The 144,179-nt window shown below is 40.5% G+C and overlaps 1 long non-coding RNA gene across 1 annotated transcript; it reads left to right on the top strand.

The window, feature by feature from the left end:
* Window positions 1-42,334: 42,334 nt before the first annotated feature.
* Window positions 42,335-131,365, top strand: LOC102453339 (uncharacterized). Its single transcript, XR_003089874.2, has 3 exons — window positions 42,335-42,390; window positions 53,149-53,252; window positions 131,198-131,365. It is a non-coding gene; the product is annotated as an uncharacterized LOC102453339 (long non-coding RNA).
* The last annotated feature ends 12,814 nt before the right edge of the window (window positions 131,366-144,179 follow it).

Genomic DNA, 144,179 nt, shown 5'->3' with positions numbered 1-144,179 from the left:
AACTAGAATGTAATTCAGATCAGAGGGCAGTTCTAACTGGCAATTCATTTTCTATCCGAGTATTCTTGCCATATTCTAGGACTTCTGGCAAGAAGTTCTATATCTTTCAAGAAGGGGTGAGAGAAAGAGAGGGAGAGAGGGGGGGGGGGCATTCTGCTGTTTCCACAGTCTCCAAGTAGTGTTTCCCAATAAATATTTATTGTCTTTATGTTTTGGAAGGAAATGCCATGCTACAGTTCCAAGACTGTCAAATTTGATAATTTCTAACATTTATTTTAGTTGATGATTTATGTAGCTCACCATAAGCCACCTCTCTCCCAAAAGGCTTAAGCTTAGGAAAAGAGCATGTCTAGAATGTGTATTGGGATCCATGCCCGTAAATGATGGTGGAGGGCGGGGGGGGGGGGGGGGAGGGGAAGCTGAGAAGAATGAAGCAGTTGCCCCAGGATCTGGTAATTCAAAATAGACTGCATGATTTTCCGCAAATGCTTTTAACAGAAAAGTTTTTCCATTAAAAGCATTTGCAGAAAAGAGCACCTAGATTGGCATGGATGCTTTTCCACAAAAACACTTTTTGCGGAAAAGCGTCCATGCCAATCTAGATGTGGTTTTGTGCAAGAAATCCCTGATCACCATTTTCGCCATTGGGCCTTTTTTGCACAAAACAATACCGCATTGTCTACACTGGCCCTTTTGCGCAAAAGCATTTGCTCAAGAGGGCCTTTGCCCGAACGGGAGCAGCATAGTATTTCCGCAAGAACACTGACAATCTTACATGAGATCATCAGTGTTCTTGTGGAAATTCAAGCGGCCAGTGTAGACAGCTGGCAAGTTTTCCGCAAAAGCAGCTGCTTTTGTGGAAAAACTTGCCAGTCTAGATGCAGCCTAGGGCTTCTGGCTGCTGCAATTATCAGTGGCTCTAGCCCTTGAAATCACTGCCAGTGTGCCATGCGGCACTCTCTGAGTGGCTATGAGGGCAGCCGGGGTGGGAGAAGAGGGGGTGGAGCATGGCAAGCTGAGGGCTGGCTGTCTCAGCCCTGCCACTTCTGAAAGTGTGCAGCCAGCACCCTCCCCACCTTGCCCATGGGCCCAGCAAGTCTATAGGTGTCACCGTCTAGCGGTTTGCACTCCAGAAGGCTCACCATAACTCTCTGAAAACTGGAAATACCTTAGGGATATGGCTGATGTCATTATAGGTTGAACCTCTCTACTGGTGCCCTTGGGACCTCACCAGTGCTGAACTAGATAATATGCTGAGCCGTAGGAGCTCAATATTGTCTAGCATCATTACCAACATTTCCAGTGTATTCTGGGCTCTTAGAAGACATTTAGGGATAAATTAGAACAAAATTACAGCACAGAACACTGAGAGTCAGGACTGGTGGCTGTAAAGAAATGTGATGGAACTGTGGGAAACTTGGTCACGCCCTTCATAAGTGGACAGCCAGCAAACGAAAATCATGCTGGACCATTGGTGTTGCTGGACCAGAGATTACTGAACTAGAGAGGTTCAACCTGTATATCAAACCTCTTCCAATATGCAGTCTTGTGACAATTTACTGGTTACTTCTACCAGCCCCTCTCTAGTAATGCAACTTGCCTGTAGTTCAATGTAATGCTTTATTGAATTCCAAGACAAGGCCGTGGGATTCAAATTTGGGAAGATGCAGCAAGACAATTATTGTGCATATAATTAGCAGATATATTGAAACTTCTGTCTCCTGTTGGATGAACAATGTTTTTTTTTCTAAATGAGCCTTTGAAGATACTGTTTTTGTTATTACTGTGGAAGGGAGAAAGGGCACGAGTTCTGACTCATTCCATCGGATATTGGAATCTAGGATGGAATCTGCAGAAACTTTGGAGATTACCTGTGGAAAGAAATATTGAAGTTTTCAAAATTTAGACTGCGTGTAAACTTACTCCACTAATCTACTATGCTAGGATATTTTGGGGTTTTTTTTTTCTTTTCTTGAAACAAGTGACTTACCACCATTAGCCTCTACAGGCAGTTCCCGAGTTATGCGGATCCGACTTATGTCGGATCCGCAGCTACAAACGGGGCCGTCTCCCTGGTCTCCAGCAGACCAGGGAGAGGAAGCAAAGCGGCGGAGCCCGCGGGCAACGGACAGCCCAGGACGCCTGGGGCAGAGCAGCTGCCCGCATGTTCCGCTGCTTTGCTCCCCGTCCCCCTGGGCTGCAGACCAGGGAGATGGGGAGCAAAGCAGAGCAAATCCACGGAGCCCGAGGGCAGCAGGACAGCCATGGCGCATCTGGGCTGTCCTGCTGCCCCCTTCCCCTGCGGCTTTGCTCCAGACGCCTGTGGTACAGCAGCTGGGACGCTGCCGGTTGGCGCTACTGGACCAACCCGGCAGCACCCCAACTGCTCTGCCCCAGGCGTCCTGATTCAGCCACTGCTGGTCAGTTTCAGCAGCGGCTGAATCAGGACGCCTGGGGCAGAGCAGCTTGGGTGCTGCTGGGTTGGTCCAGTAGCGCCGAGGAGCGGCGACGCTACTGGACCAACCCAGCAGCGCCCCAGCTGCTCTGCCCCAGGCGTCCCCAAGTCAGCCGCTGCTGAAACTGACCAGCGGCTGACTACAGGAAGCTCCTGCCCCGGGCTTCCTGGAATCAGCCGCTGATCAGTTTCAGCAGCAGCTGACTTGGGGATGCCTGGGGTTCTTAAGTTGAATCTGTATGTAAGTCAGAACTGGCGTCCAGATTCAGCTGCTGTTGAAACTGATCAGTTTCAGCACCGGCTGAATCTGGACGCCAGTTCCGACTTACATACAGATTCAACTTAAGAACAAACCTACAGTCCCTATCTTGTACGTAACCCGGGGACTGCCTGTATTACTCTATAACCTTTTGGAAGTTAAGTGAATCAATCTTTTATAATAAGTGAGAGAGGAATGAGCTGAGGAAGAAGCTCTTGATATTATGAAAGTTAATAGATTTCTTCCCCCTTAATCTTGCGATTGCAGATGGGGAAAGTCTGATGCAAAAATGAGGACAAACACTCTTACTTACATGTGAGTACCTAACATTAGGTACTTTTAAGGGACTCTTTTTTTGGACATGCTAAGAAACCAAACTTCAACTGAAGTCTAGTGTTCAACACCACTAAAAATCACATGGTAAAACTGTTAGGTTTTCAAAATATGTACAATGGGAGCTATGGGTGTTCAGTGCTGGTAAATATTAAGCTACTTATTGAAGTAAATATGTTTTTTTTGGCATCTACAACTGGACATGCAACTTAAGTTCACACACATTCTATAGTAGAACCAGGACCTGAACCTAGATATAGTGAGGCCCTCTCCTGAGTTATAGCCATAAATCATCCTATACTGTACGTTGTGGATTGCACAGCCCAAGTGATTGGTACTTAAAGTAGTACAAAGTCTTTGCCTGTTAGGCCATCTTGTTAATTTGCTCTTGTTTCTTCTGTCATTGGGAGGAACTTCTTCTGTTTCTATTTGTACAACTATCTAACATACTAAATGTATAATATTGGATTGTTGTTGTTGTTTCCTAAAATAAATAACTTTTGTGGTCTCCTTTTGATATTCAAAGTAAAAGCAGGTTGTAGTGGGGTGGAGACCTCCCCCACTACTGGAAGGGAGAAAATACCCCTCCGGAAGCCATCTTTGGTGCAGTATAGCTCCACCCAGTCAACTGACCAGAAGGCAAGGGGCAGGGCGAGGACTATAAAAAGCCTGGCTGATAGCTCAGTCAGGGCCCAGCCTCTGAGGGAGACAGAGGTCTGTCCTGAGCTCCCTGACCTGGAGGCTGAGGCCTGGCTGGGGCCGCCCACAGCTGCCTTCCACACGGCCAGGGAAGACAGTCCTGCCAGTGCTGCTGAGGCCTGGCCAGGCCAGCCAGCAGAGCTACCCTCTGACCCAGAGGGACCCGGGGCTCTGCTGGTGCCTGGTGAACTTGAGGACCTGCCTGAGATGGAGGTCCTGCTTAAGCCCTGAGGCCTATGGACACCCGGAGACCTTAAGGTCCTGCCCAAGCTAGAGGACCGACAGACTGACGGGGATCCTGAGGGCTTGCTAGAGCCGGTGGACCGGCTCGAACACCGATGCCTGCAGGGACCCTGGGTCCTTGCGAACCTGCTGGACATTGCAGGGTTCCAACCCACTGAAGCCTGGATCGGGCCGCCCGGACCCTGCTGGGATGACACTGACTTTGGCTCCCTAGCCTGCTGAAGAAACAGGTACCTGCGAAAGGGGAGACGAGGAGTGGCCCAGGGGGTAGCATGGGCTGAGAGCAGCCCTAGGCCAGCAAGTTGCAGGCTGGAACCCCTGCTGAGCCAGTAGCAGCTGCACTGCTGCATTCAGGGCCCCTGGGCTGGGGTGCAGTGGAGTGGGTGGGCCTGCGCCCCCCTGCCACCCACTAACCGGGTGGCAGTCTCCCCCTCGCCACAGCTGCAGGTGCGCTATCTGCCCAGCTCCTGCACTAGGAGCTTCTACAAACCTGTGTGTTTGTTTGCAGCCATGCCTTGCATCAGGGCCTGGCCGCCATTTATTGCCCGCCCTGAGCTAGGGCCGGGCCGGCAGCTTGTGTCTGCTTGCAGCCACGCCTTGCACTAGGGCCTGGCCGCCATTTCGCTGTCCCGCCCTGAGCTAGGGCCGGCAATTTGTTTGCGGCCACACCTTGCACTAGGGCCTGGCCACCATTTTTGATTAGTTGTCCCGCCCTGTACTCAGGGCCTGGGCTCAGCTTATTGTGCTTTGCCGCCCCGCCCTGCTCGAGGACCCGGGCTTCCGTACGGCGTTTTGGTACCCAGCTGGGATCTGGACTGGACCTTTTAAAGGGGCCAGGACTAGAACTGTTGCCCTGCCCATAACTGTGAGTTAAGAGACTTGAGGATACGGAGAACTTCTTCCCCAGTGGCCCGAACCTGAAGCAAGGCCGGGCCCTGAACTATTGCCTCTCACCCCGACCTGAACAGACTCGGACTATTTTAAGGCACGGTAGGGCCGTAGGGCGGACTAGCCGCCCACTGTACCAGGGGCGGAAGAACCGCCTCCCGAAGGCCTACTGACCTACAACCAACCAGCCCCCGGAAGGGGGGAAGCATAGAGGCTGTTGTGGGCACTGCCGGAGGGTAGTGTCCTGAAAAGGATCCCACCACCCGCCAGCCAAGCTAATTTCCAGAACCGACGGCAGGTGGCGCTGTGGCAGGAAGTGTACCCCACTACACAGGTACAGTGCAAAACTGGATAAATGGCTTGAATTTCTATTGTCTAAAAGAGTCTGCCAGGCAGTCAGAGTTTGTGTGAGGGAAAACCTGAATGAAAAGTTTGCCCTTTCAACCTTGCACTGCTGTCCAGACATCAAGCCTGTAGTGGGGTTTTTTTAACCTCATTCTGATACCAATCTTTTTTTGTCTAGGGAATTTATGGGGGGAAACTGAGAGGAACAAAGAGGTTGGCATTTCTGTTTGTTTAATTTGACACACTTTTCACTCACTCCACTTGTATTTCACTGTCTAGAATTATTTCTGTTCTTCTACTGATCTAAGGCCATAGTTTAATTGAATGCCTGATTTTTTTTAAAATTAATAAACTGCTAGTCTCAGAGAGAATCCAGGAGAACGGAGAACTAAAATATGTCACTTATCAAAGTTAGTTAGTTAAACAGAGAAAGGTTCTTAAATATTATCCTGAGTGCTCCCTTCTAAAATCAGGTAGTGACTTTACCCCCAAGCTCAGAATTGATATAACACTCTCTGTTGGCAGTTCATCAGCAGTGGGGATCACACTTGGGACCTCTGGATCATAGATTTAAAAACCAGAAGGGACCTCACATCACCCGCATAACACAGAATTTCCCAAAGAATTCCTAGAATATATTTTTTAGAAAACTATCCAATTTTTGATGTAAAAATGGTGAATTTTCCATCACGGACAATGCTCCTTGGTAACTTGCTCTAATGGTTAATCACTGTTTCTTTAATGCCTTATTTACAATCTGATTTAGTTTAACTTCAGCTTCCAGCTGCTGGATTGTGTAACACTTTTCACTGCTAGACTGAAGAGTCTATTATTAAATATTTGTTTCTCATGTAAAAACTTAGCTTGATAAAGAGACGGTCAAGGACTGCTGGATTACAGTCTATCACAATTAGGCATGTTTTCTAATCCTTTATTCATTTAATGGTCATTCTCCAATTTATCATCTATCTAGAATTGTGAACGCTAGAATTTAACACACTATCCACCAGTGGTTGCACCAGTGCCAAATACAAAAAACCTTCTCTACTTCTATTCTAAGGAGAGCACTAGCCTTTTGGGCCACAGTATGGCTATGGGAACTCACATTGAGCTGATTAGCCACTCCTGTCCCTAAATCACTACTTCCTAGAATGGAGTCCCAAATCATGTAAGTATGTTGTGCATTCTTTGTTCCAAGATGTGTAGATTTAGCTGTGTTAAAACACACATATTGTTGGCTTGCTCCAGCTTCTCAAACAATCCATATTATGCTACCAATGATCTCTCCTCTTCTTTTTTTAACCGCACACTTAATTTTGTGGTCATCTGCAAAATTTGTTTCCTTAAGAAGATAAGAACAGAAGAATGGCCATACTGGGTCAGACCTAAGGTCCATCCAGCCCAGTAGCCTGTCTGCTGACAGTGGCTAGTCCCAGGTGCCCCACAGGGAGTGGACTGAAGACAACGATTAAGCGATTTGTCTCGTGCCATCCATCTCCAGCCTCTGACAAACAGAGGCCAGGGACATCATTTCTATCCCCTGGCTAATAGCCTTTTATGGACCTAACTTCCATGAAATTATCTAGCTTCTCTTTAAAGATCTCTTTAATGACTCTTCCAGGTCATTGACTAAAAAAATTACATAATTTAGAGTCAAGATGGATTCCTGGGACCCCAACTTTATGATGCTGATTATTCATTCCCTGCTCATTTTAAGACCAATTAGCCACGATTTAATGTCTTCCAGTTTACTTTTTTCTATTTTTTTTAACAAAATGTTGGTCAATACCAAGTATTATGCCTTATCTAGGACTAACACTATTGCCTTAGCAACCAAACTTGTAATCATTCATTTACAATCCTTTTGATGAGAGTTTCTTCAGCTGGAGCTAAAAGACCTAGCTCCCTTAGCCAATGATGGAGCAGGTTCATCAATCTCTTGTTGGCCTATTTGCCACTGGAGGGAAACATAGCACCAAATAGGCATAGCTTACATTGAAGGTTTTTTTTTTTTACCTAGGATCTAGGTAATACCAAATTAGCAATGAGGATGCTCAAGTCATTATTATAATGAAATGTTTCCTAGCTTCTCAATTATTCACTCAAAAATTAATATTTCCAAAAATCAATCTTCTTGTTTTGACATCTATATATTTTTAAATGTTTTAATGTTCTAACAACAATCTGTACCCTATTACAAACAAATAAATAAGGAAAGAGAAACATCTGCTATACAAAAAAGCAGAACATTGATTTGTCAAGCTTGTTTGTGCTGGCTCAGAGGACAAGTGTACAGGGATTAGGGGGTAAAATATGTTACACAACTCATCATTTTTAATTATAGACTTCAGTTATGTGAAAAATAGTGATTTGCCCTGCATCCTTCAGTAACTGCAAGATGAACAAGAACAACAATTAAGGAAATTAATAATAGTGACCATGAAGCAGGCAAGTTCAAACACTGCCTACTTGATTACAAAACAAAGTGTGAACCAGTGGAATTATATACTGGACTAAATGTACTATGTTACTAATCTACATGGATGACTCTGGTGAGAGGTAACAGCATATTAAATTTTTCACTTCCAAGTTCACGAATTCAAAATGCAACCCAAATCAACGGAGTGCATTACTGCTAGCTGATTTTTTTTCTTATGGTTTTGGCGGGCTGCTCTTTAAAATGTAATGACTCAAGCTTTTGTCAATTTAGAAAATTGGATCTGTTTCTAAGCTTTGCTAAACTAGGGAAAATGGAGTCCTTATGCACATAAATTGCTCTAAGACTGGAATAGGAGTGTCCATGCAATGCAGCTCCAGCAATTTAACTAAATTAGTTTGTATACCAATTGATTTAATCAGTAACCACGTTCTCATATAGACAAGGCCTCTGATGGACAGATTTTGATATCACAAAGTAAACATCAGGCTTAGCACTAATTGGCATTGCTATATGGCTATCCCACCTCTCACACACTCCTGCAACAGGCTTTAGCATTACAGATACACCTATCTATGTTTTCCTCCTTCATAATCTCCAGTAACTTCACACACAATTTAATTTCTCAACAGTACCCTTCCTTGGGACAGGTTATTATCAAAACATAGTATACATCTGCCACTAAGAACAACAATTAGACTCTGTATTGCCCCGTGTAGATATAGTCATCTCATGACATGGTGTCCTACAGACCACACACAAGTATCTTCTGCCACACCAAGGATCGTAATCATTCTTTTCTGTCCCTCTCCTAGAGGAATCAGTCAGCCTGAACATAACCTTGATCTTTGCAATGGGACCTCCACAGAGATGCTCTGAAGGCAGGTGTTTCTCACCTGGAGGAATACCTTTCTTTCCCTGCTCTCTCCTCTCTTGGATCCAGCACACTAACATAGACATGACAAATGAAAATCCCTTCTGTTGCTCTTGGGCCTTCAGTCTTCACCATCCTTCTGGCTGTGGCTTTCTGGCTTGAGAGAAAGGATACATCTACACTACAGGACAAGGTTGATTTTAAGATCTGCAACTTCAGTTACCAGGGCTGGCCTTACCATGAGGCAAACTGAGGCAGCCGCCTCAGGTGCCAGACTGTGTGGGGGGCACCACTAGGACAAAGAGAATTGAGACCTTTCAAAGTTTTGGCCCAAGCAAGGGGGCATGTGGGCATCAGTTGAGCTCCCCGCCTCAGGTGCCGAAATGTTGTGGGCCGGCCTTGTCTGTTATGCATGTCTAAAGTCGAAGTATCTTAACTTGGTTTTTGGCACTGTCCACACTGTAGGAAGTTGAAGTGAAAATACTCTCCCATTAACTTCCCTTACTCCTTGTGGAAGCAGGATGACTGGCATCGGCTGGACTGCTCCTCTCAGTTTGAATTAGCTGTCTAAACTAGACCTACTAATTTGAACCCTGGAAGATCAACAGTAGCAGCTTGATTGTTCTCTGTAGTGTAGTCGTACCCAGAGAACTGCCAACCTCTCTTCCTCACTTCAGACATCCCCCAGGACACACTCATAGTTTCCTAGATCCATAAGCTCTCATCTGACCCTTTTTTTGCTCCGATTCATGATCTCTCTCTCTCTCTCTCTCTCTCTCTCTCCAGGTGCTCTGATCATTTATAGCCCTAGGCACTGCCCTAGCCTCTTAATAGGCCAACTGTATGTGCACTGTGCAAGAACAGGGGCTCCCATCACTTTTATAGTAGCCATCTAATTTATTGAAAAGCTGAGCAGAGATGCCCAGTTAGAGACAGAGAAACAGAACTCTACTCTGGTGCTCCTCACACCTATTGCCTATGTTGTGCCTGATAGAAAAGTAACATGAAGATTTAATGTTTTGTGTGATCAAGCAAGTATCTTTCAAAGGCTTTATGTTCAATTTACCTCTAATAATCTGAACACACATCCCTAAATACATGTTCTCTTCTATACAAAAAACTGTGGAAATGTAGTTAAGGTTGCTGAAGTCCTTTCCTAAATAATATAACTCCCTCCCCCTCAACATATCGTAACAATGCAAAAGAATCTTCTACTTTAAAGTCAACACACTAATGTAAAATGGAACTCCAGATTAGAGGCAACATTACGTGCTCCTGTTTGTTACAGTATCTGAATTCAGTGGGAATATGAGCCTTCTGCCTGAAGGAGGGAGATTGCAAAGCTAATCTGTCCTCCACCTCCAACTATCTCACCCTGGGCAGATCACACAGTGGCTTGCCTCCCATGTTTGTCTTGGCAATAAAGTGTTGCTTAGTTAAGTGTAGGTGCCAATGCTTTGTGGTTATATGTCCGGGAAGGTGCAAGGGAATATGGCACTTGGCCAGGTGTGTATGAAGAGTAAAAAAGGGAGGTGAGGCATGGAGATGGCCACCTCTAGTCCTGCTTTGACAGGTTACCCTGGGCCCTTTAAATCCCAGCAGCTGCCTTGTTTGAATTCATTGTGTGTCAGCTTTTCTGTGGTAAAATTATTTCTCTGTCTCTAAGGAGGTGCACTCTCCATGCAGAAGGGGTAGTTTGACTGACTCTGGAGTATGTTTCTTGTCAGCCTGTGAGCAGCAGAAAGCTCATTCAAGAGAATCTGTGTCTAGGGAATACCTATACAGGAAAGGGCAAAGAATGGTGAAGAAAGAACATACCCCGCAGAAGGACTGTATTGGAAATGTCCCACAATTAAGAAAGCCTTCTTTGTATCTTTCAGCACAGTGAACTGCATCTTTAAGGAGATACAACAGAGGGCCTTCACAATGTATGGGACATGAGCAGGTGAAGGGATGGGTGTGGCACAGAACAGTATGAGCTAGTGATGTGGTATATGGCTGTTTGTGTAGTGCTAGGGCCCTGTCAATTTCTCAGCTGAGACCTTTAAATAAGCTCTCCCTCCATAAAATCTGGTCTTCCCCTTTTAACTGGGAGCACACCAGTCAGGGGGCTCTTAGTTGCAAATCTTGAATGGCTGAGGATGGAGGGGACTTGCCCTTTCCCTGAATGGCCACTTTCATTCTCAGGGGGAGATCATACTCTCCTTGGAGATCAAACCCTTCCCACAACCCCTCACTACAGGAAGCTCCAGACCTGGAGTTCCTGCAGCTACAGGAGACTTGTGGAGGTGGATTGTATTTTCTCTGGGAGTGCTCCAGCCATGGAGCTCTTAGCTGTGAGTCCCAGCTGGGCTGGGGAGGGACAGGACTTCTCCCTCCTCTCTAGAGCTGCTGTGCAAGTGAAGGAGGAGATCAGGCCTATGTCCAGATCCCTTTTGGATTGGGGGACACAGTTACAATACCATGCAATTTCAGATGTAAATAGCTGAAAATGTGAAATTGGCTAATGTTAAGACCCTCTGGCCATGAAATTGATCAAAATGGTCTCTGAATTTGGTAGGGATCTATGTATTGCTTATTATCACCAAGCACTCTTCCTTTTTTTTTTCTTTTGTAATCTAAACTCTGTAGGCTTTTTATTATAAGTTTTTGTGTTTTAAAAAAAAAAGCTGGAGCAAACTGTGCAGGGGAAATGTTTGGAGATTTTCTTCCACAAGAGCCCTAACCAAAAATTTTCTATGGGGTGAGGGCAGTTTCTTCTCTGGAAATTGGGTAAAATTTTCCCCCAAACAAGTGATTTAACAATTGTTGACTTCTCTGGATCTCTGCTTTCACCTGAATCCCCAAATTGCAGTTTGCCTGGGTGAGGTTCATACTTACATAAATAAGTAGGTGGTAGAAAGAGTTCCTTGACCTTATAGGTAATGGTGACAAATCTCACTCCTCCAGCATTTTAGAATGAGCATAAATAAGCCCCCAGCTTGAACTGACAGACTAGACTTGGCAGAGTTTGTGCTAGGACCCTGAAAATAGCTTCATATGAACCATGGAGCCTATGTAAGTAAGCCAGCTGTCTCTAACCTTGACGAGGCCATCATTTAAACAGGACATTCCTACTATAAATGCCTGCATCTCTTTCCTTCACAAAACTTCCTGTGGCTTATTGTTTGAGTTCCTCATGGTTACACACCCCCAATCCCTATCTGGCTGCTTTGTTCTGCTCCAGGAAATGTTTCCACCAGAGAAGTTGGAGTAGCTAGCTTCTCTTGATGTCAGCCAGTCCACTATCCCAAGGTGCTGCCATCTGCCTAGGGAACTAATACGATTTGGTGACTATCTTCCCTGGTCCGGTAGGGCTGTGATAGTCTCTGTCAACAAATGGTGGATGTCACAGTTTAATAGCTTTCATAACATCAATGTAAATTTGTAAATTGTACATTTTCCCCAAATCATCACACACATCAAATGAACAAGATATGTGCAGATGGCTTGCAAGCCCTGACCTAATTCAATTTATTTTTACAGAGTGTCTTTCCCACAAAGTAGCTCAGTGCTGTAAAGTGAGAGAAAATAAAGAGAAATGTGCTGCTTAATGAAAGTATTCATTGAAATTAAAACCACAATGCTTTCAGTGCACTACATTTCATTACTTTAAATTGTGGCCTATTAGGTACAGACATGAGCAAAAATGCATACTACTTTGCATAAAAGAGAATGCAGAGATATGCCCTCCACACACACATTTATTTTGAAAATATACCTATATAGCTTCTAAAAAGTGTTCTTTATTTATTAAAAATGAAAGGTAATGGTGGGGAATATGAAAATACTGGAATTTGGAGTACCTGTCATTGTTTACTGTATATCCTATGACATGACAACAAATGCATGACAGATTTTCAATGAACAAAACAGAAGCTTAATCACTTTGATTACTATGGCCAGTAGCAGATACCTTAAATGGGGGAAGTGGAGGATTGGCCAGCAGTCATTAAGCAAACTCAGGGTCTATCTTCTCCTTTGTCCCCCACCCCCACCTCCCGCCGCCCAGATTAAACCATAACACTCGCAAGCTCTAGCATCTAAGTAAAATGAAAGGGTATGTCTAGACTACATGGCTCCATCAACGGAGATGTCAATTAGTTTATTCGGCATAGTCAAAGAAGCAGGGATTTAAATAATCCCCACTTCATTAAAATAAACATGGCTGCTGCGCTGTGCCAACGATCAGCTGATCCAACACAGTGCGGCAGTCTAGACGCAGATCTGTTGGCTGGGGAAGCCTTTGCCGACTGATCCCTTATGCCTCGTGAAACGAGGTTTACATCCTCTGTCGATGGAGCCATGTAGTCTAGACACACCCAAACAGGCAAGGATTCATAAGAGACCAACTACTGATTTGTATTTGTGAATGTACTATACACAGGTAACTGTGAAATAAAGATTTTAATGGTGTTCAGATTCTAATAACATCCTGCTACCACAGGAACAAAGCTGAAATGGTTTGTGATGCCATCAGGTAATCCAAATCGATGGCTTACAATATTGGTTTCCTATGTGTTGGTGGTATATTCAACACAAAGGTAAAATTATCTATGCTTTTTTATTGTATAATTTAATGAATGATCATCCCCTACAGTCATGAGCCTCCTGTGGCTTACCCCCAAGGTAGGCTCAGCCATGCTCTGAGGGTATGTCTACACTACCCTCCTAGTTCGAACTAGGAGGGTAATGTAGGCATACCGCACTTGCAAATGAAGCCCGGGATTTGAATTTCCTGGGCTTCATTTGCATAAGCGGGGAGCTGCCATTTTTAAAACCCCGCTGGTTCGAACCCCGTGCAACGCGGCTACATGGGGCTCGAACTTGGTAGTTCGGACTAGGCTTCCTAGTCCGAACTACCGGTACACCTCGTACTGGAACGACGTGTACCGGTAGTTCGGACTAGGAAGCCTAGTCCGAACTACCTAGTTCGAGCCCCGTGTAGCCACGCTGCACGGGGTTTGAACCAGCGGGGTTTTAAAAATGGTGGCTCCCCGCTTATGCAAATGAAGCCCGGGAAATTCAAATCCCGGGCTTCATTTGCAAGTGCGGTATGCCTACATTACCCCGCTAGTTCGAACTAGCGGAGTAGTGTAGACATACCCTGAGTGACTTAACACATCATTTGGGCATTCTTGCATCCTCACCTTCCTGGGTGGCTCTAATCAGTTCTGGTTGTTTTCTCAAAGGTGGTGAGCAAGGGTGCAGGTGCTTTCCATAACTGCATCCCTTGACTGCCTCGACACTTTTGATATTGACAGGAACCTGCAGACACTTGCACAAATGTACTTGAATTCAGGCTAGGTCAAACCTAGAAACTGCAGTGGAAAAATATCTGAATTTAGCACTTGTTTGCTAGTCTCTTTTTTTGCTATCTGTGCTTCTGCTCTGGTGCCTATGGATTACTCTTCTGATGAGAGGCACTTGATGATGATATCACCTCAGGGAGAATGTCTACTGTCATGTGATATAAAAGTTACATTTGGGGTATGCAGAATCTTTAAATATATCTCCTGACCATTTCTGAGGTAGCATCAATGGATGGAAAATCTGTGCATCATGAATCTGGGTGTCTGTCAACTCTCAGAATGGCCAAAACTTGGGGTGACTCTAAATGCATACCAGCATCCTTTGATTAAAATAAAATGACACTCAGGCTGTTCTTTTGCTATTTTGCACTTTCAATCTGATTTGAATTAGTACAGGGTTCCTGTGACCCACTGACTAGTTGTCTGTGCATTTAAATGTACTTGAATTTTTGCTTAAGAGTGAGTTGGTACATAACTGTTGCCAAATCTGGCTTAGTTATCTTAGTCATGCCAGTTCCAGCAAAAAGTGGTTTAAAAAGAAAGATATTCTTCCCTTTTAAAGATCTTGGGACACAATCTTTTTAGTCTTAGCCAAAGAGAACAGCAGAAGTCAGATTTTGACCCCCACTTCAGCTTTGCACCAATGGCTTATTTTGTTCTCTTATCTCTCCGTATCTAGTATTTATAATAGTAGTTAAGGAGGGAAGTAGTCTAATTTGACTACCTTTGAAGCATAGAACTATAAGGCTGTGGAGAGATCAGGGGAAAACTTTTAGCTCTGGGAACTATATACAGATAAAATGGGGTGCAGGGTTGGTGGAAGCAGAAATCATTAAATTGTCTCCATAACAGTCTAACACAAATTCCTTTGAGTTACCCAACTTGGGGTTCTTTGGGAGTTGGCTGTGATATGTAGGGTATGTTAAATACAAATTCTGAATAAAATAAGACTATTGCATGCGACCTGTATACATTGTGAAACAAGCAGAACTGAAATGATTTCAGAATCTACAACTTAAATCTCTCAAAAATCAAACAGGTAATATGAGCTAATCCGCTCTTCATGAGTTTCCAGATGATAAAAATAATTATGTACACTATTTGAGTGCCTTGACAGCCATGAGTTCAGGTTATTATCATATTTGCTTTCATATGACACCGTTCGTCAGTGCCTATCATGTATATCAACCGTAGACTGACTGCATATTGATAGTTAGATGAATTGCTGCTATTTATGATACATATTGCACCATAGGTGGATATTTTACTTTCTCTGATGTGTGTAAAATAAGTTCCCAGAAACATGGAGCTTGCAATATATATTTTGTTTACTTAAGGAAAATTGAACAGCCATTGTAGATGGGAGAGAAAAGAAAATGAGGTGAAACAGAAAATTATGCTTGGGACTGATTTTATTACTGCATATGGTTTCATGCGTTGATAACTAGGAGAGGTGTTCTAAATTTGTTTGTGTATATGAAAAAAAAGTGCATGAGAAAGTCCAGAAAATAGTAAAAATACAGACTTTCAGCTACTGCTGAATTCAGAAGCACAATTGCCCTTGAACTTGCGGAAGCATCTACACCAATATATTCTGGCAGTGTAACATAGACTATCAACATGGCAGGAGGATGTGCTTATTTTCTGTGAATGCACAGGCTTTACAGATTCACTAGTCGTGATGAACTCCATTCAGCAAGCAGCTGAACCTTCATAGGCTTTTTTAATTGGCAGCTCAAGCATAACAAATGAAACAGAAGTTATATTTAGATCTATGAATAATTCTGGAGTATGAAAGAACATGCCCTACAAGATACACATAAAATGCAATAAGTGTTTGCAAAGCTTCTCTAGACCTAAGTATTGTTTCCCTTGTGAAACAGGACTGTTGTTCATTTATGTTGATGTGTAGCAGTCGAAAAAATTGTTTTATTATTAAGAAACAATGAACAGAGTGATAAATATTTCAGCTACCTAGGGCATAGCTCTTAGGTATTCCCTTTTTTCCTTTAATTTTTTTCCTCATTCATTCTTGGGAGGGCAGGGACAGATGAATCATTGTGGTAGGAAAAAATAGCATTAGTCAAGACACAAGTTTGGGTGAGTTTGCCAAAAAGGTTTTGTTTCTCCACTTTACAGGAAGGAAACAAAAAAGGGGTGTTTTTATATTACATGACACATCATTTAGAATTAGTGTCAGTATCTCTCTAAATGAGCTAATTGAAATGATTAGGTTCCATCCTGACTGATTTTTATTCATTCTTTTTTCCCTTAGACCCTTCATTATGGGCTAAAATCAACAGACCTTACTCAGGCAAATGTTTCATTGAATGCAGTGGACTAAATTATGACTCCAAAAAAATCACAATTTTACCTGAGTAAGGTCTTCAAGATTTGGTACAATTGGGTAATTCACTAACAGCTCCACCTAATGGCATACAAGCCCTCTTCAGCCTAAAAATGCATTTGGCAAAGACAAAGGGTCTACGTATATGGTCACTCACTCTGGTGTAAATCATGAGTCAAGAGTTAGAATTGAGTAGGAGTGATCGTGTGAGAGAATCTGGCCCAATATATCCAAACTGATGTTTTTTGTTTTATATATAGTTTGTGGTTAAAACTTTGAAACCAAAAACTCAGCATGGTGATAACTTTTATTTTTCGTTTCTGGGATACTTTATCTTTGTATGTTGTAGTTCACGTATGTCTTTTAAGGGTAAATAAAGGATTATTTCTGTTATCTAAGTTCAGGACTATTCATAATTTGCTTTTTGTATCACAAGAAACTAATTTATCAATCAGATTTTTAAAATGATAGGAATGCAGGCATTTACATACCAGGTCAAGCTCCTAGTCTGATTTCCTGATACCACTTGATGTGGCAGTTTCACTTGATGCTTCAGGAAACAGCAAGTGGTAAATATGTCCCCACCTCCCATATAGACATACATGATGAAACCAGCCACTTATGAAATATTATAGATGGGGTGCAGGTCTTTCCTGACCCTTGTGGGGATGCTTTAAATCCTGAAGAATGAAATTTTATTTCTGTGCTATAAAGACAATTTCTATAAAGATTCTGCTCCTTGCTATTGATATTCCAGTGCCAACACACTTCTAAATAAGGGTTGCTTAAGGTCTCCTTGATGCCAACTGGCAGAGAGGTCACTGTTCAGTAAGTGCCACACCTATCACTCATGGCAACCTTGCTACCATTGACACGTTGCTGCCATAGTATTTAAAAAGAATATTGTGTGAGATCTTAGATGACAGCCCTCGGGGGTTAGGAAGAGTGTGACACCCAGCCTTGCTATGCCTCTGGTCTCAGCTCCACAGTCAGCCCAAACTCCTTTACTGCGGAAGACTTGGCTGTGCTGTTAACTGGGGAGCGGTGGCATGGGCAGGTAAGGGGGGGCATGACAGGAAAAATGTGGTCATCACTGTTTTAGAGCTAGAATTCCAAGGGACCCATAAGGGGAGAAAACAGTAAGTTTATGGAAATAGAAGAAGCAAAAAGACACTTATTATCCTTTCCTGGGACCACACAAGGACTTTGCTTTCTGAATTCTTGAAAGGTGGATCCTGGCTATTTGTGCTAGTGATTCTAAGAGGCTGTTTTAAGTGACAAATTGCTTTAAACAAAGATTTTAGTTGAAGAGTTAAGTTCAGACTGAAGAAGCCTGATCTACCATTATGTCTGACATGTAACCTGTTCTTGTTATCTTTACCTGCTAACTCTTAATCTTTATAAATGCATTTATATTTGTTTTCATTATAAGTAGATTCCTGTGCTGTGTTATAAGGAGTCTGGTACTGAGTTGTACCAGTCAAGCTTTGTGGGTCTCTTTTGGGACAGCTTACACATTGTTCTACTTAGTAATGCTCTGAGTACACTATAGAGTCCCAGTAAGAAATAAGATGAAGAAATAAGAAAACACAGCCAAGAAAACACAGCTGAACCTCAGCAACCATTTTGTTTTGGATGTCAAGCATTCTTTCTCTGCAGCGGCTGCCCAAAATTCTACATCGACTCTGCATGGCTTGGCCGTCCCTTGGAACCCTACCGAATCTTCATGTATTTTTTTGGGGAAGAAAGGGAAAAGGAGTTTTCAGTTAGGCCAGAGGAAGGGAGCCCCATTATCAGTGGTACAGCAGAGAAAATGCCACTCTCTTCTGTTTTAGAGGTGGGGAAGCTTTTGTCTTCATCCACATGGGCACTTCTGCTTTTCACGTTGCCCTTATTTTTCTGGCTGAACAGTAGTAGGCTGTGCCTTTGTCTCCCAATGTGCATCCAGGGCTTCCTTCCAGTCATGCTTGCGTCTGGCCTTCCTAACATTTAAAGAAAAGTTGGGGTGGGGATAGGAGTGATTGAATAGAAAGACCCTCTCCATCTCTTTATTGGCTAAGTCCTACAGAAATACTCCTCTCTTCTGTGAGGTCATAAAGCTTCTCAGAGGACTTAAGCCCTTGAGTCCCTAAGTTTATAGCTATTTACAAGATTTTATATAGCTTATTGAATTAGGAGAAGAGGTATAAAAATGTGTATCTCCAAATTCTAGCTCTTTTGCAAGTATCCACTGCATTGTGTAGCATGTTTAAAGTAAATTAGAGCCTGCTCTTGCTCTAGTCCTTACTGAATACTTATTTTATCACACTTTTTCTCATTATTTTTAATTTGCTGCAGAACAATTATGGAGCACTGTGCAACATACAGTAATTTAAGTACACTATGTGTACACAATAAGCCTCATTCCCTCTAAAATATGAAATGGAAGGCACATTTTCATCTCTAAAGCTGGTATTAGCTTACATAAATTACTTTCAGCTGAAGTCTGATAAAGAGTAAAAAGCAACATGTGTCTGAAGTGTCAGAATGGAAGACAGAGTTGTGCCAGTATCCTCATTAATGGTAAACTGGATTGCCTGCCTTTGACTAGAATGGAAATGGTTTGTAGTTTCATCCTTATTACCATTTGCTCTAGTTTTTGTTCTTGTTAGAAACTTTTGCCACGAGCATAGATTAATGTTGTGCTGTTTCTCCTCCAATCTTTGTTATGCTAATAAGCATAGAATAAGAACAAAACTATAATCATTAAAACTGAAACTTCATCTTCATCTTCAACAGAAGTTTTAATGATGAGAAAATGATACATAATTATACCAGTTCTGTATATTTAATAAGAGCATTAACATTAAGTTTGAACTACCTGCCTGTAAACTAATTCAGCAGCATGAACAGGATATCTGAGACAAAGGCAGAATGTGATCCAGAAATCCACTTTGTAATTGTCCCCACAGATGCGGTTGGTCACTAGACAGTTTTGTACTGTACCTCTTCAGTGACTTAGTATGCACTAGATATAATGTAGAATCATTCTACAGAATAGTAGAAGTGTAGGATTGGAAGTGACCTCAATAGATCACTTAATCCAGTTCCCGGAACTTTGGCAGAACTAAGTAATAATTAGACCAAACCTAACAGGTTTTTTCCCTAAGTTCTTAACCCTCCCCCTTTCCCTGCCTGCCCCCCCTCCAAAAAAAAAAAAAACCAATGTAGGCAATTTATTCCTGTGCTAAATTACCCTGACAGGAATAATTTCCTATTATCCAACCTAAAATTCCCTTGCTGCAAGTTAAGTCCACTGTTTCTTGTCCTATACTCAGAGGTTAATGAGACTAATTTTTCACCCTCCTCCTTAGTACATTTTGTGTACTTGACAATCGTCATGTCCTCTCCAGTCTTCTCCATGCTAAACAAAGCCATTTTTAAATCTTTCCTCACAGGGCATGTTTTCTAGACTTTTAATACATTTTGTAGCTCTCGTGTAATATTTCCAATTAGTCCACACCTCTCCTGAAATGTGGTGCCCAGAACTTGACACAGTGCTCCAATTGAAACCATTTCAGCATGGAGTGGAGTGGAAAAATTCTCGTCTGTCTTATCATGCTCCCTCTCTCACATGCACATTCACAACAGCCTTTTGGGATACAACTGTATTGCACTGTCCACTCCCAGCTTATCCAAAGAAGTGAGTTTTGCCCCTGAAAGCTCCTGATACTCTATATATATATATATATATATATATATATATATATATATATATAGTTATAATTATAGTTATAATTATAGTTATTCTCTAAGGTGCCACAGGACTACTCATAGTTCATATTTAGTTTGTGATCCACTGTAACTCCTAAGCACTCAAAACCAATGTATGATCCCAAACCAATATATTATGGTTATTAACATCTTGAGTTTGGGGTTGATTTTTATTCATTTGTCTTTTGAACATTTAAATTTCACATTTTTAAACATTTTGTCACAAGAATAAGATAAGAAACTCCCTTGGAGAAATGAAAGCTGAGATTCTCACGGTCCTCTCAGGAAGCTGGGACTTCATGAAGAACAGCAAATATTATGAGGCTTGAAATAAAAGTGGCAAGAATTGGCTATTTTTCAATAAGCACCATAATGCACAGTCCATAAAAAAAGATTATTTATGAGGACTGACAGAAATGAAAGACTGAAAATATACCAGGTATAATGGTTTAATTACAATGAAAATTAACATTAACATTTCAGGCCAAGATTTTCAGACTTTAAGTGATTTTTTTTTAAGGGAAGTCATCAGTGTTGGATATTGCAGCTTGAGAGATCTTAAAAGGACTGACTGTTAAATACTGATCCCCTGAAAAAAAATCAATCCCTACTGTGCTTTTAAGTCACCATTCTCACTGAGAGAGCTCATTTGTTCATAGGACAACTCCATTCCCCCACCCCACTAATTTTTTAAAAAATCGGAAAAATCACACTGACCCATTCCTAAGCCAACTTTGTATTGGCAAAAGCTTCAGGGGGTAGCCAAGTTAGTTGGTACAGGATAAACTTTTTATAAACCAACAAATAGTCTGGTAGCACTTTAAAGACTAACAAAACATGTAGATGGTATCATGAGCTTTCGCGGGCACAGCCCACTTCTTCAAATGACGAGAGTGTTGGATCATAGAACCACCATCTCCTTAGGTAACCCATTCCAGTACTTCACCACCCTCCAAGTGAAATAGTTTTTCCTAATATCCAACCTAGACCTTCTGTAACATGAGATCATTGCTCCTTGTTCTGCCATCAGTCACTATTGTGAACAGCCTCTCTACAGCCTCTTTGCAACCTCCCTTCAGGAAGTTGAAGGATGCTATCAAATCCCTCCTCACTCTTCTCTTCTGTAGACTAAACAAACTAAAATCCCTCAGTCTCTCCTCATAGGTCATGTGCTCCAGCCCCCTAATCATTTTGGTTGCCCTCCACTGGACCCTCTCCAATGCATCCACATCCTTTCTATAGTGGGGGGCCTAGAACTGGACACAATACTCCAGATGTGCCCAGAGCTGTGTACATACAGACCCTGTAGTATTCGGCAGTCACTGAAATTGAATTAGGACCAGACTACAGAATCTATAGTTGTCCAAAGAATCTACAAAAGAAGGATGAAAATAACCCGTATTGTCTCTGGTAGTATAAGTGGCTCTAAGGTACCCTTGCTCCTCCCTCTATATGGAATCAGTAGTGAACTCAATTTCTCCTTTCTGCATAGCAGTTGAAACTGCTTCATGAAAGATTCACTAAAGATGGAGCCTCAGTCCCTCCTCTCTCTGGAGAGAGCAGTGGTGGTCTTAGGAAACGGAAGGCCTAAAGATGTCTCCCAACCAATGCTTTGTTGCCCCAGGATCTGCAGATTGAAGTTGAAGTTACCAGCTGGCTGCAAAGATGGGCATAGAGGTTCTGCGGTGATCTGCAGGACACTACATGAACCTTTGATGTTGAGGGGCATATCTATAGATTACCCTCCCCCGTTCTTTTATAGCCGATGTGGACAGATCCAGCTAATTTAAGCAACTGTAGTTGCTAAGCAACCCAATTACACTCTGCACCAAACAGAACTATCTAACCTTGAGACAGATGTTGAAATGTGTCCTGGTATGCCGTATCAGCAAATCAAGGAAATCTTTTTCCCACTCAGAATGTTTCCACATGTAATAAAAATCATGTACTAAAAATTAAATGGGACTTGGTGTTTCAGTGGATTAATTGAGCAGTGGAGGCTCTTCACTGTAAGTGCAGCAGGAATATCTGCTCTATTGAATTAAACAGTGTCTCCCCTAGAGTGATAACACAGCAGCAGGTAATGTCATAATCCCACAGTCTCTGAACCTAGGTCAACAGGTTTCCCAGTTGACATCTTTTTGCTCCCACTCAGCAGCTCCCTACCCAAGGGACACCCACAGAGACCATGAAATCTGAAACTACATCAAGCAAGTCCTACCTTAATCCCTTGATGATGGAACACTGAGACCTCTGGGTAGTCACAGCTTTTTATTTAAACCCAAGGGCTACGTCTAGACTGGCATGATTTTCCACAAATGCTTTTAACGGAAAAGTTTTTCCGTTAAAAGCATTTGTGGAAAAGAGCGTCTAGATTGGCATGGACGCTTTTGCGCAAAAGCACTTTTTGCAGAAAAGCGTCCATGCCAATCTAGACACGGTTTTGTGCAAGAAAGCCCTGATCGCCATTTTCGCCATTGGGGCTTTTTTGCGCAAAACCGTGTCTACACTGGCCCTCTTGCGCAAAAGCATTTGAGCAAGAGGGCTTTTTCCTGAACAGGAGAGTCGTTGTATTTGCAGAAGAACACTGACAATCTTACATTAGATCATCAGTGTTCTTGTGCATATTCAAAGCGGCCAGTGTAAACAGCTGGCAAGTTTTTCCGCAAATGCAGCCGCTTTTGCGGAAAAACTTGCCAGTCTAGACACAGCCAAGGAGTATGAGAACTGTCTGCACAATGGGGCTCCATCTCTCTGTTGCTTGGCCCCTTTGCCTGTTGCTACAAACTCTGGCTTGCTTGATTCCAGGTATCTTGACCTTGGGTGACTCAATCCAGATTTGTTCTTCTGGCTTCGGCCTGGGTATTTAAGCCATGCTGCTAACTACTAGAATAGGTGCCCATGTCCTGCCCATGACAAGGAACACTTTGACAGATCTCTTTAGTGCACACACTTTCTTTTATGCTTCCACTGGTTTGGGTTCAATTGTATCCTTGTTAATAAAGTCTTGTATATACATGCAGTCATCTCTACCATGTCAAAATCCACTGATAGCCGCTGTAAGGCAGAAATGCTGAATAGAGGAAGAACTGAGTAAATTTTAAGGCCTACCACCTGTAATAGATATAAGAGATGTAATATAGCACTATGTACTCTTGTCAATGCTGTGAAGAATTGTAAATTGTAAGAAAATGTTTGTAAGACCATTAATAATGGAAAAGCTGTTTAAAATGTAGTTTTCCAAAATGGAGTCCAAAACTCCATTTTGTACCTAGAACTTTGCAGATTTGTCTTTTACAGTTGAGTATGGCATAGAATGTGCAGGTAGAATATTTGAGTTCAAAACCTAAGCTACCTGTCAGTTAAATTTGCATAAGTATGAATATGCATGAGCATTTCTATCAGCCAACCAATTCACACCATGCTGGAAAAGCATCCTTGCCATATCCAATCAATTTAAAACATCTAGGTAATGAATATGTATGAGACCACCCTATATAAGTTTGGACCGAATGTCAGTTCGTGCTGGTTCCCGGACATAGCTGGGGCCTGCAGCGTCGTGGGTTTCGTCGGGTTAGTAGAGCATCCTAGCCAGGGCTCTTTTCCAGAAAGAATACCTTAATGGTATTTGTCATATACAGGATCTGTTAGTATCTTAATGGTACTAGGTACCCTTATGGTACCGGACATCTTTATGGTGTTCTAGTTCTCTTTATTGGGTTGTATGACGGAAGGTCATTTTCCCACTTTAGTTAGTGTAGTTTAGTTCTTAGAATAGGATAGATCTCCCATGTGTCATCGACAGGTGCGTCGGTCAACGTAAGGTCGGCCGTCATCGTGTTTGTTCGACGGGTGCATCGGAGAGCGTAGGGTTTTATTTTAGGATTAGGATAGGTTAAGTATAGGGTCTACCATCGCCGGTTCAAGATGCTACCGAAGAGCGTGAAAAGGGCTGACGAGAGAACGATACGTGGAAGACGAATCGCCAGTCGTCGTTCCCAATTCCTGCCTTCGTGGGACTATCCTGTCTCGAATCGCCCGACGAGGGATCGCCTGGTTGTTCCTCGCCCGAGGCTCTAAAACGGCCAAAGGCTTGAGGTCACCAGCTTCTGCGGCTCCACCATCGTCGAAGACTCTGGTAATATTCAAGGATTTGAGGGGACTTCCCCTTCCTATCCTTTAGGTTATTGTATAACGGGGACTGCCCCCGGGTTATTGTTAAACCGAGATATTGTGTGTGTTAAATTTTTTACCTTGTTAAACAATATAGTCCTGTTATAAAATTTATACCTGGACTTATGTTTTCATTCATTGCGGTTTTGCACTTTAAATGGTGAATAGATATGGATAGAGGTCCAACCTGTTTTACCATCCCTAGAGGATTGGGAAGAGCCGAGCACTTCTTTGAGGATTGCCCTCTTACACCTTTGGCATCCTTGATCTGTTGGTACTTATTAAAAGTATTCACATAACACCACCCCCCATATTCTTAAATTCCCCTGACTTATATTTGCTTCAGTGACTGGGCAAAAAGACGAGCACTGCACTATAAGAATAAATTATCTGTTTTCTGAATAGAAAAGGATAAATGGTGGTATCCCTCAGGGAGCTGTATTGTTCAAATATTCATCAATCATTTAGACAAAGGGGTAAAGGGTAGGGTGGCAAAATGTGTATGATACAAAATCACTCAAGATACTGTGAATCACTAAAGAACACTGAAGAATTACAAAGGGATTTTACTGGGCATCAAAATGGCAAAAATCAGTGATAAGTAATATACATGGGAAAACATCATTCCAATTATACATGCAAAATGCTGGGGTCAAAATTAGATGTTACCACTCAAGAAATCTCAGAGTTTTGGACAGTTTTCTGAAAACATCTATTCAATGTCCAGTTGCAGTTACAAAAGCGAACAGTGTTAAAAACCATTAGGAAAAAGGATAGATAAGACAGCACATATCATGCCACCATATAAATGCACGATACTCCTACAACTGGACTACTGCATGCATTCTGGTCGCCCCATCTCAAACAACATCTATGAAAATTTGATAAGGTTCAAAAAAGGCAACAACAATTTCTGGAGATGGGATAGTTTCCATATGAGGTGAAATTAAAAAAACAAAACAAAACAAAAACCCATGGGCCTGTTCAGCTTGGAAAAGAGATGACGAAGGAGGGATATAATAGAAGTCTATAAAATCATGACTGGTGTGGGGAAGGTGAATAAGGAAGTGTCATTTACTCCTTCACAGAACATATGAACCAGAGATCACCCAATGAAATTAACAGTCAACGGGTTTAAAACGAAGAAAATAACATGCTCCTTCACACAAAGCACAGTTAAACTTGTGGAACTTATTGTCAGGGGAAGTTGTGAAGACCAAAACTATAACTGGATTCAAACCAGAGTGAGAGAAGTTCGTGGAGAATACTAGTTTGGCTGTTAGCCAAGATGATCACGGAGGTAAGTCCATGCCCTTCATGTCCTAAGTCTATAACTGGTGGAAACTGGGATTAGACAATAGTGGATGGACCACTTGATTAAATTCCCTGTTCTGTTTGCTGTCTCTAAAGCATATGGTGCTGGCCACTGTTGGAAGGGAGACTAGATGGACCATTGGTCTGCTCTAGTATGGATGGATCATTGGATGGACCATTGGTCTGCTCTAGTATGGTGGCTGTTTGTTGGTTTACTCTTCCCTTAGTTGTCTCTTGTATGATGCTGTGCTGCTCCTTTACTTTTGTGATATGCATCCACCTCACCTCTTCTGTGGACTGATAAATATCACGTTTTAGGTGTGCTAACCAGTGAGGCCTGAACCGCAAGGCATGCTCTGAGGATGCCTATAGGATTGAACCCTGATGGCAAGAGAGACTGGGAACAGGGAATGACTAGTTTGAGATTCCTGGTTTGGAACAGTGAGGCTGCAGCTTGTGCTATAGTTCCAAGCAGCTGATGAGCTCTGGGGCATCGTTAGATCTTAGGTGCCTTTGCAATGTTGGACCCACAGGGAATTAGTACATCTGAGCATATCAGTAGTGCCTAGATGATGGATTTAGGACTAATGATGATGGATCAGGAAGGCAGTTAGGGGAAGATAATTATTCTGATCATCTTGGAAGGTTATTCCACAATTACATTATTGGGAACTTTGCCCTGAAATCTGGATTAAATTTTCTTACTTTCTTCCTGTTTCTGCTCTTTGATATGTATCAGCTCACAGTCAAATTTTGTTTGCATTTGGCTCATAATAAAGCTTGACAGTTGAAAGAATTGGTAATCTCATGTTATATAAACAGTGTAAAGCTATGAATTGTACAAGGAAGCACCTAATATTTAGAACACACAACACAGGCCTAACTTTTTAGTTCATTTTGGCTGAAATTCTCTAACCCAAGTTTGGATTTCAGAAAGCCCTGCACACTCAAAAAAGCATGAGGTTTCACACCACAGAAAGGATGCGGGGGAAGAGGGAAAGTGTGCACACAGGATCTGCTTGTTCTATATGCTGCTGAGCACAGTTTTAGTGGCTTCCTGTCCCCCGCCAGGAGTGGGGGTAGGCCACAGGAAAGATGAGTGAATTTATAACTATGCAATCTACCAGTCATTTCCACCTATCTCAAGCGAAGGGTACATCAAATAAGGGCTGTTGCAGTGCTGAGGTCACGTACAGGTTGAATCTCCCTAGGTCGGCACATTTTGAGACCTGGCCAGTTCCAGACCAGAAAATTTGCCACCAGAGGTCAGTATTGTCTAGCAGCATTACCAACACTTCCACTGCTTCTATCTATCTATCTATCTATCTATCTATCTATCTATCTATCTATCTATCTATCTATCTATCTATCTATCTATCTATCTATCTATCTATCTATCTATCTATCTATCTATCTATCTATCTATCTATCTATCTGTCCTTTGGGCTCCTAATGGAGCAAAGAGCCTCCACAGTCATTCTCCATCTCTTGTGATCCTTAGCAATAGTCTTGATTGATCCCACATTAAGCCAGCTGCTTTTACTTCGTCCAGGAAGCTTCGTCACCATGTTTGTTTGGAACGTCCCCTTTTTCTCTTCCCCTTTGGATTCCATTCTAATGCTTGTCTCGTGGTACATTCCTCACAGTCCTTACTCAGGATGTTGGCTGCCCATCGCCATTTTCTCTTTTTAATCTGGACCTCCATTGGTTTCTGATTTGTTTTGGTCCACAAGGTTTTGTTTAGCATTCTATGGTATCACTTTATCTGGAGAATGTGTTTAAGGCATTCATTGACAAACGTCTGAATTCTTAGTGTTATTCCACTTCCACTGCTCATTAGCACTTCCACTGCTTACTGGGCTTTTACAAGATATTTTGGGGTAAATTAGAGCTAAATAACAGCTCAGAACACAGAGAGTCAGGATTGGTGGCTATAAACAAAGTATATGGGACCATGGGAAACTTGCCACACCCATGATAAGTGGGCATCTTGCTAACTACAATTATGCCAGACCACAGATAGTGCTGGACTACAGAGGTTCAACCTGTGATAACTGCAAAGCAGTTTTTGGTGCTACTCTTTGGCCTGAGAGAGAAAATACTTCTTCTCAAGTTTATTTATATATGGTACCTCTAGACGGCAGCGCTATTTCGGGATACATCCAGTATCCCAAAATATCATTTTCCACATCTTAACAGCACACCCAATATTTCAAAATTCAATCAAAATAACAGGCTTGCTATTCCGAAGTCCAAGTAAACCTTGTTCCAAGAGGATTAAAGGAACTTGTCTGACTAGCACTCTATTTTGAAATTTGTCAGTGTGTAAACAGCACCAAATTTCAGAATAGACTGACTCGAAATAAGCTATGCAATTTGCATAGCTCAAATTGCTTAACTTATTTGGAGCTAGCATCGCTGTGTAGATGCACCCACAGTGTGCAGCAGGAATCAATTTTTTCTTCAATTTTAACTTACTCCAATTTGAATTTGACACATGAAACTGAAGCTTATTAATAAGCATTGTAGATTTGGGAAATGGAAATGAAATGTGGAGCTTTAAATCTTTAATCCTTTTCTAATTTTTGTATGCAACTTGGAAAATAAAATATTCAATTAATAAAAAAATACATGGCAAACACAATATTTTTTCTGTTTGTATTTTTAAAATGGAAAACTAATTAAAATCACCTGGACTATTTTGAATATTTGCTGGAATATCAGCTACTAATTGAAAATAAAATGACCAATTTGTTATAAAACAGAAAATGTTTTATTTAAGCTTCAGAAGTCCCTTCACACAGATTCATTAACTGCAGAAAATCTTTTAGAGAAGTTGAAGTATCTTTGGCTCTGATCCTCCAGATATTCAAAGGGCCTTTAATCATTACACAATGTTTTCCCACTTGACACAGGATATTGCCTTGGTCGCATTGAATTAATCCATCAGCAAATGCAGTCCGTGCAATTTAATTTGAAGAAAATGGGGGACTGAAGGAGGAGGGAGAAGAATGCTGATGTTAAACAGCTTAACTTTGGGACAGTGCAATTTTATTTTAGAAAATATTTTTGGGAATCTGAATTGGCAGGGTCTTAGTTGATAGATTCAAAAAGCCAAGACTTAATGGAAAGCCAAGACTTCATAAACTTCTATGGTGAGCATCTGAGGATATTTACTGTAAATCAATCTGTTAAACTGACCCAATAAGTTAGAACTATTAACAAGCAGAACTATTTTAAAAACATTCATCATCAAAGCAGATGTCTTGAATATGTAGAATAATTCAGAACTGTCAGCATTCCTTGTCTTTAGAAAAAAGTTCTAATGAAAATTATTAACATGGACCAGCAAATATTTCATTGTTACAGCAGTAAATTGAGAAATAAGTTCATATATCTGTTATGAAACATGTTAGGTCCAGATCAGTCCATCAGTCAGGAAGTTTTAGTTTTTTACTTGAAAATGGGTGACTCATGAGAGATTCAAATTCTTGGCATGCTTAACTTCCAACTATGGTAATTGTGTTTGTCATGTTCAAAACTCACATGCTAGTTATATTTGATTCAGAACCTAGTTATCTGTCTTAGATTAACAAAATTTAAGTTTAATCTGAGTTTCTCCATCATATTATCTATGGACTTCCCTCCCAAAAACCCACACACATAAGAAAAAAACACCTCTACAGCAGTTAACCAGGAAACATCAGGTTGAGCACCTATTATTCAGAGTGAGTTTCCAAGACCTATCTTCAAGCATTAGAACTTGAAGTAAACTGTTGGGATATGTAAAAATAATAGGGGTCTGGGATGACTATACATCAACAGAAAAGGAGTCTAGCCAAAATAGTAATTGCCTTTTAAACATTTTTCCCCTTTGTTTTTGCAGTCTGGAAAAATAGATTGAGTCTGGCCAAAGTAGGTATTATACTTTCTAGTGTTTAAATATGCTCTTTCCCTTTGTTCTTGCAGCTTAGAAAGATAGATAAGCATGCAGCTGCTCTTCTTTGTTGTGTCTTTTACTTACCCTCTCTGTCTCTGTATAAAAAATATTTTCAGGGTTACTTTTCTTGTAATCTCTATAACCTGCTGATTCGGAAAGTTTGTAGGATAGAAAAGTGTTGATTTAATTAGAAATTCTGTAAATAATAATCAGGGGCAGATATAACAATATTCCTCACCTTCCTATTAATATTCATTGTATGGGAGTTAAACATTAATAATAAGGTTTTAGGTAAAGTAGTGATAGATATATGAGCTAATATACTAAAATTGATAAAAGATGTAACGGGTGCCAAATTGTTGCCACTTGAAACATCGTGTTGGGGGTCCGAGGTTAACTTGCGTGGGCAATAAAGCAGTTCTGTTTACCCCATCCACTCCTGGGTCACTTTCTCTAACATAAACATTTGTATGCCCTAATTCTTTCCATTTAAAATGCAATCTGTAATCCATGCATGTGTATTTGAAAATGTGCTATTACATTTAACTGCAATAATTTAACTATTCTGACTCCTGTAATAGAAGATTTTGCTCACCTATATAGTATTTATCTAGTCCTCTGTATTTTTTAATATTTATACATATAATACACACTGTATACACATGTCTTCACAACATCTTTGTGCAGTGGGAAGCTCATAATCACGACTATGATTTTACTGATGGGGAGCAGACATGCATAGGAATCTTAAGTGAATCATTGTAGGATCATCAACTTGCTATGGACTTTACAATGACTCTATTGTAGATCAATGGTTTAATTTGCTCCTGGTTTCATGCAGAGCCTACTAGATCATGCTGCTTTTCTAAATATTTCCAAACAAACTTGGCAATGTAACATTGTTCTGTGAATATTATTGGAAATACAGCCTTTTTATTTAGATGGATTTATCATTTGCAAAATCCCTGTTGCATCCAAACAGGACGTATCTAACACCATTTAACCCACATCTATAACTTTTTACCGCTACCAGCTGCGAAAAAGTTTCCTGGACATAGCTGACCCCAATGGGACTAGCTGAGATGTTACAAGATATAATAGAGTGGGAGTTGGGCTTCAATTAAACTGATTTATATCCACTGAGGTTTTAGTCTCATATAATATATGCCTCTTAATTTACCTCAAGGGCAACACACAATTATTGCTGCTGTTTAAATTTACCTCTAAAATTTAGGGCCACGTTTTGATAATTTGCACCAGCTGAGGATCTGGTCCACTAATTTTTCAGTGGAAAAGAAGAATAAACTCCAGGGATACAAAGGACAAAGCAGATGTCAAACAAAAAATGTTATTTTATGAGCGATATAAATGACAAATATACAAGATAATCTATTCTCAAACTACCATGGCTGCTGTTAATAGTATGAGATATGTATGCTTAATCTTAATCATTAATTGTTCTATCACAATACCTGTATTTAATATGATATTCTAATATTAATTTGAAAAGCTGTGGATTATTTATCTAACCTGTTTGATTATTCATGCGGTCTAGAGATGCCTGTTACATTATTTCAGCTGTAAAATAATGTTCTGTTCATTAATTTAGCGAATGTTAAGGTTTCCTAGCAACACACTCTGGGTAAACTGTACTTTTGCATCCCTAGGGTCCTTAAAATAATCTGCAAATCTGTATCTATACTAAGGTTTAATTTTTTTAAACAGAAGCCCTAAGACAAAACAAAAACCCCACCCTGCTATATCTACAAGTATTAGAATATTTTCATCTATATTATAATGCATTTTACATTAAAATATCCACATGATATTATGGAAATGACTTCAAATTTGGATATCAGGTCTTTACTGTTATTTCTTAGTTATTTTTCTTTATATTGTGTCAATGGGATACATGGCACTTTAAAAAGCAAGAAATTAACTTGATCTACCCATTTACCCTTAAAACAGCTAGCATCTTAAGTGAGCAATGCTGCCCCTTGTGTATTAGTAGAAACGATATACAGTAGCCTCATTGTGTGGTAGAATTAATGTCTAATATAATTCTCCCAAGGTTGTTATGTGAGTTTGTGGCCAGACAGCCCGCCTCCATCACATCCATCTTATTTGCCTTCCTGAAGCATACAGGACAGAGAAGGAGCAATAAAATCAGCATAGTCTATGCTGGCTCATCTGATCCTGAGAAGCTGAAACATAGATATGAGGAGAGATCAGGATATGCGAGAACTACCACCGGCTGGCACCTATGTTGATTCGAACACACACACAGTCCCTGGAAGAGGAATTTCCCACTGAGAAAAGAATCCCCAGTAATTCCAATTTAGTTATCTCTCTTACAAGTGTAAATTAAGTTCACAACTCCCTTGTAAGAACTGGTCTCACAAAAGACAGACCAGCCCCATTTGGCATGACAGATAAGAAAGAGAAATACGTGACCCCATGAGTATAAAAGATGGGCCCAGCACACACTCACTTTGAGTGTCATTCTACCCTCTACCTGCTGGTCGGGTTAGGTGTTTGACCTCCCGAGGTTCTATGGAGACGGCCACCTCGTATTTTCGTCTTTCCTAGGAATTGAGGGACCGGCCCTGGCCTGACATGCTGGAGTCAAGAGGCACAGAAGGGGGTAAAAATTGTACCTGGATGTGGTCCTCTGTCTTAAGTGTACACATAGAAAGAGTAAGCTGTTACTTGGTACCATTATTTCTTTTTTTCTATCTTTATCTTCTTTGTAACCATTTTTAAGATCTATATTTTGCTAGCAGTATCTATATTTTGCTAGTAGTTAAGAAATAGAACAATAGCCATTGCAACCATATGATTTATACGCTTCTTTAATAAACCTGTAACTGTTTAAGTTTTAACCTGACTCCTTCAGTTGCTGTAACAGAACCAAGCACAATTTAAAAGAACTTCAGCCGGTCTTAAGGGACAGATATAGGGAGCCCTGACCGTCGGCTGACAGAGTTTCAAGTATTTTCAATTTTAATGCTGTGAGATTAGGGAAATCACACAGGCTCAATTCTTCCTCCTTTATTTTCTCACTTGGTAGCACCTTACTTTGAAAGTATTCCCATTTGTTTGATTAAACCTTCCCTATATGCACTGGCACAGTGTCCTGACATTTTGGGGGAGAGGAACAGCGGGAAGGGAAGGAGCAGGTGGCTATTGGTGATCCAATTTGGGAAATGCTGATGGAATATACTCTTTTCCCCCTAATAGCCTCTTAAATTTCTTTGAGGGGAGGGGGATTGTAGGCCATTATATAAGACCCCTCACTTATATCTTACACACTTCAGAGAATGTAACAAACCATGTTACATACAGATGCTACAGGAATTTGTAGAAAACAGACTCTACAGCTTCATCACCAAAAATACAGGACACTGTCAATTGTATGGAAAGAAATTTTGTTTAGCTGTTGCCTGTTGGAAAGTAAAAGGCCGTATAGTCTTTGAGTGAGCTTCCATTGTGGTTACAATTGTGCTCCCTAGGTTTGTGTATTACAAGCCTAGGCTACATGCAATTGTGTGATTAAAGTTTGACACATGACATGTAAGCCATAACCTTGTTTAAGCTTCCCTTTCCATAGGGAATTAAGTGTATTTCAAGTTATCTGACTCAGGCATTCACTCCTAAATTGAGATCATTCTTCTGTTAAATCTCTCCTCATTATAGGGAAGTGGCCTACATTTTAATCAGGTGACATAACTGAATCTCACCATTAGTTTATAGTGAAATAATTTATTTGGAATATGGAACTTCAGTAAAATTGCTGATCATCAGAAGTCTTATCTGTTCCATTAATGGAATGAAACCAATGTCTCACGCAGAGACGAAGGCAGGAATAGAGGCAGTAATGGCAGATGGTTTCATACCACAGACAGGCCAGAGAGATATGTTCCCAACGAAGGCACATAAGAAAGAGCTACAGGCACATACACATATAACTAGGGATTAACCTCCCTAGCACATATCTTCTACCCAGGCAGTTTTGTTTGAAATGGACATAAATGTCACTTAGAAAATCACATTTTGTTTCTCCAGATGTTATGAGGAGAAATAGGCAATTGAGGAATCTGAGACATAGTAGGGATTGTCGAAGCCAAAGCCTGGAAAGGGAAAAATACAGGCAGGGAAAAAGAAGCTTTAAATTTTGTTTACCATGAAGAAAACTTAAAAATGTTTCCATATTGTAAACTGGTGAGATGACTCAACAGAAGCTAAATGGCAGTGATCAGCAAGGATTTTTCAGCAGGGACAACCCGTTTCAGAATAAATCAATACATGGACCATAAGCAAAAAAAATTACAACATGATTTCCTGTCCCAAGGTTCACTTACACAAGGGTTACCTTCTTCCAGGCAGTCTCTCCATTCTGTCTCTCCAGAAGCCATTCCTACAGCTCTTGCGTTTGAGCCCCAGGGGGATGGTGGGAGAAGTGAAACTGAGGTTCTTCTCTTGTGCACTTTGGATAAGGTAGTGCCTGTGTGTTGCTTTGTCAGAGGTACACAAATACCACAACAGATTTCATTCTAACTAGAGGAACATAAGAATTTCCATATTGGATCAGATTCATGATCCATGTAGTCCTGTATTCTTGTTATGTGTGGGGCTGGAACTCCAGCCTGCTAAGGTTGCCTAACACTTTTTTAAAAAAATAAACACCTTAGAAATCAAGGAATAGTCCTGCAGCACATTAGAGACTAACAAAAAATGTTGATGGTATCATGAGCTTTTATGGGCTTCTTCAGATGAATGGAGTATAAAGGGTTCAGGTTCCAAATAAAGAGCAGAGGAAGTGAGAGGTGGGGAGGGAAAGGAAAGGAGAAAAACATGAGAAAAGAATGTCTCCAGGGCCAAGTGATTTGCAGCAAAGACTTCTGAACCAAGTATTTACATAGACAGAGGAAAAGCTAATCCCATATCTATAATGGAAGGAATCATAGGTTGCTTAGAAGGAAAACAGAATCAAAAGATAGACACTCTATGCAGTGGCACCAATTAAACTATATCTCTGGGTGTGGGGGAATTCCCGTCCCTGTGTACCAAACTGCAATACCACTCACTGAAATTTAGCATCATCACTGGTTGGCCTTTCTGGAGGGGCAGATGTGAATTTTCAGCATCATTGCAACCACGCAGTTGGGGTATTGACTTAGTACGGTGCACTACTGAAAAGTGTATGGGCCATGTCCTCCCAGGTTTTGTGTTTATGAAACTTTGAACTAAGTATCCATCAGCCTTGGTACGTGCTAGTTTGATTGAAGATATATAATTTACTTTTTATGGTCACTATATTTGTAAGTTTCAATATTTATAAGATTCCTTTAATTCCGTAATTTAAAGCGTGGTTTTGCACTGAAAAGCTACAGTGTAAAAATGTCACCATATTTAACAGCTATGTTCCCTGTGTGATTTGGAATCATGGCTGCTTATTTTTAGCCTCAATGTAAAATTGGCTGATCTGGGTATTTTCCCTCCTGATTTTCCCTTCAGCAGGACAAAGCAACACAACCAGAAGTATGAGATGAATTTTCTTATCTATTCCCACTCACAATGGCTTGATAAGGGCCAAATTTTCTACAATGCTAAGTATCCAACCTTTTGTTATCAGTGGGAGTTCCTGGGCATCAATATGAACACTTATCTACATGTCTAAATGGAGACTAGGTGCTGAGGTCTTTTGAAAATTTGGTCTTTATCAATCAGTTACATCAGTGCAACACCACTGTTGGCAGTGCTTTTGTGGTATCAAGTGAGAACATAGCATGAAGACAATAGGATTGCAATGGCATAAATGAAGAATAATTTTGCCTGCAGAATATATATTAATGGAGTGGGAGGAGGAGAACCCTCAACTTCTTCCAGAGCTCATGCGGAGTTTGCATAGCCAGCAGTTAGAAAAAAAAATTATGTCTGAAGTGAACAAGTGACATAAAGATTAGATAGATATGGATCCCATGTTGAGAATTTCATGTAATCATTTTTCAGAATGGAAATATATTCTAGTTATATAGTATTTGCCAATAGGCAGCAAATTCAGATTATTTATCACTTGCTATATTGCATGCATCTTATGTTTTTTTGAACGCTAAAGTTTCTTGGGGGTTTCTTCAAGTTTTTAGTTTATTGGGCACATTGCAATAGTGCCTTAGAGCACCAATAACCCCAGTGGAGCAAATTCTCACATGGACTAAAACTGAGGATTTGCTCATTGGCTTCCTGGAGCTATTTGTAAATTAGGGTACTATTCAACATAAGTTAAATGATCATAGTTAATAGCTATTACTGTAAGAAAGGAGATCTGTTCTTTCAATTAAGAACATAACGTGAATGCTTTATACACTCTCCTGTTTTTAAATAGAGAATCTTTGGTTTCCTTCTATTAGTGCTTTTCTTGAGATCCTTTTAAACTTTAAACCATTTTCATTCCATGAATTAGTTTTAAAAGCTTCTCAGGTTCAAAGGGGGCCAAACATTTACATCTCTTTAGCATGTGACTTCACCTAGTTCAGACTAATTGTGTTTTTGTCTTAGGTAACTGCTGTGTCTATACTCCCTAATAAATAATTGAAATGGATTTCTAATAATAACCATTTTCTACATTAATTAAGCTGGTTTTTTTTTCATTTTACTGACTGCTGAGTGTTTCTGTTTACTAGTTTGCACATTTCATGTTTCTCTCTTCTTAATGAATATGGAAGTGGGGCATTAAGCACAAGTGAATAGATAGACCTTTGTGAAGCCCTATTGAAGTCAATGAGGGAGCATAGTTCACAGAATTAGTGATTATGTAAATTTGGTGGCCCTAGCACTGCATGCAAATGGTGCCGAGAAGCAGTGCTCCTTATTCTAGCCCAGTTATTTGGAAACTTTATTGACCTGCATATCATTGTCGAAAGGATGAAAAATTAACTTCACTTACTATCAGTGGGGCACATGCCACAGTTTGGGAATCCCTGAAAGGGAGCCTGCATACAGGCCCAGCCACAGTAATGAAACGGAGGCACAGATTTCCCTTCCCCCAACTTGCCTCCTCGAGATTTTACCTCCACAAAGCCAAAAGAATCAGACTTTTTGCAGATGCAGAGAATTTCATCCTGAACAAGTAAGGAAAACAATTCCAGGAGTGAAGCAAAACATGCAAATTGTCATGAAGTGAAGCTGTCAAAGTAGAATGAAAATCCTTCTCCTTTTTCAGCTATAAGTTCTAATGATGTTTCCCACTGGAATAATAAAACTTGACATTCAAGAGTGTTGCCTGTTGATGTAAAATCTCTATCAAATCAGAATACAATAGGGTCTGGTATAAGTGGTTCTACAGTGAGTGTCAAGGATGTCAGGGTAAACTAAACTGTACAAATCAACGTGTCCTGCCTGACAGGTTTTACAAGTATGTTAAGGGGCCTCCTTCAGAATCAAAGATCCACCCATCAGTTACCACGATAATGAGAATGGTGTGACTTCTGAGAGATACAACTGTATTTAGGCTATTCAAAACAGCAGAAGTATAGAGAGAGCATATTTTAAACACAATTTCACTCTGAAAGCTGAAATTGTAATTGCTTCTCAATTTTCATATCCTATTTGTTCAGCTTACAAGTAAAAATAATTTTCAAATGTTGATCTCTGAAAACTCATTTTGGGAGTCAACATGGATTCTTCGGGACTTCTGCATCATCACCAACAATACAGAATCTACATGTCATATTCTACCTTTATTCAAATTGTGTGCTCCGCTACAGTTGTGAAACCTCATTGTTACATCAGTGCAATTCCATCAATGATAAATTTGATCACGTAATAGGAGTTTATGAAAAATGTGGTCTTTGATTGTATGAGTCAAAAAGAAAAAATAATCCAGCTATGAAGTGCTTACCAGAATAAGAAACAGAATCTAAAGTATAGCCACAGTGATGTTTGCTACATCCATGCCTCCAGAATCACTCCTCCTTTTGAGGTACTCTTCTCAGCTGGATAGGAAAACTGAATTTCTTCCCTCATGCTCCTGCTTTACCTTTGCTGACCAGGAGTTAGTTTGTGGTAGTGGTGCATATGGACTCCTTTGGTCCACAACTTAAAAAGGAGTGGGAGGCTAGAAGAAAGAAACCAGAAAGTGGAAGAAGCAATTAGGAAAGATGAGGTTGTAAAAGCCCTGGAGAAGCCACATCTAGATTCCCAATTTGAGCTAACTGAGCATAATGTAAAGTGTCAAACCTTGTTGCACATTAAAATCAAGAAAAAGAAACTAGAAAAAAGGCAAATGTATAGTTACTGTAGCCTTGTTGCAGTAAGGAAATTATAAAGTATATATGTACAGTAATTACTCGTTTAACACATGCCCGCTTAACATGTTTTCGCGATAGCACGATTTTTGGGGGGAATGTTTTTTGAACCCATGACCGTCCCTGAAATAACACGGTTTCCCCAGCTGGCCAGTCGCCAATGGCTGTGCAGGGCTTCCCCTGCCTCCCTTCAAAGCGGTGGAGGGTTTGTTGCTCACCACACTGTTCCCCAGAGACCTCTCTCGCCGGACGCCTTGCTCCCTCTCCTCCGACCCAGCTTGTAGGCCAGCGGCTGAGTTTCCCCATTCTCCACCACTTGAAATGCAACCCCCACCTTTTCCATTATTTTCAATGGAAAAATTGGCCCCGCATAACACGTTTTCACTTAACATGATCATTTTCTGAAACGTATCTACCATGTTAAATGAGGAATTACTGTATCTATTTTCTGTGATACGGCATATGGTTTTATGCATCTTGTTCATGACAAAGAAATTATGAATTTTGGTCCTTTTAACACTCATGATGAAGGCCTTCCCTATGAATTTAGGACTAAACACTGCTCTTACGTCTACTTATCTATATCCAGAGTAGCTACAGTGGAGAATTGAAAAAACTTTTAAAGAGAACAGAAAAAAAGATAATTAAGTTGATGCTCCTTGTACAAGGGAGAGAAAAAGTGAAAACTATTAACTTTTTGAGGTTCAGTTGCTAGGACCCTAAATTACCAACTAAATGCATGTTTTTAATGCTTGAAACTATGCAACCCTTTGGATCGTGACCTCTTAGTGCATGCTTTATGCTTAGGTGCCTGCATTTATTTTTTCCACTGAGTAACTAATAGAAAAGTATTTAAATCACAGTGAATCCTCACTGTGCTTAATGAATTGCTTTAAGTTACTGAACTGTTAAGTCAACTTACAAATTTTTTACAAGAGGTGAAATTATAATGTGATAAAACTTAATGACTATGTAAAGCATAAAGATGCAGCACAGTCTAAATCATGAAACAAAATACAGGACTATGTAGCACTTTAAAGACTAACAAGATGGTTTATTAGGTGATGAGCTTTCATGGGCCAGACCCACTTCCTCAGATCAAATAGTGGAAGAAAATTGGCACAACCATATATACCAAAGGATACAATTAAAAAATGAACACATATGAAAAAGACAAATCAAATTTTAGAACAGAAGGGGGATGAGGGGGGGAAGTAAATGTCTGTGAGCTAATGATATTAGAGGTGATAATTGGGGAGGCTATCTTTGTAATGGGTAAGATAATTAATGTCTTTGTTTAGACCGTCTAAATTATCTTACCCATTACAAAGATAGCCTCCCCAATTGTAATTTTACTCAATAAGTTTGATTTAAAAAATGAAGATCTTGCAAAACAAACAAAAAACTGTAATCAGAAAACACTCCTAATGGAGTGCCACAACCACTACTACTTGTCCCTATCCTTTACTGTGCATGTGTTGGACACTTACATTCACAAAAAAATCTGGAATGTAAGCACTTCTTAAATGGCTTGGTATGCAGATAATGGGTAAAGTTTTCAAATGTGTGAAAGTGATTTAGGAGGTTTAGTTCCATTTTCAAAAGAGTCTGAGGCACTTAAGTCTAAATCCCATTGACTTGACTTTGAGAGAGGAACCTTGAGTTTCACTAAGTGTAGATGAGGCCTGCTTTGACATGAGAAATTAACACATGGAGGGAGGCCTCATTTTTTGAAGATAGAATTAGGATCACAAATGAATGAAAAAATGTTTAGAACAGCAGGCTAAGAGAAGAGGATATCTGAGCCAATTAAGATAAGAGGGAGAACACTTATTTACTCTGAACTAGATAACAAGGCACACAATAAGTAGAGACAACATAAAGAGGAAGTTGAAGCATAGACAAGACTGTGGAGAGTGCTTGCTGTACAGGGATTGGTTCCTGTGAAGAAAACAAGTCAATTCAGCAATTCACCGGAGCACTGAAATTCAATTCTCTGGTACTACAAACAAAAAATTGTAAAACTGCACCAACACTAGTGAGCAAATTCTACTCTCAATAACACAGGACTAAAACCTGGAACAACTTTTCTGAACCCAGTGAAATTCTGTGTGTATGCTGGTTAGACCAGCTTTTGTATACCATGTATACACACAATGTCACAGAACAGAGTGTATAATAACAAGCTTGATTCAGCCACCATGAACCTATTGGAGTCTCTGAGATCTAAGGGTGCCAAATGCTTCCCAAAAATTTTCCAGTGGAATGTTTTTTCCATTGGAAAATGTCTATTTGATGAGCATAGAAACACTTGAACCCCCTTCGAATAAAATATTTCAGTAAGTCAAATAATGTTTTGTGAAATGTGTTCAGTGGCATAACTCACTAAGATTAAATAGCTTCAGAAGGGTAGCCGAGTTAGTCAGCAAGAGGAAAAACTTAAAAAACAACAAATAGTCTTTAAGGTGCTGTTAGACTAACAAAACATATAGATGGTATCATGAGCTTTCATGGGCATAGCCCACTTCTTCAGATGAGAGGAGTATTAGAAGTAGGATACTTTATTCTATATTGAGAAGAGGTAACTTATCTTCAAATATTGGAAAATAAAACTAGAATTGACAGATCTTGTGAATTTATCTTATTAGGATCATTCATTACTGCTAACTTTGTGCAATAGAGCAGGTAGTTTGGTTAATTAACCTGATCAGCTACACCTGGGGAAGAACCAGGGATTGAAAGGCTGATTGATGGCACCTAGTTGAGAAGGAAGTGGTTAAGCACAGACAGTAAGAAAGCAGTGTAAGAGACTTGGAGGTAAGAAGTGGCCATGGGGAACTGAAGTACATCTGAAGGAACAGACATAACTTCACAAACCTGGAATAGAGCGTGTGCTGGGGATTCCCTGTCAGTTCTAAAAAGGGGGCATTGTAGCTTGATGTAAAGACTGTTGAGCTTAGGGCTGACAACTGAGCTTCAAGACCCAGCTGAGGAAAAGCCTGAGAGTTGGCAAAAAGATCTTTTGTTGTGTTAGAGTTTATTCTATCAGAAGATGTGGAAACAAAAATGTGACTTAGCTAGAGGTTGTTGTAAAGCAGGCTTTTTCTGTCCCTGGCTTTCGCGTATAGCCCATCCTGCCACACAAGGCCCCTCACAGAAAACCCAGGCAGTGAGATACTCAGAGGAGCATGGGAAGCACAATGCAGTTTTCTGTGAACGGAATTTGACCTTACAGGCATCCTGAGACTCACAGGCACCAGAAAACAGGGAGGTGATCATGACTAGATAGCGCCTAGCTGCAGTTACAGATAAGCCTTGTTTGACCATAGCTTGACCGGTCTTAGAGGCAAGAGAAAAAGAAAACATAAGGTAATAAACCACAACTATCTCTCACTAACCATGCCCTATCTAGTCCTGTCCACGAGGGGATCACGCATACATCACGAAAACTCCTATAAGGCAGTATTGTCATACTACCTCATCACTAGCCTATCAGGCCCTGCCAAATGCAGACCCTAGCATGGCATTAGACACTGAATTTTTGTATAAAAGACCCGGAACCCCTTTGTTCGACGGAGGTTCCATGTATTGAGGGCATGTCTTTTTTTTTGCCTGGCTAAAGGATTAATCGCCCTGAGGCTGCCTCCCCACCCTTCGAGTCAAAGATAGGGGTGCTCAAGTCCTGAGCATGCTTCGAGTTCTAGTGTGTCTTTGTGGTGTTATCGTTGCTGGATTTGTAAGTATTGCTTAAATGTATTGGTTATTGGTATAATTAATAGTTAAATTGTGTTAATTTCACTGTGTAATTCTGTAAAGTGTATCTAAGTTCTGTTAACCATGTTGTGTAAATTGTATAATTTTGTGTTGTATAGTAGTATTGTATTTAGGCTAAGTATAAGTGTTAGAAATAGAAGCCCAGGAGTTAAGTTGTAAAAGTAGATTTATAACTAACTCCACCACCTGCCCTAAAATAACCATAGAGGGGCTGGCTTTGGATGGAGTTTTTATTATCATTATATTGGCTTTGTTTTTGTATTTTTCGTTTGTATGCTGCGCTGCCTTAAGCAAATTAGAGACAGTGATTTGGTATAGTTGAATTGTAATCAAAGAAGTTTGTAATTAGTTAAGTACAGCTAAGTTTAGGGTTTTCTACCCTGTAAAAGCATTGGGCAATTGCTAGTTTAAAAAGCCATTTGCTAATTGTTAGGTTTGATAAAAAAATCATTCCACTTAATAAAAATAATTTGTTTCACCATCATCCAGTAGTTTTCACTGGGTAGTTGGCTTTAACCCTTGAGGTTCCCATCACATCAGGGAACCAAAGTGTAACAGAGGTTAAGTCATGTGAAGAGACAGATTACCTCAGGGCCAGAATGACCATCAGCACAGGAATAGTAATAGAAATGTAGCCATGTTATTCTAGTCTTGCTGAAACAAAAGACAGGACTATGTAGTCTTGTTTCAGCAAGACCAGACTAACACGGCTACATCTCTATTATTATTCTACATGCAAGACACTACATTTAGCCGTTTGAAATGGAAATCCATCAACCATATGAAAAAACTTGCACAGATCCAGAGTGCTGCATAGTCCTGTCTTTTGTTTCATCAACACAGGGTGACAGATAAAACAGCCGCTATGTTGTGCCTAGACCAGAAGGTACACACCCACAGTAAGTCCACTGTCCACACCTGGATATCTTTTTATACTTTTAAAATGTATTTTCAGGACAATTTGTGGAATTTAATGTCACTTCAGTTTTTGTTTGCTGTATAATGTTACAAAATGTTATTGCTGTAGGTTGCCTGCATGTTATAAAGGTCAACCAAAATTAATGGCATACATGACAAATTTGGCTCTGAGGTAAAATAAAAAGAGTTCTTGCTTCCTTTTGCTATATTTAGCCTTATTTCTTTGTTCTGCGTGTTATAGGGAAAAAAGGAACCTCAAATTACTATAGGCCTAGATAATTTTGAGCTTGCTGAGTTTCTCTTGGACTATTACATATCAATATATTACATATATTGAAGATTTCATATATTTAGGTTTATTTCTTCCTGTCACTTGCTAAGTTTCTTGGAAAATGAATGAATGAGAGCCGCTAGTTAGTTTCTAACTTGATGACACTACTAACTCAGCTCATTCAATGGCAAAGCGATATCCTTGTCTAGAAGTATTATTATGATGGCAAAAGAACAAATTAGTCATGTCATAGAATTTAAATATGTTGTACAATTTGGCTGGAGGAGAAGAAAACCAAAATTAAATTAGATTTACTTAAAGAAATTAGATATTATTCCTTCAATTTCTAAGTGTAAATCTATAATTTAGCTCACCAATTCTTATGTATAACAAAAATGGAATTGTTTTGCTTCTATTTGAATAGTGTGAGCAAAATCTTACTTTTTTTTATGTTGCATCAGATCTTCATTTGTCACAAATTGGCTTGGCTTCAATGGAGTTATGCTAATGTACGCCAGTTGACATTCTGGCCTCATTGTAAGGTTTACCTTGCTATTCTTCAATCTCACTTTCTTTTGATGTATGCATTGGTAAGTATGTACTTTATAATAGACTTTGAATGGAAGAACTGTAGTCCTCATTATAACATAGAGAACTAAGGAGATGCATAACTCTTTGCACTAGTTTGCACAATTTCAGCGATCTAAAACTTTCCTGACAAAACAAGATAGTCATCACCACCTCTTTGTATGCTACAACCTGCCTAAAAATCCCATGATCCCTTTTAATATGATCTCAATTTTTTAACAAATATAGGGAATCCTGGCTCTGAAAAGTTTGTTGTATTTATAGAAACATGAATATTCATAAACTGCTTTGAGACTGTGTGGGGTTAAAGATGTTTATAGAAATACAGAGCCCTTTATGTAAAGCCTGGAATGAACAAGTGGCATAAATTCCCACTTTCTTTTCCTATTTGTGTGAATAACTTTTGAGTTTACAACTCCTCAGGTTTGGTTTTGTCTCTTTTAAAATTCTTCTGAGTGGAAAAATTTTCACTCATTCAAAGCAGGTGTAACCTTCCCATAACAAACATGTGGTTTTCCTTAATTATATTTCTTTGTCTTCCCACAAACCATCTGCACATTCCCGAAAGAGAGAACCCTTCATCAAGACCACCTATGACGAGCTTTTATCTTTTTACTTCTAGAGTTGTTTTTACGCTCTAGCTAAATTAATGCTAAAATTAATTAGCAAGTAATGGTTGCTTGAGAGTTTCTATTGTGAAGAGAATGGCATACAATTATATAAAAACAAAGTCTCCCCCCCATGTTTTCCCCAGTTGGAAAAATGCAACAGATTAGTAAAGTATTTTGCTTTAGAGTATGTCTACTCTTCATTCCTTGCTCAAGGGAGGAATGCATATGCAAACACCCAAAATTGTAAGAGAATTTCGAGAGAGAAAAAAAGAGAAGTAAGGGTTATTTCGAGAGAAGGGTTTTATCTCGAAATAACCCCATGCTTTTTCTCTCGAAATAGCTCTATTTTGAAATAGTTCCATAACGCGATTATGCAAGTGAAACGTGGGATATTTAAATCCCCGCTTCATCTGCAATTTCAGGTGTCTGCATTTGCATTCCTCTCTCGAGAGAGGAATGAAGTGTAGATATGGCCTAGAGACAGTGAGGGTATCACCCAGGGTACGTCTACACTACAGTGCTAATTCGAACTAACTTAGTTCGAATTAGTTCGAATTAGCTTAGTTCGAATTAACTAACACGTCTAGAACTAAAAACTAGTTTGAATTAGCATTTTGCTAATTCGAACTAGCATGTCCACATTAAGTGGACCGTGAACCGGGCTTAAGGATGGCCGGAAGCACTGCCGGCAGGGCATCAGAGGAGGACTTAAAGCGTGGAGATGCTGTCTCAGGCTAGCCGAGGGCTGCGCTTAAAGGGACCCGACCCCCACCCCAGACAGACAGTTCTCAGGGGTGCCCCGCTTGAAAACCAGTCCTGGCTTGGAGTGCCCGGAGTGCCCACACTGGGCACATCACAGCACTCGGCCATCAGACCGGCTGCACTTGCCGCAGGCTGCCATCTGGGGAGAGGGGGCAATTGGGGGGCTGCAGGAGAGCTTCCACCCCCAGAAGCCTACAGAGCCAGCCCAGTCCTCCCCATCGGGGGCTCGTACCCCATTCCTCCCTCACTTCCTTCCACTTACCCTTCCCTAGCCCCTTTTCTTGATGTACAAAATAAAGGACAATTGTGTTCAAAAATAGAATCTGTCTTTATTGAACAAAACTGGAGGAGACTGGGAAAAGGAGGTGGGAGAGGGGAAGAGAGAGGCTGGGAGAGGGGAGGACAACTACAATGATCAGGGGTTGGGAACAGGTCCCATATGAAGAGAGGCTAAAGAAACTGGGACTTTTCAGCTTAGAAAAGAGGAGACGGAGGGGAGACAGGATAGAGGTCTCTAAAAGCAGGAGTTGGGTGGAGAGGGTGCATACAGAAAAGTTCTTCATTAGTTCCCATAAAGAAGGACTAGAGGACACCAAAGGAAAGGAATGGGTAGCAGGCTTCAAACTAGTAACAGAAAGTTGTTCTTCACAAAGCAAAGAATCAACCTGTGGAACTCCTTGCTGAAGGAGGCTGTGAAGGCTAGAACTAGAACAGAGTTTAAAGGGAAGTGAGATCAAGTCATGGAGGTTGGGTCCATGGAGTGCTATTAGCCAGGAGGTAGGAGTGGTGTCCCTGCCTATGGTTTGTGGAAGGCTGGAGAGGGATGGCACGAGACAAATGGCTTAGTCACTGTCTTCGGTCCATCCCCTCCAGGGTCCCTAGGGTTGGCCGCTGTCGGCAGACAGGCTACTGGGCTAGATGGACCTTTGGTCTGACCCAGGACGGCCATTGTAAGCTCAGGGCTCAGGGTCGGGGGTCTCAGTGGACTCCCTTGATTTTCATGCACACCTGCTCCTGGGTGGCCAGGCTGGCAGCTCTCCTGCCCTAGACGGCCACTTTCCTGTGCCTAATATGGAGATCGTGGACAAGGTCCACGATGTCCGCACTAGCCCAGGCGGGTGCCCTCTTGCGGTCCCGGGCAATCTCCCGGGAGCTGCCAGCCTGGTCCCGGGAAGAGGGGGAGGGCTGGGGGGCATCGGGTGGGTGGCTCGAGCCGTGCCAGGTGCAGGGTCTGCTAGCTGGATGCTGGCAGGCTTGCACCTGGCACGGGCACTGTAGCCAGCCCGTGCCCCTTTAAGGGGTCCGGGGCCGGGAGGGGGGCAATAGAGTTTCCCTGGTGTTGGCCAGAGTGGCCACCAGGGAAACCTGGGGAGGGCTAGCCTCCCACTAGTTCAAATTAAGGGGCTACACACCCTTTGATTCGAACTAGCTAGTTCGAACTAGGCTTAATCCTCGTAAAATGAGGTTTTCCTAGTTCGAACTAAGCGCTCCGCTAGTTCGTATTAAGTTCGAACTAGTGGAGTGCTAGTGTAGCGCCTATGAAAGTTAGTTCGAACTAACGTCCGTTAGTTCGAACTAACTCTGTAGTGTAGACATACCCCCATGTAGTACAGGCTTAGTCGCTGCTATGCAGTGTTTCATATTTTGGAGTGCATTTAATGCTCATAAAAGCAAACAATTGAGCAACAAAGATGAGAGCCAAAAATATTGCAGCATGTGGCTTTGTTTTGCATGGTTCTGACAAGGTCATAACTACTCACTGTTCAAACCTTCCTCCTGTTTTTAACCACCAGAAAACATTACTCCTTGCATGACTTATGAGAACAATTACACATATTAACTTAAATACATTCACTTTCTTGTATGTGATCATTAAACAGAACAAAAGAGTACATCTGATTTTATTCAGCCTGGATACTTCTATTACATGTTGTAAATGTGCAGCACCAAAAATATATCTTCAGAATTGTGCATATTTTTCCACATATTAAAGTGCACTCATGCAAACATATTTAGTTTGGTTAAACCTCTATTAATGTATTGGTATTTTCAGTAATATTTAGATGGTTGAATTTTTTGTCAACTTTTTTGATGCATGATTTTTTTCACAATATTTTCCACTTTTATCAATACTTAGAAATATTGAAAACTGTAGGGTTTTTTGACACAATGAAACCAGATATATTTTTGGTTCAGGTTGTAAAAATAAAAGTCGATTTTTCCCCCTCTACCCATGGAGTGTGCTTTTGTTAAACAAAAATCATTCTAAAAAATTCAAGGAAAACAAAATAATTTTTTGGCCAGCTCTAGTAATATATCATTTATAAACTACTACATATTATTAAAGACACTTATGATCATTGAACTGAAATGGTGAGTTTTCCCTGCTGATCTAGCACCTTACTTTCCAGGGTATTCTGAGTCATTGGCAATATGAAAATAACATTAATTATGCTAAATCTAATTTGAATTACTGAGTTGAAGACAATAGGGTATCCCTACTGTGAGACTTTAGTAATTTCATTTTAGTGTTAAATATTGCAGTCTCTCAGACAAACCCCCAGTGAAGTTCACTGGAATTTTCCCAAAGATAAAATCCTGCAGTTAGAGAAAGCTCTAGACACAGGATAAAATTGGACCAAAACTGAACTGATTCTCAGTCCAGCTCACAGATCTTTAAAGAGGAGTAAGGGAACAGGCATAGGCTGGTGTCATGGTGAGTCTGATCTTTGCAGATCCACTATATATTGTAACCCCCTCTGTACGTTGGCATGTGTAATGGGTTGTGCCTATTTCTTGAGCCATGCAGTAGTAGCTGCTAAGCTATTTAAGTTCACAATTTAACCTGCTTGTCAGTTGCAGTAGGGAAGTCTGCATTCAATCCTTGTTCCGCACCAGCACCTGTTTGTATATCCCATGCAAAACCATTTTACTCAAACGTTTCACTGGCATCCAAAATGTCCTCTGGAGTAAGGACTTCAAGGCCTTTCAAATGCTGAGGTAGAAAGCAAAAAAAAAATTCAAACTAGAGAAACACTATGATGAGCTAGGTCATGGGCAGTTTAAGAGAATCAAAATTATTTATCTCTAAACATGCCCAATAGTGACTGCGCTTACAACGTTTTGACCTAAACATTGTTTTTGTTAAGTTGAATTATCATCTGTTGTCTTAGTAAGGTGTGATTGTGACATTCAGTAATAAATATCTCAGGGTATGTCTACACTATGGTATTCTTTTAGAATAATAACTCTCAAAATAACTATTTCTAAATAATGCTTTCACACTACAAATCCCTATCAAAATAGCGCGGATCTATATCAAAATAGCGCATCCACACTCATTGGAGCCTGAATCGCATTTAAAGCCCTCCGGAAGTGCTTCGGGCAGAGCATCAAGACGGGAGTCGCTTCCTGTAGTTACTGCCTGAGGCTAACTGAAGCTCATGCTTAAAGGGGCTCCCCTCTACAGCCATGCCTCAGACTCTTCACCTTGCTGTCTGTCAAGGAGGTAGGCAAAACAACGCAACACATGCTGTGGTTATTGACACTACAGCACTCTCAACATGGAGCCAGGGCTGCTGCAAAACACTTACCACCTCTTAAACCTCATGCTGCACTTCCTGGCACAGTTTATGCAGGCTGCCCTTGTGGCACTGCTTGAGGATGATGACCAGCCTGGAAAGGGGAATCGCCTCACCCAGGCCCAGGTGCTCCTCGGAAGGATGGCAGGGGAGGTGTTTCATGCACCACACTCGCAGCTGGTCCAGCTGTGTAGAAAAGTGACAAGAGCAGTCATCCCAGGAGACACTGCTTGAATCCTAGCCCTCATCTCTGAGCCAATACCAAAAGGTGCTGGGACCCAGATGATGGCAATATACTTTGAGCAAGTCCATCTGTGGCCTCGATAGCAGGCACTTTCCTGCAGGGCACAGATGACTCCGGGACAAGCAGGCATGAGAAGGTGCCAGCCAGGCAAGGAGCCTGTGGGCAGGAGATGGGGATGAGCCAGCTCAGCTTCCCTTTGTGTCCCACGCACACCAGGTCTGGAAGTGGTAGCATTCCACAGAGAGAGGACTGCTATCCCTGCCCAGTGGAGGAGAGGTGGGGAAGGAGTTGGGGAGGTATGAGTGAGTGGCAGACACCACTTGCTTGAGAGGGTGGTACTGGGGTCCACTCCACAGCCTCCCAATGGCAGGTTCCCCTGGAAGCAGATGCAGCTTGAGAGTGTGGGCATGAGCCTGTGCCATGTGTAACACTGATGTGTTTCCCTGCCCCCAGCCTCCTTTGTGATGGCTTGTGGTGGGAAGGTGTCCCACCATGGAGTCGAGAGTAAGGCAGGCCTGTCCAGGAACCTTGTAGGAAGGAGCAACAGGTTCCTGTGTGGCAGCTTCAGTGGGCTGGATGCTCCAGAATGGTGCTTTATGTGCCTCCCACATGCACCGGCTACTGTCCGAACCCCAGGCCAAGAAGGCTGGGCGAGGAGCACACAGCCCCTCGCTGCCCACTGCCTCCCCCTGCATGTGTAGGGACAGTAATGGAACTCATCTGATGGGCCTCCGCTGAAGCCTGGGATACATCCTGGGAGGGGGCTACCGGCTCAAAGGTGATGACCATCTCCTGGCTGGCAGGCATGGTGTCAGTGCTGACCTCCTCATTATCCTTCTCCTCCTCCTCCACAACTCTGCCCTCCTGAAAGCTGACAACGGGTGTGTCCAGGCCAGAGTCGATGATGAGGGGAGGCGACCTGTCCCCCTCCCACAGTTTTCAGTGGTGTGGACAGTGTGGCCACCAGGGCAGCTGTGAAATTACCCGGAGGCCAATTATTTTGAAATAAACACAGCTGCACTGTCCACTCTCAACTATTTTGAAACAGGCGTTATTCCTCATGAAATGAGGGTTTACTATTTTGGAATAAGAAGCCCATTATTTTGAAATAATTTCAAAATAACAGGCTTGCTGTTAGGATGCTTATGAGTTATTTCAAATAGCATGAGTTATTTTGAAATAATGCTGTAGTACAGATGTGCCCTCAGCAAGGGCGGATATAGGGCAGGGCGGGCAGGGCGGTTGCCCCGGGCCCCGCGCTTCAAGAAGCCCTGCGCATGCGCCATGTCAAAAAGGGGCCCCGCAAAATTGTGCTGCCCTGGGCCCCGCAAAATCATCATCTGCCCCGGCCCTCACAGTCTGTTTGTACTCCCACTGAAGTCAATGGGGGAGTTTTCCATTGACTTCACTTGGGACAGGATTGGGACCCTATATAAAAAAGCATTTATTTCTCAAAAAAATATTAATAGAATATTATCATTCAAGTCTGAAAACTTCTAAATTCAGCTGTATTTTAAGGAAACACACAGCTCTAATATTTTGACTGTTTGACTATTTCAAACATCTTAAAATATATTCTCAACATATCATGCTGAAACATCCTCTCAAAATACACTTCTCTGAATGCCAAAATCTGAGCAACAATAGGAATTAAATGAAACTGAGTGATGTCTTTCTGGGTTAATCTTAAGCAGGTCTAGGATTCCAAATAAAGTGGGCATAGAGAAATGTATGAACTAAAATTCAATTTCTTATGCCCTTATGGAAAAGTGAATTAAATTATGCCAAATAAGTAATAAGCTTAAAGATCCAGATCATTATGAAGTGATCCATTAGAATTTTTATCTTTTGATTGTAATCATCTTCCTTGTCAACTCTAAAGCCTTAAATGAGCAAAGTACTTAATGTGTTGGTTCAAGTTACAATATGACTAGTTTGGTGAATAGTTCCATTTACTTCAGGGCAACTTCTTGAATGTGCACATGTTTAAGTACCTCACTGAATGAAGCCTTAAGAAAATAGAGATATATATTTTTTAACAATCTGTTGCAATAGACCTGATTCTCGTACATTGGAGAAATAATGGGGCTTAACTACTTAAAGCTCAATGGAGTTTCATTGGTATAAAATTGTAGTGGTAGGAAAATTAGGATTCTTGTTTTTTAAAAGGCTGAGAATTAAACAGCTACATTTGCAATTTTCAGAATGTAGTAAGTTTCCAGAAGTGAAGCTTCTGAGGTTTCAATACCAAGAGACTTAATTGATCTCCCAATATCATAAAGCTTTAGTTAGCAAGAATTCAAGACATGGGTTTGTAGTATATTGGCTGTGATCATGACTGTGGCATGTGTCATGGTATCCACTTATTGGATAAGAATTAGACCAATGACAATGTAACCCATGCCAAATAATTGGGGCCAGTGAGTAAATATTAGTCTTCACCAACAACTTCAAATGACATACTTGCTATTTCCCATTCTAAAGGCCAGAAATCAGTGGAAATGTATTTGTTTTATTTCATACAGATGAAGCTAATTATAGATGCAATATTAAAGCAGCTTCAACTTCCAGAACTTGTTTTCTAGTGTCAAAAATACTGCAAAGAAATGGACACCTAAAAAGTGACAAGTCAGCATTTCATGCAATGTGAAAGTAGTTCTCAGGACTTTTATCATGGATTTTCCAAGGCTAATGTAATTTAACTTTTAGTTTGCTGGCAATCTTGTAATTAAAGTAATCCAGTCAAAAATTGATAATTCACAGGAGCTTTGTTTCAGTAACATCCCAAGTAGCATTCCCTCCAAGAAAAGGGGAAAATTAAATTTTATTTCCCAATGTTTGGACAAGCAGGGGTCCCTTGCTACTTCTGTGGCCTTCAGGCACTAATATGCTCATACTTTAAAACATGTAAGTTGTCATTTGATACTGAATATATTGTGATAACATTTCTGCCTATTTCTCAGCAGAAGGAATAACCAAGTATAAGAACGGCCATACTGGGTCAGACCAAAGGTCCATCTAGTCCAGTAGCCTGTCTGCCGACAGTGGCCAGCACCAGGTGCCCCAGAGAGGGTGGACCGAAGACAATGATCAAGCAATTTTTCTCCTGCCATCCTTCTCCAGCCTCTGACAAACAGAGGCCAGAGACACCATTTCTGTCCCCTGGCTAATAGCCTTTTATGGACCTAACCTCCATGAAAATATCTAGCTTCTCTTTAAACTCTGTTATAGTCCTAGCCTTCACTGTTTCTGTTAGGATTTGGTATGCTCTTTGTAAATACATGAGACTGCCTCAAAGATACCTGGGTCCATCAACAATTTTGAACACAGGAAGAATGAAAGAGGAAAGAATTTCTTTGCTCACCACTCCAAGCTTCTCTGTACTTTTTTCCCCGTGATCTCAATGCTTGTTCAAGCTATGTCGGCTTCTATTAGTGGTTTTTTCTCCTGCCCCTCCTCCTCACCCACACACACAAACACCCCTCCCTCACTAAAACCAATACCCAGCCAAGTCCCTCTCCCACATAGCTCATTCCTCAATAGTCTTCTGAGGGATATAATTTATTTTAAATGAAGGGTGGTGGTCATATGCCCCCCAGTTCCCTTGACATTTCACTGAGCCCTCAAGCGCAGCATAGTACTTTTCTTCCTGAAGATTTAAACAGGTATAAAACAGTATGCAGACTGTGTGTGTGTGTGTGTGTGTGTGTGTGCAGACTGTGTGTGTGTGTGTGTGTGTGTGTGTGTAGATCTAGGGATCTAGATCTTGAGATTGAGATCTAGCTAGATAGATAAATAGTGCACATAAATACACATTAATTTTCATATATCATCCTTGGGAACAGACGATAAACTGATAATTTTCTGAAGCTTCAGGAGGTAACCAAGTTAGTCTGTACAGGATAAACTTAAACAACAAATGGTCTGGTAGCACTTTATAGACTAACAAAACATGTAGATGGTATCATGAGCTTTTGTGGGCACAGTGGTCATCTGAAGAAGTGGGCTGTGTCCACAAAAGCTCATGATACCATCTACATGTTTTGTTGTTTTTTTAAGTTTATGACAATTTTCTAATAGTCTTCATTCTATGTCAGACAGAAATTCACAGCAGAGTGCATTCCCTCCCCCCTCCATACACCCCCAATCTGTCCCCCCATCAATCCACCCGGCATCTATTACCTCTTTCACAGCATGTAATTTTGCTAAAAAGAACCTTTTAATTTTTCATCATTGCAAAATGTCATATATTGTTAAGTGATTCTGGGTTGCAGACAAGTCAGAGGGACTACTGGGTTCTATGGTTTCTATTCTGCTGACAGACTCCAACAACAGATGTTAATAATCTCTTTGCAGTCAGCCAGAATGTTTTCCTTTCTGGATTTCTGGTCACAAATCAACCAACATGAAACAACATATTTTTAGTGTTTGTAAGGTGGCAACTTAATACTGCATGCATACAAATGTAATGTACAGTGGCCCCTTTTGGGATCTTACTGTGATTTTTGCTTTTGTTACTCTTATGACATTTTGCTCTATTTATACATCAGCAAGACTGCCATACTAATAATGTGAAATAAGGGTTTAACTTTAGCAAACTTAATTTGAAAAAAATTAACTTATTATATTATGATTTTGAGCTACTTGTTTAATTTAAATCTTCACTTGTGTCTGCCTTAAAGACCCACACTTGGCTCCAATGGAAGGAATCAAATGGCAGTACCCGTCCTGATCTCACCCACTAATTCCACGCATGGGTTTCTGGGAGATTCTGGCACATTAAGGGGTAAGTTTGCAAAGAACAACTAAGGAAGCTGAGATTGGCCTCAGGTATTTCCCTCTTTTCTCTCTTTGTCACAATTGCTAATTCTCTTTCCATGTACCTGAACCAGAACCATAGTGGCTACAGTGCTGTACTGATAGGAGAGGGGAGGCCTTTTTCAGTAAGCAAGCGAACTCATGCACAGCTGGCACAAGATGGTTCCCTTTTGCCTCTTCCGTACCTATTCAGGTTCATTGCCTATTTCATAATTATTTTCCATTACTGAGGGGAAATAAGGGGTTGGTACATTATGAAGACGTATTCTAACAGCCTGCATGTTTTGATTAACACATTGAACAATTGGTCTAAGGTTGAATAAAAATGTAATATTAGGTCGGATTATGATCTCACAGGAGAATCACTGGTTGCCTTAGGTAGTAAGATGTTGTTTGATGAATTGTTGGTATGGGGTGATGATGGGTGTGTAAGGACAGTCACTGCTGGTTTGCCTATACAAGCTCTCTGATATTTGTATAAGGAAGCAAGTGTTAAGTATTATTTCATAGCTAATTAAATATTTGTGAGAGGATTTGTGCATGCAACAACATGTGTGATTTCTTAACTTACTATGCAATCAAATGGTGCAATTCCACAACAAATCAGATGAGATAACTATATATAAAAGATCAGTAAGTCACATCACCGTTCCTTTATTCATGAAAAGAAGATGGTAAGATTGTGTGTGATAAATGCCTAGATAGACTTGCATGTGCAGTCATAGTACCTGCGCAAGTAAATTAAGCATATGATTTCCAGGTCATATCTTTTCAATTTTGAAATGCAGATCTTCAGTGTGTGTTATATTTTCAATGTGCCTTGATAGTAATGTAGTGCTCTGTTGCTTACAAGCAGAGGTTGGGATGTTTCTGCACTGACAATAATGGTGCTTTCTTCCCTTCTCCTCCTTCCCCTCCGAATTCATGTTGGCAACTCAAATTTAAAAAGCCCCAGTGGGAAAATTTATGTTAAGTACTTCTGGGTTATCAAACTCTGTGCTCATTCATTGCTTCAGTAATACTTTATCTTTTGAATCTATTATTTTGCTATATAATATACTATAGTACAGAAACATGAAATTACTGAAATACATTCTGAGATACCAACAGAGAAACTGAACTCACTGCAGAACCCAACACAATAAATATGAAATGGAAAATACTGAGACCCTGATTGGAAAAAGTTTGTTTTTATTGCATAGATCTCATTGTAGATTCAAATGTTTTATCTGCTTTCTGTGACATTCATTCTTGATATTTTATCTCTAGCTACTATGTGAAAAATTCTTGCTGCCCTTTGACTGGGAAGTGGGAGGGAAAGGCACTTGGCTTGACTAATGTAGTCAACATAAGTATTGGTTCTAGTACAGGATTAGCATCTTCTCATGCATTAGGATGTGGTGCTACAGAGCGTATACAATAGTATTCCATGCTTGAGTTGGAAGCACATCCAGATCACTGCAACTCTTGTGCTTTTGCTAGCATGTTGCTGGGCTTTCCAATATTCCTTTAAAATATTTTATAACTTGCAGTAGAGTGAGCTGTTTCCTAGTACTACCAAAGGTATTCTCTCTGCAGCTAGCCAGCTTACCTCCTTCAGCTCCATGCCCCTCACCAACTGCCTAGTGCCCCAGACCAGATAGAAGCTACAACTTCTGTTTAAATGAATCTGCATTTCAGCAATGCAATTAAGGTGCCGTAATAGAGATTTTAGTTTCTTCCACTGTAGCAAATCATTTTGACAGCCTTTATGGTACTGCTATTACATTCACAGAATTTGATTCTTCACTTTTTTCTTCCCCAAGCAACTTCCTCATTGGTTTCAATGGGTGATTTACTTTTAAATGTCAACACTAGGTCTTTCTGAGGGAAAATGTTCATTGGCACCTTCCCTTAAAAAATGGCAATATTAACATACAGCCATTTTTAGATTATAGTGGAACATTGCATTTTCCTTACTTGTATCACAAACACTGTACAAAAGCAGTGAAACTCACTTGTATGTTGCCCACTTGAATGACCCTAGTAAAAGTGGACTCAAACTTTCATTTAATTTAAGAAAAAATCATTATTGATGAGAGGTGGACCACAGTGCAGATGCCATGAAAAATGGCTTTGCATTGGGGAACTAAGAGGATGTTGGGAAGGAAGCAAGAATAAAGTCCTCATTCCGGAGGACAGCGAAAGGAGCCATTGTATAACTTACCTGCTTACACTATATCTTCCAGCTCATCTAATTGGTTTGGATCAAAGAGAAACTCTGTTATTTGTCCGACTGAACCTGGTTTTCCTCTGGGAATCATAGGGAGTCTTTTGGTTTTATTATTTCACATTTTTACTTGTCCCAGCATTTCCATGTGTTCCTACATACAGAAAGTAGAAGAATAGAAATAAAATAAAACAAAACACTTCAAATGCAGTTCTGGTGTAAGGAGTCTATTATCATCAGTACCCACTAATCTGAGTTTGGCCCAAAGTGGAGATAATAAATAGCCATTGGTATGAAAGGAGACAAGCGTATTATCTGAGGTTTTATAGAGGCACCCCATGAAAAGTTAAATTTTCAAAGACTAGAAGGCTATAAAGATATGGTGGAATTATTAACAAGAATAATTGCCCTGTCTCTTGGGTAAACAAGTGTATGCATTTTGCCTTATGTGTAATTATTATAAGTGACTTAGGTTTGGTCCAGAGCCATTGACTTGGAAAGGCAATGGATCAGGTCCTTAACAAAATTTTATTGTCATAAAAATTACACCATTTTATGACACTCATCTCTTTCCTCTGGGTCCAATTATATGTTCTAATTTACACTGGTGCAGTGGGCATTGCCATCAATGGTAGTTGCACCTGTGTAATTACATAGAGTTTGATGCTATTTCTACCTTGAGTCATATCTGCTTGCAATGGCCCAAGTCCTGTAATTGACAGTATTGGAACAATTTGTTGCATCTCTGTGTTACTTATTCCTGAATTTACAATTTGTTTGGGAAGTTTCTGTCAGGAAATTTTTTCCTATGGAAAATTGTCCTTCCTCTAGAATCAATACTTTCTGTGGGAATTTTTTTTAAAATACAATTTATAGAAAAATCATTCTCACCAGCTGCCTGCCTGTAAAACTCTCCTGGAGAAGGAAGTTAGGTAGTTGGAAAGCCAACACATTCTATTTTGATTCTACCCACCAAAATGTCAGAGTTTTATGGGGGGGTTTTCCTGAATTGGGACACATATTTTCCAAAATCTTCAAATGTTCTTCAAACTGGAAACCTTATTTTCTAATCAGCCCTAGTTGAATTGGTATCTGTTATGGCAAATATATATTTTAATCACCATGGCAGTGTTAATACAATAAAGTAGAGGGAGCTAGATTTTATTCTAGTTCTCAATCAAAAGTGTTATCAGATCAAATCACACATCTTTTACTTAAGATGTCATCCAAAAATAACTCTGCTTTATTTTCAAATGCCAGGATTAGTTTGCAAGTCTGGCAATTGAATAGTTTTACTTATGAGCCAACCTGAAATTGAACAAATGATGGATAGTCATTATCTAAATCTACGGTGCCAGTTTGAGTCACTTTTCAAAGTTTAAACATGTTTTCAGCACTTTTAGAGTAAATTGATTTGATTTTTTTCATGACTCTCTTAAAATCTGTTAGTTGATATTTTCCAGTGGAGCTTCAAACTCTATTGGATTTAATTAGCCAATATTTTCAAAATTATATTAAGATTATAGGAGAACTAAGCCATATTAAATGAGTATTGACCTCAAATACACTAATTGCTTCTAAAAAACTGTTAATATCCATTCCAGTTTTGATGCATCAGCGAAGTTTTAAATTATAACTGTTCTCTATTCTTTTTTATTCTTGTAATTTAGGAATGGGTAGAGAAATCCAAGGGAGCTGTTCATATTTCTAAAGCAACGCAAATCTACTATATATTTGAGAGAGTTTGTCTGTGTGTGTCTGTTCAAGATCCCCTCCTCAATAGTAAGAGCTGGGACCACCAAACTTGGTATACACCATTCTCTTATAACTTAAAGCAAGGTAAGGGTCTGGTTGTGCCAGGAAAATGGGGTATGCCTGGGATGTGAGTGTTTCTCATAAAAACATAAACAAAAGAAACAAAATCGTGAGATAGGTGAAGGGTCTGCCTGTATATACCCCTTCTTGAAGGCTGTGTCCAGACTCAGGGGTTTTTTCGGGAAAAGTAGCCTTTTTCCGAAAAAACTTCCCCTGCATCCAGACTCAAGCCGCGTTCTTTTGAAATTAAATCGAAAGAATGCGGCTTTTCTTTCGATGGCGGTAAACCTCATTTCACGAGGAAGAACGCCTTCTTTCTAAAGTTCCTCTTTCGAAAGAAGGCGTTCTTCAATATAAATAGGGCTTCTTCGAAAGAGAGCATCCAGACTCACTGGATGCTTTCTTTCGAAAAAGCAAGCCGCTTTTTCGAAAGTTCAACGTGCAGTCTAGACGCTCTCTTTCGAAAGAGGCTCTTTCGAAAGTATCTTTTGAAAGAGCCTCTTTCGAAAGAGGCTTGCAGTCTAGACATAGCCTGAGACTGCCCCAGCTCTGAGCATCCCTTCCTACACCCTTTAGAGAAGGCCAGGTGGTTCTGAAGCTCATCTCCCTCCCCCTCAATTCATACAAAAATACTGATGGCTGTTCGCCTTCATTGGGAAGCAAGAGGAAAGTGCACAGTTTGATCCATACCTCACTGAGGCTGGGGAGCACAGGGGGCAGATGAATCTGAACCTGTCCCAGATGGGGGACATGAACCCCTTTCCCCCAGGCTGTGCCTGCTGGAGCTACAGTGGCCATGGAGAGGCACTTTTCACCTGGCCTCAAGTTGCTGTGATGAGAGAGGGCTGCGGTACTCCTCTCTCCCCGGGACAACCTGCATACTGAACCCTCATTCCCAGCCCACATCAGAGCAATGATTTCAATGAAGCATGTACATTTTCCTTTTATTTCCCAACAAAACCTCCAAAAATTAATTGAGTTAAGGATCTGAGCCATGCCAGATAATTTTCTAGTAATGTAATAATTCAAAAAGAACTAAAGTATATTCCTGTCAGTAAATGTAGTGAATAAACTCTCTTTAAGCCAGTCTTGAAAATGAAGTTACAAATTTATCTCCATTAATTTATTGATATCAAATATGTTGCTACGCCTAAAGTCATATAACACCATTTTGTAATGGCTATGTTTCCAGATTTATTTTTTTAAGTAAAGTATGTAGACATCAGGGCTTTCAAAACCCTTTCCTAATATCATGTAATATGATGTATAGTATACTGAGGACAAAGGAAAAGCTGTCTGAATCTTTTTGCTTAACAAGAACATTTCGTTTTTTTCATGGAATGAAAGAATATCAGTAAGCAGGCTTGTGAAGTGTGTTAGAAAGATGGGAGCTTATTAGTGCTTAAAATGGTAACAAAATTGTAATGATTTGATGTAGTTCAGACAGTGATGATTTGTATTGCTAAAGCTCTTGAATGAAGGCTTTTTCAGTTCCTGAGAACAACAGGGAGCAAGCTCTATGGAAATGGACCTGTGGGATAAAATGGGCAATTAATTGATTGGAATCTGAGTTTTATAGTCTACATTCTAATTGTTGAGACAGAGCATGCTTTAAGACTATGGCTAATGTGGGTTATATAAATTCTAGTACCATCAATATCCACCCTACAAAAGTTGGAGCCCATCCTCAGAAAAAAATGACTGCTTTCATTTAACTGGACATGAATATGATTTAACATATTCTTTCAGATCTGCTTTATTGCATTTAGAGGCATCTGTCTATTTTTTTGCCAGTATCAAATTATCCTGCAAGGACTTCTAAATATATGAAATGAATAATTTAAAATCCATTATTCTTCACGTTATGAAGTGCTAGCTCACAGGGGAAAGGAATGCAAAGCTGGGAATCCTGTACATATACAAAATGCATACAGAGATTAACCTGTTACATCATGTGATTTCTCCCAAGAGTTTGGGACAGCTTCTGTTATCAAGATCTATTAGTGTCATAAAACCTAATAGCGTTAACTCACACAAACTTGTGGTAAGATGTATTAATAGCACTACATTTATCTAGTTGAAAATTCATTAAAGATTTAATAGTAGTTATGCACTGGTAATCTGGTGTAGCTCACTCTTAGCCACTGAAGGGCTAAAAGGAGATTATTTCATCCATTTACTCAGGCCCATTCCTGTAAATGGTGATGTAAGAGTCACTTTATGTAGATGAGCACAATGGGTCTGCCTATGTATGTAAAATGACTTTCAGGCAGGACTGGGCTCCTAGATTAATCTATGATAATCCTGGATAAATTGGTGAGAATTGAATGCAAGGCTAATGAGCTAACCTTTAAAAAATATTCTCCTTGGTAGTTTTTCTATAACCAATAAACATGAAATTGCGCACTCCTCATGCTATGTGCAGGCGTATGGTAAAAGCCAATCTGTAGAAGTCTGAGACTGTAGAATCATGGAGGCCATGAACATACTGTTCTGCGAAGCACTTGAGATATGCAAATTGCAAATGCCACCAGCGTTCGATCCTCTGGACAGATTATAATGCCAATTCTGGTACCATGAGATAAGCACAGACTGGTGGGGACCGTGCTGAGATGCAGGTATGGGATGATCAACAGTGGCTACAAAACTTTTGCATGCATAAGGCCACTTTCATGGAACTTTGCGAATTGCTTTTTCCCACTCTGAAGTGCAAAAAAACCAGAATGAGACTCTCTCTGACAATCACCTCATGGAAGCTTGCAATACCAGACAACTACCCGTCAGTGAGGAATCAATTTGGAGTGGGGAGAGTCTTGTAAGTATGTGATGCTAGTGTGGCACACAGCTGCAAGCTGGCAAATATAGCAGGCCAAGTGGGGCTCAAAATTAGTTCTACTAAACAAAGCATTGTTGAAACCCAGGCATCAAGCAGTAACACTACACTAGGGTATGTCTACACTACCACCCGAGTTCGAACTTACAGAAGCTCAAGTCCACCAGAATTAGAAGCCAATTCAAAATATGTTTGGGGCAAGTACTCCAGTTGCCAACACAAATTCCCACATGAAGCTGTCAAGCAGAAATGAACAGGCATCTGGAAAACAGGGTGCCAGTGAGAAACCTTCAGAATAACAATTAGTAATGAGGGCAAAATAACTGCTCTTAACCCATAGCACAAAATGGAAACAGCAGCAAATGAGAAACTGTTTTTGATCCTCTGCATGAGCATTGGCACAAGAAGGATGCAGTATCTGTATCAAAGTGAAAACTTCACTCCACCTAATGTTATTTCTCCCCTATTCCTTCTCTCCCTATTCCTTCTCCTACCCCAAAGAAAGTTCAAATGCTGAATTCAAGGAGTTACCTTGAGGGAGCTAAACTTGAATATTGGTTATTTGACATTCAGGCCATTTAAGACTGCACTTGACCAAAATAATGCCTGATTTTTGGGGGGGAGGAAGGGGAAGGAAGAACTAGTTCTCCCATTAAAGTGAGGTTAATAAAGCTGCGGCTTTCTGCTTTGAAATCATCTCTGTGTGTGTCCAATTCGCATGCATGTCCTGATTAATAGACGACTAATGTGAAAGCCCAACATCTGTTTCACTGATTGGATTACCCCAAAATGTACAACTTATAGACCTAGCCAGCCTGAGTGCAGATGCTTGCTTTTTTGTTCTGACAATATATAGAGATAAGGCCATTTGGTCTCAATACCGAGAAGTGGTAAAATATTTTTATTCTTTTTATCATAGAGATATTTGAACCTAAATAGTAGGGTAAACCTATTTATATCTTTTAAAATTATTTTGTGATGTTTGAGATTGTGGATTTGCTAAAATATCTTTGGTCTAGTCCATTTTATTTAAAAAAATAATTTTAAATGAGCCTTTCTGTCCCACTAATGTCAGATATTTATGTAAGAATAGAATCAAATACAAGACAGAATATAAACTTTACACACAACTTCTTAGACTTCCATTTTTTCTGCATATCAAATGACTAAACTGTATTTAAAGTCTTTAACTTACAGAAACCATTAGGGTGACTCTTCCTATGGCTCTTGCTGCATAAATTAGTCCTCGCAAAGACCTGAAGATTATCCTGACCAGATCCTGCATTGAAATTGATGTGTCTCACTATCCTTTTAAAAGAAAGAAACCCTGCCTCCTTATGGCCACCTTATCAGTGGGGGTCAGGGACGGGGTAACTTGCTTGGTTTGTTTGCAAGATGGATGATGCCTTTGCAAAGATAGATCTGCCTTCACTTTCCTTATCCTCTGGGACCCAGAGTGAGTTCCAGACTCTCTTCATACCAGTATGGAAATCTCAGCAGTTGTGAGTTCATCACTTCCAAAATATGAGCTGGATTTCCTTGATGTGATACTGTTGAAAGTCTGATTGAAACTGCTGGCATCTAGCAAGACACATAACTTGGTGGATTCTCTCTTCTGAGCTCTTCAGACATCTCCAAGACTGAAGCAGAGAACTAGCAGGAATGTGGCTCTCAGTTGACAAATGCTCATATCATCAAATCCTCCCATCTTCATAGTTGGCAGACAATGTTAGGTAGGATAGAGCATTCCCAGGAAAATGGCATTTTTATCTGTAGATTATATAAATGGCTGCTTTCCCTTACAAGATTACATTCCACACCTCATGGCCGATCAGCTCATCAGTCTGTGTTCTTCAGAAAGCAAATGGAATTAGATTGTAAATGCACTGGGTAAATCCCAGATATGCTCTCTGCAGCAACTAGCATAACAAGAAAATATAGCACATTAGGTCATGTGGCTATTAAATTTGCCCCCCCCCCCTTTCATTTCATGGAGGGCTCTTAATCATACTGTTGATATTTTAATAACATATAAAATATCTCTGGGATCTTCCTACTCATATTAAAAGTGAATAACCAGAAAGATAAGTAATCTATGCCCTGCTATCACTGAGGAATGATAAATATCCCTTGGACTATTTTACTTAAAAACTTTCCCAAGATCCTAGCAAAGAACTGAGAGTAAGAAATACAGCCCAAATTTCCCTGGTTTAACCACTGGTCCATGATACTACTCCTGCATGCCATCTCCTCTAAACAATATGAGCTCAGGCTTGTTACCCTAGCAACATTTATTCCCTTCATCTCTCTGCAGAGGATGTTCAGTACCCAAAAGCCTTATAGTATATTTCCAAAACAAAACACAACATTAAATTGTAGTTACAATTGAATGCATGCTGATAATAGACATTACAACCTTCAAAAAATCGTAAATATGGAAATGCAGTGTTCATTGTCAGTAGTATAGCAAATACAAACTATAAATCATTTCTTTCAACTGGTGGTAAAATAATTCTGCTTTTCCACACAGATCTGCCTGTTGCATTGGAGCTCAGTGCAATGGGATATACAAGGGTTAAATTACATTTAATGGCAAATCCTGTCTCCAGTATGCAGCATGAACAAGTGGCTTCACTCTTAACATATAGAGTAGTTGGATCGATGTTAGGGTTGTCCAAGTGTTGTGTCCCTGGACACACAACTTTATGGTATGCACGGAGCCTGGTCACCTCTGCATACTCCCAAAATCCCACTCTACTCCTCAGAATCACAGCAGTTCTATTGTGCCCGGGTCTGTATGCACCTGCAGAATGATGAACAGGATTTGGCTCTTACTGAGAAACAATATGCAAAAATCTTGAATTTTAATTGTTGATGAGAACTCTTCAGGTTTATGTTGCTTGTTGTTTGTTCTGCATTTTCCTATCTCATGAGGCTGTGTCTAGACTGCAAACTTTTTTCAGAAGAAGCTTTTCTGGAAGAGATCTTCTAGAAAAACTTTTTTTGAAAGAGAGCATCTACACAGCAAAATCACAATGAAAAAGTGATCTGCTTTTCCGAAAGATAGCGTTCACATTTATTGGACGCTATCTTGCATTTCAGTTGTGATTACTATGGATGAAGTGGCCATCAGGGCATCTGTGCTTTTTCCTGGAGGCCTCTTATTTCGAAAAAAAAAAAAATTTGGAAAAAGTCGTCTTCCTCGTAGAAAGAGGTTTACCGCTGTCAGAAAAACCCCTCTGTTCTTTCAATTTTCTGCCAAAAGAATGCAATAGCTTTGTGGACATAAGTGTAGTTTTTTCTGGAAAATGGCCGTTTTTCTGGGAAAACTCTGCATTGTAGACATATCCTCAGATATACTGTAAATATCAGAGGCCAGATAATGTGATATATATTCCCCATGCTATACAAAAACTACAACTGATAACTATTTAAAACTGTGCATTACAGTGTTTATAATGAGATTTTAAGTAGTAGGTGTCAATATTGCTAAAATGTATGTGCTGATATCCAATTATGGAAAATACAGAACTATAATTATGCCTAAAATAATTTCACAGCTCTCTGAAAATCTACATTTGGCCACATTTCCAAATCACGGAATGATTAATTACCAAAACAAAGACAAATTGAAGTGGCTCTATAATTGCACTGTTCGTTAGATACTGAAGAAGTACACATGCAAACCTTGCTGCTTCTTTTTTTTAGACAGTGCAAGCTTCCCTGTTAATAATCTGTGTGGTTCACTGAGCTGAATATTTAATTACCTGAACTCGCATTACCACCTCCACTTTACTCTGCCAATAGAATATATTCCATTTTGCACAGAATATTTTTAAGAACATGCTCTTACAGATACAAAAATAACAAGAAATCCTGTGGCACCTTATACAGTAAGGGCTCGTCTACATTGGCCCCTTTTCCGGAAGGGGCCAATGTAGACGTAGCCTAAGTGATTTATTGGAGTTTATGGTTCAATAAATCTGTTAGTCTATTAGGTGCTAAGTCTATTAGGTGCCACAGGACTTCTAGTTATTTTTGTATCTGTAAGAGCATGTTCTTAAAAATATTCTGTGCAAAATGGAATATATTCTAACAGATTTATTGGACCATAAACTCCAATAAATCACTTACTGTAGAACGTGCCACAGGACTTCTCATTGTTTTTTCAGATTCAGACTAACACAGCTACCCCTCTGATACTGATCTTACAGATGGCATTATAGGAATAAGCCACCACTCCACAATCAGGGATTAAGTTAATGGGGAGTAGTGTTCAGTCTTTATTTGGGCCTAATCCAGTTCCTTCAGAGTTCAGAAATTTGAATTAGGCCTTTCATTACTACATTTAAGGGCAAATCCTGCCATGCTACTCTGTGAGTACTTATATGGATTTGAGGATGTAAGTGTTTGTAAGGCTCTCTGCATATGTGTGAATTTTGTATTTTGTAAATAATCAAAGTAAAATCTTTCCCACCAGTGCGTTATTTGATCACCATGCATCTTTAAACAGTGTTTCATAAAGGTTGATGTCAGCGAAAGGTTTCCAACTGCATGATTAGATGCACGTTCCACATAAGGAAATGAGGCTATTTTGTTGCCATTTCAGGATGTGCCTAAGATAGTTACCAATTTTCTGCAAATTCCATGCAGTCATATCAACAGAAAGAGTCACTAACAGGGCATTTTAAACACAATCTATAGGGGAACAGCCACTGGTAAGATCTGGGACAAATACTCTTTAGAGTAACTCTTTTGTGCAAATGAAAGCAATGAAGAGCTTTTGGATAAGACTGACTTAGAAAATGAGGCCTATGACCTTAAACAGTTGCTTGGTTTTGGCTCCAGGGCAGTCATTACCAGAGAAATGTTCAAGCCTAGTGCCTAGGGTACACTTTCCAGTCCAGTCTCTGATCAAGCAAGTACGCACTTAAAGGTTTCCAAAGCAGACTCAGTTCATCTCTCTCACAGGTGTCCATATGCACTAGCTCCCTCCTCAGCTTCTGTAGGTCTCCCGTAAATCCCCACAGACCTGCATGCAACTGTAACATCTGGCAGTCACAGCCACTTCAACATGCAGCTCCATACAGAGTTCCTAGGGATTTCTCCTTGTATCTGTCTTCTTTTAAGTTTATGGCTCACCAGGCAGCTGCTGCTTTTCAAACAGAGCCTGATCACTTCCTGATCATTCAGGATCATTCCTGTCACCTAGAAAAGGAAGTGAAGTGGGCTAATGGTCATTGTCCCTGATTAGGCAAGAGGAAAGGAAGAGACTGATGCAATTTTAGTCCCCCTACTTAGCAGATTTGTCATAATAATAATTATTCCATGGTCTCCTTCATGATTGTGGGGAGAGGGGAAGTGGGAGAGGTTTCCTGTATTACCTAATTTTCAAAGGTGCTTCTGAGTGGATGCATCTATAGCAGGGGTCAGCGGGAGATGCAAATACTCAGTATTTCTGAAAATCAGGCTTATAGGAGTTAGACTACTGCAGTGTCAACAAGGTTCAAAAGATACCATTGGTCATTTCAGATTCTTAGTTACTGTTCTACAAAACTGACTAAATTATGCTTTGCTATTAACTATAGATGGAAAATTGATGGAGAAATTGCTGGGAATAGCATCAGCAAAAAGAATCTTACTGGTCCCAAATATTCTTGAAAGAAATAGCTCTATGCAGCGTATTTAAAATCCAATGCAAGTCATTCACCCAAGTACTTTATTTTCCAAAGTGGCTAAAACTTTCTTGTAGATTTGCCATATGAGCTGATCCATAGAATTGCATTATCTTCATTTTAGCAATTCCTTATCTTTGAATACCATGAAATGACACAGATGTAGGCAGCCTCGCACTCACATATAAAAGTGTTTAAATTATTCCTCATTTCCTGTTCAAGTGTGCCTGAGAGCAACCTTCACATTGGTCGAGTCAATAAGATTTATAAGGGACATTTTCTAACGTGGTGTTGCAGCCCACAGGAAGGAATTCTTTAATATGTCTTAACAGATAAAGAGGAACTGATCACATAATTAAATAATGGCTGCTTAGATACAAGCAATCATGATTCATCTGATTTATCATATGTAATCAGAATAACATCCAAACCAGTACTATACCTGCTTGATATCTAATAGAGCCAGTTTCACAATACTGAAAACAATTATCAGCCAAATCTACTGGGAGGGAAAAAAATCTAAAAAATGAAAGTGTTGACATAATATACTTAGATTTCTATGGTCTTGGAGTTGGCACCACACTGTATTTTGTTTTTAAACACACCCCTGAATATAGAATTGCCATAGAAATCTACTGCTCCCCTCAAGCACACTATAATAAATGGTACTTAGGCTACTCTTGCTTGAGGCAACTGGTCTATTTAACTACCAGTAAGTATCTCACTTAACTTAGGCATTTGCAAGGGATTCCCATAACACCTGGGTAATACCAATTGCCTTCTCAGTCAGGACTGAGTTCCTACTGATGGATTATCTCCTCCAAGCGTGGCCAAAAGGGACATATCTCTGTACTTAGGTTTCTGGGCTTCCCTCTGTTTGGATAGAATGACCATGGAATCCTATTATCACACTTCTGAGTCAAAGACAATAGTTATAGTATCATACTACGATATTTTCAGTCATTCATACAATGTAGATTAATTATATAAAAGTTAACTGAAGATCTACTACGTGACTTTATATTGACCAGTGACCAGTTTTAATTGCTTGTGAGCAACCTCTAGGGCAGGGTGGGCAATAAATATTTACGTGGGGCTCACACTAGGAATTTGAAAAGTGGTCAAGAGCCGCATTCTTCCATGCTATTAATAAAGGAGGCACAGAGTCTGGGCTGGAGGCTGGGTGCAGAAAGGAGCTTGTGGTAAGTGAATGGGGTGCAGGAGAGAGTGTGGAGTCTGAGAGGGAGTTTGAATGAAGGAGGTAGTGGTGACTTAGAACAGAGGGCTGGAGTGCAGGAGGGGCTGCAGCGATTTGGATTATGATCTGGGACAGGGAATTGGGGTTCAGAATTTGGGAAGGGAATATGAGTGCAGGGGGCAGAGGGTTTGGGTTATGTGAGGTAAGGGGCAGAGCATTGAAATACGAGAGGCAGCCTCTGGCCAGGAGACTTACCTGCTTGACTCTCAGATAGTAGCTTTCTCAGGCAGACTCCCTGCCTACCTGTGGTCTTTGATTAGCTATGAGCTTAAAGAGGGGTATGGGAGAGGGTGCTTCACAAACTGCCTGGCCAATGGGACTGGGATGGGGGCAGAGGCAACATGTGAAGTCTCTCCCTCCTCCCCCAAAACTCACAAATGTTCAGCTGTTCAAACAGTGCCCCGCCACAGTCGCTTTTCAGAAGCCTGAGGAGGGCAGGCATGGAGCTTGCCTGAGGTTCCCAACTGCGGATCCAGTGACTTGGTGGGCTGTATTTGGTCCACAGTTCATATTTTGCCCAGCCCTGCTCTAGAGCAAGACTTGTTCACTGGATAAATTTACATATAATTCAGAGTAAAGAATCCACATTTTTCAAAAATCTGTTAATAAATAATTTACAAAATATATATAAAGTGAAAATTGATCAGATTAAATATTCACTGTGGATTTTCTGCTTAGTCCTAGTGATTAGGTCCCAGTGTAAACAATTTTATTTCTTTCTTTATTTTATTTCTTCTTAATTAAAACTGACTTTAAAATATTAGTTTTTTAATCTCCAGGCATTCAATCATGGAAATTCTATTTAAGGATATATTTACTTAAATAAGCCTTCCTACAAATCCTGAAAATTTAAATTTCATGTAATATTATCAGCCTTATTAAAACACAGCTATGGTATAAGTAATGCTGAAGGCTATAAAGCAATGTAAGATTCATCATTTTCATGTCTGAACATTATGAAGACATTTTTGCTTTTTACTGAATATTATGTCGTTTATTATCTCATCTGTCTCTTCTACTCTACAATATAGTCAACCGTGACAACCTTTTGAACTTCAATAAATGTATAATGCTCAGGGTTATATAGCAATAGGAAATTATAATTTTTGCACCAGTCATATTTGTAGCCTTTTAAGATCTAGGCCATTTAGCAATTACTTATCATTGAATCATTATACTAAAAAATCCTTACCTCTAAATCTTTGAAGTGTAGAAGAGACTTTATTGCTTTTTTTTGGTATATCATTAACACTTTCACAGTACATATGGTTTGAAAGTAGCTGTCCTATCTAACATAGATGTCTGGATATTCCATTTTAAAATGTTATATATATTTATCAAATTCAGGAAACCCATTCTGTCATTGTTGTTATTTAATTATTATTTAACTAAGATTAATAGTGCAATATTATTAATAAAGAAACTTTATGGTTAAGGTATTGGACTTCAACTCAGGATCTGGGTTCAATTCCTTGCTGTGCTGTAGACTTTGTGCAATACTGGATGGACAAGTGACTTTGACATCCTTAGTTCTCCATCTGAGGTAGAGCATAATTTCTTTCTCCCACCCTTTGTCTGTTTTTTGCTCTTTAGACTGGAAGCAGGGACTGACTATGTATCTGGGGACAGGTCTACCATGAAAAGTTACATCAGTATAGATGTGTCTCAGGGGCATGACAAACCCGTGCTCCTGAGAGAAGGTGTTAAATCAACTGAATTTCCAGTGTAGACAGTGCTAGATCCATGGAGGAATTCTTCCATCAAAGCAGCTACTGTCTCTCTTCCCATCATGATAATAAGTATCTACATGGAAATAGCACATCTATAGCTGGACTACTGTGACTTTTATGTGTAGATCTTGCACTGTCCAAACAGTCTATGCTTGGACCTTTTCTCGGAGGTCTTCTCTGTAGCATTCCTACAGACAACAGCTTATTCACTATACAACCCTGATTCATCCTGAATAAGAGAGGGTCTGGTGAGAAAATTAGTATAGGTTAGACCTCCCTGCTCTGGTATCACGACGGCCTGATGGGTCCCAAATGAGGGACTTTGCTGGACCAGAGGAGGCCAATTTTGCCCCTCTGATGACAGACTCTTGGGGTCCCTCAGCAGACTAGGCAGCACAGACCACCTCCTCCTTGCCACAGGGCTGTCCACTGTGTCCTCAGGTTGCTGAAGTGACTCCGCAGTTCCAGGGCTGCCACTCTAGGTCTGGCAGGGATCTTGGGCTGGCAGGTCTCTGTTGGTCCAGGGGCTCTCTGGTCCAGTAACATCCATGGTCCAGCCAGATCATGAATGTTGCTGGACCAGAGAGTCCTGTACCAGTGAGATTCAACTTGTATGTAATCATGAAATTGAAGACTGTGTCATAATGCTGCACAAGAGGGTTGAATTCCACAAGCAACCTTAATACTGGTTGTGATGGACCCCCCCTTCCCATGATTTATTAAATGGACTTATGAACTCAGATATACGTAACTCAAAGATGCTTGGGACAAATTGCCTCATGTAGCCTATTAATCTTCATGACAAAATCCGCTAGATGGTTGCATCTAGACTGGCAAGATTTTGCACAAAAGCAGCTGTTTTTGTGCAAAAACTTGCCAGCTTTCTACACTGGCCGCTTGAATTTGCGCAAGAGCACTGACTTTGTAATGTACAAAATCAGTGCTTCTTGCGCAAATACTTTCATTCTCCCACTCGGGAAAAAGCCCTCTTGCATAAGAATACTTGCACAAGAGGGCCAGTGTAGACAGGGAAGAACTGTTTTGCGCAAAAAAGCCCCGATGGCGAAAATGGCGATCGGGGCTTTCTTGCACAAAATCGCATCTAGACTGGTCCTTGGCTGTGGGAGACCAAGGATCTGCTCCAGAGAACAGGAAGGCAAGTGGCAGTGGTCTTGTCAGCACCCCAAGAAACATCTCACAGGGTCTTCTGAGGGGGTATGTCTACACTACCCCGCTAGTTCGAACTAGCGGGGTAATGTATGCATACCGCACTTGCTAATGAAGCCCGGGATTTGAATTTCCCGGGCTTCATTAGCATAAGCGGGGAGCCGCCATTTTTAAATCCCCGCTGCTTCGAACCCCGTGTAGCGCGGCTACACGGGGCTCGAACTAGGTAGTTCGGACTAGGGTCCTATTCCGAACTACCGGTACTCCTCGTGAAACGAGGTGTACTGGTAGTTCGGAATAGGCACCCTAGTCCGAACTACCTAGTTCGAGCCCCGTGTAGCCGCGCTACACGGGGTTCGAAGCAGCGGGGATTTAAAAATGGCGGCTCCCCGCTTATGCTAATGAAGCCCGGGAAATTCAAATCCCGGGCTTCATTAGCAAGTGCGGTATGCATACATTACCCTCCTAGTTCGAACTAGGAGGGTAGTGTAGACATACCCTGACTGCATCCCATCACACCGACATTGTCTAACTTTTGAGTGCTTGAATGCTTGGAAGCTGAACTTTCTTTTAATGTAGTTTTGTGTAGGACTAATGAGAAGATTCTTTTATAGCAGCTGATCATTAAATGAAAATTATTGTGGTCCTCTTTTCTATTCTCATCTCTTAACTGAATATTCACTTTTATGACACTGCTAGACACCATCCTATCCCATCCGTTACTTGGATGTTCCAAAACAATTATAAGAATCTCATCAGAATAAGATAAAATTTTCACCTAACCAAAATGAGCACTTGAGCAGGAGCTATTTTTTTCAGACAATGGAAAAAAATAATTTATCGGAAGAAAACCTGTTTCCTTATCAATTTTGGAATTATGAAAGGTGAGCAGACAACAGCATAGCCATATAATGAGTCTTTATAAAGGACCATAGTTCATTTCAGTACCTGATATTAGCAGCATATGAAAACATTGTCCTTTTTATCTAAGGTTGTTTCTATAGCAACTGGAAATGATTGTCTGGATCAGACACATATATCCATGCTATATGTTGTACAAACACTTTCAAAGCATCTATTTTTCTTATTTAGTAAGAGATCTTTAAACAATCATTCTATTGGGTGTAACAAATGATAAATCACTAAGTATGAGAAATTTGTGTGTGTGTGTGTGTGTAAGTAAAATATGTGAATACTCTTGCACACAACTCTAATAACTTGATGGGGTTGTGATAAAGTCATTTATTACAACCTTTTATACCACTTATTCCCCATGTTTGGGCTACACAAATTAATTCATGACTTGACCTTATTGAAGCTAAAACTCTAGTTCTTAACCCTGGAGGAGATAATCATAGGCCCAGATTCCCAACTATAGTTGGGCATTGATGTACTCAGCAATGCAATACCTAATAGTTCCCATATTTAGGCTCCTCGGTGCCTAAATCCTTCTAAAAATGAGATTTAAATGCCTAAATCTGTGAGGCATTGGGATGCTGAGCACAGTGATGCTGAAATCCCTTTGAAAATCTAGCTCCTAGTCCTTTCCCTTGTGGAGGTCTGAATATTGCCAAGTCTGCTCCTCAGAGAAAGGGAGAAGGAGGGCAAAATTATCTATTTCAATTGAATGTTTTGTGACTGGTGCTGCTCAGAGGCTACATTGTGGTGAGACGGATTAGAAAGAAGGGCATAGATGGTCAAGGGCAAAGCTGAGCATGTGCATAAATATCTATAGGATTGAGGGTATAAATATTAGCACCATAGAGGTTATATGGATATGTGAAAATACATGATGGTTTGAGGTGGTATAAAATGTTTATTAGCTTGAGCATAGGATAGCTACATCACTCACAAGTGGTATTTTTAGAGGTTAGTATAGGTGTTATTTTATCTATCTTTTAAAGATCGGTTTCCTTAAGTACTACAAGTTTACAGAGAAATTATTGCTGATTTTGGAAACCTATACAATCTGAAACATTTCTATAAATCAGGGTATTGCAATTTTAAGGTCTACAGACTTGTAACTTGCCAAAGTTAAAAATGGATGCCCAATGCATTTTGAATGGGTGACTTGCTCCAGTAGAAACAAGGCAGGTGATTTCTAGACTGTATGGTCCACACGATATTTTTGGATTGAAATTGGTCTGTACTGGACTTTGAACCTGTGGTGGAATATTTCATGTTTGGGAGAAAAGTTGAAACATTTTTTTTTTTTTTTTTTTGTTAGAAAGGGAACAGCAGATTTTTTCTATCTGGCAAAATCAAAATGTTATGTTATCCCTGTTGAGAGTGGTGAGAACAAAGGTGCTACATAAAGTCATTTATCACAACAGTTATGTTCTCCTCATAAGTAGATATTTATCCTGCAATGTGGAAAACTCAAGCTACATCTATACTGCTTCCTTCTTGCACAAAGCCTATGCAAATGAAGCACAGATTAGCATATTGCCATGCTACATTTGCATAATTAATTAGGATCCGTTTTTGCTCAAGAGGCTTTTGCGCAAAAAGGAGCTGTGTAGATGGCTCCTTTTTGCACAACCACTCCCCTTGTACAAGAGTCATTCTTCCTCATGCGGGAGTTTTTGCACAAAAACAGCCCCTAATTAATTATGCAAATGAAGCACGGTAGTATGCTAATCCACACTTCATTCGCATAGGCTTTTGTGTAAGAAGGAAGCAGTATAGACATAGCCCCCGTGTTCTAATGGGTTCTTCATTAGTTTTCTTTACCATTTCTTCTGCTCAACAGAAAACTATAGGAAATACTGTAGATGGAGAAATTATTCCTAATTTCAAAATTTATAAAAGCATCCATTTTTATTTTAACTTTACTCTTTTTTGTCAATATGAATGAAGCCTATTATTATATATAAATATGAATTTAAACAAAGTCCATAAATGTGCCATTGGGCATTTTAAACCAACTCAACATGCTCCATTTCCACAGCTTATTTTATAACTAACTGGCTTCTTTAAAAATGGTGTATAACCTAACAAAAGAATGGAGTTTTATCTTAGTCATCTCTATACTCTTAGCTAATGTCCTTGTCACTTTTTAAGGGTTAGTATATATCCCTGTAATGTGTTTCTTAGTGAAATCTTTATCCTTTTACCAATATTCCAGAGCTCCCTCCCATCTCCCAGATCTAGTGAGATATGACATCATGGCTAAAATAATATCAAGAAAAGAAAGGTGCACTTATAACTGCATTTATCATGGACTCTATATCTTCTACCCTTTCTCAAGCTAGTTCTGCTGTTTCTCTAAACAACTCAGCTATTGTTGGCATTGGTGATCCACGTGGGGCAAAATAAGAGCTGTTCTAGATGTCTGCACATTCTCTGGCTGGAATCCAAAGTTGTTTATAGGTTTACATTGGTCTCAATATGCAAAAATGAAAGGGCCCTTGACCCTTACACCAAACCTTTCCCTATCTATGGGCCTATTACTTTCTAGGATGCTGTGGCAGGGCAAGTAAGTTCTTTGCCTGGCCATGCAAATCTTCCTTTCAGATTTGCTTCCTCTTGAGCTGCAATTAATAAGTTTTTTAGAAACCTATAAAATTTAAAACATTTCTATAAAACATTCTATAAAATAGTTCTGATGTGCTGCGGCACAATTCTAGGGGAAACCCTGAAAACCAGTAATTTTAAATACAGCAGAAGCTCACTTGGTAGTGAGACTTCTTTTACTTTGCAGCCTACTTCTTTCCTTAAATATGCTTACCAAGAACAGGAAAGTGTGTCTCAAAATCATCCTGTGGACATTGATACCCACAGCACAAAGAAATTAAAGCTGAGGTGTACAAGGGGGAAGGAGATTGTCTCCTTGAGAAGATTTAGTTGCTGTTTAGAGAAGGTGATGTGTGGGGGGTTTTTTTTGGGAGGGGGTTGATCATCCTGCTACTAATAGAGAGTAATTTGAGTAACTGGATGTGGAGTGAGCTGTGGTCTTCTGGTATGCCTGAGAAGCACAGTATTAATGAGGATAGTCCAAATAAACATTTAACACTTACCTGGAATCAGGGGCGGCCCGTCCATATAGGAGAACTAGGCGGTCACCTAGGGTGCCAAGTTAAATGGGGTGCAATGGGACGCCAAATGGTGGCTCAATATTGTTGAGGAGTTTGGAGGTGGGGGTGCCGATTGCATGGTTCACCTAGGGCGCCAGTTGCTGGCAGCTAGTCTAGGGCTGCTCCTGCCTGGAACTGATCCTTTGAGGTTTGAAGTTTATCCACTATTATTCATCGATATTGTATTCATTATCACCAGATGAGGTATCTCATGTTCATAACTGATAATATATGTTTATTGTAGGAGATCTTATTTAAGGGCCTGCACATCTACTGAAGGGTGCCTAATGCCCTCATCTCCCATTAATTCCAATGGGAACTGAGGAAATCTAGGGTAGATCTACACAATGCACTTATTTAGAAATAAGCTATTTTGGAATAATAACTCCCAAAATATCTATTTCAGAATAGTGCATCTGTAACAGTATGGCTCTTCTGTAGCCATGTTGGAAGGCCTGTGCTAAGCATGAGCCAAAGCCACCTTCTGCAGCCAGACTGAAGAGTAGCAGCCATTACTGTAAGGCCTGGAGTCACATACTCACATCCATTTAAACTGTATTAAAAAGGTCACGCCAGGCTGTGAGAAGGGGACTTTGCCCTGATAGCTCCCCCGCTGTCACCAGATAAAGAAACAGATCTCAAGATGGGTAAAGAAAACTTAAGTAACACCATTCTGTCTGGCAAGAAACTGCTTATCAATAGAGAATGTTGTGGAATCCTCATTCTATGACACTTTTCTATTGTTTGACTGTGTGATCTCCGATTTGTAACTGTTTCTGTCTGCTGTATAATTAATTTTGCTAGGTGTAAGTCAATTAAGGTGATGGGGTATGATTGATTAGGTAATTTTGTTATGATTGGTTAGTAAAATTATACTAAAATCATTGATTAAGGTCTAGCTAAGCAAGACTCAGGTTTCATTATATAAACTGGGGTTCAAGAAGGAGGAGGGGGAAGAAGATCGGAAGTAACAGAAGCAGAAGGAAGGAAGCAAAAGGCTGGAAGAAGACCAAAGGGAGACAAGGAATTCCAAGAAGAAGAACTCACTTCCAAGACCCAGCTTAATATAAGAGCTGCCCGGACTCTCCTTCACAACTGTGATGTGCAGCAGCTAACATCCAGAGAGACTGACCTTGCCTAGCCAACAGGGTAAGTCTGCCTGCCTTTATCAGGATTGGTGAGCATGACACTGTGTGCTTAGCATGTGTATTCTGCTTGTTTGGGAATTGTCAATAAATAGAGGATAAGAACATTACTGTGTGAGGCTCTTTCAGTGGCTAAAGATCCTGCAAAACCCGCAGGAAAATGTGCCCTGAGCCCTAGGAATTGGGTAAGGGTGGGTGTATAAATTAATAGGGTTACACCTTGAACCCTAGGAACTGGGTAAAGGTGTGTGTCCCTACAGTGTGGAAGGGATAGAGAAATTAATGTGGGTAACACATCCACACTAGAAATGCCAATCAAAATAGCGCAGATCTCTAGCTAATTTGAGTTATTTCAAAATAACATGAGTTATTTCAGAATAACGCTGCTCTATAGACATGCCCTTAGAGAATTGAGCCTGAACTCCAATGAGCATTTTGTGTGTATTAGTAGCATAGGAACTTTCTTTATTGGCAGTTTCTAGATTTTCCAATAGCCTTCTTGCCAGCCAGAACTTGCTAAATGTGATTTTCTAATAACCCTCAACATGGTCTATTGATTTTTGTTATTTATAACCCTATGGAATATTACAATAAGTATAATAATACTCTTCCATAGATAAGTGTGTAAGAACCAACTACTACTATGTGGGATAAGTTTTTAAGTGTATTTAGATGCCTAATGAGATTTTCAAAAGCACTGAAGCAGGTTTGGTGACTAACCTGCTTGTGCAGGTTTGAAAATACCAGTAGGGTACTTATCAGCATTGTTAGGCACTTACATACCTTTGAAAATCTGACTCTGTGTAGTTCAACTGAGGCCTAATCAGCACAGAGTAGAGTGGAAGAATGACTAATGTCTTGCTCACAAAACTCCTATTAATTTATCCTGGAATCATGGTCATGTTTTCTAGACCTTTAATCATATTTGCTGCGCTTCTCTAGACCTTCGCCAATTTCTCCACATCTTTGTTGAAATGTGGTACCCAGAACTAGACACAATACTCCAATTGAGGCCTAATCAGCACAGAGTAGAACGTAAGAATGACTTCTTGTGTCTTGCTCATAACACTCCTGTTAATGCATCCAGAATTATGTTTGCTTTTTGTGCAATAGTGTCACATTGTTGACTCATGTTTAACTTGTGGTCCACTATGACCCCTAAATACCTTTCAGGAGTACATCTAGACAATCACTTCCCATTCTGTATGTGTGAAACTGATTGCTCCTTCCCAGGAGAGGCATAAGGATCTTGCACAAAAGGATGGATCTTGCACAAAAACCCCTTGCACAAAAAGCATCAGCAAAAAATATGCTAATGTCATTGCGACTCATACTAATGAGTCCATCATTAGCATACTTTCTGCCAAAAATAGCATACAAAAATTCTTGTAGTGTAGACAAATCCTTGTAGAACATTTTCTTGTTACCCTTTATGCCTCTAGCTAGATGGAGTTATTTTGTACCTTTTCCTTTCTAATCTTACCTGTGCATACCTATGTTGTTTGCTTATATGTATATTCATTGTTTGAAATCCTTTGACTTAGTTTCCACTTTTTACATGACTACTTTTTTATTTTTAGATGATATAAGATCTCCCGGTTAATCCAAGGTGTTCTCCTGCCTTACTTTCTATCGTTCCTATGTAGTGGAATAGTTTGCTTTTGTCCCTTTAAAAACTGCCAGATCTCTTCAGTTGTTTTTCTTCTTAGTCTTGCTTCCCATGGGACATTACCTACCAGCTCTCTGAGTTTACTGAAATCTGCCTTCCTGAAATCCATTGACTCTATTTTTCTGTTCTCCTTTCTACCATTCCTTAGAGTCATGAACGCTATCATTTCATGATCACTTTCATCCAAACTGCCTTCCACTTCCAAATTTTCAGCCAGTTCCTCCCTATTTGTTGAAATCAAATCTAGAACAGCTTCCTCCCTAATATCTTTCTCAATCTTCAGAAATAAAAAATTATCTGCAATGCAGTCTAAAAACCTATTGAATTATCTGTGCCCTGCTGTGTTAGTTTCCCAACATATGTCTGGATAGTTGAATTCCCCCATCACCACCAAATCCTATACTTCGGATTATTTTGTTAGTTGTTTAAAAAAAGCCTCATCCACCTCTTGTACCTGGGTAGGTGGTCTGTAGCAGACCCCCTAGCATGACCTCTCCTTTATTTTTTACCATTTTTAACCTACCCCAGAGACTTTCAACAAGTCTATCACCTATGTCTTTCACCTTAGTCCAAGTGTATTCATTTTTAATATATAAGGCAACACCTCCTCCCTTTTTTCACTGCCTATCCTTCCTGAGCAAACTGTGCCCCTCTATACCAATATTCCAATTTTGCGTATTATCCCACCAAGTCTCTGATACCAACTATGTCATAATTGTGTTTTTTAGCACTTCAAGTTCTTCCTGCTTATTCCCCATACTTCCTGCATTTGTGTGTAGATATCTAAGATACTGATTTGATATTGCCCCCCAGTTCTGCCTTGTCCCACCTTCATCTCTGTTTTTATAGCGCAGGTTCCCTTCCATTTCTGAGCCATCTCCCAGGTCTCCATGTTTTTTGCTTACCTCTGGGCTTTGGTCACCTACCCTTGCCATCCAAGTTGAAAGCCCTCCTCACTAGGTTAGCCAGTCTGAATTCAAATTCTCCCTTCCCCTTCTTTGAAAGATGAACCCCTTCCCTGCTTAGCAGTCTTTCTTCTTGGAACAGCATCATGTGGTCAAGGAAATTTCAAAGCCCATCTTCTCAGTAATACTAATCTCTCCGAATGCTGAAATGCATAATCTCGGCAGTTCTTGGATTCAGCCTTGCTATGCCTTACTGCAGGACCTTAAAGGTTTGGGGGCAAACATGACTTTGACATTTTTGTAGTGTGGCCAGAATGGTAAATTAGAGCAGTCTCAGGGCTGCTGTAAATCTATGCCTTGCTGCATGTAGTTGCAAGGGGCCATTACAGCAGCCAGGAGCAGACAGAACACTGGCATGCTCTGACTGTACCCCTTTTCCATAGCCACTCTTAGGGTGTGGCTAGACTACAGGGTTTTGTTGACAAAAGTGGACTTTTTTCGACAAAACTATACCTGCATCTACACTACTGCTGAGTTCTGTCGACGTAATGTCGACAGAACTCGGCAGTTTTGTCAACGGCAGTAAACCTCATTCTATGGGGAATAACACCTTTTGTCAACAGAGTTCTGTCGACAGAAGGCGTTATTACATCTACACTGACCTTTGCGTCTACATTTTCATGTCGACAAAGCGGCTTGCTTTGTCGATAGAACTGGATGTAGTCTAGACGCTCTTTGTCGACAGAAGCTTTGTCGACAATATCTGTTGACAAAGCCTCTGTCAACAAAAGCCTGTAGTCTAGACATACTCTTACATTTAAACTGTGATATGATTGGCATGGAATCATTATAGTGGCTCTACGCTACCCAACATTTTCCCCTTCATTATTCAGGTAGCTGGCTATGCGGGCTTCACATCTTTTGGGCTACTGAAGTGGTCCTGCAAAGACATTTTGTTACAGAAAATCCTGCCCAATTTTCATAATGATCTTTGATCTGTGATCTCTTGAAAATTCAAAAAAATGGTTATAACTAATGTTTTCAAAAAAGGCATGACTTGATGCAGCAGTAAACTTTTTGCAAAACATATTGGAAAGGTAAAAACACACCTTTAAACTCACCCTCGCCATTTTTTTAAAAAATTACAACAACTATTTTGCTACAGTTAAAAGCATGGATAAATTATTTTAGGCAAAGATAGAACTATGTGTGAGATGTGTTTTTAATTCTAGTTATAGAAGTTCTTTGTAAAAGTGTTTCAATTAGTGATCACAGCTAGTGCAGCTCTTTGAGACTAAAATTGGGCATATTATATCACTTGGAATATTAATGGGGAAGCTAGCATTTTACCTTTAAATGAAACTCACTGTTACATTCCATGACAAAAAGAAACAGCAGGATGCGTTTATGATTAAGCACACTACTCTTTACTGAAAATGTAAGACTTAATCTTTTTCAGGTGGGAAAGCTACTTAAATTATGTACTCTTCCTAAAAACACTTATTCTTCAATAATTAGGCTACTCTAAATGTGAAAACTTTGAATTAAAGGTACCTTGAATATTTAATGCTGATGATCATCCTGCTGATTTGTCCTTTATTTGTTTCAGGAATAGTTCAGTGAAACGTTACTGACTCCTATTTTTGTCAATTGTGGGGGTGTTTTTAAATTCCTGTCAAGACATTTAAAAGGTGAATTAATAAACAACAAAATCAGGGCTAATTGGCACCTGGCCAACTGTGAGTGCTCAAGGTATGGAAAATAGGTTCAGAGCAGTTATGTGTTTATGGACTATCCCCACCCCTAAAACAAGAATGTAGAGAGAATTCTATCAGTTGAAAATAGAGCTAGTGAGCCTTTTTTGTATTCTTTTGAAAAAATTTAATCTGTTCAATTTTGATGGAAAAACAGGATGTATTCTTTGCATTTTTCAATCAGCTAGAGAGAGTTTGGAAAATTTTAATAGGAATTTCGTGTGTGTGTGTGGGTGGGGGTGGAATTCTGATGTTTTGACCTGCTCTAATTGAAACTATTTCTTCTCCCCTCTGGCTATTTCTGAAGATGAACTGAATAGTGCCCAATGCTTCCTTCCTTCAGTTAATAACTCTTTATTTTCATATAATTAGAGTTGCTTTAAGCAACCTTTAACTGACAAATTTCTGTGGATCCCCATTAAGCCATGCTTGGATTCATTTCTAATTAGTATGTCTAAAAGGAAAAGATGAAAGTTAATTGTATTTAACATTTCAGAGCTATTTTAGCTACCCAAAAATTTTACACTTGATCATTTACAGAAATGTGTTGCAGTTGAATGTTTTTAGTATTTCTTTGCCTTTTGTATAACATTCCTGGGTAGTGTGTCAACAATGTGTGCTATAAAGAGCTTAAAAAGAAAAATGTCCTTATTTTACTAAAGTAGTATGTGTATTTGGGAAGAGGGGAATGTTTGTTTTTACAAATGCATGGAAATGGATATCAAATGTGTGTTACTGAATGGAATTTAAACCTGCACCTAACAAATACAAAATAAAAACTTAGACTTTATCTACATTACACCGCTTTTAGCAACATGGCCATGTCAACACGATGGCAGCATTAAAAGTTGGTCAGTGTAAACATTGTTTGTCGGCACTTTGGCTGACAAAATACTCCCACCTCCTATAAGCAGAGCTCATATTATTGACAGGAGAATACTCCTTCCCACAATGCATCATTTACACTTGCCGCAGCAAACCCCCTTTTTTTTGGAGGGGGAGGGAGGATTTAAAGAACCTGTTAATGACAAAAAATGTTATTGTTCAATAGCAAGGGTAGACATAGCCTTAGACATACTGCCTGATATGAACAGTCAAAGACAGACAATGGATGGGTGGAAAACACACTTTGACTTGAAGGCTACAGATTTTCTACTGAATCTTTCTCCCCTCAGGTAGCCAGGATTGGGTTAGTCATTGAGCATTAAATATATGTCTGTACAAACGGTGAGCTTGAAGCCTCAGTACCAGTTCAATTGCACACAGGAACTAGCTCAAGGACTTAAGAGGGACATAAGTCATGGACAAGCCTGTGCTGCTCCTCTACATCAGGTGAATTTCAACCTGCTGAAGCAGAGCATGGTCTGTTAACCCTGACAATAGCCTAAGTTGTCAGTTTTAGCTTTTCTGTGGTGACATAATAAATAAGTGAAGGCTATCGTGCAGAGGTCCTGGTGAGAAACTCTTCAGTACTCCTCTGGTTTCCTATGTCCATGGTAAAAATGTTGCACCTGGCTACTAGCTGCCATTGCTCTAATTCCTGTACCAGTGCTAGAACTAACCCTACCCAGAAAGCAGGTGCATAGTTGGTCTCTGTAGGACTGAATGCTGATATTGGGGTGGGGGATATGTTGCCAGTTTGATTCATAACTCTTCTCTTCAATGGAATTGTAAACTGAAAAACTTTTCTGCTTAACTCATCTTTTTTATGGCAAAAAATGGCCCACTGTTTCCAGTTAACTGTAATTTCATGAGAGCTTTTAGCTAACCCAATAGAAGCTGATAACATTTATAGGACCTTTTTGGTCAGATGATATGAGGATATACATTTGTTTTTCATCCAAGTTACTAGAGAATTCTTGAAAAGACCAACTCAGCTAAATTTAGATTTAATCAATTCCAGAATATACCTTCAGAGCATCAATACCAAATATTATTTCTAATAAGTGCTTGTAGTGCCTAACATTTTGAAAATGTCATGACTAAATAATTTTATGCACCCTGCAAGTTATTAAAGTGGCAGGTGGTGCGTGGGCAGTTGGTTTACAGAAGGAGCAGCAGTAACTGTAACAGCATGATAAGAAGTGAAATTAAAAATAAGCCATTTTTATTACTGCAAAGAGATGAGTAACTTTGTTATAAATATATCTCCCTATTCAATGGATTATCATTTAATCAGAAAACAAGAGTGGATCTTTTAGATCTGCTTTTAAAATTAATTAATGATAGAAGTTAAAATTACAAGTGAGAAATACTTTCTGCAATTATACAGAAGTCATTTTGCAATCTGGGTTTATTTTTCACCTTGGCATTGTGCTGTCTGGTCTATATTAATTGGCATATTAAAAGCAATCAGTTCTGTTTGATGCTACAGCAGCTTCACTAAATAAATAGGGCCCAGATTCATAGGAATGAAGCCCTTACAATTAATCTTCTTCCATAGAATCCTTTTTTCATCCATGTCTACACTAGGAGATTATTTCAAATGTACTAAATTTTATATCTGAGCAACTGATTTTACAAATTCGAAGTTCCATGTCCTCTCTACGAGGAAGAATCGAATGTAGTCTGAGGCAGGCTCTAATAATATGGACATGCTACCTCAGAATCAGAGCCCCAGGAATCACTCTCTATGGAGTTATAGGAGGTCTCCCGAAGGCCAATTAGTTTGAATTAGCGGCACTGGAACATCCACACTAACATTATCTCTCACTTACAAGTTCAGGAATAACATTATTCCTTCTGAAAAGTAGGAGTACAGAGTTTGAATTCTGTGGCTCCTTATTCTGGAATAACTGGTTTAGTAGTGTGGACTCATTGCTTTCAAATTCGACCTTGGGTGGCTAATTTCAGACCAAGGCCCTAATGTAGACCAGGCCTTAGAAAGGGAATCCACAACTGTCCTAAAATATAGAACAAATCTTTGATATTATATACTGCATATATAGAAGCAAAATAGATGATGAGTAACATAGTGTTCATAGGCTTTGAAAAGCATCTCTGGCTAAGATTTTCAAAAGTCAGTGATTTTTGGGTACTGATCTAGACACACTGTAAAGGAGATGAATTTTCAGAAAGCATTGAGCTCTGACCCTCTGATAATCATGCACAATTAGTAGGGCTGTCCTTAGGATTTATGGGGTACTACTATGCACAATAGCAGCTTGTGGCTGGGAAATGTGATTTTTATAATCTACAGCACAACACTAAAGAAATATTTTAAACTAAGGTCCTGTAGATTAACACAGTAAATTAAAAAACTGACCGTATATATTTGGGGTTGGCAAATGTCAGTTACATGGCTTCATTATCACCTGAATGGCCCTTTCACAGATTGGATGTTCTGCTAATAGGTATGGCAGACTTTTTCCCTTTTACGTTAACTGGATCCTTTCCAGAGGAAGCAGTTGGGTTGATAGTAAGACCCAGTGGTGGCCCAATTTTTGGTGGGCCTTACCCAACTATATATTCTCCATATGAATAAGAATGGCTCTGCATTTAAGATCTCTTAAGTTAGGTCTCCACAACATTGGAGGATTCAATCACTAGTCACTTTGGAAAGTGTTTACAGTGCTCTTAGCTTTTCTTGCTCACTTCAAAAGCTTTTTAGCTCTTGGAGTTCTTCTGACTGATGGAATCATAGAATACCAGAACTAGAAGGAACCTCAAGAGGTTATCAAGTCCAGTCCCCAGCCTTCACGGCAAGGACCAAGTACCATCTAGATCATCCAGGATAGATATTTATCTAACCTGCTCTTGTATATCTCCAGTGATGGAGTTTCTACAGCCTCCCTAGGCAATTTATTCTAGTGCTTGACCACCTTCATAGTTAGGAAGTTTTTCTTAACGTCCAACCTAAACCTCTCTTGATGCAATAAGCCCATTACTTCATCAGACGTAAGAAAAATAATTTTTCTCCCTTCTCTTTGTACCACCCTTTTAAGTCCTTGAAAACTGCTATCATGTACCCTCTCAGTCTTCTCTTTTCCAAATTAAACAAACCCAATTCTTTGTCTTCCCTCATAGATCATGTTTTCCAGCCCTTTAATGATTTTTGTTGCTCTTCTGAGGACCCTCTCCAATTTCTTCACAACTTTCCTGGAATGTGACACCCAGAACTGGATGCAATACTCTAGTTGAAGGCTAACCAGCGCAGAGTTGTGTCTTGTGTCTTGCTCACAACACTCCTGCTTGTGTCTTGCTCACAACACTCCTGCTAATGGGCCAGATCTATCCCTGTTATTAACTTCATTTAAGTCAATAAAAGTTTTTGCAAGGATGAATTTGTCCCAGTAGGTCTGGTCTCACAGGCAGCTATAACTCAACAGGTCAATAATGTAGTGAGTAACTGCTACTGTAGCGCAGTATCATCTATCTAATACCATGATTAAATGTACATCACTCATTTGGTAAAATAGTAATTTAATTGTCACAATTTTCATAAACATATGCATTTATGTAGCAGCAGAAGATCATTATCCTGTGTCTCTGCTTTATGCCACTAACAAACCTCTCAATTATATTTGCTAAGTCATGTTAGTACAGACCAGGGACCAGATCGAACTTACTCTCAAAAATTCCTGCCAGAAGAATTAAAGTCTCTCAAAGGGACTTCTATAGAGTTCCTCAAACTTCTTTCCTTGTGGGGCTGGTTTCCCTCCTTCACTTTTCCCATGGAAGAATCATGTCTGGACCCCAGGGTTCACAGATTCCTCAAGATCATGGATCTTAGGTTTACATTCAAGACACAAGATCATCCACATCTTTATGCTGCCAAAAAAACCTACTAAGGTGACAGCCCACAGGACTCCCATGAAGGTGGATTCCACAGAATACAAAGATTCCCTCTTTATAGTACCATGTGGGTGTGTTCTCCATGGTGTTTTGAGGCAGGAACTATTCCTTCATGCCCGGGAACTATCCCTTTCTATGCTGAGATTCCTGAATGTAGGGAAAGCCCTCTCCTATAACAAGTTGAAAAATTGCCATGCTAAGTGTTGCCAGATTCCTGGAATTTGGTTCCAGCTATGGGACTTGTCAGGATCCCAAATGAACAAGTGTTTAGAAGCAAAAAATACAAAATGTCGCTGTACAAAGTATATGAAATATACTATTTAGATTGTTAAATTTTGAGCCTGACATCTTGAACAGAGTATATAGAGGAGTCAACAGAGCAAATGCACATACGCACACAAAAGTACTGAGGATTAATTTGGCTTTTCAGCGGTGGCACACGTTGCCTTCTTTGGCCCTAGAGTTTGACATCCAACTTTTATTGCATGTTTTGGTGGTTCACTGTATCTGAAGTTCCTGTTTTACCTAGGTAATGTCCCCTTGCTATTTCTAGCTTGTCAACAGGAAAAATTAACCATGGATCTTAAGTCTATTTCATTGAAATGATGATATGATACAATATAATGGGGACTAATTTGGCTACAACTATTCAAGAGAGAGATCTTGGAGTCATTGTGGATAGTTCTTTGAACCACTTCTTCAGGGTTATGCCCATGAAAGCTCATGATACCACCTACATGTTTTATTAATCTTTAAGGTGCTACTAGACCAGTGGTCACCAACCAGTAGATCGCGATCTACTGGTAGATCTTGGAGCCTCTGACAGGTGATCCTGACTAGTTTGGCCAAGATGCTATCAAGTGTCAGCATTTCAGCTGCCCCTTCCCCCACTGCTGCTCATCTCCTGTCCTTAGCCTTGGAGCGTCCCCTCCCCCTGGGGAGCCTCTTGCTTTCTGTGCAGGATGGGGGGGGTGCTGATGTCAAGGTGCCTCCTCTCCCATTTTGTATCCTTTCTCCACAGAGCAGAAAGGGGACACAATAGGACTTGGAAGGGAGTTTCCTGGGTGCTTTAGGGATTGGTGTGGTGCCAGGGCAGGGGTGACCCCACTGCACCATCAACCAGGAGCTACCAGCAGTGCCCAGCTACAGCCCATATCCCAAACTCCTACCCTAGTCAGGAACCCCCTTCTATACCTTAAGTCTCTGCCCCAGCCCCGAACCTGCACCTAGAACCCACTCAAGCACCCCATCTGCCTGCCCTAAGCTCAGCTCAGAGTCCCTCTCATACTCCAGATCCCTTAATTCAAGACCAGAGCCTGCATCCCAACCCTCTGCCCCAGTTTGATGAGAGTGAGTGAGGATGGGAACGAGAAGGAGGATGGAGTGAGCAGGGGAGGGGCCTCGGTGAAGGGGCAGGAAGGACGTGGGGCAAGGGTATTTATATTTGAAGTAGATCTTGGATTGCACTTAAATTCAAAAAGTGATCTCGTGCTCAAAAAGATTGGAGACCTCTGTCTTAGACTATTAGTTGTTTTTTAAGTTTTTCCTGTTACAGAGGCTATATCTAGACTACAGGGTTTTTTCGAAAAAAGTGGCCTATTTTAGAAAAAACTTCATCTGCGTCTAGACTGATACCACATTCTTTTGAAATTAAATCACAAGACCACAGTGGTTTTTTTTTTGTTTTGTTTTGTTTTTTTTTGACAGTGGTAAATCTCATTTTATGAGGAAGAATGCCTTTTTTTAAAAAAAAGAGCTCTTTGGAAAAACGGCATTCTTGACCGCAAACTGGGCTTTTTCGAAAGAGAACAGCCAGATTGCCTGGGTGCTCTCTTTCAAAAAAAAAAGATCGCTTTTTTGAAAAACTTGTGGCTGTCTAAATGATCTCTTTCGAAAGAAGCTTTTTCAAAAGATTCTTTCGAAAAAGCTTCTTTTGAAACAAGCGTGTAGTCTAGACGTACTCACACTAACTCAGCTACCCCTCAGAAGCAATTGTCAGTATAATTCTGTAAATTGCCCTATCTCTGCTATGAAGTGAGGAGACTGGCTCTTCAAAATATCTGCTGCAGCGTCCATCATAGGCAGTGCCTGTGCTAGAGACTTCGGATTCTATTTGCTGCTCTGCACAGACTCCCTGTTAATTTGCTCTGCCTCAGTTTCTTATCTGTAAAATAGGGCTAACAATGCCTCCCCCTACCTCATAGCAGTGTTGAGAGGATAAAAACATTAAAGACTTTGGATCTACTGATAAGTAAGACAAAGGTGATGGCAGTGATATTATTACACTAAATCTGGAAGAGGTAGCATTCAGGTCAAGATCACATACCTGGACTTGCTCTGATTGAACCAGTATGCTTAAAAATAGAAGTATAGTTACTACAGCATGAGTGACAGTGGAGCTAGCCACCCCAAGTATGATCCTGTCTGGTACACTAGATACATACTCTGGTGGCTTGCCCCTCCGTCTTGTTGCACTGCCACAGTTATGCTTCTATATTTAGCGTGCTAGCTCTAAATATAACATGGAAGTAATAAGTCCCTGTGGGTTCTCCAGTCAGATGTGCACATTCCAGGAGATCTCAACCAGACATTTGAGCTAGCAGTAGCCACGGGTTGATGCCTGCCCACTATGCTTCAGAATTAGGGCATATAAGGAGGAATAGACCTGAGGCTAGAGACAGAACAACTACATTTCTGCTAATCCCAGGAGTTACTATCAGTCATTCCTTTTACTCTTTCCTTGCTTTATTATTTAATGTCTTTAGTATTTAGTGCAAATATTTTCCCCTGCAGTTTAGGATAAGGGTTCTGGAGATGTGGGTATTCAAGCACATATAACTGCAAGGCTCTAAGGTAAAGGTAAAGCTTTGAAGGGACCAAGAAAGATCCACTCTCCATAGTCCTGGGGATAAATTAAAACCTTAGAAGTACTTTTTATGGAGCGAAATAATGTAGTGGCAGAGACGTGAAGAACATGGCACCTACAGCTCATGAGACTTGCTCAGCATGTTCAGTGTGCTAAGCCTGAAGTTTGTGTAAATCCTACAATACAAGACTGGATATGTACCATGTAACGTAAAATGGTTAAATTATCATGATAAAATACTTCTGATATTTGTTCATAAAACACAGCCTATTTCCATTAGTCACATTTTCTGGAAACCTAATGCAACATTCAGGTGTTTTAGCATAACATTTAATTATACTAATCCAATAAAGATTGGATAAGTGTGAAATGCACTTTATGTGGCATTTACAGTATTCAATTTATAGTATCTTCTGAATGCTTGGCAGCTCAGAAAAATCAAGTCTTTTGTCAATTTCCCATTAAGGTCTTGGTGAATGATCCAATTACAAATTTGCTGCTGTAAAGCACTTTTAGTTATAAAGGACTTTAAAAACATTAACTAATCCCGAAAATATTACTAAAATGAAAAATAATTACTGTTATACTGCCTTGTAACAGAAAAACTGAGGCACAGTAGGATTAAGCTTAACACTTCAAACTCTGAGGCCTAAGTCTGTCTTTTAAGATAGAATCTTAGACATCCATTAAAAATTGACTAATTTCAGAGCTGCTGGGCAGCCACAACTAATATTTTCATTAAGGCCACTGGCTATGAACCAGATTCTACATCTGGGAAGCCAAAGGTAGTTTTGCCTTCTGTGTGAGTAGCTTCAGGATTAAATCTTATGATTAAATGTCAATTTAAATGCCAATGTTAGATACCTAAATATGAAAATCTTGGACGAAGTTCCTTGCCAGATGCTGTAGGAATTCTGGCTCTGCCACTATTCAAGCTCTGGATTTCTGGGCCCCTGACTGTGCTCAGACCATTAGACTTCAGTAGAGCTTTGCCACACATTTGTCACATAAGTAGCAGAAGAAATTAACTGAGCCTGAATTTTTTTCTCTGTGTTTGTATAGTGCCTGACATAATGGAGAACTGGTGGTGGGGGTCTCAGGAGCTCTGGTAATTAATAAGTAGACTATTCAGAATCTAAAAAAGCAGGAATGTTTTGAATGTCATAAAAAGGCTGGAGTGGGTAGTAAGGTATTGTCATTAAAAGTAATAAACATTTCATGAGAAATGATGGGGTGTTCAGTGTGAAATTGTTGGTCTGATTTTTACGAATACTTGAGTGACCATAGGGTTGTTTTCATAGTGCTTTGTTACTTTGAATTATCTATTCCTTATTAGACACAGTCTGTGGGAGGAGAACCTGTGTCACTGAGGCTTTGTCTACACTGCCGGCTTTTTCCGGCAGAGAATATACAAATGAAGCACAGATTAGTGTTTTATCTCGCTTCATTTGAAAAATCTATCTGATCTATTTTTGTGCAAAAACAAGCAGTGTGTCCATTTTCTTTTTTGCGCAAAAAAAAAAAAAAACCTTTTTGTGCAAGATCCTTATGTCTGCCCCAGGCAAAAACCCCTTGCACAAAAACAGCTCAAATAGATTATGCAAATGAAATGTGACAATGCTAATCAGCACTTAATTTGCATACTCTCTACCAGCAAAAGCCAGCAGTGTAGACATAGCCTGACAGTGCATCTACACAGCAGGGTTTAACTCAGAATAAGCTACACAAATTGAGCTACGTCAATTGAGTAGCTTATTTCAAAATAGTTTCTTTCAAAATTGGGAGCGTCTACACAGCACTTATTTTGAAATAGAGCACTCTTCCTCCGACTTCCCTTACTCCCTGTACAATGAGGGTTACAGGAGTGGGAGTAGGAAGTCTCCAGCTTGACGGTATTTCAACATTGTTTCAATAACTGCCTGCTGTGTAGATGCGGACTAAGTTATTTTGAAATAAAGCTGGTGTGTAGACATACCCTGAAGCAGCTAGGAGGAAAAGGGAGTAGGAAACAAATGATAACAGTATCCATGGCCCCTTGCAATGTGGATAATAGTTGGACACTGAACAAAGAACCAAATCATGAGGAGTTTATTCAGGTCTCCATTTCTCCCATGAAAGAATAACCTATGGAGAGGATAGAAAACTCCATGAGTCTTAACTTGCAGGGCTCTTCCCCTATAGGGATGGTAGGGATGTAGTTATACTTCCTCAAATTCATAGATTACCAAAGGTGGGAGAAAGAGACTTTGATACAAAAGCCTCCTTCTTCCAGGTGGCAGCCCGTGGACAGTGACTGCCTTACCTTCTTCTTGCCCCTTGAACTCCTTCTGGGAGAAGGGAGAGGAGGAAGAGCATTTTTAAATTAGAAATTATATGATTTTATGTTGTTTCTACTCAGACAGAAGTTCTAGATTCACAGATTTCCCCTTTAAATTGTCATATGAATAAGATTTTCAAAACCGATTGGGATTTTAAGAGCCCAACTTGAGATGCCTTAAATTGGTAGACAGAACACTTTCTGAAAATCAAGTCCCTTAGAGTTTCCTCAAGATGTGTACCCAAAAAACTGAGGTATTATGATTAGAGTCACTTCTGAAAATCTTGGCTTATGTCCTAAGTAATGTTCCTATTACAGCAGTAGCAATCTTGATTCAAAGCACTTCCCATGGTTAACTAGCCCAAGGAGCAGCTCAGAGTCATCAACCCCTCCCAACTGATCAGACAATGAGATCATCTTGTCTGACTTCCCAGATATCACAGAACACTAGCTTTCATTTACTCCTGCACTGAGCCCAATAATGTATATTTGTTTGGCTAAAGGATATCTTCCAGAAAGGCATCCAGTCTTGATCGAAATCACCAAGGGTATGTCTAGACTACATTCCTCTTTAGACACATCCAGAGAGATGCAGATTAGGCAGGTCAATATTGCAAATGAGGCAGGGATTAACATATCCTGTGCCTAATTTGCATAAAAATGGCCGCCGCGTTTTTGCCGACTCAGCACTTTGTCGGCAAAAAGCGGCAGTCTAGAGGGGGATCTGTTGAGAAAGAAAGCCTTTTTCGACAGATCCTGTAAACCTCCTTGCAGGAGGCATACGGGATTTGTCGAAAAAGGCTTTCTTTCTCGACAGATCCCACTCTAGACTGCCGCTTTTTGCGGACAAAGTGCTGAGTTGGCAAAATGTGGCGGACATTTTTATGCAAATTAGGCACAGGATATTTCAATTCCTGCCTCATTTTCAAGTTGACCTCCTAAACTGCATCCCTCTGCTGACAGAGGGATGCAGTCTAGACATACCCCAAGAGATCGGGAATTCACCTCTCTTCCCTTGGAATTTGCTCCAATGGTTAGTCATTCACGCTATTAAAAATTATGCCTTATTTCTAGTTTGAATTTGTCTGCCTTCAGTTTTCAGCCATTAGTTCCTGTTATTCCTTTCTCCATAAGATTAAAGAGCCCTTTAATATCTGGTATTTTTCCCCATAAACGTACTTATACAGTATAATTAAGGCTGTGAGTCTTTTGTGGAGCTCATAGAAGTCATGGATTCTGTGACTTTCTGGGACCTCCATGTCTTCTACAGCAGCTAGTACAGTTGATCCCAGGTCCACTCAACCAGCTGGGGTGACTCTAGAGTGGCATAGGAGCAGCAGCAGTTGGGCCCTGGTCAGCCCCCCTGCCTGCTGAATAGCAACACCATCAGAGCAGCAGCATCCATTTGAACACACACACGCACACACCCTTTCTTTCAAGCACCTCAGACTTAGGGATATTTTTAGTAAAAATCATGGTTGTCACTTTTTCTTTATTGCCTATGACCTGTCCATGATTTTTACTAAAAATACCTAAGACTTAATCATAGTGTTAACTATAATCAAATCAGTCTTCTATTTGATAAGCCAAACAGATTTAGTCTCTTTCTGAAAGGAATTTTTTCCAGTTCTCTAATCATTTTTGTGGCTCTCCTCTTCACCCTCTAATTTTTTTCAACATCATTTTAAAAATATAGGCACCAAAATTATACACAATATACCAGAAACAGTCTCACCAATACCATATATACCTCTACTACTCAATACTCCATTGTGTATACATCCAGGTGTTGCCTGATTCATTGAGTGATTGCTAATTATTAATTTTTCAGAATTTCCAATTGGTCACAAACTAAAATTCTGAGGTTTAAATGGTTCTGGACCCAGAACTAAATTTTGTGTCTATCTGGTGTGCACATTCACACTGAGGGCAAAGCAAAGTTTTAAATTCTGTCATTGGCATAATTAATAAAATACAGATGTCCCAAACCAAATCAGAATATAGCTGTAAGAGAAAATTAACACCATGTCCTGCACCACACTTTATGCATATTTCTCATAGAGACTTAAGGTATGTCTAAACTACATCCCTTTTTCGATAAAGGGATGTAAATTAGACATATCAAAATTGTAAATGAAGCTGGGATTTGAATTTCCTGTGCTTCATATGTATAATGGTGGCCGCGGCTTTTTCAAAAGAAAAATGGCTGTTTAGATGGGGATCATTTGAAAATAAAACCCTTTTTCGAAAGATCCCGTAATCCTGAAAAAATTAGGAGTACAGGATCTTTCAAAAAGGGTTTTATTTTCAATTGATCCCCATCTAAATGGCCATTTTTCTTTCGAAAAGCCCTATTTCGATAAAAAGCTGCAGCCGCCATTATGGAAATGAAGTGTGGGAAATTCAAATCCCAGATTCATTTGCAATTTTGATATGTCTAATTTACATCCCTATATTGAAAAAGGGATGTAGTTTGTGGTCAGAGATGGGTGGTATTCCATAATTTACGTTTTTTTACTAATATAACGTGCATCTGAATGCAGGCTGGCATTTGTAAAAATGAATACACAAAATGCTCAACATAACCTCCTAAAAGTAATAATTTCAAGATAGATTCTTAGTTGTGATCTTTTCAGCAAATGGGTGACATGTACTATGCCACAGTAATATTGAAGTGATTACCAAAGTGTGTATATATTGGCAAAACATGCAGATTTTTATCCAGGACTGTTAAATGTGAAATTTACAAAATGTCTCTTATACCCATAAGATTGATTACTGCAAGATTAGCTGGGCTTCAAAGATATTATTTATCCTTAAGATATTTTACTATCATTGTTACTGTTTGATACATTGTGAAGACTACAAATATTTGTTTCCGTCCTGCACACTCATAGTGAGGTAAAATGTCAGTAGGGACCTCCATAGTAGATCAGCATCAAAGAATGTGGTAATCTGTCCTGTGCAAACCCATATTTTTCTGGAGTAACATATTGACCTCTGAAATACAGGGTAGGCTGAATGAGTTGATATATAAGACTTCAATATAGAAGCAATCTATTTTTAAATACAGCAAAACAAATGCATGGAATATCTTTGAATTATTGTCTTGCACTGTAAATTGCTATTTTCTAGAGCAAGCTAATAATTCACAAATATGTTGCTCCTAATATGGTGTTTGCTATCTATGTCAATGACAGGAGCATATGATTTTAAATCTAAGCATTTAAGTATGCTAAAATAATTTAAAACCCTCCTATTTTTCTTAAACTAATGTAATTGTTAATGCGTAAAGTGAATTATAGTAGGTTTTCTCACCCTATGTACAAGTTGGACTTTCCCCTTCTTTGTTGAACATCATTCCATTTATACAATTTCAAGGGAACTATCAAGTTTTACTCTCCCTTATTTGCAGGCTCTGTTAGAATTTGTGAAATAACATTTCTTTCCCTGAAGCAAATACAGAATTCTTTCCACTTGTGTTTCTAATAGAGCTTGAAATTAGAATGGAAAGAATAGAATAGAAATTTGGTTTCATATAAGCTATATTCAAGGTATATGAAAATACTTTACAAAGCTATTACTTGCAGTTAGTACTGCTCATAAGTCAGAACAAATGGAGAATAGTAGGAAAGGGAAGGAATGAATTATGGGATCTTTTAGTGATACCAGATGCAACATTTTCTGAATATGTCAACAAATTCACTATTTGTCAAAAGACTAATTATTGCCAACTTAACTTCCTGGGAGCCTTTAGGATGGATAGACTTAAAATCTCCTCCCTTAATTACTCTTTGTCAGTTAAATGGATCCATGCATTTTGTTAATAGTAGTAATGGTATTATTATTTTTATTTCTAATGCATAGACCAGTCCTCCATAAGGGATCAGGGCCCCATTGTATTGGGCAGTGTACAAACAAATAACAGTCAGGGCTCCAGGGATATAAGTAAAAATAGTAAATCATAATGTTAATGGCTGTGTCTAGACTGCATCCCTTTTCCGTAAAAGGGATGAAAATTAGACATATTGCAATTGCAAATGAAGCGGGGATTTAAATCTCCCCCGCTTCATTAGCATAAAAATGGCTGCCGCTTTTTTCCAGCTTGGAGCTTTGCCAGAAAAAAGCGCCAGTCTAGATGCGGATCTTTCGGAAAATAAAGATCTTAAAATGAGGGATAAGGGATCTTTTCCGAAACATCCCTTATCCCTCTTAAAATGAGGGATCTTTTGGAAAAGCCTTTATTTTCCGAAAGATCTGCATCTACACAGGCGCTTTTTTCCGGCAAAGCTCTAAGCCGGAAAAAAGTGGCAGCCATTTTTATGCTAATGAAGCGGGGGAGATTTAAATCCCCGCTTCATTTGCAATTGCGATATGTCTAATTTTCATCCCTTTTACGGCAAAGGGATGCAGTCTAGACACAGCCAATGTGTATAGCAAACTGTAAATGGAGGAAGACAGTCAATTACTAGTAGTTGTAGCTACCAATCCCACCTGTTTATGATTCTATTTACACTCTCAGCTATGGTACAGAGATTTGTACATAAAACCATTGTTATAATCAGGTTCTGAACACTTGAAACAACACAATTCAAACCTTCCTAGTCAAAAGTAGGAGAGGAATATACTTCACACCCTGTCTTACTTGGAATTTGATTTTTCCCCTCTTCTAGAGCCTCATGTGACTTGTAATTTCTTCTTATAAAATGCTAGAAGGAAGAGTTTTCTCTTAGCAATGATCTGTATCTTATCAATAGTCCTTATTCTTACTTAATGAGGGTTCAGCTATTGAAGGAGGTACAACTGAAATCCAAACTATGGTGAAAGGATGAGAACATTCTTCCATCCAACTCTGAAATAACTATTCCAAGCCAAAACATTAAGGGCATGTCTCCATTAGGAAATTATTTCAAAATAACTAAATTTGACTTAATAACTCCTAATTTTACAAAATTGAAATAATGTGTACCCAATACAAGGAAGCCTTGAAATTAGTCCAAGGCTGGCTTTGTTAATGTGGATGCTCTACCTCATCTGAGATCCCCAAGAAGCACTGGGAAGTAATTAGCTCAAATTACTCTGAGGAGTAGTTATTTTGAAAGAGCAGTACCAAAACAAGAAAAAGTTAAAAAAAAGAACAAGTTAAAAATTACTTAGAAAAGTTAGATGTCTGCAAGTCACCAGGGTCTGAGTCAATGCATATTAGAATACTCAAGGAGCTGATAGAGGAGGGGTCTGAGCCTTTTGCTGTCATCATTGAAAAATCATGGTAGTCGGGAGAGATTCCAGAAGACTGGAAAATGGCAAATATAGTGCCCATCTATAAAAAGGGAAATAAGAAAAACCCTGGAAATTACACAGCAGTCAGTTTAACGTCTGTGCCAGGGAAGATAATGGAGCAAGTAACTAAGGAATCCATCTGCAAACATCTGGAAGATAATAAGGTGATAGGTAACAGCAGCATGGACTGGTAAAGAACAAATCATGTCAAACCAATCTAATAGCTTTCTGTACTAAGATATCAAGCTTTGTGAATAAGGAAGCGCTGGTTGTGGTTTACATAGACTTTAGTGAGATATTTGACACAGTCTCACATGACTTTCTTATCAATAAACTGGAGAAACACAACCTCGATTGGGCTATTATAAGGTGGGTGTATAACTGTTCTCAGAGAGTAGTTTTTAAAACTGTTCGCCATCATGCTGGAATCTCATAACAAGTAGGGTTCCACAGGGGTCCATTTTGGGACTGGTTCTGTTAGAAGGAAGAGTTTTCCTTGATTGATTTTAACGATGGCATAGATAGTATGGTTATTAAGTTTGCAGATGATACCAAGCTTGGAGGCTTTGCAAGAGCTTTGGAGGATAGGGTCAAAATTCAAAATGATCAGGATAAACAGAGAAATGGTATGGGGTAAACAGGATGAAGTTTAATAAGGACAAATGCAAAGTACAGGAAGTCCCCGGGTTACGTACAAAAGGGTTTTTTTGTGCAAAATGGATGCATTCACACTGCTTTTTTGTGTGTAAAAACCTTTTCCGCAAAAAAAGCATCGGAAGAGAATAGGCAAATGAAGCGCAAGAAGTTGCTAATGAGTGCTTCATTTGCATTGCCTCTTCCGCAAAAAAGAGGCAGAGTAGACGTAGCCCATGATTCTAAAATAACTATTTCAACATTAGCTTTATTCCCTGAGGAAAGCGGGAGTACAGATTTTGAAAGAAGCAGCCCATCATTTTGAAATAATTGTCTTGGTAGTGTGGATTATCCGTTTATAAATTTGATGTAAGGAGGGTTATTTCAAAATAATGCCCTAGTTTAGATGAGGGCTAATGTAACACGGCATTCATTTCTATTGTTGCTGGCAGTTCCACCTTCTAAATAGTCCATTATGGAAAGAAAAGAAAATAATCCCTGCACTGGGGGGCGAAGGGGAGAGGGACAGGGATGGACAGATTTGTTGGCAGTTAAGACCCTGGCCTCAGATGTAAGAGACCCTCCTTTGCCCAATTGCCAGTGATCTGGAGGTGAAAAATCGTGCTCTGAATATGACAGATTAGGGGTTTCAACCTCATGTTCCCACATCACAAACCAGTGGCTTAACCACCAAGTTTCTCTCTTTCTGAATTGAAAAGCTCAGGTTTTGATCTGAAAATGAATATTTTGAAAAAATTCTGTTTTTGCAAAAACATTTGTAAGGCTTTTGGTTTCATTCTAGTATGGAAGGCATATTGAACATTGCTGTGAAACAGAAATATTATTGTGCTAAGTTCAGCTCAATTAATAATAAAAGTAAGCTATTCTCCCCCAAAACACATGAATGCAGACACTCTCCTTGCTGAAACTACCAATGTGAAACTCCTGACCATCCAATTAATTTACTAATGTGCTGTGTGCATGATTAGAAATGAAATGTGCCATAATTCTCCACTGGAGAGAGACGCCCCTCAAACATTCTGCATAATGAAAAAGTATAACATAACATAAGATGGGATAATTAAAAGCATATACCATAGAAGGGCTATCAATATTAATTTGATAACTTAAAAAGCTACACTAACACAATAGCCATACCACCCATGTACTGAGTGATCTTCTATACAGTTAACAAGGACCCCAGAATGTGATAATTTGAAGAGAAAAATCAGGGTTCCAATTCTTAATTGTGTTCGCCAACAGTCACAAACTTTACAATCCAAAGAACTTCTGTATACTTTAAATATTGCCTTTTGATATGGTCTACTTGTGAAGCCTGTGTACAAATTCTTCCCGTAAAATCAGATGCTAGTGCTACTGAGTCTGATATTCTTGAACAGCATTAAACAGAATTAATTACATTATGCAAGGAAATGCTAGGGAACCCTTTAATTAGAAGAAAACATATATATATATATATATATATATATATATATATATATATATATATATATATATTCATTCTGTCATAGATGTATCAAATAGATTGAATTTCAGTCAATAGAATCCAACTCTAATTTATATCTTCTGATCTTGGATGTGACTCAAAAAAATCAGTGTTCCTATTCCACTGTATCCGTGTACTAAAGCCCCCACGTCAAAAACTGTTAAATGGAGAGGGAAAATTCTAAAGGAAGTATGAAGAAATTAGCAGTAGCTGGAACTATAATGTGTCAGGGTATGTCTAGACTACATCCCTCTGTTGTCAGAGAGACGTAAATTAGACATACTGAAATTGATAATAAAGCGGGGATTTAAATATCCCGCGCTTCATTAGAAAACAAATGGCCGCTGCATAAGGGCTCGGTCGGAAAAGGCTTTCCTTGTCAACCAATCCCCATCTAGACTGCCACTTTTTGCCGCAAATTGAACAAAAGAAATAGCTTATTATGTCTTTCCTCACAAATGTAGGCATGTTTATCATACACACATTTTATAGCTGGGTAAACTGAAGTATATAGAAGGAAACAACTTGCCCAACATCACCCTGGAGATCAGTGGAAGATCTAGGGATTGAACCCAGGTTCCCTTCTACGTGCTTGTGTATAATATTAGTCATTTAAAAGTTACCTGGGTAAGCATAGGTAAAAGTTACCTTTCCTTCTAAATATGGGTTAACTATGGTATCACTGATTCCACTGTGTTGAATTGTTGATGGCACTTTTAATAACTGTATTACTGAGGAGCAGACTACTATTTTCTGCGTGCATCCTATGTAGTGGAATTTTATAATTAAAACCTTTATCTTAAGGCAGGGAAGAAAAGAGAGAGATGAGTGTCTTTGTGGATAACCAAAAACCCATTAGCAGCAATGCATGGTGTGAGGGGTTCCCCTCACAGTGACACATAGATCCAGGGTAACACTGAACCCTTTCCCCTTATACTTTTAAGTACTTTCCCCTTGCTCCTTTATAGTCAGGGGAACAGGAAGAAAAACAAGTCACGTCCCACTATGCTGTTGTCCCTTCTGCTCTCCAAAAACGGCTCCCTTGACCTTGAGATAACTTAAAAAGACTTGATTTTCTGAAAGTGTTTCATCTACCCTTTTTAGGCATCTCAAGTTGGACACTTAAAATCACAATCAGTTTTGTTACCACTGTATAAATAGTTACTCACTGATTTCTCATATCTGTAACATAAGCTGCTATCCCCATTTTTAGGAGGAAAAAGAAAGAGAAATTAATGTATTTGCACAAAGACTGTATACAATCTCAAAGTCAGGATTACTGAACTCTTTAGTTCCCAGTCCTGCGTTCAGATAACTAGGGCAAATGTATTATAAGGAGAAAACTTATCTGTTTACATCATATTATCATCTTAACTTCTTTTTTCATTCTGGCTATTTTTCGCTCTATATTTTAAAATTTGAACAATTTTTAAAAACTAACTTGGACAGTTTTCCTCTGTTCCATTTTTTTCTTTCTTTTTAAAGAGTTCCTTTCACATGAGTTGGTAAGAATTGCCCCCAGGCCTGCAATCTGGGGCCACCTGGATATCGCCTTGAGATAGTGCAGCTAAGGGCCAATTGGAGCTAATAAGCCCAAGTACTAGATGTGAGATTCGGAAGCCTCCCAGCTATCACATTAGGAATGAATGACAGATTCAGTACAGAAGCCAAGGATTAGACAGGTGCTGAGTCTGAGCTGCCCCTCTCCACTCTTAACAGTAGTTATCCTAGTTCAGGCTTGCGGCACATTGGCCAGGCATCATGAGGGAATTAGACTTACCAGTACCTGAATCTTTGCCTTCGAGTTGATAGTGTAAGCAACTTTCATTTCAAAAATTGTCAACCTAGAAATGTCAATAGCATGCTGAAAATAATAAAAATTGAAAAAGGATTTGTAAAAAAAACCATTTCCTATAAATACAAGACTCAAACAACATCTTCGTGTTTTATTTACAAAGAGCAGCAAGGAAAGAATTAGTGAAGAAATGCTTTGCTTAAACTACTATTTACAGCATATAGCAATAGTTAGAGCATAGGACACAAGGCCTGCATCTACACTTGGGGGTTGAAATGGAAAGGCGTTGCTCTAGTTAGAAACTCAAGTGCTAGAATTCTCTCCAAATATCTTTATGAGGATGAGGTCTCTTAGGGTGTCGACTCACAACTAACCTTATAGTACCAAACTCTAAACAGCCACTATTATTGTATTTTTCTCTCTCAGAATTTATTACCTTAATTATGCAGCTCAGCTTTCCTTGCCATAATTCACTTCATAATAAGGCACCATCTGGTTGCCGTTAATGGTAACTCACAAGAAACAGGAGCAGAAGTATTCAGATTATTACTTTACTAAGAATAAGAATTGGTTAATAAATCTGTGATATTGTCAAATATATTTACCTACAAGCTGCTTTAAACCAGCACAAATGTCCCTGGATAAAATATAATAATCCAGTCTAACCTGGTTTTCATCTATCTGGTTCTGAGTGCTCTCTAAGTGCTCCATTTGTGCTCCTGTCAAATGCCTCAGTTCAGGAAAGCATCCTTATTCAGGATAGCAATTAAGTGTGTGCCTGCAGTGCCATTTTCTTCAGAGATTTGAATGCATTTGTAAGTCATGTCCAGAATGGGGTTGTATGTATAAGCGCTCTCATGATGTGGTACCAAAACTTCCACTGACCAATGATGCAGACTCAGGTTCTGAGTGAATGGAAGTTGTAAGTGTTCAGCATCTTGTAGGAAGTACTGTGCACCTCTGAGGATCAGTTCTACATTTTGCAAGCTCACATCTACATCTAAAGTTTGATTTGGGAATGAATGTATTCTGGCTGCACATGCCTCAACAAAAAAAGTCAGCTTCCACCAGAAATACCTAAGCACCTTTGTTGCAAAGCTTTGTTCCGACCTAGATTAAATATTAATGCTCAGTTCATTTTCAGGAAGCTACTTAGTGTTTAGTTGCAATCCCACTGTTTGTATTTGTATTTAGTTTTAAATAGAAGAAAATCTGCCTACCATAACTGGCTTAAACTAGTCTGCAGTATTTTAAGCAGATAGGAATACCCAAAAACTCATGACTAAAAATAAATATACAATCTAAAGTATCATTTTACATTTTGTCATTTAGGTAGAGTGATACTCTAGATTTTGTACTATGTATTCAGAGTTTTGCAAGATAATGATATATGGAAATGACAATGCATCATCTCCCTCCTGGTGTGCTCATTAGTTTTCAATAAAACTGTGAACATAATACAAAACCTGTCCTGGTAAACAAAATCATTTCTATAAAAACAAAAACAAAATTAGAGCAATCTAAGATTGCAAGCTTCTCATGTATAGTATTATTTTATTAACAGATAGCAAAATTCATCTCCTGCACGCTTAGCAGTTGGGCATAGTGTCCCCTTACACAAATTCTACTGTTACACTGGTGTACATCCATAATTAATCTACAATCACTCTAGTTTATTAGATTTTTGGGAAGGGACTCTTATGGAGAATTTTCTGTTTACAATTATTCTCTGGAATATGGTATTAATTTCCTTGATCAGTCATAAATCTTCCAATACTCTTAATTCTTGTACCTTTAAACTCAATTAATAAATTCTCACACCTGCAATTGTACTTGATTCATAAGCTCCCTTTTGAGGGCTCTCTAGTAATCATGTTAAATTATAATAGCTGAGGCAATTTCTCTATTTTATAGGCTTGATAAGTCAAAATGCCAGAAGAAATATATGTCATTTGAAGTCTATGCTTTCAATGGCCTGATATAGTACTACTGTAAGGCCAACAACTCTTAGAGAGGGTGGGATGGAAAGGATGAGATTTTTCTCGGAATTTGTTCATTTTTCAGGGTTTGACTCTCCAGCTGAAATGGCAGTTAATGACTAGGTAGGGATTCCATCCCGTACAGTAGTGTTTGAGAGGAAAGGTGGGTAAAGTAATAACTTCTATCCAACCAAATTCTGTTGGTGAGAGAGACAAGCTTTGGAGCTTACACACAACACTTCTTTGGGTGGCCTTGTCTCTCTTGCCAACTGAAACTGGTCAAATAAAATATATTACTCTCCCACCTTGTGTCTCAAATATTTACAGTACAGGGTGGAATGACTACATAGTCATTAATTACTGTTTCAGCTAGAGAATCAAACCCTGGACGTCAAGGGCACATCTACACAACAGGGCTAATGTTGGAATATACTATGCAACTTGAGCTACATCAATGTGTAGCTCAAGTTGAAACAGCTTAACTCACCTTTTGGCACTGTCTACACAGCAGGAAGTCAAAGGAAGAACACTCTTCCTTCAACTTCCCTTACTTCTGATAAAATATGGGTTACCAGGAATTGGAGTAAAAAGTCCTCAAACTTGCCATTATTTTGAAATAATGGCTTGCAGTGTAGACATGCTCTTTGTTATTTTGGAATAACGCCAATTATTCTGAAATATCACTGCTGTTTAGATGTACCCTTATATATCTCTATTATCCTGGGACTAAAAGGGCTACAACAATGCTACATAGAACTGTAGACGTTCAAACAGTTTTATGATCAAAACAAAGGTGAAGGAAAGTTATAGCACAACAGAGACAATTGCTTCTTCTCTTCCACCTTTTCCCAATCTTTTAAATTGCGGCTTCATTTTTAGTAAAGTCTTTGGAGGAGACACGATCACTTTACAAAGCTGTAGCTTTTTCTTGAGGAAAAATATGGGCTGCATGAAGTACACTTTAAAGTAGTTTTTAATGTACTGGTTGGTATGTTCATGTAACATCCTTTTATTTAATGGAATCAGACTTGCTCAAGCATCTGTATACAGGGAAGTGTTCTGTTTTCATTTATAGAAGGACATTTCCTTGGAGCTGGACTGGTAAATCTAAAAGGAATATTTGATCTGTAATCCCCAACATAACTAATATTCTCTCTCATCAAATACTTGTGGTGGATGTTATGGAGCATAAGTTTATGCAGCACATGCTTTACTTGCACAGTTACTCTCTGTAAGTGTAGGTAACCACACTTTGTGACAAACAGATCAATATATTGCATTAAATCTTGGTGCCATTGAAGTCAATAGCAAAAAACAAACAAACCCCAAAATCAAAACCAAAACAAACAAAAAAACCTCATGTACTGTCTTCAGTAGGATCAGGAACTGACTGACTGTAATTTAGTCAGCATTCTGAATGTTAGAGACCATGGACTACAGATTTATTATTTTTAAATAGAAACACTAATAACCAGCAGGAGCAGCAAATATCTCTCCTAAACCGTAAATGACTGAGCATAAATATTACACAGTTGCAGAAGTGGGGAGAAATTCCTCCTGCTCATCTGGGTTAGTTTTTACTATATGATTTCACTTAAAATTGTGAACTTCAAGAGTGTTATTAGTCTTTCTGAGTACTTAAAAAAATTATATTCATTTTGCCTCTATTTAACTTCTCTCCATAGTTGTTGTGAAATCTTCTTCTGACCTGTTTATGACATCTCTCACTTTATTCTAAAGCAAGTGCTCTGATAGGAAGGGGGCAACATTTATTACAAAGATGCTCCCTTCCTCACATAGCTAAAAGGTAGACCGAGAAATAATACCTACTACAAAATGAACAAACAAGTTTGGAACAGATATTTTGTTTTGTGTTTTGGTATAATTTGTTTTCTTCAATACATTGCTGCATTTTATGATCAGGGGCACTCGTATTCTCACTGGTTAATCATTTATTCTGAAAAATCTCATGAGATTGTATGGTACCAACTCGACAAGTAGTCTCATTCTTTCAGATGTGGTGAGTGTCCCACTGAGACTCCAAATGGCTTGGAACATACACCAAAAGTAAAAGGAAGAATGCTATTTTTCTAGAGATTGATCTGAACTACAGCAATCTAACCCTGATACAGGAGTGAACTTTCCCAAAGTTTGTAGTGTTCAGACCTAGTTTGGGATTGACCATTAATACATGAATTGCAGTGAGTGCACAGTTAAGATCTGGATCTGAGCTTCACAAAAGCCTTGGATTCAGGGTTTGGGTTTAAGACCTAAGTCTAGTCTTTTAGGAACATCTCTACAGGTACATTTAAAATCAACCGTGGAAACAGAGACATGGAGATGGAATAGTTTTCATTTTCTTACCTGGAGAGTAAAACCTAGTAGGGCTCGTGAATGGTGGTTCTATACCAAGTGAATCTGTGAATTAAGTCAAAGTGAACTTATGTAAGTGCGGGAGACAGTTGCTAGGCATTCTCCCTGGCAGGTGGGCAGCAGGAAGCTGCACTGTCACCACCTTTCCTGGCTGAGGGCCACACTGGACCTCAATGGCCATTGAGGGGACAACCATACACACACCTCAGCATGAAGCTGCAGAGTCGAGAGGGTGCTTAGGAACCCGGAGCCAAGTATTAAGGTTTCTAGGGGGCCACACGCAGAGAGTCACAGCACCACTGACAGCTGGAGACTCAGGGGTTGGCAAGCCAGGAGTCCCTTCCTCATTGAGAAAGGCAGCTTGGCAGGATAAGCATCCCAGCATCAGGAATCCTCTCCTTGTCATTTTCTTTTTTTTTGGTGCAGGGGTAAGGGATGTCTATGCTATTGCACACTTTAACTGGGGCAGCTCACAGCATGGTGCAGGACATTCTGGGATTGCCAGTGTAGCTGGCAGCAGTGCAGGTCCAAAGGTCCCAGTGAAAGACAGTGATGTGAGAACTACAACTCCCAGCACACCTTACAGCATATAGCTTGGCAGTGGCCTGGGCTGGATTAATTCCCTGGGGAAAGTGAGGGAGGCTGAGATGGAGATTATAACCAAACATTGAATAACTTTAAACAAATATATTTTCTAATAGATCAGTAGCATAACAATGAAACAATGTTAACTGGGATAACTTTAAGTGAAGAGTTACTGTCTGTGTCTTCAATATTCTCATCCTTCAGCTCATCTGCCTGCTCTCATAGGGTATGTCTAAACTACATGGCTCTGTCGACGGAGCCATGTAGATTTGTTGTTTTGGCAAAGGCAAATGAAGCCGCGATTTAAATGATCGTGACTTCATTTACATTTACATGGCTGCTGCACTGAGCCGACAAACAGCTGATCAGCTGTTTGTCCGCTCAGCCCGCTAGTCTGGACGCTTCCCTGCCGACATCAAAGCCCTTTGTCAGCAGCCCCGGTAAACCTCGTCCCACGAGGAATAACGAGGCTGCCGACAAAGGGCTTTGATGTCGGCAGGGGAGTGTCCAGACTAGCGCGCTGAGCCGACAAACAGCTGATCAGCTGTTTGTCGGTTCAGCGCGGCAGCCATGTAAATGTAAATGAAGCCGCGATCATTTAAATCGCAGCTTCATTTGCCTTTGCCTATGTGTCTAATCTACATGCCTCTGATGACAGAGGCATGTAGTCTAGACACAGCCGTAGAGTTTGGTTATCTATAGCATGGCTCACAGTGCCACATTTTCATCATAATGCTGGGCAGATGCCTGCACTGAGCTTGGTTCTGTTTTGCCAGCTTCAATAACTGGGGTTGAAGCATGGGGAGTTCCTCCTGGAAGTGGTCAACCCATTCAGACATTTCTAGTATCCTACGGGGCATGCTGGGCAGAGAATGATCTGCGGCCTCCATGCTCCCCCAGTATAGGTCTTCACCACAAGCAGGGTTAACCAGTCAGGATCATCAAAGACAGACAGAAACAAGGAGCAAACATAAGCCTGAGAGTAGCAGAGGAGTTCATAGTCAGGTTCCAGGCCAGGATCAATACCAAACTTCAGAGTCTACCAAGTTTCAAAGTCCAGATTAGGAGGCAAATTCCAAATCAACCTGGGGACAAAGCCTGGAGTTAAGGAGCCAGGATGGTCACCGGAGGCACAGAAGTTCCACACAATTGCTTCCACTATTTATATTCTTAGGAAAGGTTGATATGGCTTGTCAACTTTTAACTAGTCATTTCACTTATGAATTTCTATAGATCAATGCCCTATTTTCCACTGCATATATCTATACACCTAATTTCTTATTATTTAGTTAGAAGTAAAACTATAACGAAGGAAATAGAGTGTAAGTAGTGCCCAACACAGTTTGGTAAATAGTCTGTAAAGTTCAGGCATGTCTCAATCTCATTAATTCTCACAACCTGTAAGAAATATACAGCCAAGTCCTGCTTCCATTGGACTCCATGTCCAAACTGTTTGGCTATGTCTACGTTACAATGTTTTTATGCAAAAGTGTTCATTTTTGCACAAAAAGACCACGAAGTGTCCACACCTCAAGCATGTTTTTGCACAAGAAAATCTATAGTTCATCGACAGAACAGAGGGCTTTTTGTGGTGTAGGTAAACATCCTTCTATGAGGCATAACTCCTCTTTGCTCTACAGCTCCTGCACAAAAAGGCATGTATGGACACTCTGGAGGGGTTTTTTACACAAAAAGAGCCTATCCAAAAAAGCAGAGGTGCTCTGATGTCCATGCAGTGTAGATGCTTTCTTGCGCAAAAGCACATTGCAGGCGTGGATGTGCTTTTGCACAAGAAGTTTTTGAGCAAGAACTCTTCCACAAAAGACTTGCGCAAGAACCCTGTAGTGTAGACCTAGCCTTACTGACTTCACTTGGAGCATAATTGTGTCCATAGACTTCTAACCCATTCCATAATAATATCTCAAGCACGGTCACTCATGCATGATGGAATAAATTTAAAAGGTAATTGGCATTTACTGTGTCCTGTATCATTAGGACTATTATAGCCTGTTTTTTTTTTAATATGTGAGGTTAGACCAATATATAATCCAATTAGGGAACACAATACATTTATCGCCCAGCAAAGATCAAAGCATACAGCTGCAAAGAAACCAATTAAACTTCAGTGATGAATTGATCTGACTTCATCTGTTGTTTCATCTAAAAGTTGTGTTCTTATTTAAAATTGTATCCCATATCTCACATCAGCACTTGCTGTTTTAGAAGTATGGGGCTGAGTTGTGAAATCATTTGACAGTGTATCTTTCCCATGCCTTTTTTTTAAAGGAATTTGGAGTCTTTATAAGGAATTTAAGTACTGCTAGTATAGTCAATTAAAAACTGATCTACAAACATGATTTGAGAAACATCTAATAAATCTATAAAAGTGTTCTGAAGGGGAGCTCCAGTCGTCAGCTAGTGACTTGCACACTCCTGAGAATTTCTCTTAAAACTCAGTGATCTATTGGTTTTTTTTTTTTTTTGGCATTTTGCTCTTTAGCATTTTGACTACTTGACTTTTCCTCATTATGGTTGTAGACTGAATTTTCTTTTGCCTTACCTTCATGCAGGACTCTTGTGACATGTATTTTTAATTATAGTATGATACTGTTGCTCCTCACCCGTTCTCACTCTTCTCTTTCCCACCACCCATGTGTCTAATGGGTAGATGTAGAGCATAATTAATTGTTTGCAAAATCAATCATGAGCAACATGCTGAAACAACACAGTTTGGAGATGCAAAAAAACCCCCCACAAAAACAAAAAACTGATTTCATGCTGGAGATGGTCATATACTATAAAACCCTGTTTGCAAAGTTTGCCATATTAGAAACTGAGTCAGATTCTGGGATCTGGCTGTGTTGCACAGATATAACAAGAAGGAATGGAGTAGAGTAAGGGTACATCATTGGGGGAGGGAACTTGATGGGACCAGCAGTGATTCCAGAAGACTGGAAAAGGGAAAATATAGTGCCCATCTATAAAAAGGGAAATAAGAACAACCAAGGAAACTACAGACAAGTCAATTTAACTTCTGTGCCCCGGAAGATAATGGAGCAAGTAATTAAGGAATTCATTTGCAAACATCTGGAAGATAAGGTGATAGGTAACAGCCAGCATTGATTTATAAAGAACAAATCATGTCAAACCAATCTGATAGCTTTCTTTGCTAGGCTATCAAGCCTTGTGGATAAGGGAGAAGCGATGGGCATGGTATACCTAGATTTTAGTAAGCCATTTGACAAGGTCTCACATGACCTTCTTATCAATAAACTAGGGAAATTCAAACTGGATGGGGCTACACCTTATATATAAGGTGGATATATAATTGGCTGGATAACCATTCTCAGAGAGTGGTTATTAATGGTTCACAATCATACTGGAAAGGCATAACAAGTGGAGTTGTGCAGAGGGTCTGTTTTGGGACCAGTTCTGTTCAATATCTTCATCAACTATTTAGATGATGGAATAGAGAGTATGCTTATTAAGTTTGCAGATGATACCAAGCTGGGAGGGATTGCAATTGCTTTGGAGGATAGGGTCAAAATTCAAAATGATCTGAGCAATACTTGAGAAACGGTCTGGAGTAAATATTATAAAGTTTAATAAGGACAAATGCAAAGTACTCCGCTTTGGAAGGAACAATCAGTTTCACACATACAGAATGGGAAGTGACTGTCTAGGAAGGAGTACTGCTGAAAGGATTTAGGGGTCATTGCGGACCACAAATAGGAGTCAACAATGTGACACTGTCACCAAAAAAAAAGCCAAATAATCTGGATGCATTAACTGGAGTGTTATGAGCAAGACACAAGGGCTGTGTCTAGACTGGTCCAAGAAAACCAACAATAGAACACCACTTGTCATCACCTACAACCCCCAACTTAAACCTGTCCAACACATTATCAATCAACTACAGCCTATATTGGAACAGGATACCATACTCAAAGAGGCTCTGGGAGACAGACTCATAGTCTCCTATAGACAACCACCTAACCTCAAGATGATTCTTACCAACCACCACAGGACATACCACACTAATACCAACCCTGGTACCTTCCCTTGCAACAAACCCCGTTGCCAGCTTTGTCCACATATTCATTCTGCTGATACCATTATTGGACCTAACCAAGTGAGTTATAAGATCAAGAACACATATTCCTGCGCATCCAGAAATATAATCTATGCTATCATGTGCCGAAAGTGTCCGTCTGCTATGTACATTGGACAAACATCTCAGACACTTCGCCAAAGGATTAATGCCCACAAAACAGATATCAGACAAGATCACAAAGAGAAAACAGTTTCTTGCCATTTTAACCAGAAAGGACACTCTCTCAATGACTTAACCACCTGCATTCTGCTACAAAGACCTTTTACATCTGCACTTGAAAGGGAATCCTCTGAACTGTCATTCATGTTAAAATTCGCCACTTTCCAAAAAGGACTCAACAAACATTTGAACTATCTCACCCATTACCAAGATAGTTTCCCCAATTATCACCTCTAATACCATTAACTCACAAACATCCCACTCTCCCTACCTCTAATATAATCAATTCACAGACACTTACCTTCCTTCCTCCCCCTCCCCCCCCCCGCATCCTCCTCCTGTTCTGCAATGTGATTTGTCCTTTTCATATTTGTTCATTTTTTTTTAATTGTATCCTTTGGTATATATGGTTGTGACTACTTTCTTCCACTATTTGATCTGAGGAAGTGGGTCTGGCCCACGAAAGCTCATCATCTAATAAACTATCTTGTTAGTCTTTAAAGTGCTACATTGTCCTGCATTTTGCTTCAGCTACCCCAGACTAACATGGCTACATCTCTATCACTATTCCACAAAAGCACTGACTTCCTACCGTAAGAAATCAGTGCTTTTTGCGGAAATACTATGCTGCTCTCGTTCGGGCAAAAGTCCCTTTTGTGCAAAACTTTTGCGCAAAACGGCCAGCGTAGACAGCTCAGATTTGTTTTGCGCAAAAAAGCCCCAATCGCGAAAATGGTGATAGGGGCTTTTTTGCGCAAAAGCACGTCTAGATTGGCCACGGACACTTTTCCGCAAAAAGTGCTTTTGCGGAAAAGCGTCCGTGCCAATCTAGACGCTCTTTTCCAAAAATGCTTTTAACGGAAAACTTTTCCGTTAAAAGCATTTCCGGAAAATCATGCTAGTCTAGATGTAGCCAAGAAGTAATTCTTACATTCTACTCTGAGCTGATTAGACCTCAATTGGAGTATTGTGTCTAGTCCTGGGCACCACATTTCAAGAAAGATGTGGAGAAATTGGAGAAGGTCCAGAAAAGAGCAACAAAAATGATTAAAGGTCTAGAAAACATGACCTATAAAGGTAGTCTTAAATAAATGGGCTTGTTTAGTTTAGAAAGAGAAGACCGAGAGGGGGCATGAAAGCACTTTTCAAGTATGTAAAAGTGTGTTTCAAGGATGAGAGAGAAAAAAATGTTCTCTGCCCCTCAACTTACCCAAACCTTCTGTCCCCCTCTTACAGCCATGCCCCCTCTCAGATCTGGCAACCCAATCTCCTGCCCCAGATCACAATCCCCTCCTATCCTAGGTCACATCTCATACCCCTGCACTCCTTTGCCCTGCCCTAGGTCACAACTACCTGCTTCATCCCAACTCCCTCCCAGAAATCAGTCTCCCTCCTGCACTCCAGTCCCTTACCCAAGCTCCCTTCTGCACCCAACCTCCATCCCAGACCCCACATCTCTGTTAAAATCATGGAGTGTAGCCCTCAACCACTTCCCTGACAATGGAAAGCTAGGAAAAAGGGTTAGGATTAGCCAGCTTTCCCCAGCCAACCAAGGATTTAGCCCAACACAGAGGCCATGTTAAGCTCTTTTACACTACATTCCAGCAACCCATCCTACACATCCACACTACCAATGGGAACCCAGCCTGACAAATGCTATAGGGGTTTAGCCAATCACTTGTTTAGGGGGACAGGAAATAATGTTTTCTCCAGTGGACACACTGAAGAGAACGAGGGAGTTTTTTGCCTTCCTGGCCATGCTTGCATGTCATGGAGGGTTAAGAAGGAATACACTTGGTACCCAGACAAGTTACTGGAGTGGAATTATTTGTTGCAACTTGTGGCTGGTTTCTAGTTCAGTTAAAAGACAAAAGTAAATTGTTCCCAAAGGACCAGGGAGGTGTTGGTTTTTTAATGGACCTCGAGCTCATGTGATAATGAGATCTTGTAGCTCTCATGGGGAAAGTATGAGGGTAGCAAGACTCAGAGAAAGCTGAATCCTGGGGCTCAGTCTGAGGATAGCCATTATGGTCCATAAGGAGCCCTGTAATCCCCAGATTATAACCAATTACATGCCTGATATTGGAGTATAGTCTATGTGGGGGCAGTGCCCCTTCCCTATGTGAAAATGTAATAAAAGTTGCAGCCTGCTACTTAATTCCACACATGTCTCTTCTCACTTTGCTGCTGTATCCACAGCAAGGTATGTAGAGTTCACATTTCCACTCCCCGGGTTATGGGGATCTTTTGCACAGGGCTAGTGCCTAGGAATAACTGCTGAAAAGCAAAAGAGAGTGAGAGGCAGGACGGGGAGAAGAGAAAGAGAGAGAGAGAGAGAGGCAGGAGATGGAGGAGAGCTGAGAGAGAGAGGGGGGAGGCAATAGGAGGAGGGGAAAGAGAGAGACGGAGCGAGAGACTGGAGGCTCAGGAGAGAAGACCGAGATAGAAAGGGAATAGGACGTGGAGGAGAGACCTGAAAATCCTGTCTTATTACGGGCTAATTGGCTAGTTAGTAAGGTTTCCCAATAAGCGAACAGAAATAAATTTCCACAGAAGAGCCATATTATTTCCACTCAACCAGGCTTCTTTGATGCAGTGGAGGCTGCAGAGATCTTACTCCCTTAGAAGATAAAGACTATTTATTTCTGCTAAAAAATTTTTTTTGAATTATCCATGAATAAGCCATGCACGAATTTTATCAAGTCTATTAAGATTTAGTATCTTGTTTGAATGCAGCCCCACTACTCGTGAAGCAGAAGAGGCAGTGTTGGTGAAATTGTAGAAGTTCCTCATAAATTGCTTGAGAACACAGAAATCTCAGTTGAAACAAAGGTATAAAAATGCACAGTCATATTTGCTGTGATTCATTTTTGGTGTAATTATTTATTTTTATATTTTGTTTTCTCTGTTTTTCATCTACTGCATCTCGGCTGCTCGTGTGAACGAACTGAAATCTGAAAAGGTATGTCTACACTACCCCGCTAGTTCGAACTAGCGGGGTAATGTATGCATACCGAACTTGTTAATGAAGCCCGGGATTTGAATTTCCCAGGCTTCATTAGCATAAAGCCGGCGCCGCCATTTTTAAAAGCCGGCTAGTGCGAACCCCGTGCCGCGTGGCTACACGCGGCACGGGCTAGATAGTTCGAACTAGCTAGCCATTCCGAACTATCTGTACACCTCGTTCCATGAGGCTACGTGGTTCGAACTATCTAGCCCGTGCCGCGTGTAGCCGCGCGGCACGGGTTCGCACTAGCCGCCTTTTAAAAATGGCGGCGCCAGCTTTATGCTAATGAAGCCCGGGAAATTCAAATCCCGGGCTTCATTAGCAAGTTCGGTATGCATACATTACCCCGCTAGTTCAAACTAGCGGGGTAGTGTAGACATACCCAAATAGACTTTACTGAAAATAGAAAGGGGCGCTGTACATCAATTCCAATCCAGTGAGAGGCTTCTCCTGCTGGCATTTAGCTATTGCCTCTATAAAGGATCTGTTGAGGGGAGTGAGGGTAAGGAAGGAATACACAAATAAGATGGAGAATTGGCCATGTCACAAAGGAAACTGTGGGTTTGAAGAGGAAGTGTGTGCTGGCAGACACAGTAAAGGGGTTACCACTGCCCATGAGTTCAGTCACAATCATGTAAAGGTTTAGACTTGGTTACCCTTCCTTTAATTGTAACTTAGTGGCTCTTTATTTTGTCATTATTGCTACTGCTCTCTGCCAGAGTACACAAATCCTGAGAGTACCAGTAGCATGCCAGGTGCATCAAGACTCTAAGAGAAGCACTGTAGGTGCTTAAGTGTATAAACCATGTAGGCATTAGCTCTGTTAGGTCACAACCATTCAAACATGGCTAAGGGAAAGGCTATTTTACTAAGGCTGACAGGTAAGGAAAAGGTTGCAAAATACCATAGGTACAAAGGACTTAATAGTTCAAGGTGAACAATAGAGGTAAATGTTTGGAGCCTTGGGGCAGTGCAACTGAGAATCTGGGCTCTTTACCCCTAGTGCCTTCGGTGCCCTCTCCAGTTCAGTCTCTAACCAAGCATGGAGGCCTCAGATTTCCAGGCAGGCTGCATGTCTTACGTTGAGATCCCTCCATACTTGCTTTCTGCCAGCCATTGATGCTTCCTCATGAATGCCCCCCACAGCTGCATCCAACAGTGATGTCTGGCAGTCACAGCATGTTCTTGCCTCCATATTCCCTTTACTTTGCCAGGGGAAAAGAAGGACACAGTTGTAGTCCCCGCTTTGCAATTCCATCATGAAGGTTGTGGTAGCTTCTTCCCCAGGCTTCCAATATGTTCATTCAGTGTGCACTGTAATTACCTGCAGAAAAAAAACAGATCTTTTTCTAGCTTTCTCACTGATTCAAAAATTCAAGCATCCATGTCCGCATTAAAACAGTAGACCTTGTAAGTTTTACCTTTAATTATGCCGAGGCAACTCCAGTGAAGCCACTGGGAACTGTAAATCAAGGAGACATAACTGATTTCTGGTTTAAAAAATAATAATAGAAAGGCAAAACAAGACCCTGAAAGTTATTTGTGTGTAGCTCAAGATTTTTAAAATATATCTTGCAACTACCTTTATTTGTTAGTGGAGAGGGTCAGCACACTGAGATTAGAGCTGGCTTCTCTCTCATTTAGAGCTGTGCAAAGTGTCATCATGCAGATCCCCTCTTGAAATACTGAGCTAGCTATATCAACACTGGATGATGCATGATGGAAATGATGATCTTCACAAGTTGTATGTTCTTGAAGATGAGGGGAGCTCCAATTTTTTGCATATCAATTAGTTGGGTTATCGTCTGGTAAACTGCCAACACAGGGTACACATAGGAAATGTTTAGCCTTCCTATAATCCAGAAGCACATTTATAAACTAAAATCAGTGAAAAGATTTGACCCTGCAAATCCTTTCTGATAGAAGAAGTCCTTGCTTTTTAGCTTGGTAGAAGAAGAAATTATGAGCTATTTGACCATGTGATTTTTCAACTCTTTTTGTGATTTGTTGGTTTATTGTCTGTGAAAACTGTATGCTATAGCAAAGCTCCAGTCATGCCCCATAGGTCGGCACGGCTGGCAGATAGTATGTGCCTCAGAGGCTCCCTGTGGCCCCTCATGCAGCCTCTTTCTTTTTACAAGAGGCAGGGGTCCCAGCTTACTGAGTCATACTCATCACAGGCTAGTTCAGGGTTTCAGGGTAAAAACCCCTCTATAGTCCTGGCCTCCCTTCTCAGGGAAGTCTCTGTGTTGGCATGTGGGAGGTTTGGAGGAAACCCAGGCCCAGCCACTACTTCAGGTTCCAGAACATTCTTTTCACTTGTGGGAAACCTTTTAAAGCAGCCCTGCCAGCTTTAAGTGGTTTAATTAGCTTGTCTGCCTGTCTTCGTTTTTTGGTAGCAGTCTCTAGGGCTGTGTCTACATTGGCACCCTTTTCCAGAAAAGGGATGCTAATGAGACAAGTCGGAATTGCAAATGCCACGGGGGATTTAAATATCCCCCGCGGCATTTGCATGAACATGGCTGCCGCTTTTTTCCTGCTCAGGGCTTTGCCGGAGAAAAGCGCCAGTCTAGACGGGATCTTTCGGAAAATAAAGCCTTTTCCGGAAGATCCCTTATTCCTCTTAAAATCAGGAATAAGGGATCTTCTGGAAAAGGCTTTATTTTCCGAAAGATCCTGTCTAGACTGGTGCTTTTCTCCGGCAAAGCCCCGAGCCGGAAAAAAGCAGCAGCCATGTTCATGCAAATGCCGTGGGGGATATTTAAATCCCCTGCGGCATTTGCAATTCTGACTTGTCTCATTAGCATCCCTTTTCCGGAAAAGGGTGCCAATGTAGACACAGCCAAGGAGTTTACTAGGGGAAGAGAGCCATTTATCCAGTGCACTGTATACCTGCACTCCATTAGAGTGCGGCAGGCTGCTAGTTTGAGTCTGTCACAATGCATTTAAAATAATTTTCTGAAGGCAGGCTTTCTCTAGAATTGCTAATACAAACAATATATATGCACACTGAAATTAATGGGGTTACTTCAAATTTACATCACTGAGATCAGAATTTTGCCTTTTGATCCTGTTTTGTTAATATGGTTTTAAAATACTTTTAGTTCCATTGTTTCTGTGTTAGTGCAGAACATGTGTTTTTATTAAACCATTTTAGAATGATGTTTGTTTCAGTATCTCTTCAGACTGTGTAAAATTTCTAAAAAATCAGATGTCACTAAATATAATGAGTGAATGGTAATTTCCTGTGGTTCCTGGTTTACTGTTATGAATTCTTTTCTGTGGTAACTGGAAGCCTAATGGGGCTGTCATTTTTGATAAGCTGTTCAGTTAATTGATTCTGCTAAGAGGACAGCTTCATACTGTGTGTCAATCCAACACGTTATGTTTGTGTATATCACCTTTATTGTGGCTATTTGTGCAATAATGTTAGCTATTTAAACAGGTACAAGAAAAAGAACAGGACCCAAAAAGAAAGGTTAAAAGCATTTTCAGGAAATTATTCATCCTATAAGCTAGCTTAGTTTTTTCTAGATTCCTATTTCCATAACTTTTTAAAAAAATATGCAAATTATATATACATTGAATTCTTTGTGTTTCTGTTTCAAAAGAGCTAAGATTTTTATTGTGTACAAAAATGATCTTTATAAAAATAGAATATTTAAAATCACATAAACCAAAAATGATGATAATGCCTGTAGGAAAAGGCTCATGGAGTCAGTGTAATTACAATAATATATTCTGTAAGTTTAAAGACTGCAACTTATTCTGGGGGAATTTTAAGGCAAACATTGAATGGAAATCATACACTTTGTTTGAAATTATAGTTCTCTGAATTTGTTTCCTGCAGGGTATGAATAATTCATCTTATTCTGTTTTTTAATTACAAAACGTATTTTATTTCAGAGTAAGAAAAAGGGAGTTAGGGAAAGGGTACATAAGAGAGATATTGTACGTGCATATATGTATGCAAGCAAAACACATGCAAACAATATCTATGAATATACATAAGTACATTATTATATCAGATATGTATTTTATAGATTATATTGTTGCCTCTTTTTTATCTGAACAGCTAGTCAAATTTCTTGGTCATGGATGTTCCAGCTAGGAATAGTAATCGGTCAAAGTCAGGTATTTTTCTGATGTAGGTTTGTTTATTTACAAGAAATGTACAAAGTCCTGTTTCTTTGAATGTAGAAGGAACAAAGTACAAAAAGAACAATTGACTGACAGCTCCAAGCCTATTTAGCCAATGGACCCAAAAGCTCACTTTCTACCATTTTGAGGGGTTACATCGTGCTCATTAGCTACTGCTTGGCTTCTTGGTATTTTTACCTTTGCCTCTCTCTCTGCATTCTTATTTGTTCTCAGTTTCTGTGTATTCTCTTTTCCATTCTAGTACACACTTACCCAAAACTGTATGCAGTCAAAAGCTCCTGCATGGGTTTATACTCACTTTTTGTCTTGGTTGAGACTTATTCTGATGTTGTTGTTTGAAGGGTAACTTTACACCTATCAAACTCAGTGGCTACATCTAGACTGGCATGATTTTCCGCAATGCTTTTAACGGAAAAGTTTTCCGTTAAAAGCATTTGCGGAAAAGAGCGTCTAGATTGGCACCGATGCTTTTCCACAAAAGCACTTTTTGCGGAAAAGCGTCCATGCCAATCTAAATGCGCTTTTGCACAAAAAAGCCCCGATCGTCATTTTCACAATTGGAACTTTTTTGTGCAAAACAAATCTGAGCTGTTTACATTGGCCCTTTTGCACAAAAGCTTTTGCACAAAAGGACTTTTGCCCGAACGGGAGCAGCATAGCATTTCCGCAAGAAGCACTGATTTCAGACAGTAGGAAGTCAGTGTTCTTGTGGAAATTCAAGCGGCCAGTGTAGACAGCTGGCAAGTTTTTCCGCAAAAGCAGCTGCTTTTGCAGAAAAACTTGCCAGTCTAGACGCAGCCAATGGGGTTTTAAATCAACCTGTAACAGTTTCACCCAGCTAATCATAACACTGTCGCTGTAATTTCAATTATAACGTTTCATTGTAATATTCTGATGTTACAACATAATATTCACCATTCATTGATATTCCTTGCACATAGTCACCCAGAGACCTGTAAGGAAAATTCTTGCTGAGAATTTTGAGCATAAAATATCAAACTAACGAATAAGGCATGCTCTGGACATCATTTAAGCTCCACCACATCACTCATTATAGGATTTAGGGTGAGGCACAAAGACTACATAATATGACACGCAGGTGTCTCTGCACTGCATCGAGTGCCATTCTTCATGCCCAATCTAAGCAAAATTAGTTGTGTTTCTGTGGACCACAGAACTTCAGAGGACTCCTTGGAACTCTGTGAAATCTGAGTCCGCTCCTTACTCTGAGATGAAAATCTTGTTTCTTGGAGTCATCATTAAAATAGAACTCTTTCTGTTTTCTCTGGCCAAATCTGCAGCTTATACCAATATGTGCTGTACTGCCCCTTAATGTCCAGTATGTTTCTTGATGTCTCCATGAAATGTTAAGCTCTCATTTTGGTTGACTAAAATGAGTCAGTGAAGATGTTTAAGGATCTTTGTCTCAAAGCAAATTCAGACAGTGGTATGGAGCCCATATGGCCAATGTCTTTCTATAAAATCAGGAAACGAACCCAGAGGAATAGGAGACAGATTCATCACTAAACAGCCAAGTCTAAAAGCTCTTCCCCTCTCCCTATTCTGCTGTTCCGCTCACCAGCATGGTCTGCAGCTGGGTGAAGTGTTCCTCTTGTATATCAATAGAAGACATAAAAAGAAGGCACATAAAGTTCATCCCTACTTCAATAGTCTCTCAGGCAATTAGATAGAGTGAGTCTTTCCCTTGCCATAACCTGTGCAGAGGAGCTGCTTTTTTCTCAGTCTGGTACATGAGGGCTGTGTCTACATTGGCACCCTTTTCCGGAAAAGGGATGCTAATGAGACAAGTCTTAAATTCAGGAATAAGGGATCTTCCAGAAAAGGCTTTATTTTCCGAAAGATCCCGTCTAGACTGGCGCTTTTCTCCGGCAAAGCCCTGAGCAGGAAAAAGGCGGCAGCCATGTTCATGCAAATGCCGCAGGGGATATTTAAATCCCCCGTGGCATTTGCAATTCCCACTTGTCTCATTAGCATCCCTTTTCCGGAAAAGGGTGCCAATGTAGACACAGCCTAAATGTCTGAACAGGATTTGCACAGAAATTGGTTGATGACGTAGGGCCATTACCTACAGGACTCACTTCAACTTCAGTGGAAGTTGTGCATGTGGAAAGCGTGCATTGTCGAGCTCTTGAGGGGAAAGGCTATTTGTAGCACAGTTCTTTCATCTGCCATTTTCAGTTTTCTAATGGCACAAAACTGGACACCTTTGTCCTCCCCCGCCACAACTCTTCCTAACCCCTCCCTCACCTTCTTTGGCTTGGGTGTGGGCTCTGGCTGAGGTTGAGAGGTTTGGGTGTGGGAGGGGCTCTGCGTTGGAGTAGGGGTTTGGGGTGAGGGAAAATGGGTGGGGTCTGGCGTAGGAATGGGGATTAAATGTTTGTGGTGCAAGAAGGGGGTCTGGGCTGGGGCCAAGAAGTGTGGCGTACAGGAGGGGGTATGGATTCTGGGAGGATGTTTGGGTGCAGGAGACGTCTCGGGGGCAGGGTATTGACATTTAGGGGGAGGACTCTGGAGTGGGGTTGAGAATGAGGAGTTTGGGGTGTGGGAGGGGTTCCAGGCAGAGGCCGAAGGGTTTGGGGTGCAGGAAGGAGCTTGGGATTTGGATGGAGGGCACAGGACAGGGTGTGGGATCTGGGCGATACTTACCTAAGGTAGCTCCTAGGAATTGGCTGGCAAGTGCCTATGGCTCCTAGATAGGGGACTAGGGATGTGCTGCACACTGTCCTCACACCAAGAGGCACTGCACCCACAACTCTCATTGGTTGAGGTTCATGGCCATTGGAATCTCCAGAGCCAATCCTGGGAGTTGCATGGAACCAGGGCAGTTAGGGGCCCCAGCTGCAATGCCAGCCAGACTTTTAATGACTTGCTCAGTGGTGCTGAATGGAGCCACCAGGATCCTGTTCAACTGGGTATTCCAGCTGACAACTGGATGCCTGGCCATCATAGCTCTAGCAGAGCTAGCAGAAATCTGTTTACCTGGGCTGTGAGGCACATTCCCAGCTGCAGTGTAGATATACCTTTAATCTCCTCAAAGAGAGATTAGCCAAAGTAAAACAAAGTGTAATCAAATTATTTGAGTGGCTGTTGTTACTCATGCATAAAGAAGCCCCAGCTATTGCTAAAATGAATTCCTTTTTAAAGTGCTTTGTCCTTTAGATCAGCAGTGGACTGTATAATTCTTGCAAACTGCTTCTCAATTGTGTCAAAAGAATGTTGGGTGAAAGAAGAATGGAAAAAAAGCAATTGCTTTACTTATAGATCAGTGTCACATTGGTCTTCTGTTTCGTCAGCATTAAAGCAAAAACAAGTGAACACTGAGAACAGCTTGTTTTTTTTTTTATGTGTTTACATCATAGCTCGGATCTTGAGACGTATTGTGAGACCACCCCTGGGAGCAGCTGATGGTATTCATCAGCACATCTGAGTATCAGTCTCTAAGGATTCATGGTAGTGCCATTATTAATACGAGTATATAGCTGGTGCCATGGTGACAAGAGTAAAGGAATAATGTACATTCAGACTCAGTGTCACCTTCAAAAGTAACAATTTAGAAATATTTCTAAGAGTTTAAATAAAAATAATAGCTCAGATTCCATCCTTGTGTTTAGTGTGAGAGTGAATTGAATGTAGGGAGGGAGCTAGTGCTTTTTCTATTCTTGTGCAGTCTGGGCAGTTGTTAGGCCTCTGGTGTAAGTTACAGAGAGCCTCAGATCTTCTTTAATCTATGGTCTTCTTACAAGTGCACCCTGGGCCATGCAGCAATTGAGAACAGCAGGAGAGCAGGACATATGGCTTGTTCCTTCCTCTGCTTGATGCTCCTCCTTTGCTGCAAACTAGGAGAGAGAGACAGAGAGGCTTATGTGTTCTGGCTGAAGAATGCCCTGACTCTGATAGCATTCCCAAGGACATGTTTCTGTCCAGCAGATGTCCCTTTTCTGCTGACAGGTAGTGCAAAGGGGCATGAGGAAATTGTGAATAGGATGATGTGTGTCCATGTGATACGAGTACTGGCAATGTGAAGAAGAGCAGCACAAACTCATCCCATAATAAAATCAAGATGTTTATAATGATATATAAAGCCATGCTCAGATTGAATTGTCAGATAATTTTGGAATGTTAATATGTGCAGAGAGTTCTAGTCATGAGACTGGCAAACCCGTGTTGGAGACAGTCAGACACTGATGTCATTGCTATATGATGACAGATTTCACATAGCAACTGGAATAAAGATTGGGCTTCTTAATGATTAAGAAAGGAAACTCAGAACACTTTCCAAAAAGTCAAATATAAAAATTGAAGAAACTGAAAATGTATACAGGCAGTCCCCGACTTACGCTGATCCGACTTACGTCGGATCCACACTTACGAACGGGGCTTTTCTCGCCCCAGAGCTCACGGGTCGCGGGTCGCCACCTGTGTCCTCCGGGGCGAGAAAAGCTTCTCCCGGTCTCCCTGGTCTGCTAGGGGGGTACAGCAAAGCCTCTGGACCCCCCCAGCAGACCAGGGACACCCGAGCAAAGCCGCCACCTGGACCCCCCCCCATCAGACCAGGGAGACAGGAGCAAAGCCACACGGGCGTCGGGGTCCCTCCGCCTGTGCGGCTTTGCTCGGGTCTCCCTGGTCTGATGGGGGGGGAGGGGCGCAGCTAGTGTGCCCCCCCCCCCCCCCCGCAGCAGACCAGGCTTTTGTTGCGGGACGCCTTGGGTAGAACAGCTGGGGTGCTGCTGGGTTGGTACTGTGGGAACCTACCGGGCAGCGCCCCAGCTGTTCTGTCCCAGGCTCCAGATTCAGCAGCTGTTGAAACTGATCAGGCTGATTCCAGGAAGCTGGGGGCAGAGCAACTCTGCCTCCGGCTTCCTTTAGTCAGCCCCTGGTCAGTTTCAGTGGCAGCAGCTGAATCTGGAGCCAGTTCCGACTTACATACAAATTCAACTTAAGAACAAACCTATAGTCCCTATCTTGTATGTAACCCGGGGACTGCCTGTATTCTAGCTCTTATGTTTAAATGCATTATGGATAAAATTTTCAAAAGCACCTAACATAGTTGGGAGCCTCAGTGTCATTGGTCATAGCTTTTGGGAGTTATATATCTCTGAAATGTTTAGCCTTATTTGGGGCTGTTAAACAGCATAGGGACAGCCAGTAGCATGGGACTGTATAGGTTCGATAGCCAAGATGAAAAAGACTTATAAGAAAAGTAAGATTACAACTGTGGCTGATGTTAACCTCCTAGATGTGAACTGATGGAGACAGAAGTAAATAATATCTACCATGATTTAATAAAGCTTGGAACTGAAAGTCAGATGCTGTCAACATTGAAGCTTATAACTCACACCAAATTGGATTGAAAGAAAATAGAGAAAATGGATCACTGACTTGAAATTCATATTTTATTTGTTTCTGTTTACTATTTTCAAACATTTGATGAGAAATGGAAATAAATAACTCTAAATGTCTCTATAGACTATATATCTTCAAATCTTACTATGTATATCTGACACAGGTAATCCCATACAAGTCAGTGGGGACCTCTCATACACAAGATATGGCATACTCGTTGTATAAATTCATGTAAAGTTCTACAAGAAAACTATATACATAAAATACATTCAATCAGACTGGGCTTGTGGAAGGAAATTTGCACCCAAATACCATCATGTATGATTCTCAGGGCATGACTTCACTACCTGCCAGATAGATGAGCAACAAGCAGTCCAGTTGGGGTGGGGGTCATTTTATCACATCCAGTACAGAGGTGATAAATCAACCACTGATTGCTCTTATGTTGATTTTGATACTCCAAAAGAATGAGAAGTGTAGGTGGACTCAACAGGAGAGCATCAGCTGTTGAATGACAGCAGTAAGTACATCTGTCTGAGTACAACAACTTCAGCTCCATTATTCACATAGCTAAAGTTGAATAACTTAGATCAATGGCCCATAGTAATGTAGACTAGGCCTCAATGTATAGCTCTATCCTTTACATGTGGAAGGGAGGCTTGTACATTTCTGCAGCTCAAATTTCTCCTTTTTCTTTAGACACTAAGGCTTTGTCTACACTGCAGGGTTTTTGTATAAGAAGCCTTTTGTGGAAGAGATCTTCTGCAAAAACTTCATGCGCAAAAGTGCGTCCACACCTCAAAGTGCATCGCAAAAGCAATGTGCTTTTGCGCAAGAGAGCATCCGTGATGCATGGACACTTTTGCGCAAGAAAGCTCTGATGGCCATTCACAGAAAGGCCAACAGAGCACCTGTGTTTTTGCCGATAGGGGTTTCTTGCACAAAAACCCCTCCGGAGCATTCACACCTGCCTTTTTGTGCAAGAGCTGTAGCACAAAAAGGAGTTATTCCCCTCGGGGAGAGGAATAACTCTACCAGCAAAAGCCCTCTGTTCTGCTAATTTACTTGTGCAAAAACGTGCTTGAGGTATAGATGCTCTGCCGGTTTTTGCACAAAAACCTTGTAGTGTAGATGTAGCCTTATAGTATTCTCTATTGCTATGGTTGGAGCAGAACTGTTGTGACACCCCTCAGGGCAGCTCAGAAGCATACACCCCTATGTTACTCTTTTGCCTTAGCAAGACCGAGTTTTGCTGGAGCTTAGACTGTGTCAGCATGTTTCCACATCAACCTGTCTGCTTTGCCAGCACACTCCTCAAGACTCTTCCAGGCTTAACCTTGCCTTACAGGTAAAAGTCACTTGAACCCAAGTTCCCCAGAGATATCTCTAGAGGGTATGTCTACACTACAGGTTTTTTTCAGAAAAATGGGGGGAGGTTCCAAAAAACATCAATTACATCCACATTGCAATTGCGTTCTTTAGAAAATTTTGAAAGAACCGAGGGGTTTTTTCTGACATTGGTAAACCTCTTTCTATGAAGAAGAAGCTTTTTTCCAAGAGAGTTCTTTCGGAAAAAAGAAAGACGGGGAAAAGGGAGTTCTTTCGCAAGAAGAGGAAAGAGAAAAAGCAGAGGTGCCCTGGTGGCCATTTCACCAATAGTAATCACAGCTTACATGCGAGAGAGCATCCATTCAGTGCAGATGCTATCTTTCAAAATAGCATCTGCACTGAATGGATGCTCTCTCGCATGTAAGCTGTGATTACTATTGGTGAAATGGCCACCAGGGCACCTCTGCTTTTAGCAGATTGCTTTCACTCTCTGGGCACTCTCTTTCGGAAAAAGTTTCCGAAAGAAGCCTTCAGTCTAGACATAGCCCCTCTGTAGCACCCAAAACCTCTCATGGGACACACACAGAAATTATGAAGTTTGCTGCCTTCAGAGAGGCAGTGTACACATTAGTGAGTTATAAGTTACAGTATAGAGGGCCCTTTGGCAGTGGATATTGAATAGGGCCATCCCTATGCATACACCAACATATGTGGCTGTGTAGGATACCTGAACATTTGGGGTACCACTGCAACAACAGATAATGCATCTATGGCAGCTGACCTGCTCTTACCCTCTGTTCTGGTGGTGCTCCAAATTATGGTGATGTGACCAGACCCTTCTTAAAATTCTGGGGGGGAGGTGATTACCTGGTTACTGCTGTTGCTGGTGGAGTTGCTCTGACTCCAAGCGAGTTAAGGAGCCAAGTGGCAGTCTCTGCAGCAGCCAGCCAGTTATCCCTCTCCCTGCTGGACTCTCCCAGGCAGCTCCTGTGTTATACTGGGTCCAGGTGACATGCCATTGAGGAGAAGATTAATGGGGAGAGCATGTTGGTTCCCTGAACATGTCACATTGAGGGAAAACATGGGAGCAGAGTTTATGTATGGTCACATTAATCTTAATCTTATACACAAAATGCATTTCGAAATAGCGTTTTGCTGTTTTGAAATAGTGCCTCCACATTGAGTGGATGCTGAATCGCATTTAAGGGTGGCTGGAACCGGGTCCGGCAGGGCATCAGGTCAGGAGTTACTTTGTGTGGCTGCTGCCTGAGGTTATCTGAGGCCTGTGCTTAAAGGACTCCCCACCCCCGGACAGCCAGTTCTCAGATTTCCCTGCTTGCTTGCCTACCTCGATGAGGGACAGCAAAGAATGTTGTCTCTGCATGCTCTGGTTGCCCTCACTCAGGACACCACAGCATTCTGCAACATGGAGCCAGAGCTGCCCCTGGGCACTCGGGTGCTTCTCATGGATGTGTTGCTGCAAACCTGGCTGCACTTTCTGCAGGCTGCCATCCAGGAGGTCAATAGAGGGACTGTCAGTATCCAGAAAGCCCTGAGGGAGAGCTTCTGCCCTGTGGAGCACTAAAAGCCTCCCTGGTTTGCCCCACTGGGGGCTTGTGCCTCATTCCTCCCTCACATCCTTCCACTTACCCCTCCCTAACCCCCCTTCCTGATGTCAAATAAAATGCATGTATTTTCATGAACACAAACTCTCTTTATTTAACAAAGGGAATGAAACTCTGGTGAGACTGGGGAAAGGAGGCAGGAGAGGGGAGAAGAGAGGGTGGGAGAGGGTGAGGGAGCTGGAAGGGAAGCAAGGGGAAGAGGGAGAGGGGAAGCTCAGGGTTGGGGGTCTCACCGGACCAACTTGATTTTCATGCAAACCTGCTCCTGGGATCGCATGTGGCCTTTGGTGGCCAGGCTGGCAGCTATCTTGCCATAGACAGATGCTTTCCTCCATCTAGTGTGGAGATCATGGACATTGGGGGCATCCCCTCCCAAACCTGAATAAGGTCCATGATCTCCACCCTGGATCAGGAGGGCGCCTGCCTTCTCTGGCCCCTGCCTGGCTCCTGGGAGCTGGCTGACTGCTCCTTGGGAGTGGTGGAGGGCTGGCTGCCAGTGGCTTGCTGGCTCATGTTTGGGGGCCACTGGGTCAGGGGCAGTGTCTGCTGGCTCTGGGCTGGCAGGTTTGGAGCTGGCACAGGTACTGTGGCCAGAATCAACCCCTTTAAGAGCTCCGGGGAGTGGGGAGGGAGAGGAGTGTTCTTGGTTGAGGCTGGAGTGGCCACCAGGGTACTCTGGGAAGGCTGGAGGCCCCCTTTTTCGATGTAAGTATCTGCACAGCACTTATTTTGAAATAGGTATTTCAAATTTGGCTTTATTTCTTGTGGATTGAGGTTTACCAAATTCAAAATAAGCACTCCGCTATTTCAAATTAATTTTGAAATAGAAGTTTGGCTGTGTAGATGCTAGTAAAGTTATTTTGAAATAACGGCTGTTATTTTGTAATAACTTTGCTGTGTAGACATACCCAGAGAGAGCACATGTTTGCATGTTCTGTCTTCTGTAGTCCCCTGGAAGGTACAGTGAACAAACAATATAACACCAGGTTGTGTCAGCATTATTGCAGAAGCACCTGTGCATTTGAGGAACCCTGATCCACTGACAGAAGGATGCGGTGGCATCTTTTCCAAATATTTCCCTTCTGCTGCTATTAGGATCTGAGAAAGCTGTTGAAATATTTCTTAGTCATTTGTGTAATTTCCCTAATGAATCCAATTCTGCAAACCTAAATCAGATGTTCTCATGAAAGCCAATGGTAGTTGTGCCTGAGTCAAGTTTGTAGGGTTGTGAGAGACCAAGGTAAATATTGCAGGAGTCTTGCCATTGATTTTAATTGGAGCAGTATCAGTCACTGGGGGGTACGTCTAGACTACCGGGTTTTGTCGACAGAAGTTTTGTCGACAGTATCTGTCGACAAAACTTCTGTCGACAAAGAGCATCCAGAAACATTGAGTTCTGTCGACAAAGCAAGCTGCTTTGTCGACAGAACCCTGTAGTCTAGACACAACCCTACAGGCAATAACACTTTCTGTCGACAGAACTCTGTCAACAGAAGGTGTTATGCCTCATAAAATGAGGTATACCAGGGTCGACAAAACTGCTGAGTTCTGTCGACGTTATGTAGACAGAACTCAGCGGTAGTGTAGACACTGGTATAGTTTTGTCAACAAAAGTCTACTTTTGTCGACAAAACTCAGTAGTCTAGACACACCCTGGGATAACTAATGTTTAAAAACTCCCAGTGTACCAAAACTAGGTTATGGCTCCAGAATTTGCATTGCTAAGTCAGCTGGACAGCAAGGGTATGTCTACTCTAGCCCCCTAGATCAACCTAGGGAGGCTAATGAGGGTGACCGAAATTGCAAATGAAGCATGGGATTTAAATATCCGGCGCTTGATTTGCATGTTCCTGGCCGGTCGCCATTTTAGAAATCGACTAGCCCGAAGTAAGTGCCCGTGTCTACATGTGGCAGTGAAACAGGATTCCGAAATAAAGCCCTAATTCAAATTAGCTGGTAAACCTCATTGCAGGAGGAATACCAGCCAATTCGAGTTAGGGCTTTATATCAGAATCCCGTTTCACTGCCACGTGTAGACGCGGGCAGTTATTTCGGGCTAGTCAATTTCTAAAATGGCGGCAAGCCGGGAACATGCAAGTTAAGCATGGGATATTTAAATCCTGCGCTTCATTTGCAATTTTGGTTGCCCTCATTAGCCTCCCTAGATCCATCTAGGGGGCTAGTGTAGACATACCCCAAAGGATCATCTTTGCTGCATTCAGGGTACTAGAACCTAATTGCTAGGGATAGCTGGCCTTGGAGGAGATGGCCAATGAAAGGTTGCCTTCACTGGTGATCCAGAGTGCAACCTAAATAGAGCCTCTAAAATTGGGTTTGCTGGCAGACAGCTTTAAAATCTATGTTTCCATATCCTGAGTTTCCAGAAATGCCAGAAACATTTGGCTTCTGCTACAGCAGCAGTGATGACTATTTGATTAATTGTTCTCTTGAAATTAATAGGGTTACTGGCCAATCTGGCAGCACGGGAATTATGTCCTGCTGGACAGATTTGGCTCACTTCGCAGCAGCCGCAGCAAAGCAGTTTCAAAAAAAGCATTTGAAGATTTAAGCTCAAAATCATAACAATTCTCCAATAAGTTGTATTTGAAATTTACAATCCACTGATTCTTCCACAGATTTATGTCTAAAGATAACATTTCTTTGTGGCTTCTTGGACTGAACAATTTGATTTTAGAGAGGAAAGTCAGGGAGTTTATCATCTTTTATTTTTAATATAAATACTGTCGGGAAAAAATTAATACTTTATTTGGTAAGAACTGTCCTCATATATATTATACTAGTTGCGTATAAACTATAGAATTTTTTTACTAGCAAGAAATACATCATTTTAAATAGCCCAATATTTTTGATACCAATGCTTATTTTTTCTTTCTTTAAAGCAATCTATATTTTTTCTTTTAAATTTTGACACAATATATTCAGGTTACTAACAGTGAATGTTCATTTTTGTTTAGTACACTTGTTGTCCATAGAACAATTAACAGCAAGAGACTACTATTTCAGATAGTTAGCTGCCTTACATTTAGCACCTTTGTAAGTCAGAGTAGATGCACATTTACATTTTCAGGTAACCTATAAAAAATCCTGTCCCACATAATATCATATTTGATTTGCATTTCATTAGGCACTTAATTTGCTTTGGTTACTTGTTATGAATTGTGCAGTTACTGGTAAACTTGCCTAAAAGAATGAGTCCAATTTATCCCATCCACTTAATTCACTTGAGTAATATTAGTATGATACTTCTATTTTTAAAAATTGTTACTTAAGTGGAAAATAAATTTCTAGTAAGCAGCAATTACTTTCATTGATTCATAGTTTAAAGCCAGACAAGGCCATTAGGTCACCTAAGGTGAGTCTACACTGCACCTTTAGCTCAAAATAAGCTACACAATTTGAGCTATGCAAATTGCACAGCTTATTTTGAGTTAATTTTGAAATAGCTTATTTTGTAATTTGACACTGTCTACACAGCACCAAATTTCAGAATAAAACACTATTCTGAAACATCCCTTAATACTAATGAAACAAGATTTATAGGGACATCAGAATAGCAAGCCCGGTACATTTCAAAATAACGGGCTTGTTTAAAAGATGTGGAATAGCAATTCTGAGATACTGGAAGTATCCTGAAATAGCACCACAGTGTGATATACCCCTAGTCTGACCTCCTATGTTTCACAGGCTTTTAAATTGTATCCAGTCAGCCCTGCATTGAGTCCAAAAGCTTATGTTTAGCTGAAGTATATCTTCCAAAAAGGTATCCAGCCTTGATTTGAAGACATCAAGAGATGGGTAATCTATTTCATTGAGTAGTTTGAGCAGTTTATCACCCACAGTGTTACAAAATTGTGTGTCATTTCTAATTTGAATTGGTCTGGTTTCAGCCACCAGTCAATGGTGCTGGTTATATATTCCTCTGCTATATCAAAGAGTCTTCAGTACCTGGCATTTTTTTCCCCTGTGAAGTACTTATAAATCTGCTGTGTCTTCATAAGCTGAACAGATGGAGCTAAGCATCTCACTTTAAGGCATTTACTCCTGCCTTCAAATAATTTTTGTGGTTCTTTTCTCCGCCTTCTCCAATTTTTCAACCTACTCTTTAGAACATCAACACCATAACTGTACACACGATTCCCTGCTCCTGCTCATCACTCTTCTGGTAACATACCCAATGATTACATTAGCCCTTTTTGATGATTCATAGAGTTCAATGATTACATTAGCCATAGCATTGCACTGGTACCTTCTGCTGAGTTGCTTGTCCACTGATGACCCTTATAACCTTCCTAGAGTCTGTTGTTCAGAAACAGTCCCCCATTCTGTGGATGTGGCCTGCATTCCTTCTTCCTTGAGGTAGAACTTTCCATTTGGCTGTATTGACACATTTTGGCTGTGTCTAGACTGGCAAGATTTTGCACAAATACTTTTAACAGAAAAGTTTTTCCATTAAAAGTATTTGAGCAAGAGAGCATCTACACTGGCATGGATGCTTTTGCGCAAAAGTCATCTTTTGCTCAAAAGCATCCTTGCCAGTGTAGACTCTCTCTTGCGCAAGAAAGCTCCGATGGCCATTTTAGCCATTGGGCTTTCTTGCACAAGAAATTAACTTGGCTGTCTACACTGGCCCTCTTGTGCAAGAATACTTGCGCAAGAGGGCTTATCCCTGAGTGGGAGCAACACAGTATTTGCGCAAGAACCACTGATTTTGTACAGTACAAAGTCAGTGTTCTTGTGCAAATACTCGTGGCCAGTGCAGACAGGCGGCAAGATTTTGCGCAAAAGTGCCTGCTTTTGCACAAAATCTTGCCAGTCTAGATGCAGCCTTTGTGTCCACAGTGGGCCCATGTTCCCATGTGATGAAAGTCACTCTGTGTAACTGCCCTATCCTTAGCATTCTTACCACTCTGTCAGTCTAAGTGCAAATTTGATATGTAGTGATTTTAAATTTACTTTCAGATTGCTAATGATGCTGAATAGCATCAAGCCTCATACCAATCCCTGTGGAACATCACTCTGACGTATAAATCCCCCCCTTAGGGGTGATTCCCAGTGGACAGCAACTTTTGGTGATCTGTCATCTACAGTTCTTACTCCCTTTAATGTCTGTTGATATTGGATAGTGCTGTTTTAATCATATTGTGTGGTACTAAGTCAAAGATACTAAGTCAAACACTTTATAAAAATCTAAATATGTTATATTTATGCAGTTACTTTTTTATCAACCAAATTTTTAATTTTATGAAGGATTGAAATAACATTTGTTTGACAAAACCAATGACTGATGTTATTTATATTTTTATCCTTTAATTCTTTATCCATTGACTCCTGTCTCAGCTTTTCCATTATTTTGTCAAGTTAAGTAACCTTTAGTTACTGATGTCATCTCATCATATATATAGTAGCCTAGTGTCTGTGAGTCTGTAATGCCGAAATGCTGGCTGTTCCCTCTGTGGGGCGCTGTTGCCTGAAATGCTGGCTGTTCCCTCTGGAAAGTGCTGTTGCTGAAATGCTGGCTGTTCCCTCTGAATGGCCCGTGCTGCATGGGTGTGGGGCCCAAACGGCCTCTTTCACCGCTTGCTCCCCCGTGTCGGCCCAGCTGAGCGGCGCAGAAGTCAGCCGAGCACCACAGTGGGAGGCGAAGGGGAGCGGGGCAGTGACATGTGGCATGACAGTGGCTCCAGACCCCCCCCCCCGACTGTGAACGTCACCGCCCACCCCCCTTCGCCTCCCACCATGGCGCTCAGCTGACTTCTGCGCTGCTCAGCCAAGCTGCCACCTGGGAGCAAGCGACCATTTGGGCTTCGCACCCCCCATACAGCACGGGGAGCATGTAGACCAAATGACCATTTGGGCTCCGCAGTCCCCCGAGTGAGAGGCAGGAGGGGGACGAGAAGTGAAAGAGAGAGACAGAGAGAGAGGCAGGAGGCAGAGGAGAGCTGAGAGAGAGGGAGGAGGCAGTAGAAGGAGGAGAGAGACGGAGCGAGAGACTGGAGGCTCAGGAGAGAAGACCAACGTGGAGGCGAGACCTGAAAATCCCGTCTTATGATGGGCTAATTGGCTAGTTTTATTAATATTGGCCTAACATTAGCACTCTCACAATTTTCTGGAAAAGCTAATGTTTATTAAAATTAAGCATCAGTAGGTCAGAGATGTCCTGAGCCAATGCTTTTAGGATTCTTGTGTCCTACGTTGATAATCCTAATTATTTTAGTGCTGTAATTAATATGCTATGCCTCTGGATTTAAATAACTGTACTATTTTGTTTTGATAGTACTGTATATACCTCTTGTAATCCACAATTCTTATGAGGTAAGTGAGCTAAATTCTGCAGTCCTTGCTTAGGCAAAATTCTTATTAAAGTTCTGAATTTTTCCTGAGCGGGAATTTGGGGTTTTGTATTAACATCATATTTATTCTCCAATCTTTATGCAGATTTTTTAAAGTAAAAATACCCTCTAGCTGGAATAGATGAAGTTTGCTTTCAGTAGAAATATTGTGGGATCTTTGGGAAATATTAAATTATAAGAAAATGTCTGTAAAATAAAGAGTACTGTAAGGTTGAAAGGCAAAATAGGTTTTTATTGGGTGGTAGTAATTGATTATCTCATGGTTCCACTGTCTTTGCCATGAGTTACAAAAAACACTTAGTAGTCATCAACCTACATAAAAGTAGTTAAAATGCAGGTAATCCATGACCAATATTGCTAAATTTTAAATGAAAGTTAAAGGTAAAATTGGATTGCTGAAGTAGGATATACTTATGGCTTCTAAGTCTCAGAGAGGTAGCCATGTTAATCTGTAACTTAAAAAGAAGCTTGAAAAACAATGGGTCCTATAGCACCTTAGACCTATAGAGCACCTTAGAAATATAGCTAGTATCATACGCTTTTGTGGGCACAACCCACTTTTTCGGATTACAAATATAGAGCAAGAGGCACAGGGAGTCAAATATAAAGCAGAGGGGACAGAGGGAGGAGGGAAAAAAAACCTGTCAATTAAAGTGTCCATGCTAAATGAGGCTAATAGAATGGGCGGTAAGTGTATGATACTGAGCTTCTGATGCCATTTGGGTGTAGAATAGAACAGCCCATCCAAGAGATGTCTTTGTTCAGCCCTTGGCCAAATGTGTCAAATTAACATATGAAGGTCAGTTCCTCAGGTTCTCTCTCTAGCTGATTCCTGAAATTATTCTGTCAGAGGATGGTCACTTTTAGATCCATTAAAAGTAAATGTCTGGGCAAGTTAAAATGTTCCCCAATGGGTTTCTTCTAAGTGAGCCATATCAGATACTAAGATATTGACAGCCATCAAAGTAACTAAAGGAATAGATAGAGAAATTATCCAGATTGGTAGTTTCTAATGAAGTTTGCATGTTGTATTTATTTTTATATGTAAACAATTGTATCAAACTTGTATTAGAAAATCCTGATAATGTTCTTGTTTGTCCACCTTCTGATGAGCCTTTCTCCATTTAGTACTTCCACTGCATTAGTAGAATAAGAAGGATTTGGCCCCACGTACCAGGAACAGCTCAGATTGTTAGGGTTTTTATTCTTTGCTCTAACACTCACTTTCTGAAGCAAAAGAAAACCATAAAACAGGAGATTCCACAGAAGAATGGTCCCATTTTAACTTCCATTGAAACCCAGGGGCTAAAGTCTCACTAACTTCAGTGGGCAGGTAGCCCTGTTGCCAAGGATGGCCAGTTGTTGTTCTGTGAACTGTGGTTTAAAATCAATTTACTTTTTTAATGTTATTCTTTCAGTGGAAGAAAAAGTGAGATGTTGCACCCACATTGCAGCTGAAAAGACTCAAAACACAATGGATCCCAGTATGTTTTCATTTTTCAATTGGATGAAGAAATTACAGCTCGTGGGAGGAGCAATCCTTAATAAGCTGGGGGACCACAATTGACAAATCTACAAGCTGACAAAACCAGGTATGTGAAGAGTCAAGATTCCTGTCTGAACACTTCTATAGAGTCCTTAGCGTGACACTGTTCCAATTAGTGCAGGATATGGCTGGGGATTCCATTCTTTTCCTTTCCCTGCCAGCCCATTTACTCAGGATGTCCTTTTATTTCCAAAGCAGCCCTCAGTGAACTCTCTGGAGAATATTACTTCATATAAAATTCAGGTCACATGTGATTTTGAATTGCCCTGAAAAAATGAGTTAAATGAACCTAATTTAATTAGGAGGAGTTGGGTACAGAGGTCACATGTACCTGCAGGCAGAAAATATCTGCTTCTTGTAGCAGTTTCTAAGCTCATGAGGAACATTGCCTTCCTGTGAATCACCTGTATGAAAAGTACATCAGAAATAGAAGGAAACTGCTGCTTTCTCCTGTGAGTAGGAAAGGAGCAAATAACTTCTACAGCAGTTGTTCAAATAATAACTGTGGGCATGTCCACATTTCAAAATAACAAGGTAACTGTCCACACTACCAAGCCTGTTGTTTCAAAATAATAGGCTTTTTATTTCAAAATAATAACTCAAAAAATAACTATTTCAAAATAAGATTATTCCTCTTCACTAGCAGGAGTTATTATTTTGAAATAACTTATTTTGAAGCAGTGTAAACATAGCCTGTGTGGCACAATTCTTTGACATATAAAATGCCTATATATCCTAGTGACTTAAATGGGAATTGGGGGCACTCAGTACCTCAAAATCTAGGGACCCTGGTAGGGTAGATTGAGATGATGGTGTTTTAGCACACCCCTCCTCTGTGCCTTTTCTTTTCCATGATGTGATTGGCTTGTTTTTTCAATTTAAAACTATGGGCCAAATTCATTCAAAAGAAACCTTGCAGGAAAAAGAGGGAGAGATTCGTGCAATGTCCTCTCCATGGAAAGTGCCTGCCCATCCAGAGGTGAATATCCCATGAGCAATGGGTTAAATTGGCATGGGGAAAGATGCTGCAACAGAGACCCTTTTCCCCCAGCTAAACTGAACCTGGCCTTGTGGCTAACATCTCCAAAATATACCTGGTATGAAATAACGTACAGACAGGACAATAGAAAACAAATTTCCCCTAGTGCAGATGACCTATTTCATTTAGAATATAATCTTGTATACATCCCATTTTAATCCAAAACATTACTTGTAATCTCTGCATGGTATTGTGCCTTTCAGCAGAATATTATATATTGAATGAACCAGTTAAACGTTTATTTAAAATACCACAATGCTGCTTCTGTCCAAATGGATTGGTTTAATGGCTATTCAGTAGGAATAAATTTTATCTGGCACTATTGTCACAGCAGCAGGAGAATCCAAATATAGCAGCATCAGCAGCAGGCTGTGGTGTATAAATTTTCTTCCAAATGCCATATTGTTTTTTAACACTGTCAGGGAGCTAGAAAGTGATGCTGTAATGATTCAAGGAAGTGTGTTACTTGTTATTTTTAGAGATTCTTTACTAGCACAACAACTACGTGACTTTGTTTTCAGTGAATTTAACCCCCGTACTCAGACCTGCTATTATTTTTAGCTGTGTTTTAATTAGAATTAATCATTATTATTTGTATCGTGAAGCACCTAGGAGCCTATAGTAAACCCTATAGAAGCCCTGTTGTGTTAGGCACCTTACATAAACAGAACAAAAAGAGACCACAGCTTGATGAAAAATGATTCATATGATTTTGCTAGTGTTCTCTCTTAACATTTACTGCAAGCTATGTTACACCATGAGCTGTTTAAAAATGAGGATTTCTACAAGGTGCTAAGCATCTCTAGCAACATTGTCTTTAATACATGTTTGAATGCCCAGAACTTCTGAAAAGCAGGATACATTTAGGCATTGCAAGTTACTGACAGAACTGATGGAAATGGGTGATTTTTGTTTTGTGGAAAATTTTGACATTTCAAAGTTATTCATTTCTAACTTTAAAAAAAGTGCAAATATTTTTAAAAAAATTCCCATGACATGAAATGGAGATATTTTGATCCAGTCAATAAAATATGATGTTTCAACCAGTACTAAACATTGCCCCTATTAATTTTAAACAATGTATTAAAATAAAATGTTTTCATTATATCATATGATTATGACATATCCACTTATTCTACTGACATGCCATGAAATAATGTAAAATTTAAGTAATATAAATATGAAAAAATTCAAAGCAAACATTTCATTTTGAAAAGAAATTTGAAACAAAATTTTGAACATTTTTCCAAAATGAACTTTATGTAAATTATTATTCTTTTTGAAATATATTGTATGGGAATTTTTATGCAAATCTATAGTTTTGTGACAAATTTAGGTTTTGTCAAAATGGCTTTTTCTGATGAAAAACTACTTTGACAAAATTCCCAGACAACTGAAATTGCATTTCTGCAATCAGATCAATGACGGTGTAGCTTTTTATCAATGAGAAATCCCTGTAAATCATGAATGAGATACAAAGATCCACCTGAATGGATCAGTTTTTAGGACCAAATATGGAGCTAAATGTCTAATCTGAAGCATTAAATTCTAAAAATTTGGCCTAATAGCATTGTGAAGGGAAGGGTAGAAATCTTTTTACTGTAGCCAATTTAAGATCAATTAAAAACTTAAAAGACACTAGTCTGTTCTTTTTTACATTAAGACAGGAAACCTATTTTATGTCTTCTGATTTTACTGGGATATTTTTAACTCTGGAACAAATACACTTACTACTTAAGTTTCATTTCTCTCAATAATTAATTTAGTGTATATATTTAAAAATATTACACAACTTTCATAAGTTGAAATCGAAATGGGTTATTCAGAAAGCACTAAATAGAATGACAAACTGTGATTAGAATAAACAGACAATTGAATCTGACTTGGTAAATTCATGTAAATGTCTATTGAGAATATGAAGGTAATAAGAACATAAGAACGGCCATATTGGGCAGACCAAAGGTCCATCTAGCCCAGTATCCTGTCTACCAACAGTGGACAGCACCAGGTGCCCCAGCGAGGGTGGACCGAAGACAATGATCAAGCGATTTGTCTCCTGCCATCCCTCTCCAGCCTCTGACAGACAGAGGCCAAGGACACCATTTTATCCCCTGGCTAATAGCCTTTTATGGACCTAACCTCCATGAAATTATCTAGCTTCTCTTTAAACTCTATTATAGTCCTAGCCTTCACAGCCTCCTCTGGCAAGGAGTTCCACAGGTTGACTACATGCTGTGTGAAGAAGAACTTTCTTTTATTAGTTTTAAACCTGCTCCACATTAATTTCATTTGGTGTCCTCTAGTTCTCCTATTTAGGGAACTAATAAATAACTTTTCTTTATCGGCCCTCTCCACACCACTCATGATTTTATAGATCTCTATCATATCCCCCCTCAGTCTCCTCTTTTCTAAACTGAAAAGTCCCAGTCGCTTTAACCTCTCCTCATATGGGACCCGATCCAAACCACCTAATCATTTTAGTTGCCCTTTTCTGAACCTTTTCCAAGGCCAAAATATCTTTTTTGAGGTGAGGAGACCACATCTATACACAGTATTCCAGATGTGGGCGTACCATAGTTTTATACAGGGGCAGTAAGATATTCTGTGTCTTATTTTCTATCCCTTTCCTAATAATTCCTAGCATCCTATTTGCCTTTTTGACCACCGCTGCACACTGCGTGGAAGTTTTCAGAGAACTGTCCATGATAACTCCAAGATCTCTTTCCTGATTTGTCGTAGCCAAATTAGCCCCCATCATACTGTACGTATAGTTGGGGTTATTTTTCCCGATGTGCATTACTTTACACTTATCCACATTAAATTTCATTTGCCATTTTGTTGCCCAATCACTCAGTTTGGTGAGATCTTCTTGGAGTCCCTTACAGTCTGCTTCTGTCTTGACTATCCTAAACAGTTTTGTATCATCTGCAAACTTTACTACCTTACTGCTTACCCCTTTCTCGAGATCATTTATGAATAAGTTGAAAAGGATTGGTCCCAGGACTGACCCTTGGGGTACACCGCTAGTTACCCCTCTCCAATCTGAAAATTTACCATTTATTCCTACTCTCTGTTTCCTGTCTTTTAACCAGTTCTCAATCCAAGAAAGGACCTTCCCTCTTATCCCATGGCCATGTAATTTACACAAGAGCCTTTGGTGAGGGACCTTGTCAAAGGCTTTCTGAAAATCCAAGTATACGATATCTACTGGATCTCCCTTGTCCGCATGTTTGTTAACCCCTTCAAAGAACTCTAAGGGTATGTCTACACTACCACCCTCGTTCGAACTAGGGTGGTTAATATAGGCAACCGGAGTTGCAAATGAAGCCCGGGATTTGAATTTCCCAGGCTTCATTTGCATGTTGCCGGGTGCCACCATTTTTAAATGTCCGCTAGTTCGGACTCCGTGCCCGCACCTACACGCGGCACGAACTAGGTAGTTCGGATTAGGCTTCCTATTCTGAACTACCGTTACTCCTCATGGAATGTGGACTAGGAAGCCTAATCCAAACTACCTAGTTCGTGTCGCGTGTAGCCACGGGCACGGAGTCCGAACTGGCGGACATTTAAAAATGGCGGTGCCCGGCAACATGCAAATGAAGCCTGGGAAATTCAAATCGTGGGCTTCATTTGCAACTCCGGTTGCCTACATTAACCACACTAGTTTGAACTAGGGTGGTAGTATAGACATAACCTAACAGATTAGTAAGATAGGATTTCCCTTTACAGAAACCATGTTGACTTTTGTCCAACAAATTACGTTCTTCTACATGTGTCACAATTTTATTCTTTACTATTGTTTCGACTAATTTGCCTGGTACTGAAGTTAGACTTACCGGTCTGTAATTGCCAGGATCACCTCTACAGCCGTTTTTAAATATTGGTGTCACATTGGCTACCTTCCAGTCATTAGGTACGGAAGCCGATTTAAAGGATAGGTTACAAAACCACAGATAATAGCTCAGCAATTTCCCATTTGAGTTCTTTTAGAACCCTTGGATGAATGCCATCCGGTCCTGGAGATTTGTTAACATTAAGTTTTTCTATTTGTTCCAAAACCTCCTTTAATGACACTTCAATCCGGGACAGTTCCTCAGATTCATCACCCACAAAAGACGGTGCAGATTCGGGAATCTCCCCAACGTCCTCAGCCGTGAAGACTGAAGCAAAGAAATCATTTAGTTTCTCCACAATGGCTTTATCGTCCTTGATTGCTCCTTTTATAGCTCAGTCATCTAGGGGACCCACAGGTTTTTTAGCAGGCTTCCTGCTTCTAATGTACTTAAAAAACATTTTGTTATTTCTTTTTGAGTTTTTTGCTAGCTGTTCCTCAAAATCTTTTTTTGCTTCTCTTATTACATTTTTACACTTGATTTGACAGGGTATGTCTACACTACCCCGCTAGTTCGAACTAGCGGGGGTAATGTAGTCATCCGCAATTGCAAATGAAGCCCAGAATTTGAATTTCCTGGGCTTCATTTGCATGAAGCCGGCCGGCGCCATTTTTAAATGCCGGCTAGTTCGGACTCCGTGCCGCGCGGTTACACGCGGCACGGACTAGCTAGTTCGGATTAGACTTCTAATCCGAACTAGCTGTACACCTCATTCCACGAGGCGTATAGCTAGTTCAGATTAGAAGCCTAATCCGAACTAGCTAGTCCGTGCTGCGTGTAGCCGCGCGGCATGGAGTCCGAACTAGCCGGCATTTAAAAATGGCGCCGTCCGGCTTCATGCAAATGAAGCCCGGGAAATTCAAATCCCGGGCTTCATTTGCAACTGCGGATGACTACATTACCCCCGCTAGTTCGAACTAGCGGGGTAGTGTAGACATACCGACAGTGTTTATGTTCTTTTCTAATACAAAAAGAAATCTACTTATTTGGTTGAATAAAGTTCTTTCTAAAATGATCTCACCTGGAGATTTTAAGTAGCATACTGTACAAATATCAGAGGGGTAGCCATGTTAGTCTGGATCTGCAAAAGTGACAAGGAGTCCTGTAGCACCTTATAGACTAACAGATGTATTGGAACATAAGCTTTCGTGCATCTGACGAAGTGGGTCGTTGCCCACAAAAGTTTATGCTCCAATACATCTGTTAGTCTATAAGGTGCTACAGGACTCCTTGTTGTTTATACTGTACAAAATAATCTTGCAAGACATCTCCTGTTTGATCCCCTATCACTTGAAGTTAGTAAGCAGTTTACATTTTTAATCTTCAATTAAGCCTTTTCATAGAAGAATGTCAAAGCATGTCACAAACATCATGAAGGGAAGTAGACTGTTATATCCCAGGTGGGTAAATCAAGACACAGAAAGTTGCCATGACTTTTCTCTAATCAGACAGTGAACTGGTAATAAGGCAGGCGCAGGAAAAACTAACTTTGGTTAGAAAACATTGTCATACTTTCCTGGCACTGGTAAATAGACAAATACATCAAGAGCTGTTCTTTCCAGAGAGTAGGCCAAACAACCCCCAGGTCTATGCTATTGGAAGTTGATACAGACCCCCATTGAGGATCCTGGTGATGAGAAACCATTTAGTGAGTAAGATGTTACAGCAGAAAGGAGACATACCACCCTCCTGTTCACCATTGGACATTCACATTGAAAAGCTGAGTCATTATCATAGGCATGCACTAAAAGTGGTTATTTTTATCCAGTATCCGTAAAGCCCTTAAATGGTTGGAAGTAGCAAGCTATTTCACAAAATCTGTATTGTCAGTTTTTATGTTCTCATTTGGATAAAGGCTTTTCTCCATCTTTGGGAAGGACAAATTTTACTCCTGCCAAAATATTTCTGCTCAGTGAACAGAATTAGTCTATAGTTTGTCAGTTAATGTATCCTTGGGCTCTCATGAAAATAGAAGGAAAACACTTATTAGACTTAATCAGGTGGCAAGCTTTCATTATATCTGCTCTAATACACAAGGAAGCCATAGTCCTGGAATGCAACCTTTAAACACACTCCGTATAGGGGGGCTAAAAGAGGCTGAGCTCACTGCCCTGAGGTTTAACCTTCAGAAGCCTTCACTGATGCTGAAAACAATTTCATATAAAGGAGCCGCCCTACTCCTATGCACGCACCAGATGCAGTTCTTCACTGGTGCTTCTCCTTTACCAAGCAGAAGATTTTCAGGGCCTGGCAGGTCAGTTTGACACTGGAGCAGAAATTGAGATGTGGGGTGAGATATTTTCTTAATATACTTTTTTATATTTCCAAATTGTGCACAAGTTATCTTTTATTGAATAGAATGGTAAGAACAGTGTAGAAACAACAACCTCCTTGCAGAAATCTTGGGACAGCCTCCTAACTATGCCCAATTGACTGGGCCTATGTCTCTTTCCAATGTCTCTCTGCTTCATGAAATGTCGCTTCTTCTCTCTGTGGAACTCACTTTTTATTTGGGAAACCTCTAGTCCCAGGTTGCTCACTGGGACTGCAGGACTGGTTAAATGGGCTGGGTGCTTATCCTTCTATTGTGGAGGTTCTCTGCAATTCAAAGGAACCTTGTAGCTGTAACCGTCAAATGAAGCATAGAGCTCTAGCTCCCACACTGCCCTTCATGACTCCCAGAATGCAACTGCTTGCAAGGTGTCTTATATATCAGTAATCGCTAATGAGCAAGTCATGACATTGAGGTCGCAATTGAAAAGTCAGATGACTGTCAGCATACAATGATCTAAAGCCTACTGAACCCCCAGGTATCTTTCCATTGACTTCATTGGCTTTGGATCAAGGACAATAATTAAGATATCTTTGTTACTTCCCTCTCTAATTATATTTTTGGTCATGGGAGGGAATCTACATACTTCCTACAAGAATGAAGGAAAGGAAACCCAGTGATGCATGTGGCACCATCCCCTCTTTCTCCAGAACTCATGTAGTGTGCTTCTCTGGTCCAGAACCCACAAGGAAGGGAAGGCAGAGACTAAGCAAACTCTGGGTAGGGAGTGAGTGGTCTGAAGCCAGGTAAGCTGTTATATTTGCTATGGAGCCTTCAGCCCAAACAGTCATGAGCAGTTGCCAGGGGCAGACTAGCCTGGTGGGATCGGGAATTTCCCGGTGGGCCATCAGGTCCGCATGCCATTGCCCCTCACTCCAAGCGGCTCTGCGTCCATGCTGTATGCGACATGCAGAGCCCGACCTGCCACCTGCACCGCGTGCCGGACATGACGCAGGGGGTGAGGTTTGAGGGGCACACACGAGTGATGTCATGGGGAGGGCCATTCTCAATCCATTTCCCAGGCCTATTTTGATTGCCAGTATGTTCCCGGCAGTTGCTGTCTATTAGAGCACCTCATAATTGCACTGCCAGGTCTCTGCTGAGAGCTGTGTGGGTAGGAAAGAATAGGATTACTATTCTTCCTAGTGCCTGTGAGAGATTGCCTGTGAGAGATTCTGTGAGGGGGGGCAACACTCCTGTGACTCAACAGATGGGACAGAATTCTGAGGATATTTGCTGTTAGAAAGAGGGGGAATTTGACTCACCCCAAGGAAGCATTGGTGTTTTAATGGTGAATTACCTCAGTTATGTCTAAATGGGGGGGGGGGGTCTTAAACACCAACCAGCCCATGCTTTTGATGGTTCTTACAGTGAATGGCAAGTTGCAAATGATTTGCCACACATGTTCTTCATCACACTCTTGCCCAGTACTTACCACATTCCAATTTTTTAAGCTATTTAGGAAAGTCATGTGCATTTCTGTGTCCTTCACTGAAATATTCAAGGAGCTGCTGAGTCTAACTTCTGATTATAATTCTCAATACAAGTCTAGAGTGACCCTCTGCATCAGCTCAGCATCCTGCAGCTTTTATCTTTGTGGTGTGTTCAAAATGTTGATTTTTTTTCTTTCTTTTACTATCTCTAACACAGAAAAACATTCACATTGATCCATTCGTCTCATGTCACCTCCAAACTGAAATCTCAGGAATGCAGACAAAACTTTTCTATATGATTTTTAGCCATAATGTATGTATTTCAAACTTATAGGATAGAGGCTATAGGGCTTTCATTGACTTTCTGCAGTTATCTCCTCTGTCTCCAGTGTTGTTGTCAGGGGTGGATATTCGGCAGGGTGAGCGGGGCGGCCGCCCCGGGCCCCGCGCTTCAAAAAGCCCCGCGCATGCGCCGTGGCAAAGGGGGGCCCTGCAAGATTATGCTGCCCTGGGCCCCGCAAAACGGTCATCTGCCCGTGGTTGTTGTAACACACCACTAACTGGGTATATTGCAGTTGATCTGGATTCTTCTTCTTTGTTGATACACCCACATAGATTTAAAAGCCCTTCCATGTCCTTCAGAAAAATCATAACATTTTATAGAAGTGCCATTATGCACAAGATAATTATTTAAATTCTAAAATGCACTCTGAACATATTTTTTTTAATTTAATGTGATTTTAAAATATCAAATACATCTTTGGATTTCTGAGTCAATCACAGTGGTATATGATGATCCTGTAACATCTGTTGCAGTTAAAAAGAAAAGTTATGACCAGATATGATCAATATAATCACAAGTTAGCAAAGCCTTTTTATTTGCTCATATCTGAAAAAGCTTGGGGTTCTAAGCCAAATACAGCAGCCCTTACTCATCCTTATTTTCACTATACTGTTGTTCTGGCTCATTATTGCCTTCTTCCCTCATGTTTTACTCAATACCTATGCTATGGTATGTGTACTATGTATAGCACTTACGTAATGAGTCTTTGCTTAGCTGAGCATCTGCAATCAAGGCTTGTTTGGAATTCCATGCAATGGTATTAAAAGCTTAGGGAGATGTGCCCACAAGTGAGAGATGTTCTGTATTCATGGACTGGGAGAAGGAAGGGTTATTATTTTTTTTCTCTTTCAAATTTCTTTCTTACAGATTGAGAAATCTCTCATTAATTTTAATCAGAGATTTGTAAAGCTGGATGGGAAAATGAAAAGAATAGAATATGTACATTTTATTTTCTGATTTTCATCAAAATTAAGAAATGTTTAAGTACCTATAAGGATTTTATGTGCCATTGTCCCAAAACCTAAGACTTCAAATCTATTATTTTTGTGGCCTAAAAACAGCTATTGCATTGCCAGTAGAATAAAACTAAAATACTGCATGTATCTGAACAGTGCCAGAAAAAGTGTTTTTTATGGATCATTTATTCGGAGGATAAATAGCCTTTTAAGAATACTTTCAGAACATGTTTCTCATTCCAGGAACTTCTCTTTTAATTATATGATGAGAAGCAACATCAGAGTGAATGCATAAAAAACAAATTATTTTATGTCACCCACCAACCCACCCACACAGTCTGGTTTTCTCTCTCTTTCTGTCTCTCTCTCTCTTGTGCAACATGGGTGTTTTTATTCTCTTCGTGTTGAGAAGTTTATCAGTGTGTCAGGTAAGCCAGTGAATTGGTGTTTCATTTTAGTTATGTGTCTTGCTGACAGCACATAAAATGCTAAAGTGGAATTTTATTTATGGAATATTGTTTTATTTTCTTTTTTCCTTTGTATTCATATCTGTGATACTAGTGCTAGAACAGTCTTTCATTTAAATATTGTGCTTGAGCATCTGTTATAACTAGAACTTATTATATGGTTACCATTTAATAAAGAAAACAGAAAATAGAGTCATATTCTTATGTAGCCTAATGTATACATATAATATCCATTTTAAGGAGAGGTCCTAGAACTTAGGATACTGGGGGTTGCTATTGCACCCCTGGCTTGAAGTGGTTTCCATCATATACAAGACTGTTTAGTTCAATGGCTCTCAGCATTCCCACCGTACAAATTTTTGCAGTGCCCCGGATTAATCTGAGAAAGTTTGCTCTCCAGATCAGCTACAGAAGACATGTTGTCATTAACTCGAGGGCCCAGAAATATTGTCATCACACATTGTTCTTTCTGTAATTATGTTTTTAAAATTATCCAACCAACCAAACACATTCTGACTCAACAATATATCAGAGAAGAGAGAGAGAGAGAATGTCAAATGTCCAGCACTTGAATTACTCACACAGTCGTTTATGGGGAGACCCAAGAGTCAGTAGACGGATGTTGTCCTGGTGTCTCATGAAGCACTTAGGTCAGGAAACATCTTTTATCATGTTACTCTAATCCCCGCCCCCATGTTATGTTATGTATATTTATAATGCTTCTGATCCTTCATCCTTATCTAAATTTCCACACCCTATTTTGTTTAAGGGTCCCCATGTTGGCTAGATCAATTATCCATTTATTTATTGAAACGTAAAAGCTGATTACCCAGTTGCTATAGCATTATTGCAATCAATGCATGTGAGTTTCAGTTATTCATATTCCTGAAAAATACCCTAACATGAATAACCCACAGGGCATGTCTACACAACAGAGTTATTTCAAAATAACTTACGTTTGAAATAACAAGGAGAGTGTCCACGCAGCAAGCGCATTATTTTGAAATAATCGGCTTGCTATAGTGAAATAATAACCCCTCATTCTATGAGGTATTATGCCTATTTCAAAATTGCTATTGGACACTCAGCTGTGCTTATTTTGAAATAATTGGCCTCCAGGACTTCTCACAGCTGCCCTAATGGCCACTCCAGCCACATGCCTCAAAACTCTGTAGTATCCCGTCTCCTGCAGGATTTAAAGCTGCAGGCAGAAGGGAAAGGGCTTGTCGCACCACACTGGCCCTGCTAGCCCTGTGCCACACAGCAGCACCCTGCACTGCCTGCATTGCTGCCATGGCAGACCCCAGCACTCCTTCTGCACCCCCGTGGCTGAACGCACATCAGCAGCCAGCTCTGAAGCCCCTAACCGGGGCAAAAGAGGGCCCTATGCTGGACTGGGTGTGGAGATCCTGGATCTCATAGAGGTGTGGGGTGAGCAGTCCAACCTCCAGGATCTCCACATCAGATGATTCCCATCAGCTGGATGACTGCCAGTCTGGCCCAGAAGGGTGGCATGTGCAGGCTGGACCATGGCATGAAAATTTAAGAATTTTGCCAATGCAAAGGAACAAAGTCCTGCTCCCAGCTGGATACCATTCTGGGAGATGAGGTGGACACCGCTCCCTCCTTGTCATGGACTCTGGCCTGGCCACACCCATTCTCAGCCTCCAGGAGGGCAGGGCTATGAACCAGAACAATGAGGAGGAGAAGGAGGAGCTGGCCAGCCAGGACATTATGTCTGAAAGCCAGAAGATGCTCATCAGCCTGGAGCCTCCCTCCCAAGATGTTTCCCAGGCCTCAGATGATGCCAGGGAAGGCACTTCAGGAGAGTTCCATTTCTTTCCCTAGACACACATGGGGGGAGACGATGGGCTACGAGAGGCTACATGCTCCTCGCTCAGCCTTCTTGGCCTGGGGCTAGCACAACAGCCTGTGCACGTGGGTATACATTGAATGCCAGTCTGGAGCACCCAGCTTCCTGACTCTGCCACACCAGAACCCATCACTCCTTATCACAATGCTCCTGCACAGGCCTTCCTCCTTACTCTGTGATGGGACATCTTCCAATGAGAAGCCACCACTAAGGAAGCTGGGGTCATGGAGACACACTGCAGTGCCACATACTGCACATAGTAATGCCCACACTCTCGGGCAGCATCTCCTGCTGGGCAAGCACAGTGAAGTGGAGGACACCGATCCCCTGCATCAGAACCTGCCAGGGGAATGAAGAGGAGAGGACCTTAGTAGCACTCTCCCTAGAAGGAGAACATAAGAACATAAGAACGGCCGTACTGGGTCAGACCAAAGGTCCATCTAGCCCAGTAGCCTATCTGCCAACAGTGGCCAGTACCAGGTGCCCCAGAAAGGGTGGACCGAAGACAATGATCAAGC

Source organism: Pelodiscus sinensis, chromosome 7 (genome assembly GCF_049634645.1).
Source record: "Pelodiscus sinensis isolate JC-2024 chromosome 7, ASM4963464v1, whole genome shotgun sequence".
In the NCBI taxonomy this organism is placed as follows: domain Eukaryota; kingdom Metazoa; phylum Chordata; order Testudines; family Trionychidae; genus Pelodiscus; species Pelodiscus sinensis.
This window is presented reverse-complemented; position numbering and strand designations above follow the sequence as displayed.